Source organism: Microchirus variegatus (assembly GCF_963457635.1).
Source record: "Microchirus variegatus genome assembly, chromosome: 1".
NCBI classification, from domain to species: Eukaryota; Metazoa; Chordata; class Actinopteri; order Pleuronectiformes; family Soleidae; genus Microchirus; species Microchirus variegatus.
Window position 1 is genome coordinate 8,687,368 of NC_139802.1, and position 144,179 is coordinate 8,831,546.

Here is a 144,179-nt window from a genome sequence, read left to right on the forward strand (position 1 = left end):
CAGATTTAAATTCATATGGCATGCCTCAAAGGAAAGTTGGCGCTTCACCGAAAGACATTCTTAGCAGCAGCATACCAAAGTATGTCTGGGGTCTAAAGTTTTTGTTTAAATAAACTAACATATTCCAAACTCAAAGCCTTGGTATTTCATTGAAATTTGCAAACATTTGTCTCTGCTAAACCCAAAATGCAACAACAGTGGCATCTCAAGACTCCTTCGCTTTTCATCTAAGGGAGAGTTTCGATCTTAGTACAAGAAGAAGGGTTATAATCTTAATTTATTCCACCAGTGCAGTTGGGTGTCACAGGTCAGCCCTCTGCCATAACTTTATCTGTCAAGTCACCAGATCCTCTCACTCCTGCCCCACTCCCCGCTTGGAGAGAAAATGCTCTGACTCAGCCTCCAGGAAGGTGAAATGCTTTACTGTTCACACATTCCCCCCCTCCCTGACCTCAAATGACTCCTCTCTTCCCTCCTTACAAAATAAGTGTTCCTTGAGATCCTTCAGCACCGCTGCTCGACGGCACATCTGACACATGTGGGAACCAAGAGTGGATGAAAATGCGTTGCGTCTACTGTGTTTTTGTCATCACGAGTGCATCGAGAGCGGAAGAATGGAAGCGAAGAGCCTCGGCTGCCATGTTCACGCTGTCGAAATTAGCGACAAAAATTCCATGGCATAATAATATATTTGAGCTTGACTTGACGGACGGCCAACAGTCATCTAGTGTGAAACTATAACTGTCTAACTGTACATATAACCAGGGACACAGCTTGTGAACAGGCAAGGCAAGCAACTGCTTGGGGCCCTGAGCTGATAGGGGGCTCCTGGCACTCGGCGCCTGAGGGCTGTTTTTACTGAAATGTGCAGTGACCAGCCGCATCCCAGTCCCCCTTAAAAAACAATGGGCAATTTGCAATGACATCTCAGTAGGAAACCTCCCTAAAGGGGCCCCACCTCACGTTAACCTGTGTGAAGTTATCGTTCTGCAAGTTGGAAAACAAAAGAGGATTATTTGCAGTGTAATGCATGTCTTTTTACTCAGTTTATATGTGTTTTTTTTTCAGTTATTTACAGTATTTTATTGTTCTATATATTTATACTGTTTTATAATGGGGGTTCTTTACGGTGTAATGTATTTTTTAAATAAGTTTATATAGTTTTTAAAAGCTATTTACAGTATTGTATTGTTCTTTACATTTATATTTTCAGATACTTTATAATTACAAGGTTTTTCCATGTCATTTAAAAAAATTTTTTTTTTTGAAATTTGAACTCATACATTTTTCGTTGGTGTCAGATTATTTATAACATAATGGTGATGAACACTGGTTGGAAGGGCCCCCTGGGAATTTTTGCTTAGTGCCCCTACAGACTCTAGAATCGTCTCTGCATATAACATGCAAATAAGAAGGCTGGTTTGAATCATAATAACAAGTCAACTTTCGCTCTCTTTTCAAACCTGAGTGGACTAACGGCAAACTCTGAAGTGAGTTACGCTCTCCAAAGAAGCTCTTTATCTCCTGGAATGTCGAAAGATGCACCGCACTTCATCGGCAAAGAATAAATCTCTGATAGTCAACTGAAATCAAAACAGCATTTCATGAAAGAGGGGATAAGAGAAGTTTACACTTGTCCCTCTCTGTGTAGTACCACAGATGTACATCAAAGCCTTGGACGGCGATAAATCGCAGCACACGCACATCAAGATGAAGCACATTCATCCATCCATCCATCCGCAGTCTTTCCTACCTACCTACGAGTTTCCTACAACCAGCTGCCGAGCAGAGCTGGAGCCAGATGACCGCACACAGCTGATGATTTTACACGATTCAAGCGTGAAAAAAGGGCCCTATCATACTTTTAAACAGTTGCTTTAATAAATTTTACAGTATCCTTTTACAATGTTGTTTCAAATAATGAGCTCTGGAACAGAAACACCCAAGTGTCAGACTGCCCGTGGTCTACACTCTCGTATTCACGTGACCATTTTCAATCAGTTACATCCTGTCGTCAGTTTCAGTTATCGTTTATTTGACAACTTGCTTTCAAATCATCCACACCAGCGAGACGATGAGGTCACAGAAAGGGATACCCCCACTGTAACTTTTCACTGACCTCAGTCAGATTATTCTGCACTGGAACATCATCATCATCATCATCATCATCATCATATGCTCTTTAAAAATCCCCCAGCACGACTGAAAAGAAACACAAGGTAGGAAAAAGTGATTGTGGCCTATTTTGTGTTTAAAGCCACTGTTGCATATTTCAGAAAATTCCAACTCAGGCTCTGCCAAGGAGTTACAAAAAAGGGTAGATTTAAACCTTTCCCATTGCCAGTGGAAGCTCTGCCCTGTGGTGTCTTTTTCACACCTGGATTGTGAGAATTTATCATTTTCTTAATCCAATTGATGAAAGAGAAAAATACTGAGCGATGTCACAAGCTGTAGAAAGTAAGAGTCATTGGATCTGGGAGTGGAGGTCAATTAACACATTTCCACAGTAAAAAAAAAAAAAGACCCTGGGATTACATGGGTTATTTGGAAAGTGGCAATGGGGTATAATGTTTTTTTGCACGAAGATAAAAAAAAAATCTCTTTTTTTGACTCACAGTCGTGTGACAGGACTGAAGCAACCTTTTTCAGGGGACCTTTGGGACGATGAACAGAGTGGGGCTGAGAGATTTGGTAATGACGTGCAGCAGTGTTTTCTAAGACACTACATCTGACCGGTCCCAATGTGGGCCTGTTAAAAAGCAATGACATAAACACATTTGAATCTTGTCCACGTGTATTGAGAAATAATCCTTACAAACCTCTTAAAAAGATGAGCAATTAAGCAAATTCATAAATGACAAATAAATCAGATAAATCACTTTTTTGGGGGGGAGGAGCCAGAGATATTATGTCAGTTTTGTGCCAGCTACAATTGAAATTAATATTTCATCTAGTCATTCGTCCCAAGACAAGGTTTTTAATGTCGACAAGTTTAAAAATCCTAATTTGGCAATGAAATATTAACTGGTCGACTTCTCTTGAAGTATGTATTACATCATTGACAACATTGCTCTGATTCCCGTTACTCTGAGCCTCGCTGACAGTAAAACCACACACCACTATTCAATATAAATTGATGTTCAGGCAGGAGGGGGGTGGATGGGGTGGGCAATTCCAACATCCAGAGGTTTACTCTGTGTGAAAAGAAAATAAACTGCTGGATTAACGTAATCTTCAGGGTGGTCCATTCTGCCCGTCAGCTCAATGTAAGGGTGACCGAAACCCACACGTGTCATTGCCGATGAGCATCACGGCGAAATGCGTTTTCCATCAGAAAATTAAAAGAAAAGATTGTGGGGACGAGCTTGCAGCGATGAAAAAGGCCAATCACTACAGCTGGAAATACTCAGCTAAGCTGGATGAGTTGCAAGGACAAATGCTTTTGGACAAAGTTAATTCTCTTCAGCGGTATTTGAGGGCCCAACAAACAACTTTCACAAGATCACATTCTTTGATGGAGATGAAGCTCCGTAGGCGAGTTTTGCGGCGAGCAAGCAGAAGCCTCAGTTTAGTAGAATTTGTGAGAAGTGCATTGTTTGTGTCCGACAATGTAAAAAAAAAAAGTCTGCATTGATCAGTTTGAATCATTGGAGAGTAGATTATTGATTTGGTACACGATTACTGGAAGAAACCACAAGGGAACCTTGGGGAAAAACATCACTAACTGGCCTGTGATGAAACAACCAAATACAGCCAACGGGACATAATTGTGTGTGGGAAGTCTGCAACAGTCTGATACGAGGGAGGAATTTCTGTATTTGAAAGCGATAAAAGCGCCAACCAGTGAGGATCTGGTTAAGCAAAATGTTTTGGCTAATATCATCCTTTCACAAACAATACCAAGCCAAATGCAAACACTAGCCCTCGGAGTGCACATCATAATGCCAAGTTTTTCGTTTTAGCCTTTGGTCAAATACACAAGAGGTTTATGTTATTTATCTACAACAGATACAATGTATACAATCTGTGGGCCAATGGTTCAATGCTTCTCAACACATTGCTCCAGCTCCCCCTGCAACCTTAAAAGGAATGAGTGAATGATATAGATACAATCTACCAACAGTTGTAGGGAACACTGGCTTAAAAGGTTCTAATATTGACTGAATTTTACATACATTATGTAAGAAACCTATTGTATTAAATCATAAGAGTTGATTTTGCGCCATCATTTTGAACTAAAATATTGGCTTAGAGCGGCCATAGAACTCAAGTTCCAATTAATACTGTTTTTTTGGTGTGTATCTGCCATTATCTCGTTTATGAAGCCCTTCAGTTTCCAAACAAACAGTTCAGCCACTGCTGGGAACGCTGTGTTGTATTGTAATCTCGGGCTCAGCAAGCTGTCTGAAAAAACCTGTTCTCGTTACATAAACGGCACTTCTCTTGAACAGCGGATCCTCCTGCTCCGGGCACTAGTCCGGGCACATCCGGTTGCGTACATTGTATCGCAGAAGAAGAAGAACGTCCGTTGTGGAGGTGTTTCACGAGCTACAGTGTCTTCTGACTCTGGGTCCGACTCCATGTCCAAGGCGTAAAAGGGACTGCAGCTGGGAGGTTGTGACGAAGCCATTTTTAAATATTGTTAAAACAATATTTTGATGATGAGTAGCAGTGCATCCACCGTTCCAGAGGGGGGAGCTGCGCTTCTGAGAGCTGGTGTGCTGATTACGTCACTTCCAGGTACCTGGCCAATCACAAGACAGTTAGGAAAGCTCTACGCTGGCTGGACAATCACAACACAGTCACATTCTGGGGGTGAGATTTCATTCTGAAACAGCACGGCTGACGAGAGCTTCAGTGAGGAGAGATTTATATCGGCTCGTTTGCAGCGACTAGGAGGTTTTTGACCATAAAAACAAGTTAATGTATGTAAGTAGATCTCCGTAACATACAGTATATGTGCGATAGGACCACTCTATGGCCGCTTTAAAAAGAATATTCACAAATAATAGCCTGTAAACTCTTGTAACACAAACATGGGTCAGAATTGTTACGGAAAATATAAAGCCTTGCTACCCCTTTTAAAAAAAAAAAACCATCTCAACAGGAGAAGAAGACACTATCGTTTGGTTAAAGAAGACAAATGCACATAGTCATTGAGTCATGCATAGGACCCTTCTGAAAATTGCAACCTCCTGAATTCTAGTGGGTGTGGGCTGGTTTTCGATGCCTTGCCTTACAGACTCCATCAGCCATTCATTAGTCAAGCTCAGCCCTCTTGGGACAAGTTTTGTCCATCCTGTGACAACTCTGAGCAACGCTGGTCAAACTTCAGCATTAGTGTCTGTTTTCTGTCAAAATAGTTGATGTTGGAACTAACTTCAAGACGCTTTGCTTGAAAAAGCTTAGGTTGTTTTTTTGTTTTATTCCCTCGCGAGGACCGTCAGCAAAAGACTTGTACTGGCACCTCATCTATCAGGCTTTTAATTATGGGCTTCAAATAACTTGGGCCAAAAATACTGTAGAGCGGAATCAGTTTCCACAACAATTAAAACTACGATGACATAATCTCACCAATAACTGTGATGTTTTCCTTGACCACAATTGTTTTGGGTTCGACAAGAGTCAACTCCAAGATGGAACTGCGCAAACATCGCCTTGCCTTCAAAGTCAGACGCAGACAGATGGTATGCATTTGTGTCATATCATCTTCCACGGTTACTGATGTGTTGCTCCCACAGAGCTGGGGAACAGATATGCAGTCCACGTTTATTGGGGAATAAAGCGTCATCCCTGACTCAGTGACTCCCCGTTTGCTGTGGATGTAAGCGTGTGAATTGTGACATGAAACGCTCATCCAATTTGGGGTAGGAAATGATTTCATTGCTACACAAATTAGCAGCACTTGCGTCAGACGAGACTGGACTAACCTTTGAGTCTATCACGATGTTATTGTTGAACCAACATCTAGGCAAAATTACCTCCATGTTGTTGTCCCCCAAAGGCAGAATTAAGACTCATCTGATTATTTTTTTCTAAGAAATTATTTTTGATGCGAGAGCGAAGTCTGATCCTTAAGAAAGGCATATGCACATGCTTTGTGTCGAGTTGTTGTTGTGAGCACTCCATTTGATACTTCAAAGCAGCAGTGGACCACAAGTTTGGAAACCCAAACAGTAAATGCTGTGCAGTGAACTCTAGCAGACTTATGGTATCAGTGGACTAATGTACAGTCCATGCTTTTTGTGTGTGTTGCAAGTAAATGTTTGATTGGGTAATGAGGCTTTGGATAAATGGAACAAAAACAGCTTGTGGTCTCCCTTCGTCCATTTTGGTTCCAGTAAGTCAAAGGTGGATTCTTTGTTTTGAACCCTTTAACACCGAGCGAATCGAAGACGACACTTTCGTGCAAGTGGATTTTGCATTCCAACGGTTTTTGAAAGCTGAGAAGTAGCAAGTCAAAGTCAATATGTGGTTATTATGGCTGCAGGAAGCTGGCGAATCAGCGTCTTTGTCACCAGAGAGGAGAGAGTTGGGAAAAATAAAAAATAAATAAATATGTTTTATACTGTTCAACTTTCAAATTTAACATCTGGTGTTCATGTACAAGAACAGGTTTTTTTTTCTAAATATAACTTAATTTTTCTTAATTTCAAATTGTTTATACACTATTTTAAAATGCAGTGAATTGTAAATAACTGCCAGATATTGAAAGTTATTCTGGAAAAATAGGCAAAAGGACATGTTCTGGCCTTTTTATGGTTAAAGGGCCCACATTGTGCAAAATCAACTTTTTGACAAGAAAGTCCAGAGGGACATTTTGAGGCTTAGGGCGGTTTCACACCTATAGTTCGATTGCTTTGTTCCGCACCAGTCAGAAAAAAATGTTACAATGTAGCAAACAGACGTGGGTATGGTTTGCTTTCACATATGCACATTTCTAAACGAACCAAAATAGACAGCGTAGCATCGGAACCAGACTAACCGCCGATTTCCACCGGGCACCTTCACCGCCGCGGAACGTAAGCGCCACGGTCACCGGAGCTGATCGATGGCTTGCCGAATATGGCTGGATCGCAAAACAGCGCTGCCATGAGCGCCCGGTGTGGATTGACGCTGGGCAGAGACGGCGCAAAAACACGCCGCTGACATTCCTCGCCGCTGTCGCGCCCCGTGGAAATTCAGGGTAATCCTGTAGCTCATCTCATACAGATAATGCATTAAACTATAACGCTTCGTCCCATTTGGTTTGGTTGTTTTCACACCAGAGGAACCGTACCAAAGTAGGGCGGATAAAGTGATCCGAGACCACCCCTTCAGGCAGGTCTCAGACCGGTTGTTTTGTTGCGCACCAAAGTACCGAGATTACATTCACACCTACGCAAAGGAACCGAACCAAGGGACCAAACATGTTTGGTGCGCACCTAATGCTGTAGGTGTGAAAGCACCCTTAGATGTTAAAGGGTTAAAGGCAAATATATGCACCCTTTATGAGTAGCAGTTAATAGGAGGTAAATTAAAGGTATGCCTGATACAAAAATCTTGGATGCATCGGATTTATTCTTATGGCTAGATTTTGTATCACTAATCCATCGTGATCCTGTGTTCTATAAAAACATAATCTAAGGAATTGACCGCAATATAAAGAACTGTGCCCAGATCTCCAGATAGTAATAAATTGCATGTCCTGTTTTACATTAGGATGCATTATCTCAATGAACATTTGAATTAAATTCAGATGTGGACTGCATCGAAGCTGCTGAAATGTCCTTGGAATGATAGATGGTACTGTCCTCAGCCTGGCCTGTTGCATCAATATGGCTATAAAAAGAAGCAGCTTAAGAACAGAGTAATGTAATATTCAGGGCATTTGTTGTAGGGCTGCATCAACTCCTCATGAAACTAGTATAGAGTTGCCTGTAAAAGACCTCCACATGGGCTGAATCACATTAATTATAAACGTATTGTCTGAATAAAAAGAAAAGAAAAATACCTGTCTGCCACTTGCTAACCTGCCTACATGTGCACACACTGCCTGTGTTTCAGGGAGGAATGCACAGCTGAAACCAGAGACGATAGGAAAGTGAGTGAAGAAAAAACAAAAAGAGAGTGTAGCTCAAAGATTATGTATATAAGGCGGTGTCTTATAATCCTATGTGGGATGGGCTAGATGGCATTTTTGTAAATGATCTCAACAAAACAAACACTCACTGCCAGCTATTGTTTGTTGTCAGTATATTATAACACTGTAGTTTGACAGATGTTGAGACATCTTTGCGAACATGTGTCGACGTTCCACTTGTTTTTTTGTCTCCTCAGGTTAAGTCATGTAGAACTTTACAAGCCAACAATGAGAACTTGTCTGAGACATACAGCAAGTTGTGTCTGTGTGTCTGTGACGGGCATATCTTGCTGACCGTTAGTCAGATCGCCCTGATATTTTGGATATGGGTTGAGCATGGCCCGATGGTGCGCATCCTTGATTTTAACGTTTTTTGGAGTAATTTTAATTTTCGCCGATTTATCACGCTGCACATTCACTGATTGTCAGAGTTTCAACAGCAGGTAGGCAGCGGCTCATCAGCAGCAGCGCTGTCTGGAGCAGGGAGTGAAGAGGCTGTCCTCATGGTGGGTGAGACATTTTCACACGGTACCATGCGGTACCAAGTCGGTGTCCATTCACCAATATGCGAGCACATATTTATTTAGGATTAGCCTGCTACTATTTTGCAGCTAATTTGGTGAACCTGCTTCCAAAGGTAAGCTCGCAAGGCCTACGATTAGCATTAGCATAGCTAGCAGTTTCGTGACCGTTAGCCATGCTGGAATCTCTTTACAAGGCGCATGTGATTTGCGTTGTGCCTAATGAGATTTCACAGTGTTTGTATTATGATAGCACTTTACATTCCTTATCATGCATTACCATAACTGAAAAATCGTATTCAGCTCCCACTATGGGAATACATACTTCCTATGGGCACTGCACAAGTCATCTTAAATGAATGACAAAGTCAGTACCAGCTGTCACTTCTATAGCTGTGGAGGGGAGCACATACAATATTTGCTAAGGCAAATCCAAATAGTCAAATAAGGAGTGGTGTGACAGGCAGCACAGCTCATTTGCCGTTTTCAATTAAACCAGTAGTTTTTCTTATCAGTGAAAAAGCCAACATGCTTCTCAGGAATGAGTTCCTTCTTCAATTGTAACAATGAAGGAGAAGGCAAAACATCCCTCGGTGACACTGAAATGAAATGAACCGATTTGGTATCCAACAAGACTTTTTTTCTTCCTGTCCACCACACATCATTTATTTTACATCATCATCTCTTTCCATTTAAACCACAGGACAGACTATCCCAGGCTGCACCTATTATAATTAACTATCAAAATAAAATATCCAGTGGATGATGGGTAAATACAGTCAAAGCAATCCCATGAATGTGTAATGATGTTGTAAAACATGCCCCGGCAACCATTAAAATGCACAGCGGGCCACATTACAGGCTAAATGGTTCTATAATCGCCGTTAATCTCTAGTTGTAGGGTTCAACATGCACCAGAGCGTCTTCAACCCTCCGTAGCTTCACGTCATGACCTACCACCCCTGGTTTTTGCTTTTCATGTAAATATAGTGTGTAATGACACAGTGTCAGCGCACAGATGCTATTATGGCCTTCCTGCCAGGCAGAGGTCATCTTTGCCACCCCGCCCAAAGGAGGGGCCGCCTCACCACCGTGGTTTAAGGCCCTGCTTTCACCCAGACCAAAATGACAGACGTGATTTTATCATTTTGACCAGTGTTTGTGGCGGAGATTGCTGAGAATCGTATCTGAAACTTCATGAGGATTTAGCGGATACTTTGCCGATTTATGGAATTGTTCGAGTGTGGAATTTGTTTTTAAGATTTGGTAAACCATTTTAATCTGTGGTGTCTATGGCCAGCGATAACCACAGGTATCACACTGACAAGTGAATAAAAAAAAAAAAAAAAAAAAACAGGAAGAGAGGATTTACTGAAGAAGAAAAAAAAACAAAGAACCTGTCATGTTTCAGCTTTGTTGAGTCAATCTGAGGAGACATTTACAAATTAGTCTCTTTGAAGGTCCACATGGTTAAAGGCTGTGTGTACTGGGAATAAGGGTCTGGTCAATGTTACTGTGAAAAACTACAGTTCAGTTCAATCACAACCATTCCAAATGTGTTTATTTTTACAGGCCACAATCCAAAATACATGCTGCCAACTGCCTTTATTTAGCACCAGAGTGCAACTACTTGAGGAAAAAAACATTTCACATTTCTTGTACTGCATGTTAAACTGTTACCATTTCCCCCCCTAATTGTTTACAAAGTGATATGTTGGAAGTCTGAGTCGAAAACAAGCAAATCAAGTGCAGAGCAGCGCACATCTTGACCACCACAATGGTTATGGAAACAATTCCATAAACATTATAAAGACATTTCAAAATGTATGAACCCACTTATGCACATGATTTTATCAGAAGATTTTCCAGATGGTTGTGTTGGATAAAAACCACTGGCCTCTTTCTCTCTCTCTCTCTCTCTCTCTGATGCTCAGGTTTGATCTGAAACTATTTTGTCAAGACACTGATCCTATATTCTCTTCAAAAGACAGGCAAAAAAAGGGCCCTCTGGTAACTTATTAGTCACACTTTGCAAAACTCTTTCACCTCTCTCCACGGATGGACTTGGTTCTGCACAAATCAAAAGCAAACACCTTAAGGCATGGGACCATCTGGTTGAGCTGCTTTCTCTTATGTGCTTCCACTGTAAACGTTTCATTAGCTGGGTGATTATTCTGTCCCCACAGGCTGCGATGACCATAAGGCAGCAATATGTAACTTACACATTGAGGGCAAGGAAGGGCTGTGTTTATAGGTTGCAAACCAAAAAAACAAAAAAACTATTGTAGTAATAAATGTTAGGTTAACATATCACAAAAAGGGCTTTTTTTTTGTTTAATGCAGTCAGCAAATGGGTGCAAAAGTGCAATAAACCAACGAGTGAAAGGTGCATAATTTTCAGCCAGTTACGGCACTCTGTCCTAACATGCTGCTGAGATGGGATAAACATCGCAACTCCAAGAAAAAAAGAAAAATGAAAGAAAAGGGGAAATGCCTGGGAGTGTACTCAAAGCCTGACTGACGAGGACAAAATAAAGTATTGACATTAATTTATAACACCAAATACTTACAGCACTAATTTTCCCAATGATCTTTGGCAACTAAGGGCGAGTTGAGAGGGAAAATCCAAAGGAAATCCACCTGGAAATATCATTAAAGTTGTTTCAACTTTGTACAGCATAATCCCACTTTTCAATACGGAGCCTTAAAATTAGGACAGGCCGTGGCCATGATGCAATCCAGACAGAAATGTAGCCGTTTTCAGCTGATGGATTAATGGATTTTCTCACAGCTTTAACTTGAAGAATGCAATTGTCAACTGATGCCACCAGAGACCGTTGAATGTGAATAGGGTCTCTCATAGTGACAACACTACAAGGAATTATCGCCATGTCCAGTCTAATCCCTATAGTGTTTCCAGTCACACAACTATTTTGCACTGCCCATCCAGGACGAGTACGACAGAAAACATTGGAGAATTTTCCCACTGAAGAGTGATTTTTTTTTCTTCTCCCCTCTTAGGTAATGGTGAAGACCAAAACAGAGCTGCCTGAAAGACACATTTACAATCTGGCACAGAAAGATAGAATCACAGCATTTAATTTAGCTTTTTTTCTACAGTTTAACAGATTTTTATAGTTTTACTCCTAATTTCCCACCACTTAAATCCATTGGACACACATGCTGGAGAAGTGGCTAAGTGGTTTTGAACAATGCCTGCACATTTTAATGAAGGTGTGGGCAGAAGTGCTATTCCTGATGGGCACATTTGATTGTTGCTAAAGTAGTAGTTTAACTAAGACTCTAGATTTACAACAATGACCATGATTGAGTCCATATCTCTGAGATTAAAATGTAAAATGGACAGATTATTGTTGCCACAGAGGCACTGACAGAAAAGTTCAAACGGTGGCTATGATGTAAAACTACATGGATTTCATGTAGGTTTACAAGTTTACATCTTGAAAAATCAAAGAATTAATATAAATGAAAAAAAGCTGGAACAGAGCAACACTGGCTGTAATAAAAGTGTTCAAGAAGATGTAAGATACAACCTGGCATTGTAAAATTAATATCTCTCCTCAAAAGACTGGCCAAATTCCGAATATATGCAAGTACAGTATTTCTCTTACTTATGTGTTGGATTTTCTTTAGCCAAAATTAATCAGTGAACAAATTCAAGGCAATGCAAATGACCATGTTAAATTGTTTATTTGTCATAAAACCCACAGATATATGCCATTAGTACAATATGGTTAAATTAATGCCAAAAAAACATTCCGGGGCAAACCTGGGGACATTTAATCAAACATAAGAGGACAGAAAGGCAGAAAGTCACAAACGCCACCAAAAATGTATTTTACCTAGAGTATCCAACTTCGACTTATGAGTGAAGCCGGTGTAGAGTTTCATAGATTGGATCAGGTCATTTTTCCACTGCAACAGAATAAGGTTTCATACTCCAAAGGTACTGTAACAGTCTTTTAGCGCGATGACACAGAGGGACATCTGGATAGTGCTTCCTGATTTGATGGTGAAAAAATGTCTTTTCCTGGCTGCTCTCCACTGATTGGATAAATGAAGAGGAAAAGAGGGAGAGCGTGGAGTTCAGGCCTACCAGACGTTGACTCTGGAAAAGGAGAGAGCTTCCTTGAGTTAAAGTGAATACCTTGGCAAGCCGCGGCATATGGCAGGTGGGGAGGAAAAGTGGAGCTGGATGGAGATGGTGAGGAGGGAGGATGAGTGACGATGTGTTGGGTTCAATTTAGTATTTTTTTTTTTTAGTGGCTATTTCCCACTTATTTATTGAGGCCAACATTTTAATTGTTATGACTCAAGGTAATCGTGACAATAAAAGTGGTTTATGCAATAATCTGGCACCCTGACTGTCCAAGAGTCTCAAAGCATTTGTCAACACTTCTGCAACTAATGAAAGACAATAGTCCAACCAACAATGAGAAAGCTGCATGAGTTTACACAACTCAATGGGGCATAATATATCCACGACTTGTAAAAGACTGTTAACACCTGGCACTAAAATCAGGTTTGTGTGTCTGATGACACCACCTTAAAATACAGATGTGAATACACCCAAAACAGCTGATTCACCATCTTCAAAATGCTTGAGCTTCACATCGATTCAAGGGGCTTCAGAGTTAACTTGGCATGTTACCCGCAAGTAAACATACCGTATTTTCCGGACTATAAGTCGCGTTTTTTTAGTTTGGCTGGCCATGCAACCTGTATTTAGAAGCGACTTGTGATCTATGTAATCTATGACCACAAGAGGGCATGGTCCACACCACCAAAATAATTGCACAAGTAAACCATAAAGACAGAGAGAACGCAGATAAAATGCCACCAAAAAGAAAAAGCTATACTTCAAAATTTAAACTGCAAATGATATGCAGGTATGCATCCGAAAACGGTAATCGAGCAGCGGAAAGAAAGTTTGGAGTGAACAGAAAAACTGGCGAAAAGCAGAGGTAACTCTTACTTCTATGAAAAAAATCAAAGAAGGCTAATTGCGGGCTGAAAGCGCGATGGCCAGAGCTGAAGGAACAAGTCCACAAATGGGTTCTTGAACAGCGTGCTGCTGGAAAGCGACTTATAGAGCAATGCGACTTATGCGAATAATACTAATACTCCGGTGCGACATATAGTTCGGAAAATACGGTACCTGAACATGTTGGGAGGTTTGTGAGTGATAGGTCAACATTTTGTCTTATATTACTGCTGTACTAATGCACCTTTTCATGGGTCAATGCAACAAGCTAATTCTATAATTCAACATTTTTTAATACTTTACTACATTTAGGGCTTTAGAATGGACAGATCCTATGAAGGCCAGCTGCAACAGCAGGACACAAATCTACTACTTACAGCAAAACTATCATTGGGTTCCTGGATTTACTATATATAACTGCTGCTGTATTGCATTAATGGAAAGTCAAAGGTTAGTGGTACAACTGGAAAATAATAATATAAGTGTGTTGAAATTTAGTTGTTAGCTAAACAGATAATTTAAGTGATTTGCTGATTGACAAAGTTAATGAGGTAAAGTTAATGAATGCCCCCACATTCTTTGTGTGATGTAATAATAAAACACATACATTTGTACAGAGTTTGGACTCTGCTGTCATGTTTATTTTTTTGCAATGAGAAAGGAATCTTTTCAATTAATAATTGATCAACAGCTTTTTCTTAATGCTCAGGTCAGTTTCACAGCTCCAATCTAAGTGAGAAGCTTGCTAAGTAAAGCTAATCATGCTGAGAAGACGTTGAGCAGCAGCAGAGAGTTGTTCAATTGAAAATTTGAAAATGAGCACTTGCAGTCCGTGATAAAGGGGCACTCTACAAATTTTATGGAAAAGATGTAATTTGTGTGATACACATTTCTACACAAGATAAACATGTGGCATAAAAAAGTATTTGCATAAACAGGGCTGTGGGGTTTGCAGCATGTGAACATTTAACAGTACGGTAATGACAGACTTTATCAAGTTGAATTATAGTAAATGAGGGCTTCTGAATTGGTCGAGGTTGGTCCATAATTGGAACTTCAAGTCTCAACATTTACTAAATTCATTTTTTTTTAACAATTTATCACAATTATCTCATTCTCTGAAGTCCATTGCATTGACTTCAGGTAGTATTTAACCAACTGGAGTGTTAATTTCTTTTCCTGAGTTTTTTTTTTTTGAACATGATTTTTCCATCTTGTATAAATCCTATAATGATATTCTTTAAACTCTTGCTTTTGGAAAAATGTTACATCACTCCTAAAAAAAATCTAAACCATTACGATATGGTTAGTGGACTGTCAGGGTCAATAATTATAACATCGCCACAACTTTGTTTTTAAATGCTCCAGCACTGTTTGTGTAGTTGTATCCTTCATATGGTATAGGGACTTTTTTTTTTTTTTTAAATATAAGATGGTAATAGAAATGAAATCTCTTATGGTCACTGGAGTTTGATTTCATATGTACAGTACTGTGCAAAGCAGTAGAGTAGATGAGAAGAAACAGGTGCCCAACCTTTGACTAACTTGCCAGCATGTGGTCAAAGTAAGAACAGGACTAACCGTCTCCAGATACTGGCTCTTGGTGGAGGCCTGTGCTTGGGCAGGAACTCAATCAAACAGTGCAGGGCATGTTTTATATCATAAGCCATCTTCCTGGTAAAAGACAAATCTGTGCTCCATCTAGAACTGGTCTATTGGCAATTAAAGTCCCATTCATGCACGCATCTACCTTATTTCTTATATTGACTGACTTTAACATAACAGTTGGTATTTTATTTTATTTTTTCTGTACCGAATAGGTACAAATGTAAATCTATTATTGTGCATCATGATTATTTGTCAGTGCATGTCTGTAAATACTTGCTATAAGCATAAAAGTAGTATAGCATTTAAGGGAATTGGATTAATAGACTTAAATGGAATTAGCTCCATGTGAAAGCTGTGAAAGCTGTGAGATCTTTGTACCTCATGGGGGTTCAGTAGTTGATCATCTTTTTGATTGCTTCAAAGCATTTCCACTTGTCTGGGATGTAGAAAGGTTCAAAGATGTGGGGGAATGGTGTGTCGTAACCACAGACTCTACTGATGGGAGCCTCCAGGTTGAGGAAGCACTCCTCCTGTAAAAGTAAAAAAACACAAGAGAACACAATTTAAGGACAAATCAGTGATTATCGACCTAACAGTCCAGTGATCCAACACAATTAATTTATGCAAGGACGGAATTCAAACATATTCAGCCCTTTTGTTTCTGATACTATTGGTCGACAGTATGTTTGTATGACAGCATGTAGTAACAGTAATATATGATCGTTTTCCGGAAAAAAGTAATCACCTTTCATCCATCTGTGGTGAACAAGGTTGTACTGAAGGTCCAATATCTAAGTTTGTGAAGGAGCGGAGTACAACTCAACCTGAGGAAGACCGTTGAATACCATTGGAAACGCGTGTTGTCAAATTTTGATTTCCAATGTCAGAATTGACCTTTCACACTTAGCCTTCTAACAAATGATTAATGACAATGCATAAAACCAAGAGAGAGGCAGATTTTATTTTTTTAATTTGTTTCTTTGTTTGTTTCCAGGCTGATTTGAGCTTATCTGAAATTACAGGCCTGCGCATTCCTCTTTGATAGATTTAGTTTGACAATCTTCCCCAAATTTAAACGATCACGCACATTTGCTTGGCCCAGCAGTTCATTCTTGAGGAATTTGTCCCAAAACTAACATCAGCCTTCTTAGCTCCCTAGAACCAACCCTCTCATTCACAGAACTCAATATTTTACCTTTTTTGCAGCGGAAACACCCAATTTCCCAAGACAAAAACAAGTGGATATATGATATTAACTGGAAAATCAAGCGTAGGCGAGTTCTGTAGGTGGTCGATCAACTTGACACCTTGCTTTTATTTCTACTGACATTGAGGATTTACCTTCTACAAACATAGATGACTCATTCAGTCACATCAAAGAAGGCCAGTGCTGAGGCAATTTTGGCCTGAGAGCAAAACAAGCCACGACTCGTGTCTCTAATGGTCTTTTGACCTCCTCCCACAGAGACAAAGCAAGATGAAGTTGATCAAAACAATCCAAATAGGACAAACCCCCTGATGAGTTACAACTTGGATTCAGGGACACAGATTTAAAGTACCCTCAAGTACCCTTTTATGAGATCATACTGCCTTAATGACATTTGCATAGCAACATCTGTGCATGTTGCCTGTTTGTGCAATACACCTGGCACAGCATGACACTTTGACCCGTTTCTTGTGACACTGACAGCATCACAATGTCAGCCATTCATTTATTCACACGTTATGAACCAAATAAGTTGCTGCACTTTGGTGTTTGGCAGAGCAGGGCTCGTGCGTTTCAGACTACAGTATTATTATTATTATTTTAAATATAACAGCTGGCGGAGTCCAGGGAATGTCAGACTCGATGAGCACTACCATGTTTGTGCTTTAGTGTTTAGAGAAAACACAGCAGAAATGTGCAGCTCTGTGTTCGTGTGCAGCCGACATGCAGTGGTGGAAGAAGTACTGAATCTCAGTACTTAAGTAAAAGTACAAATAACCAAAGAAATATTTATTTTAGTAAAAGTAGAAGTACCAAAATGACAACCCTACTTACCTTACCTACCTGATTTTAAACGTACTTTAAGTATTAAAAGTAAAAGAACCAATTATAAGATGTTTTGTTGAATCATGAGAAAAAAAAAGTGTAACCAACTGCATGAGTGCAGCATGTTATGTGGGATGTGTTCCTAAATGTTTTGGGACAAATTAAGTAAACTTGATTTTTTGAAAACTGTGCCAGTACACAGTCACCTAATGTGCTTCAATCATTCAGTAAAGCTAGTGAGCGAGGGCCAGTCCACCAGCCATAGTGACTTTTGGTGCCAGTAAGAAAGAAACCCAAAACCTAGGAAGTCCCATCTGATTTGTTGTGTAGGGTTCGACAGTGCTGGCACTGTTAACAGCTAGTAACTGGACACGCTGGCAGTGTGCTCCAGCGGGCAATCAGCTTTAATGAAAGCACACTCAATGACATCTAGTTCAACAACACTAACTGAACCTTTCATTTCCTTGTTTCCTCCTTCCTCATAAACTTCAGAACAACCAGAGACTCTCAGGTAAAATGTTCTCCTAGCAGGCTGTGGCAGATCCTGACAACAGCCACTGCACCACCAGTTATGTGGGAGCCTACATTTTTTCCTTTTTGCTTAAGCACACCATTTACATGTGCTGACACATATCCAGGGTCTTGGAGCAGATGACACCCCACACATCTACATTTGAAGCACAGTCGAACTTTGATGTGTATTAAATCCAAAAAAATCTTGAATTCTTGACTCTAAAAAGCTTAGCGTTTGATGTGAGCCTTTCAATGAACAGCATACTGCAGGCATAATCTGATTAAGATTCAGATGGTGGATATTTGATTAAAAACTAACTCCATACACATGAGCTCACTAAAACAGTTCAGTCTTGTTTTAAAGATAATTTGAATGATCAATGTTTGCCATAACTTTCACCTCGCTCACAAAGGAAAGTGGGGTTTTATTGGGCAAAGTTCAGCCTCATTCACGAGAAAAGGTACAAACTTGGGAAATGCACAGTAAAACAGGAGTGTACTTGAAAAGAATAAGCCTGGAGCAATTTTGGATGCATATGATTTGACAGACATGATGTTTTTTCTTGTCAAATCTTCATCTATGATTTCTAGAGTAAAACCCTTTTTTCCCCCGGTACTTATTTGACAGCATATGCTGTGAATGAGCATCTGTGCAAGGTATTTATGAAATGGTGCATTTATGCAGCCAGTGAAGAAGAACTTTCCCTACAAATCATCCAAAGTAATACCACATGGTATCTTGTTTTCTTTTCACTCCAGTGTAAATGACAATGTGATTATCCATGTCAACTTATATTACAACCTAGAAATCTATTCTCTGCCCAACTACTGACAACCAGTCAGACAGTACCAGGGCACATCTGTAATCTCCTCTAAATACATTTACTGGAAGAGGGAGACAAGTACAGTAGTCTGAATGACTGCCTGCCTGTCACCACAGCTGGACAGAGGATGGCCACATAACTCAGATTTCATTCAAAAATAAAAATATGTGGCATGCAAGTGAAACAAGGACTGTATCCTGCATGGGTGCAGAAATATACATGCACTTGTAAAACACTGTATTGGTCAACATTTCCTATTAACATAGTTGTTGTTGGCAAGGCGCAGCTTAGGAAGGTCATGCCTCATGTACAGCTTTATCGGACTACTAACAGACACCTTTGACAAGCTGATGGTGCACTTACCTAAAGGTTACTGTGCAGTGTACAGTGAATTATCTAGAACTGCGTTATCTGTGCAAACAGAGACGAAGGAAACCAAACTCATAACATATATAATGCTTTGAATGGTATTTTCAATGTGATAACCTTTCCAAGGGAATATACTGTGTACAGTCCAATCTGCCAACGTATTGGTGGTCCATGTTAGCAGGTTAGTAACAGGTTTCTAAACTCCAGGGTTTTCAAGTGATCGCAAATTTAAGACGTTGTTCATGTAAAATCCCATAGCATTTACTACATCAGTGCATTAAACATGTTGTCTGGCACTCTGACTTTTTTTTGAATAGAAGTTTTTGAAATAGAAATACTCTCAACCCAAAAGGAGGGATTTTGGAGAATTTGAAGCATCTTGCCAAGATAACAAAAGAAATTAAATTCAAATTTGATAACAAAATACCGTACATTTACTGCGGACTACTTCGAGTGAAATATTACATGAACCCAATGGTGTGGTTTTTCTGGGTAATTTCTTCATTTTGCCACACATACAAATACACAAGCACAAAGTCATCAGAATTCTGACAATACATTTTTATAAAGGGGGCATAGAGACATAAAGGGGGCCCTGGAACCACAGGAATAGCATATTTGTGTAAACCACTGACCATTTTAACAATTTGGGTTGTGATTTTTTGGGGAAATCTTCTGGTTGTTATCTTGAAGACAAATCCCTTTGTTTCATAATTAACATTCCTATTAAATCATTTTCTAATTAATGTGAATAAAACTAACATTAGCCACAAAAGATTAAGTAGATAATGTGACGCTGATGTTGAACAGTAAATGTGGATTTAGCTCAGAAAGTGAGAAATGACTCTGCTCAACACCCTGCAGTTATATGAAGGAACGAAATGGCTAATGAGTGAGTCGGGGCTTTAGGCTATGAAGCTACTGATAGGATCAAGCTGCAGCAGTTCAACATCATATAACCTCCATAACCTCCTCCCCAACATGGTAGTACCTGCATCCAATTCAGAAGTGTTTTAAAGGGAGCCTTCCTGTATAAAAACTGCCCTCTGAAGGCAATTTAGTGTACGACCAGATGGAGAGTGACATCGGAGCAGGGCTTTTACAGTGGCACTTGATTCCCAGAAACAGAACAAACATAAACATTATTTTCTTTAGTCGTTTTGAAAAAGTTATCCATATAAAATGGCTCTAATGACTCAGTAGTACATAGCAGGGCTGTTTGTGGCACACACCAAAACACACCTGCTTAAAAATGCACATTTTCGTGAAATAAAATCCCTTTTGTGACATCAAGCAACTTTCTTTTGCTAATTAAAGGTGGGGATGTCTATACTCAATACAAGAGACCACACGACACTTCAAATTAAGACAAACATTTACCTACACCTTATTCTATTTACAACCCTTAACATTGTGGCGATAAAGGCAACATGTTGAAACATTTGGGTGGACATACATTTTGTGTTGGTGCACTTGAAAAAAAATGAAAATGCACCAGTGTTACCAAAGCAAAAAGTTTGTCAGGAGCCCTGCATGATTAAATCATTTAGTCTGCAGCCAAATATGACAAAGAAAATATCCAAACTATCAAACTCCCCTCGGTTCCTCATACAACAAACAAAATAAAACCATACATGGGTCTTTCTGGAAAGGCTGGGGGATGAATATCCTCTAAAGAAATAATGGACAAAAGGTATTAAAACAATTTTTGTCAAGCCACAATGAAGTTAAATAGTTTTGACCCTGGTTAATAAATGGCTTATAAGCTGACAAAGGAGGACTTGAGAGAAGTTAAAATCCAACTCACTTCCTTGCCTCCACTCATCTTGTGCTCAAATGAGTGTCAGTTTAATTAGAAAGACAGGTATGTTCTCTAGTTTGATGATGACTCTGTAATAGTCACTCTTCTGCATAATGAGGTATGTGGTTTTAGAAGAAATTGTCGGTTGTTTACTTCCTTCTGGCCACAGGTTTTACTTCCTGAGAGGTGACACATACAGAAATATGAGGTATTTTAGTCCATTTGCAATTTGCTTTTTAAATGTCCGCTATTATGCTTTGCATTTTCCTTTTTCCTGTTCATATTTAGCATGGGGAAAGTTTCAACAAATGAGGTTAAGTAATCCCTGCGAGACAAAATCAAATGTCAGACTGCTCTGAATTCAAGGTTCCAGTGGCTTTCTCTACTTTCATGTTGAACTAAAGGCTCGTCATGGATTTCCATTTTTTATATGGTGAGACACTTCAACAAGCACAGACGATGGTCGTGGTAAGTATACTGTTTTCCATTACTTGTGTACTTCATTTGTACTTGAGTATTATTATAGACCTTTGTTTCTTTTCCAATGGTTATTCTGTGATAAGGGACCGACTCTGTCCTTGCACTATGGAAAATGTGGACAAAGGTCATACTGTCGTACCTGCAAAAATACATTACTCAAGATATATAATTAATTTCATTTTAATTCATTCAATCAATAAATCTCCAACCAAGCCAAGATCACAGTCCAGTTTTTCTTTTAAATACATACTATATATTCCTATTCATTCACTCGGCTATAAGGACTGGATTAAAATATATTATTATTATTTTCAAATCCACTGCAAACATGAAAGAGTATTAAAGGCAACTTAGTTTTCTTTTGCAGGCTATAGTGGCTGCAGTCAGCTTAAACTCACAGCAGTTGTAATAGAATCCAATGGTGACCCAGATTCACGCTGAAGGAAAAACAATCAAAACAACCACAAACCCCCTCAAACCACTCAAACAGCAAAATCCTTCTTCCATTCTCTGTTGTTTATTAATTTGCTTGATAAATCACAAACATTTGTATTATTTTGCCGAAAATATGGCTAAGCACACAATTGATATGGCAGTGCTCAAGTGCTAGTCGCTGGCTGCAAATTGTAAAATTAAAGAAATGGCTCATCCCACTACTTACTTTTTCCTGTTCACAAACCATCTGCTTATGAGAACCACAAAAAGATCTCAGAAGACTAGTGATCAAGAATTGTTGATTTGCTTCAAACTGTAAGGAATTATGAAGACATTAGTTCACTGTCAGACGCTCTAAATGGCCAGGATTGATTGCTGTGGCTACACTCTCCCTAGAGGGAGATGTCCTGCTGAGATGATTTATCAGTGAGGTCAAACAATGAAACCCAACAGTTACAGGCGTAATGCAACCACTGGAGCCTGTTTGCATCTGCTTAACAACACTTAATCATTTCAGGGAAAATGTGTTGAAAAGGTTGATCCAGGTGTCGTACAAAACAAGGTCAGGGTGGTTGCCCGTGAGTTGAAGCACATTAGAAGTTGAGATAAAGCAAAACCTGCAAGACTGCAAACAAAATCAAATCTATGTTGTTGAAGTGGCCCTTAAACCAGTAGAGATGCTTAACAGATTAGTTCACACTAGACGAAACTCAAACTATTTTTTTATTTCTACTATTAATTTATTGTTGGATAAAGTTGCTGACTATATTCAAGTAAACAAGGTATATTTATTAAGTGTATTATTGTATTCAACTGTGTGACACTAGGCCTAAGGGTCTATCAAGAGCATCCATCTTGCTAATTGCTCATAATTTTCACATGGATGAGTGAAAACTATGAGCAACTAGTGAGCAAATCAAATACTTACTCATACACAGTGCAACATACTACAAATAATTGTTGGATAGTATTCTGCTGTGTTGACTAGCAGTTCTGCTTGAATTGCCCATCCTCGATTTAAGCGTTTACTGACAGGAGGAGAGAGCAATATCTGAGCACAAGAAAATAAAGATAGGACTAATTGATTTTTCAGCTTCAACTTCAACTCTGACTTCATCCACAATATGGAGGAATCAGCACAACATATGCACAAAGTGCTGTGTGACTTTTGAGGAGGCGAGTATGAGAGGGGAGAGATGTTATTGTTGACACAAATTGCTCAGTGACACAGAGAGTGGAATTCTCTGTGAAAAGCCACACCGGGAGAAAACACCCCATTAAAAATAATTATCTCACCACGCAACAGATGTAATCAGGATGAAAGAAGGGGAGTTTTCATTTAGTAATTGATTACACACTTGATGCAGAATGATTACAATGTCTAGGTCTTTTCTACTGCCATCATCAAGTAGTATTTCATAAACCTTATACGGGATGTTGACCTACAGGATTATTAACAGTGTCTGCTGAGTTTAATAAACCTGATACTGAGAATTATCTCCAGGCATTATGTTGATGTAGATTTTTTTTTTTTTTTTACTACTTTAGGTGTTCGACAGATGGCCTACAGTCAGTGAATTAGCTGTTGGCTCCATGCTGGGGCCTGCTTTTAAGCATACATTTGTTTAAACCACATTTAGACCATGGAAAGTTATGCCGAATTTGAAGTTTGTGTTGTATTAACCATGCATGTACAGACAAAATCCACTGGATCAATTTTGATACCAAAGAAAACATCCAAACACAACAATAATGAGGCAATCTCTTGAGTCTCCCTTTTTTCCAAGTGAGACCAGGACATCTGGAAATCATAGCAAATCAGCTACGCAATATTTGTATTATGTCTCTGTGATATGAACTGACAGAGCAGTGGGATTCTAGAGTGAAATTACATCAGTGTCACATGTATTAAGCATTGTCAGCATTTAAAATTACAATAAAAAAACCTGTTTTTCTATTGGTGTAAAAGTGGTGTGAATTGCTAATGCCTATAATACAAATACAAAAGAATAAATGGTAAGAAATGAAATGTATAACACAGATGTAGAGTGTCTGCACGGTTGCTTATTCTTCTTGGAAATCACCACTTTAACACCAACATCTAAGTTGGTGGTAAAAGGCAATGTGGCAATGTCCTAACCTTTACAAAGATGTCACTTAGGGAGCAGCTACTTTGGCTTTATTACGAAGTGGAGCTTTTATTGACAAGACCACTGCAACCTATTAAGACCAGTACCTTTGAAGACCACCTCGTACCCTCTGAGAGCCACAGGGCCCAATAAAATCTCAACTAGAGTATGTTCTCAAATACAGATGGCACACACTCACCTGTACTGTGGAGCTGATTTCAGCAGCAAAGCCTCCGGTCACTGGAGCCTCATGACTAATGAGCAAACGCCCAGTTTTTACCACCGACTGAAAAAGAAAACATAAAAGATGATGAGACAAGGCTTTACCATTTGACCCTTTGAAGTTTCAAACAAGCAGTGAGGGTGATGATGGTTTACGTTTGCATAATCATGAATCATCAATTATTTGCTTAAGCACTGATAAAATGTGGAAATTAAAACAGAAGGAGATGCCATTTCCAAATTGTTTTCCATATCTGTCAATGGAAAGTTACTGACGAGTAGTGCCATTGGCTAGTGTGTATGCGGCCAGATGATGGGTGTTACCAACCAAATACTGCCTGCTGTGCAATGCTATATCTGCTTACTACTTGGCTGCATGGGTGTCAAACAGTGTTTGCCTCTTAGATGTTTGTGTGCATTTGTATAATGGATATGGACAGCACTATAAGCTGGAGGGCTGACTTAGGCTGGTGCCCAAGGCCAACTGGACAATCATGGACATTAGAGGTCTCAAGCTCCTAGGCATTTGCAATTTGGTTTTTTTGCAACCTTACATTATTGCAGAAGGATGACTCTGCTCCACCCGTTATCTACCACAGCGTAAAACCAATACTATACTATAATCTCATTCACTTGCCACCGGTCCAGACCAAAGCTATGTCTGTTCTCTGCTTCCTCAGCAAACCTTTTTCACTTCACAACCACATTGTTTTATATCTATTCCTTTCCATTAAAAAATTTGTGATGAAACTTAACACCCATCATTATCAATTATGGCCCCCATGCGAGATATTCCCGTCACCATTATTTTGAGAGATTTAAAAAAATGTTTGTCCAGATTTAAAATAAATGCATCGAGACTTGAAAGTATGTGTCAGTGAAATCACTTGTGTGCCACTTTTTCAGCAATGCACTTTAATTTAAACATCACATGACTCTCCCCGAAAGCCGCAAACCAAACAGCCATCTTAACTTGATAAATGAGCCTCACATGTCCATATGGCACTGCAAATTAAGCCTGACATTTTTCCCTTAATGGTACCACATGGTATCAAACACAGGATAATTCTGGGGCTTCATCCTGATGCTTAACAGGCAAATATTTACATTGCTGAGGTCCAGGGTTTGGCTGTGAAGCACTAAATAACTGTGGCTAACTGTACCACTATTGCCTACTTGTGCCGTGGGCTAAATAAGAAACGGATCAAATTAATACAGTTTGATTTAAACACAGTGTTGTATTCAGGTGAACATTTTGGCTCCATCAGTTATAATATCAATTCATACAAACATGCCTATAAATGCACATGCTATAACCATTTACAAACACTGTACAAGCATGTGCCCTTATTTGTTGGTGCACATAACTCAAATAACAGCTTTCTTCCTGCACAGGGCAAGGCGATATGGAAAAAAATCGTATCAATTTACTTTTTTTTTTACTATTTATTCTTTTATGAAATATATCACGTTAGCTTTAAAGAGAAGGACACCGACACATACTTGGGTCTCAGACTGTAAAGTCTTGCGATGTGCACTGTTTATCTCATTTCCAGTTCTATTGCAATATACACCATTATCGTTTTATCGGCCAGCCCTACTCCTGCACATTGTGTATTGTATTATATAATACAGGTATTATATGAACCACATTTTTAATTGATACTAGCAACAGCAATGCTTGTGATTCAATATCCATGTTGCATTCACCACTGGTAGTGGAGTCACGTGTCAGGAATACAACAAATCAGGAAAGAATATGCTACCTAGTCAGGGAGCAAATGTGTGTTTCTGCATCTTGATTTTGTGTGTGGATAGTATCTACAGATAAGAGCAACAAAAGATCTTTGACCAACTGGGGTGACCGAGTTTAGTGTGCAAAATACACAGATTATATGACACCATCTTCAGGAATGTGGAAGTTAATAACACTGGAAGACAGTAACAACAGTTGGCAATCTGCACAGTGAGGAGGAATCAAGTGAAGGGTTGAGAGTAGGGCCATGTCTTGATATGACATGTTACTGTTAAGTTCGCCCTTGCGCTATGACTCATCCAGGTCCTGTGAATAAACAGAGCTGCTGAGCAATCTTCTACCCCGCCCTGATAGTGAACCCATTTCTCATTTTAGATGCACACTCCACACACACAAACACACCATTTAGAGTGTGTTAAAGTCCAATTTACATTGTGACACCAGCATTGGCTTGGTCTCCCTGTTGATGATCTCCCTGAAGGAAGATTTGTCATTGCCGCATCAGGAGTGCATTCTTCGGATTCTTGTGACATGGAAAGGAGCCCGACTCTGTTTTAACAATATTGTAGGATACAATTTCAGACTTTGTGGCCTGGGGAAAACTCATGACCCACTTAGTAGACTTAATAGTCCAAATCCATGCCGTGTAAACACAAATGACAGTTACTGGCAAAGTGTCCACAGACTGGCATTAGCTAAGTGAGCAAGCTATTCCAGAATCAAAGCTCAATGCCAACACATAATATGAAAATATGGTCAAAAAATGGCAAAATGTAGTAATGTCTGGAACAGCAAAGGCACTGGGTAAACTGGTACGGTAGGTCATGCATTTCATGACTGAGTGAAGTTCCAAGGACATCATGAATACCTACCTGACCTATTGCAAAGCAAATATTTCTGTCCCATAACTAATGCGGGTTAAATAAAAGTAACTCCATGTCCCCCTTTTTTCCTTTCACCCCAACCAGCCAAGGCATATGGCTGCACATCTCCGAGTGGTTCTGCCAGAGATTCCACTGACGCAGAGAGCTTGCTCATTGTCTGCACAGCTTTCTCTTCTCACTATACAATAGTGTAATAGGGTTTCTGCCTTACAAGCTAAGTGCATTGATATACTGTATGTATACAAATCAAACTAAATTGAATTTCAGTTCCAGGCATTGATTGTGCAATGAGATGCAGGCTTGGTACATCCGATATAAAATGAGGCAGAGTGTGCTGTATCTGCAGCCTGAGGTAGATGCTATTTATGTAAAGCTCACAATCTTCTGTACATGAGCCCCAAAGTTTCAAGAGACATGAGAGACTCACATGTTGTTTTTACATCCCTAACAGAGGACTGCGACAGCACAGTAACTTACACATAGTAATTGTGGTTGAGGCCTTTAACCCAGTTGCTTCCGGTTGCTGGATAGGATTTCATGAGACAGAAACATACACTCTGATCATGTGGTTTGACCCTTTCGCTAAAGTCACTCGTCCTCTTATTTACCCACGACAGCCACCTCTCATGATGGTAAAGCTGGGTCTCAAAACAGGGGTAGAGTAACTACTTTTAAGGCTGTGGTTGAGCTACAGGATGTGCACTGGACAATGCAGGAAGATGATGGCTTAGCTGCATCCAAGAGGATAATTCACATGCCTCGATTAAGCATAAGACAGTTAAACATGTCATGAATTTTCCCATACAATTTAAGGAAGTGATGATGGCAGGGGGACACTGTTAAGCTGGTTTATTACCCAGTATCTTGATTCCCTTGAGTCAATCTAGAGACACCAGTGGCAAAAATGTTGGTCGAGGACAGTGGATAGGTCTGAGTGCGAGACTGAAATTGTCCTAAATGTGTGTTGTTAAAAAGATCCTGAGCTGTTCTTAAGACTAACCAAAGTAAAATATATTTTTACTGGAAAACAATGGGGGTATGGTAATGAGAGATGAAAAACGAACAAAGAAAAGGGTGAGGAGAAAGTGCTGTAGTTGCGTTGTGGCAAACAATTCCAGTGGATGACTGAATTTACAATGTGTGCTTTTAAAATCTAAAAATTCTACCGTGTTTGAATTATATTTAGTGATCTTTCAACATCAATTTTCCATGTTTCCAAACAATGTCTTGCTTTTGAGAAAGGCGTACAATCTTCAAAGGAGTCACGCTATAAATTAGTCAACTTGTCCATTGCTACTTAAAAAATCCCAGACAGAAATTACATGACAAAACAAGGACACATACCCACAGCTGTGCTTCATTTAAGTGCCCACTAAGACACTGTGGCATCACCTCAATAGCAGCAGTTTTGTTTCAGCAGAAGGCGGACAGTTGCCAACACTAGGTTGGGTAAATAAACATATGAGGTGTGACTTGTCTGACTTTATGAATATTTGCCACCAGATTTTACTTGGCTAGAGTCCACACTAACATTAGATTTTGCCCTTTTCCTATTTTGTGGAAAGTTTTATGGTCAATTACTGTACTGTATTTATAAGGCCAGCATCTCACTTTCTGTTAGATGGTAGCTTGATACATCCTGCTCCCTGCCACAGCCTTGGCTCTGAGTCAAAAAAGAAAGACTCCCGCCTGGTGGCAGTTGGGCTTGGCAGCAGCTCTGGTGGCTGCAGCTTTACTACTCATTGTGCTGCCGGACTGTCATTAGATACTGGAGTCATTCCCCTGGTTGCGGGGGAAATGTCATGTTTACGGCCTTTCCCATACACACCCAAACCTAATGAGCAGCGTTGAGTCTGTCCTCCTACATTCACTCCATACTCACAACTCCTTCACTCCGTCTCCTCCTACATAAGGCTCCTTCTTTTCTTCCTTCCCGTGCTCCTTAAGTCAATCTTTCTTCAACACTGTGGTCAGTCTCGCTCTCAGTTCCAGCACTCCCTTCTGCTACTTCAAAACTGAATGGCTGTCGGCCAATGACCTGGCATAGCCTCAAGAGGCTAAGGTCAGAGCTGTCACTCACCCATGTCATATATACTCACTCACACACACACAAAGCCAGAGGGGGGCCCATAACAGTGCACATGCACCACAGCCATATGCACATGTATATAGTTTGTGTCTGCATGTGTGAGTGTGTATTTGCACAGATCTGTTCATACACTGCCTAGTCAGCATTGATTGATTTGCAATTAATGACAGCAACTTACTTTCACTGGATACCTCCTGCTGTTGACACTGTTATGGTATTTAAGCTTTCATCTTAATTAAGAGGAGATATACAGTACTGAACAAAAGTATTAGGCCACTATTAAAAGTGTAGTTGTTAGCAATTGTATAATGACCATACAGTAGCCGTGGGTAAGGTATATTGTCTAAGATAATATTGTAATTTTTGTTTTAAAGATATGCAAATTGACATGATTGCGTATTTAAATGACAGGATTTAATGTCACCTGACCACTAGTGTGCTTATGTGATTAAATGACCTCTTGTTAGCATTCTCCCTGCCACACAGATTAGCTGTGTAGGGAGAAAACATGGAGACACCAGCCTTCACAACTTAGTCGTTGAAATTGATTTATTATTTTTCTCTTGCATGTGTAGTTCACAATTGACCTTAAATTTACTCAAATGCTTCAGTTTAAAACAAATAAGAGTTGTTGAAACATTGTATCCATTCATATAATTTGTAAGCAGCAAATAATTATGCAACGATTTGTAAATAATATAATTATGGCCATCCATCTGATATTGAGATATTTTTGGACCTTTTCACCCACCCCTGCCATACAGTATAACTATTTCTCAATCGCTGTATTAGGACTAATCCACAACACATGGGAAACGTGTAGTTTTAAAATAAAATTTTCAAAAGAAACCCTGTGTTTATCTGACTATTCCATGTACTACTATTTCTTTTTCATGTCAAAAATCATCTGCTGTGAAAAAGGTTTATTACACCAGATTTATACAAGATGTGCTTATATGAGTTTAACTCACTGACAGCTTGCTAATATATAAGACCAACTTTCAGTCACAATCATTCTAATATAAATGCCAATGATAACAGAATTTGACGCACAAAAAAACATCAAACCTGGTGGTGCCCTGAGAAAAAGACTGAGAAATCTGCAAATATAACATATCTGGTTATGACAGAGCACTGACTCATTTTTAAAAGGACAGTGTACAATGAGAAAAAATTGAAGAAAAAAAACAGTCCATACTTGGAGCTAAACTGGGATGTGGGACTTGTGCAGGATCATATAATGTCCTTTTTTAAAGTTTTCAAAACATGAGAGAGTCTTTCCAGAAGAAGCTGCCAGCATTTATTTGTTGGATCTGTATTATTATGCCACTAAAATGAGACAGAATCATTTAAAAATAGTGGGGATGACAAAAACAAAATGTGCTGTACTTGTCCTGTATGAATACACACAGAGTCAGTGAGGGACTCCATGTATTCCCATATAATACGTCTCTCCTTTCCTAAGGCCGTCCATCAAAATGTGACAGGAAGAGAAAGTTTAGTTCTGTGCCGCCACTGAGGAGACATTCTTGCCACTGGACCCGCTGGCTATGCTCCCTCCCTTTGACCCTGTAATTGCCTGGCCACCACAGGGTCTTAACTCATGCAACACCATGTGATCTCTGTGACAAATGAGAGTCAGGATGAGGCTTGACTACTCACTCGGCCCTTTAAAGTGGCACTGTGCGATTAGCGGGGAGGAGTGAGTGCTTGGTGTACTAGGGAGAAAGAAATGGGGTGGAAGGAAACACAAACACTCACTCTTTTGGTGCCATGGACTTATTCATTCTCTCTCCCTCTCTCTCTTGCTTGCACACAACAGAGGGAGTGCAAGTGAGAAGTAGAGAGGAAGAGAGAGAAGGATAAAAGAGTAGAGGAGAAAGCGTAGATCAGCCTCGGTGCAGGGCGGAGGGCCAAGCCATCCTCCGGAGGAGCCAGGACGCCACAGGAGACCTCAAGCAGAAATAACTCCAAACACCCCATAAAGACCCATTAAAACCAATTCAACTCAATTACTCCCTGACACACACACACACATCTTCTCTATCCCTCCACCTTGAATCCACACAGTAACGCCGACTGTGTGTGTACACACACACGGTTACTACCGCACACACTCCGTCTAATGACAGGTCTTTGAGAATATCCAGTAAGTAGCTGTATACACACCAGCAGACATCCAAGCAGTAAAAATAAAGCAATGATTTTTATAGGCTGTGTAAATTGAGTATAATATAACAAAGAGATCGTTTCTGTCTATGCAACATTGCAACTCGTTGTCGGAAGGATTTCTACACAGCAGGGTAACCAGTCTATTTGGAAATCATGTAATATTTGTAAATTGTAAGTAAATTGACTGCAATTATTGAAGTGGAATGAAAAATCAACACAAAGTCTGTCACTTATTATCTGGACAGACCATGCATCTTTATCATTACCATCGAGAGGCACATTATATGGAGTGGGGAGAAAAATGTACAATGGCAAAATAAAGGCAAAATAAAGTTAGATGACCTAAAGCCAGAATCAAGGTAGATACTTTCAAGTGTTTCAAAAACTGGCACCAGATCTTAATTTAGAACGAGTTCCATATGTTAACTTTAACAATGTGATTAACCATGTGTTTGGAAAGGTTATTGCAATGCTTTCTCTTTCTACTCAAAACATGATTCTGTGTAAAACTGTAGTCAATTTGCCTCGCTTGAGGAAACAGAAATAACCTATTGGCAGTCTTGTGGGAAAACTCATAGTGGAATGAAAATGTTACTATGAAAACATCCTATTTCAAAATGTAAACTTTACACTTCATATATATATAGCACAGTGCAAGTTTTCATCTGGGAGCATTGCTATGATGTTACTACATTCCTGATGAGTGCTTGCTTACCACATTCAAATGTAGTCAAACTGTAACAATAATTAAGAAGATGAAAGAAATGCCTCCAGCCCACATTATTATAACACAGAAGACAGTAATGAAAATTCCATTGAATATACAAAGATAAGGATGCAAAGTCCAAATCTAGTACTGCTAAAACTAGCAACATGACACATTTCATTAAATCACTTACAAATCACCACCAGATACAAAACAATAGAAGGAAGCTATGAAGACAAAAAAAAAACTAACATAAACCACCTGCTGCTGCACATCACAAAAACACAACAGGAAACATATTTAATGTTTCCCAGTACTTATGATGTTCTGACAGCAGCAGGAGACTGTCACAGAGGCAACCGTGTCTGGCTCCAGATAACACTGGGTAAATGAAGAGAAATAATCTATGACCCATATCGTCCGTCTTTATCAAGCATGGGACTAACTTATTTAGTTTGAAATAAGTCAAGGAGAGAATCATACACCAGTCAATATCATTTACCAAACTACATTTCATTTGCCTATAGTATATACAAATACATTATAAAGGATACATCATTCACTAAAAAGAAGAAATTATTACATTCATGTTATTTAGTTTTAATGTCACCGAGTTTCAACAAGGGTCACAGTGACAAATTATAAATGCCAATGTTCTTAGCTGTGGCTTTGTCCGATCAGCACTCGTTTTATTTCATTTGATTCAAGTGCACTTTACTTTACTTGAACAAAAAATACATAAATTGAAAAACATCTATTCAGTTTTTTTCTTTCACTTTGGCAGTTTACGCTAATTCTTCCTGTCAAAAGGTGGTCAAAACCTCAAATCAGATGCAGCCAATGATAATGAAATTAAGGAAAGTCAGATGCAGTTACTGGAAAGTCAATGAAAAACATGACAAATAAGAATTTACTACAGCTGTTAACAATCCCTAATCATGTTTAAAATGAACTTTGGAAATATTGAAAGAAAACTACATATTATTTAATAGATTTTTTTTATAGCTGGAATTAAAATAAATAAATAAATGCATAAAATAAACTGTTTAGTACTGATCAAAAAAACATTTAGTTACTGGTTTAGTTTTAGTTAATGTGACTGACAAAAAAACCTAGAGAAACCCACATATTGAATCTGAGCATGAGTTTTTTTTTTAATGTATTTTAGTTCTAATAAGATTAAATGCTCCACCTTTTCCACTCAGTGCTGCTATCGTCAGACCTTGATGATCTCAAACACCCACTCCTCTAGCCAAGGATCCTCTGTCCTCTCCAATGGAAATTTGATGACGTAGCACTTAGAAGTTACAACCAGTCAAATGGTTTAAAAGGGCCAGTATAATTCAGTGCTGTTGTTATCTTATACCAAATATCTATTGACTGTAGAAATTAACCTCATGTTTGATGTGTCGAGACAACCTGGGGTGAGTGACACTTTACACTGATCTGTGATGGTGACTGGTTAGTCCCGCTCAAGTAGAATTACTTTTAGAATCTCTACTTTCAATCAAGTAGAAGTAGTAGAACAGAATAACCAAAGCCAACCTCCATAAAGTGTATTTTATGTTGCCTTTACAAACAGATTTAAAGTTCATACTTCTCTACAGAGCATCACCCGGAAGAATTTGAGAAATCTCCAGTGCCTAGTCGTGGAATGTTAGCAGGGCCACTGCCAGGAGCAAGAATGGAAAAAAAAGTTAGTAGCAGGGAGGCACGAGTGTGGGGATTGGAGCGGACACGGGGGACATTTATATGTCTTACTGGTGGACCACAAATATTGTGATACACACTTCTTATCGACATAAATCAACCATGCTGTAAACTGAAAGATTTATTCGTTTACAATGCTGCATTAAGCCAACTTCACCAGAAACGCTGGATGAGAGAGAAAGAGGAGCTGGATCAATCACTGACAAAAAAAACATGAGTAATTTTCCACTGATACAAGTATGACACATAGAGTTATGACACATGTATTGGCCAAAAAGCAAGCATAAACCCCTCTTACCCCCTGATTCCAGTCTTTATTTGGCTTTCTCTAGCCCCACGTTTTCTTTCTTCCTTTCTTTCATAGTGTCCTACTGGTTCGTTCTACAAGGTTTCGTGTTAACACTGTAATTACAGATGTGGGCTTCAGTAATAAGAATGAGAGGAGTGGGGCCCAAACCTCTGTCCACTTTCTTTCTCTGCCATTTTCTTTTACTTTGATTGTTTCCAGTCTGTGTGACAGCAGGCCAAAGACATTAGAAGTGCTGTGCCAGTATGTGCAAGGGACGACACACTGGCTGAGACCTGTAGGTTGAAACGAAAACCATCCTGGCCTCACTTCAGCCCGCATATTTAGATAAAGGCGGAGATGACTGTCAAATCTGGACACGTCATCAAACCAAGGGCTGTAAGGCAACTCAATAGATCTAGACTTGAATACAAAATAACAAGAAAATGAGCAATAATGACAGTAAACCGAATAATCTATAATTACAGTGGGAAAGAGGGGTGACTAAGAAAATTATGTTTCTGGCCTAACAGAGTCATAGAATCAGAAACAGTCAAATACTACCGGTACTTTCTGGACAATATTTCCTGTGGCCTTGCTCTGATACACACACTAATAATGATCTATGTCTAAAATGCAGCAGAAACAAGTCCTTGTTGAAAAGTCATCTGCAGCCCACCTGTTTGCTGCCCTACATCATTACAATGACATGATCAAGGCTAGTCTGGGTAAACTGAAGGACAGAAGATCATTTCTGCATTAAGTTCCCCAGTTACCTTCCATAGAAACACACAAGAGGTGCTGAGACAAGGTCAGGGGAATCCACTACGATTTAAAAGTGATTGTGTGACTGCTGCTTCGAATTATATTTTGAGACTTTGTCAAGATAGACTCTGTAGATCTGGTGGCAAGGCAAGATGAACAACAAACAGTGAACAATTTTAAGGGTGGGTTTAAGCATCATCTGAGTAGTGACAAGTTAAACAAAAACTGCTGTGCTCTGCTGACATGGAACAGGCACATGATGATCAAGTAAGTGTACTCTAAACCAGCTCTTGCCAACAGACTTGGTTCAACAAATTTCCGCACGACCTGCTCAAAAACCTGGCTTTGTTGGACGGACTTTACAGTTGTAGATGAGGCGCAGGGATAATGAGGCTGCAGATTTCTTTGGTGATGGAATAGGAAAAGTGTCTCGCCATTGTAAAATATAAATTTGTCACTTTTCTTTGGCTTCTCAATTATATCATGAAAATAAGTCTATTATATTGTACATTTTCCACTGACCACCAGAAGGAGAGGTTAACCAGCTGACACCATTGTCATCATCATCATTAACTTAAAGGCAATGTTTATTATGGAGTTATTTAAACTACTGCTGCCAGATGTGGCAGAACAAGCCTGTGACGAAATTGGGGAGATGAAAATTCCCCTGGCAGATTCTTGCCGTAAGAAAAATTGATCATGAAACTGAAAAGTCACTTGGGCACAATATGTCTGAAACTCAAATATTTTGATATTGGAGCAAATTTGATGTTGATGAGATGATGAGAGTGGAGTTAAGGGTAATAATCAGAGCAAAGATATGGTTAGTTTAGCCAAACATCGTCAGTAGACATAAATATTAAAGTTGCAGTTTGAACTGCTTCACAGTCCGTTTTGTTCATTATTAAAATACAGTTTCCATTTGAGGAGGCCAGGATCTCTATTGCAAAAATACAGACCATTAAATATTTTGCCAAGTATTATCTCTTTAACTTTCCATCAGTCCATGGTGCACTGCACTGCTCAAGCATATTTTGGCAACTTCAAATGACAAATTATTCACCCCATATAATAATGGTAGGTGGTAATAAAAGTAACAGCAACAACAACAAAAAAACATTGTTTTTGGATAAAAAACATATGCTCAACTTTAAAAAAAAACTGAGCAGAAAACACTGAGTCTATTTGCCTTTCTGCCCTTTTCCACTTCAGGGAATGACAAACCTATCTGAGTATACTGCATGTTCTGTCCGACTACTTCATATTTACCTGCCGTCTTTGACTCGGGACACACATTACACACACATTACAGCTTTAAACCAGAAGAGTGAGGGGAGAGTGAGCGGAGTCCTGATAAGGAGGCCTTATCTGTACAGTGAATCAACAGACTTCAGAGCACTCAGAATACACAGACACCATAACCAGCATCGCTTCCAAGAAGAAAACAGATGCTGCAGCACATTCCTCCTTAAACAACATGAATCCCCACCACCCCATCCAAACACATACACAAACACCTTTCTCTAAAAGCTATCCACGAAATTCTGTCTTTGTTTTGCGACTGCCAATTTTGATTTATATGCCGCGAAACTTGTGATGCTTGTGCACTTGTGTGTCCTAAAGTGACTGCTCCTGCATGTGTTTTTGAGAGTTGAACAGGTTCAGCCAAATTGGTTGCATCACAGGGCTGAGATCCAGACAGTGCTGCAGCCCCATAGACTTCAGATGGAACACAGGCCAAAAGACACATCTATTGAGGGGGAGTCTTTACACGCATTTAAGAGAGGGCAATGGACTGGGGAAAACAGTTACCAGGCACACCAGGGACCTACAGACCATCTCAAGTCAAGACAGTAAAGTTTAACCATTGGCACTACTCCCAAATATACATTTACGGAAGATGTTTTTGGTGAATAAAAATGTCCTCTTTTAAAAAAAAACAATAATGACGAGCACTTTAGCATTATACAGCTCCACTAGCTTACGTCACACAACCAAGGTAATGCCTCTGACATGGCCCCTGACAGGAAACAACAGTGTTCATTCTTATAGATGTATATACTCAAGTAACTAGACATTCAGAGACAGGCTAAAGCACTGGATTTCTATCAGCAAATAATGAACTCAACGGTAATTCAGCAATTATTTACATTACACTGCCGGCTGCTAATGCTAATGTTATGCTAATGTGTCATAATCCCAACAGGTTTCAACAATAACTGCAACTCACTCTCAATACCCTGGCAATCCAAGTTAAACCCAATTCTGGTCATAACTCATCTCCCAAAGACGCTTATTGGGGTCACAAATATTTATAACCACATTCATTCAGACTTGAGATCATATTATTTGTGTGAAAATTGTTTACAAATGTTTTCATATCGCTCTCTTTCCAAAAAACAAAATCAATTGTAACATACGAGCTGCCAAAAAGAGAAAAGTAAATAAAGGCCACACAATAAGCATACAAGTGGACAGCAGAGGAATGAATTATGTCGGAGGAAGGGTTTGAGAAGTTTTTATGGATTTACTGATATTTTTCTCAGCTGTGAAAAATCGCTGCTATTAGAGTGTTCGACACCCAAAGGACAGAATTTGGATGGTCTATCTCTTAACATCTTTTATACGAGCATATGGGATTCATGGGCTAGCACCGACTTGCTAAGAGGACATGCCTTGACTAATTTAATACCTGGGTCTGGAAAAAAAACACTCCAGGATGATTCAAATAACAGAGATTAAGCAAAACAAAGTGGTAAAAAAGAGAAGAAAAACAATTACAGGATAATTCGTTGTGGTCACCAATTAACAGAAGAGACTTTTTTGGGACTTTTTTTTAACCGAGAGGCCTCTAAGCCCACTGCATCTCATGGACTTGTCTTTCAATAAAAGAATGTGTGATTTATGAAAGTCAACTTAATAATTCATCATTCAGAAAATGAAAGAAGAAACACAATGTCACTTTCAACTCTGCTGTACATGCACCGTCATATCGTTTAAAGAGCCCATAGTATACCCTATTACCCCAAGTTAAACTAGTTCCTGATGCCCTAATGAACATGTCTGTGTCATGCTTTAGTCAAAATAGCATCATGATGATGATCATCATCAGCATATTCAAGGATGAAGCACAATAGCAGTTCAATAACCCTGCCAAAACAGCCCTTTTCAGAATACTCGGTTTTGTGCCTGGTCATTTACATGTGAATGAGACCCAGGTAAACACACACACACCCACTGCTTCCAGGGGAGTGTCGATCTAACTTAAGCCCAATTTATACTCCTGCTTAAAGTGCTCTGCGTAGCGACAACTTCGCTGCCAAACTATAAATACGTCATATCTTAATACACACAGCACATGTTTAGACTCTAAATGGCCAATTTCTCACCTCAAATCATCTTAAAACTGCATTCCGTGACACAGAAAAGTGAGAAACGGCCACTGTTTCAACAACAACAGTCTTTCTCTCTCGACGCCATTGCTCACTGTAGCCAGAAGCACAACAACCTTGCGCAGCGACCCCTACTGATCGGGCGGGAAATTGCAGCGCGTATCCGTCACCACGACGCAGAAGTATGAAGGCTCGAGTCGTCTCTCCGTGGTTACGCAGTCGGATAACGCATACGCAGTCGGAGAAGTATAATGTGGCCTTTACTATCCCAAGCCATACTGTCGCCACTTATCACCTATTGTCATGCACCGCCGTCCCAATCCCCGCTCTGTATACCCCATAGTAATGTCCGTTTACCCGTTGTTACTGCATTTCACCGTAATGCATAGTGTCCACGATTTTGGCTTCTCGCGATCATAAAAATTTTAGAATCGAAGAAAAATTATTAATTAATTAATTATTAGCGCGGCGTGTATGTAAATTCCTATGCAAGAAAAACACCTTGAATGCACCAGTGTTACTGCAGCTGCAAGTGACGTGTGTGGATCAATAATGAGGAGAGAACGTGGAAACACGACAGAAAGGAAGCCTTTGGTTGAGAAGAAATGTAGGACATCTACATCTTTCTGCAGTGCTTTCAAACGTGTGCTCTTCATATTATTGATCCACACATGTCACTCGCTAAAGGCCACAATACTGCAGCGGCACGTAACTGGTGTAAAGGTGTTTTTCTAGCATAGGAATTTACATACACGATCAACAACAAAGGGCTTGTGAAGCTTGTGAACATTTTTTTCATAAATAAAATATATCCACTGGACACACAAGTCCTCTGAGGCTGGAAGTTTGTGTAAAAAACTGTGCTCCGCTGTGCCGCGGGAGGTTTAAACATTGCATGTTTTATCGCCTATACTTACACTAAGTGGAACCATGAAAACATGACTGAGTCTTGTTTTTTCACATTTTGGGGACTGGTATGGCCCCCTGAGTCCCAAATATCAGTACTAAAATTATTAAAAAGTTGATTTTGCACAATATGGGCCCTTTAATGATGCTTGTTATTGTTGTACAATGTGGAGGCAAAGGGGGAACCAAGTCCATTTTGTCCATGAGCTTATGGTTAAATAGAAACTGTAATTTTGCATGATTGTAGTCTTAATTAGTGACTGGTCGGACTACATTCAGGCCGCATCAGACACCGGATGTAAACAGGTGGATAAAGTTTCAGTTCCAGACGACAAGAGGAAGAGAGACTCAATTTGGAGGCCAACATGACCTGTCTGTGGTGCAGTGAGAGGAACTGTTGTCAAACCAGTGAGTGCAGGCCAGTGCTGAGCAAGACAATCAGTTTGTTCACTAACTGCATCTGGAGTCTGGAAAACCTGAGAATAAGGCTGAGTCACCATGAGAGAAAGACTAATAAAATAAGATTTTTTCCGTACTGCTGACTGGCCAAAATCAAGTCAAGTCAAACATGAGACAATACAAGCTATTAAATAAAAGGAAGTGAAGCAGACCCCTGCAGCTAAGGAAAAAGCTCTTCTGGAGCATGTGCTTCAAACATGAACATCTCCACATACTCTGGCCAAACACAACAGAGAGATGTCATCTTTATTGACCCCTTAAACTAAGAACAGAACACCTTCTACTGGCATCCTATAGACAATGAAACAAACATACACACTGTTTTTAATCAAGAATATTCTATCCATGTTGCCCGTTGTCAACAAGAGGATTGACTATATTTATATCAAAGTTCATTCCCAATGAAATTGTATTTTTCTTTGATGAATGAATATCACACTGCACAATTATACACTCCCCAGTGTAAATGAATTCCAAATATGATATGAGAACACCAGTGTAAACAGGAAAAGCAGTTTTGTTAGTAATAAATACAGTTTCTGACCATCCAGACTGTAAGCCTATCTCCTAGTTTCCAAAGATGAATGTGTCTAGTCATAGCTTTCCCAAACAGTTCAAGTTTTAGGGGGGTTGAAATATATGCTATGACTCTATGCATTTCAGTGTGGATGTAACTTAACAGTATAATTAAATGTTTTACTTTTATCATATTATCAGTCCAGGCTAACATTTGATCAGAACTTTTTTTTCACAATTTTTCTTCAATTTTGGGCTGAACATTTAAACAATTCATTAAAAATGACAGGTTAAATTTTGACAATTTTGTTTATTACATCCCGGTAGTGGATGTCATCCCGTATACTGTATAATTCAAACTGCCTCTGCATGGGTGGGTTCCAGTGTGCCGAACCCTTCCTGTCTGGGCACCAGGAGAGCTGCAGCCACAGAACCATATAGAAGTCATGCCAGCCCAGAGCAGCTGTGCAGTACAGGGTTACTGAGGGCATACAGGGGATGCGTCTCTTGTTCTATCCATTTGTTTTTCTCTTTTTTTATTGTCGATTAAAAATATGGATTCAAACATGCAGGTGGGTTTTAGGTTACTATACCAATTCTTTTAATATTTGAAACATCCATACAAGCATGTGTGAAGGAGTGGAGTGGAGTTTTGAGTAAAGTCTTATTTGTGAGAAGAAAACAAGAAACTTAGCTTAATGTATACTTTCTGACCTTTAAATTCAGACTTTAGTATAATATTGTTCAATGTTTAAAATAATAAACACAAATTATTAAACTTCCTATTGAGTAATTGTGGCCAACTGTCCATTTTTTTCAAATTTACATCCATACAGGAAGACTGGTTGCTCTTTCAAACACCTTTGTTGATAAACATCAGAAATGCTTACTCTTTCCATTTGTCATCATTCAGACTCACATCTGTGTGGATATTTATGTGGTTCAGATTAATTAATAGATAAGTTAAAAGCCTGGGTGATAATTTTCATTTAGCGTGGAATGAATAATGAGCATTGAATGAATGAATTTCAATAATAGCTCTATCATTAGGCCCTTTCTGTGCTCAGCTAGGAGAACACAACAGGAAAAATGACCTCAACGAAGACTGAATAAAAAAACTTGAAGGATACCAGTGTATCAGTGTAATGCAATAGTGGCTCTTCTGCCAATTATGGTGTGTGTGTGTCTGACTGTGTGTATGGATTGTGAGGAGATTGGTTTATTGGTTTCACAGACATTTAGGGGGGCATTTGGTCAGAGGAAATGACAAGGAGAGATGTTGTTGACAAGCATGAGGTGGCAAGCCTGGCATTTGGCCCACTAAACACAGCACATAAACACACAATTCATTTTTATGGTAGTTATTTTCATGGAGCACTGGCTTTAAAAAAATACTCTCGCTGCCCCCCTCTTTGAACAATCTGTAACTGACTATGGCTCAATTTAAGCTGCATGTGTTCAGAGCCAGAACAATACTACGGCCTCTTCCAACAGACTCCCTCTTAAATGACTACTTTCCTACCACAATTTCATCCTGTACTTTAACTGGTGTTTATAAGATTTGCCTGGCGGCAGGCGCAGCATGGTGTTCACTGACAAAGTCCTATGTCAACCAGAGGAGGATAAAAATTGGTAAATACATGCTAATTAAAATGCGTCTTATTGGACAAGCAGCATGGGACATATTCACGGTTCATTTAAAAAGCATTGTTCTGCAATTGGAGAGGATGCATAGGCATAGTTTATGTCCTGCTGTTTCAGTTCCAGGCGACAAGAGGAAGAGAGACTCAATTTGGAGGCCAACATGACCTGTCTGTGGTGCAGTGAGAGGAAGTGTTGTTAAACCAGTGAGTGCAGGCCAGTGCTGAGCAAGACAATCAGTTTGTTCACTAACTGCAGCTCCTTGAAGTATTTGATGTTTGGAAAAAACGCTTTCAAAATGAAAACTAAGCATGCTCTTTAGTTTAGTTTAGTCCATTGATGCTCACCTTTTATGACCAGGAAGGAATGTTTCTTTGCCACCTTTCCCCAAATTGTGTTTGCTCTCTCTGTCATTTCAAAACAGAGATGCAGTGCCCACTGGAAAGCATCGCTCTTCTCAAAAACTCTTCCAAATAAAATATTTTTAGTTTAGTGTGTGCCATAGTCTGGGTAATACTGGGACATCATACACAAGTAGTAAAGTCTGACTAGTCGTGGAAGGAATTCTGTTTATCACGCATCAAAGACGACCACACTGACCAGAGGAATATCATCTCGTATTGCATTACAACACTCATCCACATGAGGAAGATTCTTCTACTGAACAACAGCTCTGTGTGCAGTATTTATGCCTAATGATTATGTTGGTGTCAAAATAGTCACGATCTAAAAAGAAATGCAACCTGATCCAGCAATTGCAGTATTTGGAGAAGCTGTCTTGTGAAGAGGCTAGTGTACTTGCCTTCTTATTATTTGCATGGAGGATAATATTGTTGTATTATAGTAAATTAACCTCTAACGCATTCAAAACAGGTAGACAGTGTTGTGGCATATTTCAATTTGTCAAATTACTGATATGGACAAGAGGGTCAATTAAGAAATAAACAAGGGTCTGGAGGCCTTTTCTTTTGTACTTTGAACATTTTCCCCCAAGCAGGAAAAATAGGTTTATCTGCTTTATGACTTTGCTTTATGTGCTTGTACTTTTAATCTGGATTATTTTATCGGTTTTCTGTTTGTGTTTTATATGTGTAAATGTCAAGTGTTAAGCATTTGCTGCTGCCTATCTTGGCCAGGACACCCTTGAAAAAGAGGTTCTTAATCTCAATGGGATTTTCCTGGTTACATAAAGTTTAAAAAAAAAGAAAAGAAAAGAAAAAAGAAAAACCTTTTTGAGTGTGTGACTGTGTTACCTTGCAAACGGTTTCAGTATCCCATGGCAGGATGGTCTGTAAATCAATGACCTCGCATGACAATCCCAATTTCTCTTGGGCCATCTTGGCCACCTCCCTTATCACATGGATCTAAGTGGAAAAAGGAAAAAGGTCATAAAAACATTGTACATTTAACATTCTAGCAGGCTCTCACAAAAAATAAAACATGTACAGTGGTACACAACACAACAATGTATGACCTAAACTGAACACTCACCAAGCACACCATTGTAAACACTTCTGCATCTGCTTATTAAAAGTAAACATCAAAACAAGCCTTCCGTGTGGTTAATGGTACAATTTACAAAACCTCACAGATACCATGAGTTTGGCTGATTTTCATATCAGACATGAACAAATTATCAGTGTTTAATTTGAGTGCAGCATTATTGTTAGTAGAAGGAAGACTGGATCCAATCTGTTGAATGTCAAAAGTCCAGGCTGCTCCTGCTGCTGCTTATGATGTGGAGAATGTAGAATGTTTTCTTGGCAAATGTTACACCAATAAATCATAGTTGGAATGCCAGTAACTACTATTGCCAAAACACTGCAAGAGTCACTTACACAATGCCTCAGGTGAGCCTGCAGAGCTTGTCGGGGAGAGGATGACTCTAAATCCATTTTCTAACATTTGTTTCGGTATCTCACTACATCATTCATCATTCATGTTTCAGAGAGCCCAGAATGATTACTAAGCCTAAAGTTTGCTGCCATCTTGATTTACTATCTTAACTGGAGCAGAATCTCAAAGGAATGTTTCACACATTTTGACGAATCAATGTCACAAAGAATTGAGCGGGTTTCTATTGCAAAAGGAGGAACCTGCCCAATGTCACAGTGGTATCCCTTATAAAGTGCTTGGTGAGAGTATGCATAGATAAAACACATCAAAACTCAGTTCAGCCACACATATGTAACATTTACATCTTAGCTTCTTTGGAGTGATGTATAAAGAACTGCTTCAAAGACCAGCAACCACCATTGCTGCAAAGGCAGTGGACAGAAAAGGATAGGGAAGACAAATCTTCCGTTTTGAATGATCAGACATTTTCACTGTGAGGACCGGCCTCTTTCTGAGCAAGCCGTTTTCTTTACTCTCATCTGCACCAGCCTTGCACACAAGGAGTAATGAGGTGAGAAAGAAGAGTGGCACTTGCTTTCCACTACTTTACTGGATCCGCTTTCTTCTTCAACAATACCAACTTGATTAAGACATTTTCCACCTAATGCCCTTCGACATCCCTCCCACACACCAGGTACATTTCAGGCCGGATAAGCCTGTTAGAGTGTCTGTGTACAATCGAAGTTGGGGATGACTCCTGGAGAGTTACAGACACCTTCACATGGAGCTGCAGGAAAAAAACGTCTCTTGGATGAAAAGAAAGGCAATAATGGAACATGTGCAGCAGACATGTAGTGTTAACGTGTGGAGAGCCAAGAACAGCCTTGATGTTGTGGAGATGTCTGGGCTGATACAGCCAAAGACTGCCGACTGAGAGACCCTGCTGGGACAGAAAGGGCTTTGGATCGACTTAAAGTTAATCCACTGTTTGCCTCAGCGGCTTTAGACATCTTTTACTGGACATGAGGCAGGAGTTCTTCCCCCCCAAGGTCATGGAAAATGACACAAAAGGTAGATGACAACTTGAAACCACTCAGGTCACCAAAAAGACTTGATTAGTGATGCATGTGATTGCCTACCTGTGTCCCCCAGGCAACCAGGGTGATGTCACTGCCTTCCTGTAGGACCTCAGCTTGTGATAGCGGGATGGTGAAGGACTCCACGGGAACTTGTTCCACTGAATATTCATACATATATATAAAAACAGAGACACAGTCATAAAAAATGTTTGAGTGAAAATGTGCAGACAAGTTGCATGCAAAACAAATCCTCATAGATCTCTTCTGAAAAAGATTCATTCATTCATTGGTTTTTACTGTGTACCCTGTGGCTTTCATGAAAAACTCTGAGCGCACCTCTAAATGCTAACCTAGATGACAAAGTGATGAAATGACAGGCAGTGAAAGAAGACCAATTCCAACTGTAGAACATTTTCACTGGCCCATTTTCAAATGTGTCTTCCAAAACCTCAACTCTCACCAGAGGCTAAGTGCACTTTTATCAGCACAATTTAGTGCATGATCCAATGATACAATTCTGCCAGCAACAAGCTCATAACCCCAAATAATCTCAACAGCAAAATATTAGTGGGATTGTAAGAAGGGCCACAAATAGGTACATCAGTCCAAAAACAGGGGATAGAGGGGAAGTCACAGCTGGCCTCTTTTTGAACTCTTTGCAGTCCAAGACAAAGTGCATGTAAGTATGTGGTTTGAATAATAGTTAATAATGTCCTGGAAAACTCAAGCACAGACATGGAAATCATTACAAAGAAAAACCATATCATAAATTCTAACTGTTATCAATGTTGAACATGTATATCATTAGCAACAACCATTCCGCAACAGAAAGAACATATAATCAACAAAATGTAGCATTTCGATTATGCATTTATCGACTATAACCACAATTCCTGCGGCTGCAAAAACAGGCAGAGCACAGGATGTTTAAGAGATTTTAAGGGAATTGAACAGAAGAAGCATTCCTGCATGGCAAAGCATTAAGTCAAAATCATAATTAGGCAGAGTAATTATACTCTGTGGAGATTTCTGGAAGCTTCGACTTCCATGATCCATTTGAAATTTCGAGAAGTCATAGGGGAAAATAAAAGTGCCCCCTTGTCTCGATCACTTACCACGTTAAAATAACAAAGGGTTTGGGTGAATCATATGCAACTCCCAATTTAAGCTTCCAGACCCAAAAGAAAATGGGCACTATGAGTAGTGTAATTTGTAAAATATTAAAAATGAGCCTCAGTCCATATAAAACAGTTTGACCTCGATGAGACAAATATGTGGTTTTTATCCTCTTTTGCACAAGAATTAGATACATTACTTCATAATCCAAGTAAAGATCGTGAGAGGCATGTGGACCCGGAGAATCAGCTTACTCTGCGACTTAAGGAAATCATAATAACTCATGAAACACTGCCATGACAAACCCCATGTGTGAGCTGAGCGAGTCATTTTTCATACATCTGTCAAAACACACCAGACTAATAACAAGACAACCAGAAACAAAGAAGACACCCTGAGTAAATGAAGGTGGAAACATAAAGTAATGCATTCATTTTATAGTGAAAATAAACACAAAGTGAAATAGGTTGACTGACTAAAATCTTGTCACACCATCTTAAAAATGTTTTTCATATATCTTGAATTATTCCATCTGGAAAAGTTGCATGAAATAACACAGGGATTAAGACTTCTCTTACACACGGAACTATCTCATGGCTCCCCAAAGAGATAATAAACAAGTACAAATGATAACTGACATAGTGAAGAACTGAAAACACTAGTCTGCGTTTATACTGTTAAGATTTATTTTTTATTTTTACCTCCATTTCAGTGCTGTTACATGAATTTGAAAAGTAGTGCTACACAAGCGGTAGCATAATGACTGTAGCTACACTGTCCTGGCCAGAGTCATGGTGCTACGCCCTGGCAAACGTGCCCCTAGTTGCAGAAGTACTTTGGATTGATGTGCACCCCTATGCATGTGTGAGGTCCAGAGCAATGACACTCAAGACAAAAAGAAAAATGTTGTCAGTTAATTAATAAATTAATTTTTAAACTGTTCAATTCTAAAGGAAATTAACCGACTAACACATTTCAACAAGTCAACATCGCATGTTTCATCTCCTGAGACTGAGGAGGACCACAAAAACACGAATGAGTCATATTTTTTCACTCCTTGCCGACTGATAGGGCCTCCGGTGTCCCAAATATAAGGATTTAAATGATTAAAAAGTTGATTTTGCATAATAATGGGACCTTTAAGATTCCAAATGAAACAGTGATTTAGATATCAGACTGCACTGTAACGTAAAACAGTTTTGGCAGGGTCACTAATCTCTAATTTCCATCATTGAAAACAATCACATAATGGTCAGATGTTAAATTTCACAATCTCATCTGGCTATTGTCAACACGGGAAACTACCTTGGTTGTCTTTTATTTCTAAAATGCTCAAACATCATCTTCAACAGCGCCTTAATGAGGTATATCAATGCTGGAGGCCCTTTTTGCACAGCTGCCAGTCCAGAGCCATGGTGGCCTTACATTTAACCCACGTACAGTGAACACTGTTGCTCTGTCTGCATAGTGAGGGAAGAGGGCGAGGATTCAGTTTGGCACTGTCAACACTTCACAGCCCATTTAGACGGTCTGCTTCACACTTGTGATCCTGGTGATCATGCTCATGCTGTTTGCAGTCAGGCCTGACATACTGCTCGTTTGTCTTGCCTAACACTTCTAAAAAGGCAGAACATTTGCTTTGAATAAAGAAACCAGGCAAGAGAACAGCAGGCCAGCAAACCACAAAGCAGGAGGTTTCAATATGAGATGGCATGATACGAGAATATACATTACACCATGTGCTGATATAAAGAAAAAAAAATGTTTTAACATCATTACCACAATTTTAAGCATAGATCTAGATGGCACGAATGCAGCCAAGTGTGTCGCAAAAAGCAGGGGCCATTTCTTCTGTTAAATTAATCCTATGTTTTGGTTTGATAGTTGACCATTTTCATAAGCAAATATAAGTGAAAAGCTTTCTGCTAAAACTTCTACATAGCATGAGTAAAATATTGAAATATAAGGAAGTACCATCTACAATGTAATATTTTTTTTTAGAATTTACAGACACATCCTGAATGAACAACGAATTAAGCCACTTGTCAACTTTGGAAGTCTATTCCCTTGTGATCTATCTTACCTGATGCTCTGTACAGGATCTTGGGTTCAAAGAAAATGCATGGATTCTGATCAGCAATGCAGGAGAGAAGCAGCCCCTTGGCCTGCACTGGTCCACGAGGTATCACAACCTGAGGAACAAAAAACACAAGCATTTGTCCAAAATGAACATACTGCAAACAAAAAAGTACTGTGATGAGTTTTATAAATGTTTCTTATTATTCAAAACTGAAGATGAACACATCACAGTCAGCTGAAACCACAAGGGTAAAAACAAACTCAAATCTTTTCACAATGCTGCAACAGTATTTCTCATTTCTTTTTCCTCCCAGCAACATGAATGTGAACAACTAGATATGAATCTTCTGAATAGTATTTACTTTCAAACTGGGGTATCATGACAACACTGGCCCTCTGGTGGAGCCAACAGTGCTAATAGTGGTTGTACCAAGATCAACATTTATCAGGCTGACCTTTGCTGTGAGACAACATGTTTATTGCTCTCAGCTGTGATTACTCACAGGGAATTAAATATGTCATAGAGACATTAGTGTGTTTTCACACATTATTTTTCATCAATCACATTCTGATAATTTAAGATATTTCTATCATCAAGTCAGGGGAAATAATCACTAATCACCTGAGCCAGTTTCTCGCAGGTTGTTAAAAGTACTGTGTTGTGTTGGGGCAGAAAACAGCTGTGCTTCTACATCCAAAGGGAATGAAAACATGTGATTGACTGTCAACAGGTTACTGATCCTGCTAGCCAGCGGACATGAAGTTTATACTCCCTCCAACAGCTTTAAGTTGCACCATTTGTTGGCTTTTGAGTTTTATATCGTGTTGGGTGGCACCTGCATGTAATTTGAAGATTGCACCCAGTGAATGGCCTGTGGCACCTCCATGTTTAACAATGTGTAATCATCTAACATGACATTTTATAATAGTGATTAAGAAGTCAGTGGTAAGTAGAGACATCACATTATGTTTATGTGTTGGGAAAACATTAAATACTCAAACTTTTAAGACTTGTTTATATTATAATCAACAAGCTATGCAGGTATTAGACAATTTACAGTAGTTCCCTTTTTACTGCAGAGTGCACTCTGTTCAGTTAAGCTAATAAACAAAACTGTGTGCAGTGTGTGTGCTACTTTAATTATCACTGTATTTGAGCAGCGGAAAACCACTGCACTGTTGAATATATTTGGCTGTGTACCACAGATGGCAAAATTACAACGTAAATAGCTGCTGCCATAGGTTGGTTTTAAGCTTTCGGTGAGGGTGTGCGAGGGTCTGAATGACGTATATTTTGTCATTAGAGGCTGGATGTGCGGTTCCGTGCATACCAATTTGTGGATGCATAATGCTGCTTCAAGCAAACCAAACACACCAAGGGGACTCCAAGCAGACTAGAAAGTTGTATAATTGAGAACAACTTCCTTTTTGTGTCTGCAGCAGTCTGTATGTATGCAGAAATGCCTGAGAGTGTAATTGAGGCTTTACACTCAAGTGTCAACAATTCTGCCACCCTGCAGAGCAATTATCAAATTAAAAGCTCAGTGGGCCAGCCTATGTTTCACCTTAGTCGTCTTCAAGACAAGACCATCACAGATAAGATGGTAAGATTCACATGGGAACATAAGGAAAATGCAAAAACTGAATCTGCTTTGTAATTAAGCCTCTAATAACCAAATAAGATTTAAGAATCATTTAATTAATTGTATTGCAAATTGTTATGTGGCTGGATTATTTTTGGACAAAAAAAACCTTAAGGGACAGGAAATGACCAGCCACAGACGCTACTGGGCGCTAACGGCAGTTAGCATTTGCAAAAGTGATCATTTGCAGGCTCTAGTAGGCACATTGCTGTTATATATATATATAACGTGTATCCACTGGACAGATAAATCCTCTGAAGCTGGAAGTTTGTGTAGGACTCTGTGCTGCACTGTGGAGCAAAGAATAGGACCGCCGCCTTAGTGGACTTCCGGGTTTTCGGATACCATTGCCGTAGCTCGGTGAGACAACAATTACAGGAATTTAGTGCACTGTGACGTCTCAATGGGTGCGGAAGTCAACATGGGATGTTTTATCTCCTGAATTTAGACTGAGGAGGACCACAAAAACACGAGTGAGTCATCATTGTTCACACTTTGCCGACCGATAGGACCTCCATAGTCCCAAGTATAAGGATTTAAATTATTAAAAAGTTGATTTTGCATAATATGGGACCTTTAAGATCTCATTTAAGAAATTGTGTTTTCATGATTTTAACTTCAGCTGTATAGTGGATACCATTCCACAGCCACATGGAAAGCCCTGTATTAATTTTACAGCTCGATTTAGCTGATAATAACAGCCCAGCTGTTATCAATAACAGAGCTTTATGTTGATTCTATCAGACAACATCACAATCATGTCAGCAATCATGTGATCATATTGGTTTCTGTCCCACTTCTCCCCCAGCTGTACGCTGTGAGGGTGTTTTGTCATGTGCCATTTGAAAAAAAAAAAAAAAAAGAAGAAGCATAACTAAAAGGAGATGTTTCATAAAAGGAAAAGTTTCCACTTTAAAAACTTGGACACAAAAATGCAGATACAAATCATTTTCTCTTGGAAAAAAAACCAATAACTCTAAATAGACAGCATGGTGTTCATGGAGTTCAAGTGTGGGAGAACAACAGAACTAGGCAAATGTCTACATGGAAGGAAGAGGAGCTTGGAAACCATGGTTAAGTTGAGAACACTAACAAGATAGCTGTAAAGAAAGGTGTCACTTAAAATTTGTCAGCAAAAAAAAAAAAAATCAAATTTTGTACGTACACAAGAAATTCTGTGGTGTAGAGAACAGCAAATATATTTTGAACCAACAAAGAAAGAAGCAGCGTCTTGGGAACAATACTGATCCATTATGATTAATTAGTTTGACGCTCATTTCATCCACCGTCATTTTAATTTCTCCATTGACACAGACTGCTGAGATTTTTATTTTCACACACTCTGGATTTCCTCTGGATAGTGTTATATCTGAGATGATTTAAGTGCCTGGAGACTCTTTGCTTGCTTTTCCTTGTTAAAACGCCTACCAGATAACTTGTATTTGTTTTATTTATATCTCACATTTTCTATTTCCTTTCCCATTTACTTTCAGGTCCAGTGCGTAAAATGAAGAAGTGCTTACTGGCAGAGGTTACATATACAAGCTATAAGTATGTTTTTATAAGTGTATAATTATTTTATGTTAAAAATCAGAATAAGCCTTTTAATGTACTTTAGGCAAGGGCCATACTTTTACGGAGACTGCCGTTTTATGGCCTATTTCTATAGCAGCCCAAATTGACAAACCACATGGAGAATGTGCTGAGTGTTTTGAAGCGAAAGCTTACTTCACCAGTGTAGGACAACATTCACTCTGGTATGTGAAGAAGACCGTAGTTCCCTGACGCACTCAGGAAATGGACTCCTCCTTCTGTTACAATATACAGCCTCACCATTAGATGGCAGTGATTGTTACACAATGGACCTTTAAGGTTGCAGCAGCTTTACAACAATGCTCAAACTCAAACCCTTTGAAGAATGAAAAAAGTCAGAATCCAGTATGTAGTTTATGGCTGACCTTAATGCCAGGGCAGTGGGCGAAGAAGGCCTCTGGACTTTGAGAGTGGTAAAGTGATCCGTGGCCAACACACCCCCAAGGAGCCCGGATGGTGAGGTTGCCACAGTCAAACAAATTGCCAGAACGGTAACGGTACTTTGCTGCCTCGTTGACTATCTGTAAAAAAAGACCAAAATGATTTATTTTAATACAACTACAATGCAAAAGGATAAACCTCAACTGAACTGAAAGTTACATAACAAAATTGGGTTTAACAAGTGAATGCTGGTTCAACCACTTCAAGCAGAAAACACAATGGAGAAAATGAGAATCTTCTGTTTTTTATGAAGGAGACCGCACTAGTGGACAAAAGGATTTTAGGTTTAATGTTGTTCCTCATTAAGTGTTAAATTCAGACTTTATTTTTAACGAGCACAGTCATCTCTACTGTCTGGTTTCTTTTTCCTACCTCTATTGTCTCTGATGCTGGGCTTTACTCTCTGAAACACAGGTGGGCTATTAATTCAGCTTTTATGTCTCTCTAAGGTCAGTTTGGACTGCATCGTATTAAGCGAGAGCACAGAAGGCAAGAGTGGGAGCCCACTCATGGCCTGACACTAGGTTAAGTCTACTATGAAAAGCATTGCTGCAGAAGCTTATTAAAAACCAGCAACATCATTACATATTTGGGTTGCTGTTACCTTGACGTAACAGCACACATTCATCTTATGTTCCCATTCATTTGTGGAGGATACAAGAATACACAGAATGACACTAATGTAAACAAGTATCCATTATTTAACAGCACTGATGCATATCACACTGCCCTGCTCAGCCTGTTAATGTCATGCAATCATCTGCTGGGAGATAATAGCAGGAGGAACAAAGAGGTCTTTCCTTTGTTCAACTGAAACATCTGAAGCAGACCGACTATGGCACAGCGTTTATTAAACACATGTGTACCACAAAATATAAGAAAATCAATCCAGATAGAAGATAAGGCAGACAAAAATAATGGCTGTCAGGAACAGCAATTTGGATTATGGTGGTGTTTGTTTTGACCTTGGAGTCCTCATTATTTACACACAATTAAAAATGTCATATATACCTTGACAAACCACAAATATAATGCAACAGTAGATCTTTACTCATTAAATGAATCATCTCTGCTGACTAAGATGATAACACCCAGGAGCTTAATTTGAGCCTTTTTGTTGATTCAGGATAAAACTTTGAGGCATGAAGTAAAGTTATTAGGTGTTCCTTTAAACAACACTTCTTCAGTGCATATATCAGAGAGAGAAAAGAGCAGCAGATAGAGGTTTCAACAGGTTTCAACAAGTATGGTTTAAGACCATGATGAATGTAGCTCAAGACTTATATCATCCCTCATGCTGCCAAATACAATATAAAGCAAAATCTGAGTACAAGCCTTACTTAATCAACACTACTATGCACACCTTTTTACAGTGGGTTGGCTTTATGTGCTACCGTTTTCACAAACAATTGAAATGGATTTGCTCTGCTGGATTCTGACCAGGTTGCACAGGATATTTTATGAACATTTATGTATATTGTAGAATTTTAGATTTTTTTTTAGAGCTCAGTGGAAATCTTTTTTTTATTTTTTGATGGAGGAGGGGTGTGTGCGAGTGTCTGAACTCACCTAAGTGGAATGCAGTATATTTTTTTTACTGTTATCAGCTGCCTCTGTGCTTTTTCTACTGTGACAAGCCAAGGCATCTGGTGTGGAAAAAGGTCTACTCAGCAGGGGCAGTGTGCCTTACCTGGTCAAAAGCAGGAAAGATGTAATCAGCAAACTGGATCTCAGCAATGGCTGTGGCTCCAGCAACGGCTACACCGATACCAAAACCCACAATCCCCTGCTCACAAAGGGGAGTGTTAAAGACTCTGTCCTTGCCTGAGGAGAAAGTAGAAGAAGGGAGGCAAAAAAGATTAAGAAGCAGAAGCGGCATTAGTGCAAGAAAACCAGCGGCTTCTCATTTTATTCTTTTACAGAAAAGTTCACACAGACGTTTAAGGTGTGGTCCTCTGAATCTAATTATTTATTTGAAACCACTGACCACTAATTGTAGAGGGTGTCTAAGGAAGAGCCGGGTTTTTTGATAACAGAGAAAGGTCCATGCTGTACGTTTGAGGGATGAGACTGCAAAAATACTCTCACTTAAAATGCCATGCAGTCCAAAAATAAGTGAAGTGACAAGCTCATGATTCCTTCTCAGCTGTAGACAACAAACTACAGTGATGTACACGCAACGCCCATGAGGTAGAAACACACACAAAAAAACTTTTCCAGTCTCACCCTGTAATACAGCAAAGCGCCACAAGAGAGAGTGTTTAAATTTGGAGTTGAGTGTGTTATTTTTTGCTTTCATCTTTAAGTATTTGCTAATTTTGTCCTTTCGAGCTTTGCCTATTTGTTTTGCTGCTTTTCAGCAGTGAAACTGTGCCCTTGAGTGCCCTACTATGTGCTCACAAAGTTCAATTAGCAACCACAGCACCACAAACCCTTGGAGGAATGAACAATTAAGTGATCAACATTTCAGTGCCTTGCTACTCGGACTGACCCAACCTCAAACATGCAGTTCCATGTGAAAGTGACAGTAAAAAACACGTGTCTCTGTGTGCGCACGTGTGTGTGGAGACACGCATTTCTGCATGTCATCAAAGCAACCACCGGTAAATCAACTCGAGAAAACCATTTTACAAGTGAATGCAACAAACTATCATTGTTTAGCTGATGTTCGTGTCTTAGTTTTTCACATGAGGCCGAGATACAATTTTAAATTGAAAACATGTTTTGGGGAAACTTTTATAGCTGGTGCCATCTGACACAAGCTCTGTTTTCAGTGAAGAGAGCTAGTCGGATCACGTCAACAATGTTTTGGGGGGTTTTTTCTCAAGGGAAACAGCACTCCGAAGTAGCCAGTAACCAATGACGGCAGATCTGGATCTGTGAGGTGAATGAAAGCAACCAGTTATAAAAAAAAGCCACCAATATGTTGTCCACCCTGTATTATTCTCCATTCTGTATGACAGTTTCGGGTGGCAGAGGTGCGTGCCACCTCTTTCAGTAGTGACGGGGATAAAAACAGCTTTGAGTCCTCAAGGATGAAATGGAAAATAATGATCCCTCTCTAAAGGTCAACCCCTCTGACGTCAGTGAAAACAAAAGGCAAAGCTGGACTGAAACTCCTCACTATTGAACACGTAGAAAATTATTTATATATGATCTATGTCCAATTAGTTTATGGTACTTACCAAAACGATCACATGAAAACCTAATAAAAAATGTGGTACTGGCATTACATGGTTTCTGTCATGTTTTTTTATCCCATTTTAGCTGAAAACAGTGTTGTATGTAGCTTGACTGTTACAAGAGTTACTGAAAAATGTGACCAAAAGGTTGTAAATACATACTTTCTTATATATATTAAAAAATCTAAGAGTAATAATCCTTTCAATTTCAATAGGGTTCTTGCACAGTTGTGCTCGAACCCTAATTATAACCACTGACTCTTTTTCTACTCGGCACGAATGTGGGAGGAGCCACAGCCTCATTTATAGAGAAGACCTTGCCAGCTTGTTTTTAAAGGGTATTGCAGGGAAGACAGCTGACATTTTGACATTTCTCAAGGACAAATAAAACTTGAAAATTGGATTTTACATTTTACTGCTTCAGTTTCAGGACCCTGCTTTTGTTCATGCCGCCTCTGTGTCACAGCTTACTTGAATAATAAAATAGGGCTACTTTTAATTTCATTAACCTGAGCTTCAATAAAGATTACACCTTACATCAGCCAACATAGGGATTTACCCTTGAACTTTTCAGAAGACTAAACAAAATTATATATAAATAAAATTATTCTCGAGAAAATAAAGCAAAAAACAACCTGTAACAATTTTACAATATTAACTTTTACTACTCCACCATATTTGGAAAAACATGTTTTCCAAAAATGAACTTTTGTTCACACATCTTACTATATCAGCTTTGTAAGGCAACACTGCTACAGTGGACAAGTTAATGCAAACATATCCTTCTGGTCCTTAAGGTGAACAGTGAACAAAAATATGGCCTTGCAAGAGAAAAAAAAGGTGATATCGTTCAAAGTCCTGTGCTGCCACCTAGTGGACAACTATGTGAAGCAGACTGGAGAACAGGTGGCTGACTGTTCAGCATGCTCGGGAGTAGCTCAGCAGCTCGGGAGGTGGTGAGTGTTTAAGGGGAACAGATGACTTACCATATTTGTCTCTCAGACCCACTGTGCATCGGAATACTCCACCAAAGGCAACGTCTTCTCCAAAGATGACTGTAGATAAGCAGACAACACAGTCAGTGATCAACAGTACATGTTCCTACACACAATGGGGAACAAAAAAAACGTATGCCAAGGATTCAATAAGTAAACCACAAACCGAGATGGAAAAAATACTCCACATACACATCAATAAATGAACCTGCCTGTGACTCTCTGACTGGGGCTCAACAAGTAACCTGATGAAGTGACTGACAGTATCTTCTTTAAAGTTGTTGTTCAAGTTGTCATGCAGGACTTGTGCCAAAAAAAAACAATACAATCCACTCATTAAAAGACAACCTCGGTGTTGCACAACTGAGAAACATGAGAGGTGATCGAAACTCATGTACTTGCATGGTCAGAACAAGGGATGCACACAGAAGAAAAACACATGAAAGGAACCAACATGTTTGGGACAGTCAAATACTGAAATTAAGAAATGTTCACATCCATCACTGTTAACAGTGTTTCTCATAAATTGGCAACAAAAAATAAACATCACTGGCTTCAGGTTATTATTGTGGCACTAGGTTTTAGCATATGTATCAAACATTTTAATTAAGATCTAAGCAGGTAACTAATAATCACCCTTAAAAAACAGACTGATCACTCTCACTCATGGATTGCTTGTGCTGTTAAACTACAACTGTGAAAAGTGTGCCGAGTCAGCTGATAGCACGAGCCCATACTGTTGGACACCTGAGACAAAAGGGATCTCAGGAAAGAGACTGTTTCAAATGCTGATGCTGTGAGGGACACACTGACATATTCAGGTTTCACTAAAAGCGAACATGAATACATTGAATCTTGTAAGCAAATTAACAACACATAATGAGTTCAATCTATTGACAGACTGCAGTAAAGGGATGAAGCATTTATCTATTGCTTGGTCAACAGTATGAAGACAAGCTATCTCTAGATAGTTGGGTAACAATAAAGGTCAAATAGAGATCCTGCCTGCCAGACTCTCACCTCTCATCACTGGTGTACATCTCCTTTTCTGAGAGGACAGTGACTTGGTAACCAAAGCTAGCTGCTGACTTAAGAATGCAAACAGCTAATAGTAGGATAAACCAAGTTAAAGGGAGTAGGCCTACATCATCGATTATGTTACAGTACTATATATCTGCAAAAACATTGACATGTGTAACCAGCATAATTCTTTCATTTGCAAAATAAACATTGTGATAAACATTCACAGAGATGTTCTTAATTTGCATTATCATTATCATAATTTGTTTCAGGACAGATTTCAATTAACAATGGCTATAAAATGTATTTCTTCTTGTAGGTTCCTACCTGCAGTAGGGTCACTGGCAAGTGTATTGTCCAAGGCACTTGTAACTGACTGGAACAAGTTCATCTTCTCTGTAGGACCTAGAAAGTGAATTAGTTGTCAAATCAACAACAAATATGTGTCCACGACTATTGCAGGAAAAAGTTTCACATTCTTGGAAATGTTTCATATTCTACTTTTTAAAGGGACAAATAAAAACATTTTGAGTATCTGTACTAGGTTGTCAGGGACAAATACCTTAATAATTAAATTGCTCTAAATTAAACTACATTAAATGTTAACTGCTTGTGTGACATAACCGAGAACTCAAACGGGATGTAAATGTACATTTGTTTTACTGCATTTGTTTTTCTTTTTGCACTAGCCTGGCACGGTTTGGTGCAGTACGACACGTATTATTTGCGTTTCCATTAGGGGTTACATGTTCACCATGTTAACTTACAAGTTTCACAATAAGTTAAGAGTTGTCAACAATGTTTATATGAAAACATCGCTGTTACAAGTCCACCATGTCACCATACCATAATATCTTTAGCGTGGTTTAGAGTGACTTGTTAAACTTTCTTCGTGTGGCGAAAGGCGTTCACTTTAGCCGGTTAGCTAGCCACTCACCATACTGAGTCGGGACGGGGTCAGGCTGGTAGGTAAAGTGCACCGCATTTCTTCGTTGTGTTTTAGAACGGAAGTTGCAGCTCGGTGACAGTTTCAGCAGTGTGGCACCGAAAGAGCTGTGAGCCCCGGTACCAACACCGACGAGTTTCGAGTTTGCACCTCGGATGAAGAACCGCGCAGCAGCCGCCATCACTGTTGTTGTCGCTAACCAGGAAGGGCACAATGAATTAAAATGTGCAGATCGTCTAGTAAAGCAAGAAAATCGCTCGGTGTCGAAAACAGTGTTTGTTTATTTGTACTTCCCGTGAGATCCAGATCCACTTCCGGATTATCTGGCCTCTCTTTGATCTGGCCTCTTTCTCACATTCCACATTGGGGTTTGAGTTTTTGTCTTTTCTTTCAGTAATAATAATAATAACAATTCATGGTGTAGATGAGAAAATGCGTTTGATCGTGCGTCGTAAAGAGAAAGAAAAGCAGGCCGCAGTTACGAAATTGAGTGGCACCGATGGGACCCTGGAATAATGAAAGAGTGAGACCTCTTGTTTCTCCCTTTAATGCCAGCCCTTTACAGACTCATAAAGGTTGCGATAGGCTGAAAAGGAGGGCGGTGTGCGGATTATTATTATTCTGATACACATGCAACGCGCATGCATTTTAAATCGTTCCACTGCGAGAAACTGAAGAAATTTCGTCTTATTTATGTTAAAAAAATTAACAATTGCAGCTGTATGTGTGACACAATCAACTTAATAAGACATGTGCCTATGCACTTAGAGGGGGCTACCTTTTTGAATTTCCATAATATCCGTACTTTAATTAGCGTTTTTTTTTTTTTTTTGTATTGTCTTTTGAATAGAGAAGATGCCACTACCTTATATAATTAATGACAAATAACACATTTCTGCAGCAGTAATAAGCTACAACTCTTTGCAGCATATAGCTTCCATGTCCTTAAAAACATGCTCTGAAAAGGTTCATCCTCAAAAAGAAACCACTGTAGTTAATAAAAAGGGAATTCCATTATTGTTTCTGTGTCAGTATTCAGTTCTGTTCAGTGGAAGTTTAATTGAAAGTCTGACTCAGTCTTATTATTGGTAAAATAACTAAATTAATCCTTTTGGTTTGTGCTTTTTACTAATAGAAATTCCCTATTTCACAAATGCACATCACATCATCCACAATTATTGACATGAAAGATGAAAAGCAAGAAGTCAGTATTACAATGGAAGTAGAATTTTATCTTGAAAAGAACATTTCTACCACTCTATGTGTATTCTGAGATCTTAGTTTCGTGAATATTTGATACAATTAATAAAACATAATGTGTTAACATGGCATCTTCACATACCCATCACCTATAACAAGTAAAAAAAAAAAGGACAACTTGTAAGGGTACAGTATGTTTTATGTAACTATACGATATGCTTACATTTATTACCAAAGAGCATGAGTTAAGTGAAAAAATAGTAAAGTGATGTTTTGTTTCAAAGAAACAAAAGTGTACAGGGTATATACAGTGATCAAGGGTAAACAAAGAAGGGAAAGAAAATATGTATCAACATCACATTTTGTAAAATCTTTAGGTTGAAGACTTTGCACATTCTGCGACATCCAGCCTCCTACCAGTGTTACACATTTTGGCCAGATTCTGTAAAAAGCAGATATATATAAAAAAATAGATATTAGTGAAGAATCCAACAAACGGCATAAGACAGAAATTATATATCGAGTCAAAAACTTACATTTGCAGCTCTAATGATGCTGTTTGGAGACTGGAGGGCAGCCAGGTCAGTTAAGATTTTCTTGAGGTCACTGTTACATGGACCTGCTGAGACAGATTAATAACAAGTGGACAGTGTCCTATGATTAACAACGTATTTGAGTCCACAAACACACTTTGTGCATGTATGTTTGAATTTGAATTGTTGTACCTGGTTCAGGGGATATTTTTGCCTTCAGCTGCAGATATGAATGTTCCAACAGTTCTGCGACAGAAATCCGCTCTTTGGGGTTTCGTACCAAGCATCGCTAGAAAGAAACAAGGAATATGCTTTTTATTGACGGTTGCTTAATTTCAGTAAAGTGTGACACCATATTAATCTATGGATACGTTATGCGCCTTTTTACCCAACAGAGGTGAGTAAATGCTAGAAGGGCAGCTTAAAAAACTAAAACTTCCATGCCAACATTCCACCCAGACTTGATTCATCTTTTCTCTCACCTTCAACACATCCAGCAAATCCTTCTCCGAGATGTCGGGAAATTCTATCTTATGGGAAGGATCAATGATGGCGTGCAGCTTGGTTATCTGATTGGTGATGCTTTGAAATGGAGTCTTTCCGTAGGTCATACAGTACAGGATACATCCAAGAGACCACACATCACCTTTGGGGCTGATCTGAGATTCAAATATCAATCATTACTCACAGGTATTTATTTATACATATTGTTTAACTGAACTGAATAAGAAAGTACCTTTGAACGAGCTTTTCCTGACTGGGATGATGTGTCTTTAATGGCTTCAGGAGGCATATAGTTGAGAGTGCCTACCTGTGTTTGATAAATATGTCACGCACAGAGGTCAATCATGTGGCTTGCATGGTAGTTTTACATGAAAGACACTTACTGTACTTTTACTATGCAATACAACTTTATTTATAAATAATGTAAAAACCACAGTGGGCCAAAGGTTAATATACAGTCTGGAGAAGACTTTAGGTTAATATACTACGTATCATGAAACAAAATGTATATCTTACCTGTGAATCCTTCATGATGCTGGTTACATCTGGCTGGATTCTATTTGCGATGCCAAAGTCAATCAACTTTAGTGATGCATTCACTATGACAAAGTTAGCTGGTTTTAAGTCACTGTGGACTATTCCTGCATAGAATATACAGACAAGGTTGAGAATAATTAAGAATGAAATGTTTCAGTGTGCCAAATACATTAAAGCAGGACTATGCAGGTTATTGACTGTATAAGATCAAGGCAGGGATAGCATTATTTAAGATTTTCATCATGGCAGAGCCAGTGAAGAAAGGTAGAGGGAAAACATTGGAGGAAGATGAAGAGACTGTGTGACCAAGCAAGGGGCCACACAGAGTAAAAATCTCACTGTGAGTCAGACAGGGAGTTATAATAAAAACATTACCATGTTTGTGAATGGTGTGGACAGCCTCTAGCATGTTCTTCCAGTAGAACTTCCTCTCCAGAGGATTCACCGTCTTGCGGTTTCGCAACCAAGTGTTCAGGTCCAAGTTACCGCACTCCATCAGCATGTAAATGTAGCTGTTGGTCATTTCACTGCAAGTACATACTATCATCAGAGCTTGACTCACAGTCAGGTGGCAATGCGCTGCCATTTAACTGTCTAACCACGACAAATGTGTCACATCTTCCTTTGTGTATCCTACATGTGGACCACCTCGTTTATCAAGTTATTTTAATAAGGCATCAAATGCTGTTCACCCTTATATTGTTATACACATGTTCATTTGATATTCTACAGATGGTAATTTCTCATGAATTGCTTGAGAATGGCATGCTATTGTGTTCCATGTTGCCCATTTGGTATATCAGCATTTCACATTTGGTCATGTGGACCAAAATAACAAACATTTACTGATCAAGCTTCTGATACATTAAAACACTCTATAGACATAAGAGCAATGTGATAATAAAAACAACTGGTAGTTGCACCCCTAAACTTCAAAGTTGTCAAAATACAGTACAATAAATTTTTTGGACCGGGAATGTACTTACTAGTCATATAGCTTTATAATTTGATCGCTGTACTGCTGTAGATGGTTCAGATGTTCGATCTCATTTTTATAACTTTCTATTGTCTGAGCATCAGCCTCCTCTAGGTCGACATATTTAACAGCAAACAGCTGCTTTTTGTGATCAAGGACCTGGTAAACCTAGAGAAATGGCAAAATACCCATTAATTATCCAATATTCTGTTATTGCAATCATAATCATTTTTTTCCAGCAAACACCACATAATCTCACCTTGCTCGATCCACCACGTCCAATCATCTTGAGGATGAAGAGCTGCTTGCCCTTGATCGTTATGGTTTCATTTGACAATGCAGTAAAGGAAGCCTAAAATGAGATTGAAAAAAAACACCTGTAGTGAACCGTAATGTTATAGGTATAATACATTTAAGGCTAACATAATAAGGTAGAGCACGGTGTTTGTGTAAGAGCACGGTGTTTGTGTAAGAACACGTACCTGTGGTGTTTGGAAACAGGCTGCTTGGTTGAGCGGTGTGCATGGAAGTGGAGCAGGTGCAGCTCTGTGTGCTGCTACTATTGAGGAAAACACCTCAGGTCCCCTCTTTACAACAGGAGTAATGAAGCTGATGGGGGAGGTTAAATGAAATGGGAGTGATTGGACAGATTAGTGATAGAAGTGTCAAACAAAATAATTTCTAGGACTTTCGAGAAAATTAAGGGTGAATTACAATTTTCAAGAGTAGCAAAATCCAAGCCAAAATATTACCTGCTAGAACATGGGTTTTTGTAGTTATTTGGTGTCTGACAGACTGTTTGTGGGTTCAGTCTGGTTGGAAGCTGGACAGATGGAGTACGAAGAGAGTCCAGCATGCGAGGAACAGGTGTGGGCTCAGGTGGGGTTGTATGTTTATTCTATGAATACAATAATTTTGAATTAGAGATAAGACTTAGAGATGAAAACCAAAAAGTATAAACAAAAAGATTAACACTTTTTTAGTCTGAAGTGACTCAATTAGATCAGCAACTTTGATATAATTATATTCTTTCAATTTCTGTGGCAATTTCCCCCTCATCATGGTGACAATGAGGGGGAAATGACTATAAAAATATACCAGGAAGGAGAAAACAAAGAAAAATTAAGCTGGCACTCCAACACAACCAAAAGCTTGGTGGAAAAGTGTTGCACAAACACCAGGGAAATAGGTAGATAAGAATGTCAACATACCTCTGGAGAAACATGCTGATTAACAAGACTTGGAACCTTCCACTCCGATGAGTCTTTGTTGGCAGGTTTAGTCCGCTCAACTGAGCGGTTCACAGGGACTCGAGCAGGAAGCTGAAGTTCCTGGTTTCCACCATGTGTAGAAACACTTACTGGAAGAACTGTCTGCAAATCTTCATGACAAATAAAAATAAAGGAAAAATTCTGAAGTTAAACCTTGTCTACTTTGTCGTCTGATGAATATTGAGAAACTCCACAAAGCATATTTACCGATGGGAAATTCTTCCTCCTTGTTGGGTACCAGACGTTTCTCCCCAGCTTTAAGGTTACGTATCGCCACCCCCACGAGCTCAGCTGGCCTGGCATTTAACGCTTGGGCTTTATGCAGAATTGAGCTTGCTTTGATCACATTGCCTTAAGAGGAAAAGCAGAAAGGTATTTAAAATAAAAAACTCTACTGACTGAGCGAGTTTGGAGCACTAGACAGTACTGGGACACTGGAAATCCTTCAGTAACAGCCACAGTAGCAAAAAGTAATTTTATATGCATTTCATTAACTACCATATTTTTCAAATATGTACATTTTATTACATAATATTTCTGGAAAATTAATTGATTACCTTGAGAAACTTCAAACTGAGCATGTGCTACATGGACAAAGGCGAAACCTTTGCAGTTGGATCGCGCAACTATGAAGTGGTCCTGTGCTTCATCTGGATCTTCAATCCTGCAGAAGGAAATGGTGTTACATCCTGAACAGTCCAACAAAGAAATGTCCAGCAGTAAAAAGTTGCAAAATCCCAAACTGTTAAGCAGATACAGTATTTTTATCCACATACCCCTTGAGTTCTGCATATCTGACCAATATTCTGGCATAGCAGGCGTTTTTGCTGTACTGTCTAATTGGCAGTCTGGAGAAGACTTTAGAGTAACAGTCCTTGAGTTTGTTGAGGAGGCTGATGTCAGTGTAAGGGTTGCCTCTCTTCTCCAGATTCATCAGATATGTCCAACATGACTCTGGGGAATTTGTTTTCATGACCTGGTCAAAACTGTAAGTTACATCTGCTGGAGAAAAACAAGGTATTAAAAAAAATAATGAAACGCATAAAGGCTTATTGTTCACACTGCTCTATGAAGGTTATATTGACAACTCAAAAAACAGGAGCAGATTTTCATGGTAAAGTACCGTCTATCTGTGAGGTGTCCTGTGTAATATGTGAGTGAAGGAGCGTAGTGGTGGAGTCCATGGCTGCATGGTCCTCCCAAGAGCAATGTTCAGGACTGACACCTGGTGGCTAAAAACACAGAAATTAAAAAGATACCACTACTTTATTCACCTTAAAATGATTACCTCTGCAGAGCATTCATTATTAATATTCAAAAGAGCTGATGGTGCAAGGTTGCAAGCTACTATAGCATTTTTCTACTCACTTGAAGATCAAGTAAATCTCCATCGCAAAGACGTTTCTTTGAGGACGAACCCCCAAACAACGAGTTCATGTTTGAACTGGATGTTTGCCTGAAAACAAAATATGAATTAATTACACGTATAATACCTGAAAGGAAAACCTTATCACACAACTGAATGAGAGTCAAGAATCTAGATGTAAAATTAAAAAGGAAAGTGACAATAATTGTATTTTTGGATTAAATTAGTGTCAGAGGTGCAATGTGGTCTCTCTACAGAGTTATATCATAGAAAGTTGGTGCTTTAAAATACAGCATGACAAAAAAGAAGAATTATATATAACGTCAACTCTACTCTTTACATTTTGTGCTGAATTTCATCTAAAAAATTAACATTTGGGTAATCTCAGCAGTCCATATAAACCTGCAAGTGATGCCAATATAATTAACTATTGAATTCAGTAAATGCATACGTATTACTATTACTGGTTTAACTACATGTTTTAATGAAATTGAATATACCTGGACAAACTAGTGGGGATTGATGTATCACATTTCTTTGAGGACTTTTCATGTTTGTATTCATCAGCATCAGCATCATTTTCTGGGATAGAGAATGGTACCACACGAACCCTCCCTGGCTATGAGCAAAAGAGAAAAAAAAAAATCTTAAAACTTCATTGATTATTTGGTGATTATTTTCATGCAGTCTTTGAGGGGGTGTAATAACATAAGCAAGTCAAACTGCAAACTGAACCTCTCACCATGCCAACTGTTCTCTTCTGCTGAGATGCCGATCTCCAGCCTGGTAGTTGTTCATCTGCTGATCCACCAAGGGACTCGGTCCTGAAGCACAAAGAACAACAACATAAGCTGTCACATTTCCAAAATCAGACAGAGATCCTGACTGAAAGATGCTGTTTCATTCTTACCCTGAACCAAAAATACTGGAGAGTTGCAAATCCCCTGTCCCGTCTGACATTCTGCTAACTTTTTGGAATTCGGAGCCTTTCACAGAATCGTGATTGGTATTGCTGGGCAATACTGATGAAAATAAAATAATTAGGTGAAAACATGCTAATTTAATACAAGATAATACTACATTGCTACAATAAATTATTAACTTCTGTACACCAGTAAAATAATCAACCACATTTCATTGCAGAATAAAACATGAGCAAATACCCACGTAAATTTTCCTTATCCTCTGAACAGAAGGATGTTTTTTCTGACTGCATGCTTTGCAATGCAGCGTCCAGTAGTTCTTTTGGTTTTGCACCGAGTTCAGTAGCATTCTGTAGGATGTAAATGCCTCTCTTTGTGTTGCCTGTTAAGATGAAACAGTGGGCACTGTAACAACACTCAAGTCATGAGAATATTCTTACTTGTGCAAGAATTACATTTGTTTACCTTGAGAAAGCTCAAAGTTTGCATGAGCAATGTGAACAAATGCAAACTTTGGGCTGTGAGATCTGGCAACATTGAAGTTGGCCTCTGCCTCATTGACATCTTGAATCCTAATTCAAAAGACAAAAACAGACAAAATAATCTTATTAAAAAGAATCAAAATAACCTAACCAAGACTTTTCTGGAAATGAAGACTAAAAATCTTTTTTTCTCCATTTTTTCCGACTATAGAAATCAACATTTTATAAGCCATTATTGCAGGCATAAAATTGTGTCTACCTTAATAAAAAGTGGAAAGGGCTTGAGACATAATGTAAAAACTTTACTTACGCTTTTAGCTCTGCAAATCGGACCAACATCCTGGCATAACTCTCATTCTGACAGTGTTTTCCCAGTGGCATATTAGAGAATATTCTGGTGTAAAAATCAATGAGTCTGATGAGATGGTTACAGTCCAGTTGAGGGTCCCCTTTCTTCTCCAGTTCGATCAAATATGAAAGACACGATTCAGGCGAGTTTGAGCCGATGACCCGGTTTATATTATCTGTATCATCTGCAGCAAGAGCAAAGTGTTGGAACACAATTAAGTCATGGACGCTGACAATGATCTTAATGTAATATATGACCATGCGGGACATCATTACCTTCATTGAGAGACTTTTTAATTTTGTTGAGTTTTCGATAAAGCATGGCAAGCTGCAGCTTTCTGTCTGTATGCTCCTCTTCCTCCATCTATCAAGTAAAGATTAAATACACCATCACATGGTTCACTAAGACAAGAAACACCATTCAAAATGACAAAACATATTTGCATGGTATTAAATGTAGAGTAACCACATATGAAAGGTCAACACATCCTAACAAAAAGATAATTGATAACAAACATTACAACATACTATATAACAAGCAACCTCTCCATTATTATTTTGTCAGGAGTGTCAAGAAACTTCATCCTACCATTGCACGATGACTAACTCGCCATAACTGTTGCACCGATAACATGATATGAAGTGCAGCTTTGCTGACCTCGTCATATTAGCTTAGGACTATTTGTCAATTCTCCTGACGATTCTGCTTGAATTAAACATGCATCGCTTGAAATAGAACAATATTCATGTTAAAGTTACTCTTCGGAGTACAAAATAAAAAAATACACAGCGCTGGTCTTTCCAAAAGAATGTCCTCCTGTGTTTACAAAACGAGTTAGCTTAGTTAGCCTATATGTCGCGTTGTTGTTAAAGACCGCTAACTTAGTAATAAACACCCCCCGGTGGGTCCTGAAAACACGTTAAACACATACACCCGAGTTACCGTATCAAAACTGCAGATTCATGTAGAAAAAATACCTCTCTGTGTGATTACGTTGTCAATAACTCTTTTTTCATTTAGGGAACACGAAAAAGGCTCGACGACAACTGCCAGATTTCAAATATCCCACTTCCGTCCCTGCCGCGTTTTGATTGGACAGTTCATGGTGACGACATGGTGCGTTCGCGTTCCAAGCAGACGCTCTACATAAAATGCACGTCAGTGCACCGTCTAATAACTCGGGAAAAATAATTCAAACTAACGTAAGTAAGTGTATTTCATATGTTCGTTAGTGTACAAATGTGTGGTGCTGTGTGAAAAGATTCGTCTTTGAGCAGTAAATTCAGCGAATATAACGAGACTGAGACTCTTTTAAACAATACCTCATTTGTGTTGTTCGTATCCATAATGCGGCTTCACGGATTCTAATGTATATTGTGCCATACGTTGCCCTACATTGTCTATCGTTCAAATGCAAACGTTTCAAAAAAGATATCACATGTCAACATTTTTCTTCTACAGTTCGACCACATCCACACAGCACATGAATGTAGCACGGTTGCGGACTGCGCCAATCGAACCGAAGAAGAAGAAACCGCACGCCGTACTTCCGTGTTCCTGTTCCTCCCATCACAGCTCCGGGTCCAAGATGGCAGCTACGGGAGAGAGATGATCTACGACACGAATCTACTAGTTTGTCACGAAACCACTTTTGAATGTGTAGCCTGTATACGCGTGGTTTAGACGGGACAATGACATGATTCGTCCTCGCAAATGTGCCGTCTTACGGAGACAATCATAGGGTTTAGAAGTATCATGTTTTCCTGTGGGCTAAGCTAGTAAGCAACGATTAGCAAATAAATGAACTTGTCTCTTCTGCCTCACAAGAAGAAAGAAGCTGCTCTGCCAACGACACATTGTAACGTGAGTATTTAACGCTTTATACCATGGCAAAGGCGTGTAAGTGGTTTAGTTGTGTCAATTTAGCCAAGATATTGATCCTGCTTATTACTGTTGTATGTTGGTTATACTGTGGAAAATGCACAGTGCAAGTCTATCGTTTTTGAAAACGTCTGTCCACGGTTAACATTTTTTACACTCAGACAAGTTAATCTTGAACTAACTTGTGTTAAAGTGTCACGGCTCTACATACGGAAAGTAGGACTGTACCAACGCAATGGAAATACACGTCAATACGTTTCTGTAGAAGGATTAACTCACCTGTTCCTTAGCACTCTGGACGAAAACAATTCACTCACCTGCATCATTGAAAACCCAGATGATCTTATAACATCACCTTTGCTCTTTCTAGTTTCAACATGGCCATCACTCAGTTCCGTCTCTTCAAGATCTGCCACTGTTTAGCCAGCATACTGACCTTCTTCAAAAGGTTGATTTGCAGGTGAGCACAAAAAAATGCTTTCCTTATTCGTAAACACAAATAAATGTTGATGAAAAATTGATTGGATGTATCTTACAATTCCACCCAGTATTCCTCAAATCTGGGGAGGGTAGAAGATGGATGGATAAATAAATATGTTCTGTTCATTGGTATCTGGGGAATATGAGTGGCAGAGGGGAAAGTGCATCGTTTTGTATTGGCAAAGGTTTTAACCCTCTAATTTGGCAATAAAGGCAAACATAAGTGCTCATAAGTGTGTCATAACATTATTCTACCAATTGCTGTTTAATACAATATTGAGTTGATTAGTTTTTGACCTTTTGCGTTGTTATATAACTCCAGGAGTGGAAGGGGGCGCAAGCTCAGTGGTGATCAAATAACTCTCCCAACAACAGTGGATTTTTCATCATCTGTACCAAAACAGGTCAGTGAGCAGTAGTTATTATTTTCTAATTACTGAATTATGTGCTATAATCATTGGAAACTATTTATCATATTATGTATGCATAATGCATATATGTTGACAAACCTCCATACAAACACCCTTTCTTAAATTGCATTTATATATTTGATTTCTTATTGAATTTTCACAGCCAGAGATTGAAGAATGGAGCTCTTGGGATGAAGATGCTCCGACAAGTATTAAGATTGAAGGTGGCAACGGAAATGTTTCCCCTTCACCCGACGATGTGGATGAAGAGCCTGACTACTTCAAAGACATGGCTCCCACCATCAGGAAAACACAGAAGGTACAATATGCCTTCATGCAGTGCAGCTCAGACCCCCATAACTATTGTTATGACTTTATGATTGGGGGTTGCAGTTGTAACTGATACATTTAAATCATCCCTTCTAAGATAGATAATGATAAATATGATATACCTGAGGTGTTTATTTTGTTTGATCCTAATTGGTTTTGATTGAAATATCAAGTTAGACCAGTTGCTCAACATTTGATAGTCGCATAATAGTTTGTCACATTTTATCCGGTTATTTCTCATTCGTATAAGTAAAGAAAAATGACACCTGAGTCTGTTATTGGATTGTAATGCGTCGCAAAAGTCTCCGCTTTTTCACTGATTCTCTGGTTTACATTTTGCAGATCTTGCTGAAGAAAAGGGAGCCTCTAAACTACCTGGTGCCTGATGGCTCAGCAGGATTCTCCAGCAGACTGGCAGCCTCTCAGGATATGATGACCTTCAGTCCACCCTCAGTGAGTCCCTTTTCCACCATCTGAATCTCTGTGTTTTGTCTTCCTCAAACATTGAGTTATTTTGTTTGATGGTTAAATATAAGTGGTGGGCGGAGTCTTTGGTGGCGACGGACACAGAACAAAATGCAGCTGTGTCTGAATGCATGCCTTTCAATACACTGAAACGGTTTCTGTTTTTGTGAAAAGTCATCATTTACATAATGAACATGTAGTAAATGTCAAAATACTAATACGAGAAAATAAAAGAAAGTGAATTAGGTCAAAGCAGCTATAGCTCCAGCCCTGGAAGTAACATCTGCCCTGTGCTTTCTGACCACAATCTGAACATAAACAGGAATGTTAGCACTTAGTCGCTTGATTTTAGTGGCATAACATACACTTAACTTTAACTACCATAAAAATAGATTGTTCCTCCCATTCTGGATGGAAATAGTATATTCTCGCGGAGCCTCAACCAGTGATGACGGCTTTTCTCTCTCATTGGTCAAAAAATTGTTTCACCAAATTCTTATTTAACTTATTGGTGACTATCGTGTGACTATGAGAGTACTAATGCAGATTCAAGAGAGAGGGAGGTGCTCACAAAACGCTTGCAAACATTAATCAGGCATAAGTTGATGGTGTATTCATTTTTTTCAATAATTTTTGGCATCTATGTTGAAAGTCCGGATCGACGGGTTTGGCAAGTTATTTACTATCTCTGGGCTGCTTTATATAAGCAGATTGAACAAGCTTCAGCAGACAATGAAATATGTGACAAGGACCTGGAAATGGAAGTTAAAATCTGTTGTTGAATAACTTGTTTGGCTTGAAGAGAGGTCTTGTAGTTACGGGGAAATCACTTAAAGCTGTAGTGCATAACTTTGAAAGTAAAAGAACATCCGCTACATTCAAGCCCTTGTCAAATGAGTTCACACAATGCTGGTTAAACCTATCAGCCACACACCAATCTGTCTCAGTAGAAAAACAATTTGTGTTCTACAGACGGAGCTTGGAGAAATGGACACGTGGCAGGAGGACACAAACGCTTGGGAGGAAGAGTCTGATGCTACCTGGGAGGCAGAGGAAGTGCTCAGGTAAGAATGCACCCGTACATGCAGAGGAGAGAGTGGTGTGAAACACACCTGTTAGTCAGGATAATGCAGTTGGTCGACTTTATTATTTGTCAAAGTATGCTATGGTCAATTATAAAAGGGGAAAGGCAGGAGTTATGTCACTTGACACTTGTCACTTTTAGTAATGGACAGGGAGGAACACATGCAATAGACTTCCTGGTAATCTCTCTAATAATAATAAATATGGGCAAAGATCTCATAAAACAACAGATGGATATCTAATATTCACAATATTAACAGGTTAAATTACAACTGAGCATTATTACTCATTGGTGTATGAGTAGTGGCCAGCAGGTGGCAGCGTTTACCAACTGTTAAACAAAACCATCAGCACAAAGAACAACATTTTGTTTTACACTCCAAACTGACCAAGCTTCTGTTGACATGTTCTGCAATATATATGTTCTTTGATTTATTGATTTATTTTTTGCCTTAATCCAATAGACAACAAAAGATGGCAGACAGAGAAAAGCGATCCATGGAGCAGCAAAGGAAGAAGATGGAGAAAGATGCTCAGAGAATGATGAAAAAGGAGCAGAAGATTGCCGTTAAGCTCTCATAACATTTCAGAGATGCTCAGCTTTGAGCCAAAGGGTGAAGCAGCGCATAAGACACTGAATCGGTCATTAATCTATCTTTAAAACCCAACAAACCGGGATCATCACTGCACACTACATGTCAATGCCCTCTTCCAAACCCAGTTCCACCAGCAGCCATTTTAGTCTTCAGAAGTGTAAGATACATGGCTCTTCATTCTACAGTGCAGAAATTACACCTGGGATGCTCGCTGCTCTTGAAGAAGGTATTTTTGGTTTGAGGGAGAGGTTTGTTTGTATGATCCACTTCATTACAGCTTAAAGGTTAGACGCAGCATTAGACATTTTCTTTTTGGTTTTTCCCTGGAACATTTGTAAATAAACTGGTACATGTGTACCCTTTGAACCTAAATTAGGGAGTACAATTCCTTCTCTTTGTCTTGATCATAAACTCAAAAGGACAAATTAATTTTAAGCATCACTGTATACCAGTGACATCCCTTGGTTGGCTTAATTATTGTGTTTTTATATTTATGTCATTGTCTGAAAACAAGATTTGTTTTTTTCTAATGAATGTTTAATATTTCATCTGATCTCCCTCTGCTGTGCAGCCATGACAACACTGGAAAACTGCATTGGGTATTGAGTTGACGATACGAGTATTGTCAAATGACCACAGACTAGAATCAATCCCATATTATGCTGCAGGTTCCTATGGTAATCTCATGGCTACTGGTATTCAATTAATTCTCCTCAATTGTAAGATTTTTGATATTGTAGACATCCACTGATCACTGTATGTAAAAGGGAACTTTGCGCTTAAGTTATTGAACACCCATTTCTCACCATCACTATCTATTTTAATCTCAACCAGAGTACGCATTTGCATCCTTTCATTTGAGAGTGCAAGACTCACATTTGGAGAAAAAAAAATGATACCACTGCTGATAGAAAAGATGTTGTCATGGCAACAACAGCAGATGGAAGAAGGCCTTTATGAATTAAAATGTGCATACATGATGGAGTATGTCTGTGGTTCATGACTTGAAATGAGCTGAGGGAGATAAATCTCCATACTGAATCTTTTGCTTAGAGAAAGCTCTACGAGCAGTGTGATGTCATGCTTGTACTGAGTAGATGTCATCTATCAAATGATTTATTGATCCACTCGGAGGTGCTGATTACGTCCATACACAGCCTATTAATGTGTGATCTGGTTTAACTGAAAGCAGGGATTTATTTTAAGAGAATTCAGCAAACGTGTGGATTTGTATTTTCTTCAACAACAACAAAAAAGGCTTTCTCCAAAATGTTGCCATTAATTAAAGCTGCCTGTTGTTCTGTTTTTCCATTTTGTTATTCAACTTTTTTTTTCCAAAAATGAATCACACAAAACTTACTCTCATCACATTTTTTTTTACATCATATCTATGACTTCATGGTTGAACACAAACACACTCTAAATGAATGAATCTACAAGCTCAATCCAGAAGGAAGGAAGAGGCGCTGTATTAATCCGACACAGGTTTTTAATAAAGATAATTTGATTCATACACACTTAAGTGAATAAACATGGTCTTGATTCTACTGCCTCATCTTTAATTGAGGCAATACATTTATGGGCAGTACTGTGGTAAAGACTTCCTTATAGAGTTACCTTTCATGTTCCTACAGGTCCCTACAGGACATTCTTCAAAGTTGGTAAGTTTTACAAAGTTAATATGCTTAATCACTGAATGAGCTTGAATATATATTTATATGTTTTGAGCATTTTTTTTCAACCCAATACAATTAAGATTTTGATCACAAAACACAGTAGTTTTTGTTCCAAAAAAAAAAGCCTGTGCTTTAACTTTCAAGACCAAAAAAAGCTGTAAAAGTTTCCACATCTCAGCTCGTATTTAATAGAATGCTTAAACTAAGAGAGCTGCAGTCAAGTCAGTGTTAGTGTTATCACACTATACCAAGTGACTGAATAAAATTGTCTTACAGCTGTCATCACTCCTCTGACCCCCATTGTCACTCTCATCTATCCCAGGACACTGGTTGCTGCCAAAACCTCTTAGAGACCGACCCAGTTTCAAAAAGGGAAAATGCATGTCAGTCCAGAGGGAGCAGGACGTAAGGCTGAATCTCTGTCCTAGGAGCCGACAGTACGTACACTCGTTTTACACGACTGACAGACTTGGTGCCATTGTGTGTTGGGGTTACATCATTGGACCACTCCTTGGTGTAATGGCTTACTCGAGTGTAAAACAGTGATTTTAGATAAGATGCCAAGTGTTGGTTGATTTAGACATTGAAAACCCTTTTCCTCTAATTTACATTTAATGTGGTGAGATGTTATGTAATGACTCAAGGAAAGCATTGGTGGATGCAGGCAGACATGCAGCTGTTCTGGCACTGATCCTTTTGTTGCTGGTCCAAGGGCAAAGGCAGCATTTTATAGCTTTTGAGAGGTCTAAGTGGATCGAATGCACTTTGCATCGTCAGCGACACAGCCCATGGGACATTTGAAGAGACAGGCTGGGAGAGCTCTTGCGTAAGCAGTCACGAGGACACAGCTTGGTTTGCACTGGGGATCACAGACAGTTTCCCCCTTTTGTTAATTTATGTCAACATCTTTTTTTTGCAGAGGCCTCTTACATAAGTCAAACTAGTCACTTTTGTTTGGTAATATCATTTCCCCATAATAAACACACCTGGAAGATTGAAATGTCAGGAGTCCAAACATGCGGTTAGAGTCATCATGCTTTAATAACAAAGATACAAGGACATTTGATGTAAATGACCAGTATTGCACATAGCTCAGGCACAAAACAAGTGTCAGTTGCTTGAAGCGACAACTTACTTCTATGAACAATACACAGGTTGTACATATAAAGCTCTAATACCAGGAAAAGGAATGCATTAACACATTTCTCCACTTAACAGTGAACTCACATTAAAGCTTTGGCTGAAGGTTTAAGGTTTCTTTTTAAACAACTCAGAACTGCTTAAATTTTTAGATCCCATCAAACAAACCAACATTCAATCTTTCAAAAAAAATCTCACTTTCCCAAAATCTTATCTTAAACATAATTAACTTTTTTTTGTAGTTTGTTTTTAAACACAAGGAAACTTGGGGACACCACAGGACGATGACACGGAACCATCTGCCCAGATGATCGGCTTACACACGTATGATAAATAAATAAATATATATATAACCCTTTTATAAATAATCCCTTTCATGTCACCATTTTGCTTCAATTCATGGTAACTACAGTGCAAACAGTGTCAAAAAAAAAATACTGCATTGATATCATAAAGGTGTCAAAAAAATCTCACTATCACTCTTGAAAAGATGCTTCAGTGCTTTTACTTCAACATTAGGCGGGTGCATGCGGGTGTGAGGCCATTACACATGACGAAGAGAGTGCAATCCCATGACGCAGCAGCCCCTGATAAGGGCAGCAATGTTGTACACTGGAGAGCTTCCATCCACACCATGCCTTGAGTAGAGCCACGCTACTGTGGGCAGCACGGGGGCTGCTACTGCCACCAGATCAACCAGGAAACTGTTGCTCCAGTACCGCTTGCCGACCACTTCCAGCCTCGGTGACGGGCATTGCTTCACATCCTCAACGCTAAAGTCCAACTCCTCCATAAACCTCGGGTTCTGCGCAAGCTCCGAGCAGCACATGCTGGAATCAGTGGTGTTGGGGTTCTCTGGGTTAACAGGGCTGGGTATGCTGATGGATGGATGTAGTGCAGAGTCGGGGAGCTCAGGATGGATGGAGGTGGGCAGGTTCGAGAGGCTCAGAAGACCGTTGGAGGCTGACAGACCCGGGGCCCCATCTGCGGCTCCGTACAACGTCAACAGCTGGAAAAGCAGAGTCTGCAGATCTGTAGACATGGGTACCGTGTCTGTCTGGATTCCTTTGTCTTCTGGGCTCTGCTGAGAGGGTGTGCCTGAAGAAATGGTCACAGTGTTGGAAACTGTATTTGGTAGCACTGGTGTGGGCTTATCCATCAGCTGCTCGTCTTCCAACAGTGCAGACACCCCAGGTCCAGACTCTGCGTCAGCTCTCATCTTCTCAATAGATTCCTGACTGAAATCCACTGCCGTGGACATGAAGACCCGCTCCAAAATGTCCTCTCTGTTAGCCATCTCATCGTTTACCAGTAGACCGCTGTCCGCCAATGCCTCTGCACCATGGTCTCCCAGCTCCAACCCACCCTCCTCCCCCCCTCTCATCCTCTTCCCGCCGCCTTCAGGACTCTCACAGATGAAGTCCAAGGTGTTTTCATCTTGTAAGTTGGTGCCACTCTGAGCAAGCTCCATGCTATGCAGCAGGGATTCCAGCTTCCGGTTTTGAATATTGATATCAATGAAGTACTTTTGAATTCCCTTGTCTTTTTCCATCAGGCTGCTCTTCATGGTCTCCACCACTTGACGTAGCTGCTTGATCTCCTTGCGAGCCTCTTTGAGGGACAGCTGAGCCTCCACCCGATGACACTCCTCTTCAATCCAGTCTTCCCTCATCCTGCCGAGCTGGGCCTTGAGCTCCTCAACCTCTGTCTCTCTAAGAATATAAATTATGTGGTCAATTACTGCAATTTAAACTTTTTTGGCAGAGATTTTTACCATTAGGTGTTTCATTATCCTCAAATTGAATCTTAACATTTATAAAAGAAAATGTAACCTATGATGTATGAGCTTCATAAAACATAGTTCTTCATATACCAGTGACATAATCTCGCTAAATACTTTATTTCAAGCTCCAACTACCACCGTGATGTTTTTCTTAATCTTGTGTATTTTCCTGTAGGTTCACACTTCAGAAGATGCAAAGGGCTGAGCAGGGCCGAGTATGTCACCACTACAGTATGAAAAGTCTCCTCATAACGGTGCCACCATCATCCTGCCTTAAAACCATAAATCACATGTGTCAAACTCAAGGCCCGGGGGCCAGATGTGGCCCGCCACATCATTTTATGTGGCCCGCGAGTGATTAATTGGTTTTAAAAATCTGTGTAAAAATAGGTCTATTCTGCTTTAAGGCGAGCATTGACAATAAACTACACTTCCCACAATGCATGGTGTTTGCATTACCCGCAAAGTGACGGCACAGCCACTAGATCATAGTGTATCATGGTATATGCATTATACGACAAGTGAAATTGAATAAGTAATAAATACAGAAAGTTATTTAGGAATATGTTACGGAGTAGTTACCTTAATTTTACATTATATTTGGTTACATTTAGTTACATTTATTCTCTATGACAGTTACATCTGGCCCTTTGAGGGTAACCTTTATGCTGATGTGGCCCTCAGTGAAAATGAGTTGGAAACCCCTGCCATAAATGCTATATACATATAGATGTCACAGGAATTACAGAAGTGTTAACTAACCTGTCATGGACTCTGTTTTCAGACTCCAAAAGTTTGGTCTTCAGGTGCCTGATGACCACTTCCTTCCGCTGCAGGGGCGTAAGGTACTGCTCGGGGTTTGGGGGTTTGATGCCATGGTTGTCTCCACAGGAAAGGTAGCAGCTCAGGTTGGCTCTTCTGGAGGGCAGACATACATGTCACTGCCCTGACAGAGCTACCATATCCATCAGTCCTCAATTAGACATTTTAAGAGCAACAGCAGAAAACAAAACTGATGATTTCAGAGTAAAATCGCTACCAGCAGAAGGTAATCAGTCTGGCTGAGAGAGTGCTGTTTGGGCAGATGCTTTCTGAAGCCTGGAATTACTGTCTGACACAGGATTACTGGTATATAGAGGGTATACGATCCCCAGAATGCTGGTTTGTCTAAATACAAGTCGAGTTAGCAAGGAAGGAAATCACCTCGTTAGAATCACTAATTGCATCAGTCTTCAAATGTCTTCAGCATTTCCCATGATCAGTGATTCAGTAGCTTTTCTTTTGACCCCGTATCATAGCATCCTAGTAACCTTAGATACTTGAGGTTTTGATGCAAGTGCTATGCATCTATGCCAGAAATAGAAACAGCCCAAAGTAGCAAGTAGGAAGAGATGTCACATGACTCTTAGCCAGGCAGAGGAAAGCTGACGGCAGGATGTTCCAGAGCGACAGGAGAGGAAAAAGGTCATAAAAAGGTTTTGTCTGTCATTTATACTGATCACATACTCTGTATGTTGGCCTGAGCAGGTATACCGAAACAAGGCCTGTGAAGAAAACTGGTAAATGTGACCCTGGAGCACCATGTGAGAATTTCATGGTGGTCTACACCTCTGAGTTTTAGGCTCTATATTCTGCTATTATTTATGACCCTCTTCTCTCTTAACCAAGGTGCATTCGCGCTAATCCGGTTACGAGTTGGCTGCACCAAGCATAGTCGCTGTCTGAGAGCCTTAAAAAGATATTTGCTTTATTCAGTCATTAATCCAAAGAGCCAAATCATGACTGATATAATCCCAGCCAGCTGCAGAAGAGGAAATGATAAAACGGGCCGAGCTTAATCCAGCCAGCCACCCACTCTCTCATCGTTCCACTGCACATTAACTGAGTCACAATCCAAAATCTCGTCATCTCTGAAATCTAATTTGTCCCTCAGGAAGATAAAGTAATATTTGTGATGAAGTAACGCGGAAGGGGTAGACGTGTTTCGCGAGTGCAATGGCTGGAAACGATGTGTGTTACCTGGAGGTGGGGCTGGAGGTGCAGCTGCTGCTGTTGGTTGAGGAGGCAGCTCTGGGAAGAGTCCTGAAGGGAGCGTAAAGCTCCGAATCGCGGTTGGCTGTTGAAATCCCGGCTGGCTTGAACACAGGGAGTGCTCTGATGTGGGGCCCACGACTTCAAAGATTCAAGTCCAAGGAGCACAAACAAACACAAAAATGTACAGATAAGTTCAAAATCAGGAGTTTTTGGACACAGTTCAGAACAGATGTATTATATAAAACCTACTGTAGTTCTCCACAAACACAATATAAGATTTAATCGAAGCATATACACTTGTGAATATATACACACACACTGTGCATGAAACATACAAATTTGAAAAAAATAACGTCAAACATTGTACCTTCTTGAAGGAGCTCTCTTTCCAGCTGAATTAGACGCGTGGCCCTCCCTGGTCTTGAGGCTGCCGCCTGAGCTGCTGGAGGAGCTGAAGTCAGCTTCACTGCCTGCAGGAAAAAACATTGGTGATTGGAGACTGAAGACAATTTTCAAAGATTTAATTCAAAAGAAACACTTGGGGGTAAGACTTGAGTGGTGATCAGTGTTATTTGACTTTGACTCCACTGTAACTTTAAGAACGTTGCATCTTATGGCTCCACTTTTTTTGCCTCAGGAAATGAATAAAACATTTGCTGTTTTAAGCTCAGTTTTCTCTCAGGGGTTGCCATTGTGAAAATGTTTGCTTCCCTTTAACCCTCAAACTTCCACATTAAGTTAAGCAGGACCACAAACAAAGGATTTGACATTGTTATGAAAATCCACATTTGCTCTATTTACATCTATTTTAGACTCCTGTGAGTTTAAGGGAAGGGCAAACAGATTAATCACTTCATTCTATTACAAATGCAATTTACTGAGATTTAACTTTCAGCCTTTGTGTCACCCACAATCAGCTCAAACACACACTTTTCATAAAAAGGGCTAGGGCTTGTTTAAACTAAGGGAAAAAACACTTTGTTTAAACGTTTAAATTAAAGTCATACCCGAGTAGCATCTCTTGCCATCAAACAAAACCATAGTGACTGTGACAAATAAAACAGTTTGAAACTAAGTGATCCTCCACCACTGAGTGAAATCAACTGAGAGCCAGTGCACACTCAATCAGTGTGATAGCCTCCTGCTAATCAGCCTAATTGGCTAAGCTCCCAAACCTTTTCCCTCAGCCAATCAGCTCTCTGCCTCCTTTTTTGACTCAACATCAAAGAGTTTTTCCCCTCATGCCCCCAGATTGAGACAGATTAACAGAGAGGAAATTTAATTTGGGGCGTAAAGGACTGAGTGCACTGTTTCTGATGTCTGATGTTAACAGAGCACAGATGTACAGAAGGCAATTCACACAGTTATTCTCCTTTTAGGCAGGCAGCTGCTTCCCACTCACTGTTTGTTCAGGACAACATGCCTGGGAATCTGCTCGCTGCTGACATTTGACAAATACACTGATATTGTACTTTGATCTTTGGGGAACCACTGGCACGTAGAAATATATGTATGCGGGGGGTGTACTGTATATATATATATATATATATGTACTGTTGCTTATTTGTTTTGTGGAAACATGGACTGTCATTATGGCTTTAATAATATATAAGTGACAAAAGATACACAAATACACATAATTGTCATACGGGACAGGATCCTTATATACATTTTTTGTTTGTTTAATCTTTACACATATATTTTTTTTTTTACCTGCAGCTTTCATGGCCGACCTTAGCCCCCTCTTGTGCCTGGCCGTGCTCCGTGGCTCACCGCTCCACTCTGCCATCACTCTGACCCGCTTCACTTTGGTCTTGCGCTCGGGGAGAGGTGGCGACCCGTGGGCACTCTTCTCTGAGTCTGGTGGGGTTTTGGAGGGGGACACAGACTGACTAGTGGGGCAGCCGGTGTCATCTATTGTAGGAATGTACACAGACAGTAACAGCCACAAGCAGGCAAGTGCAAAGCAGGCAGTGAACACAAGCAGTCAATCAGTGTGTCTGTGTTTTACACTGTACACATACACAGTGTACACAAATGTTGATGTGGCTGAAACAATACCAAAAGTTTTGGGGGGGTTTTTTGTGTCAGGAACACAGTGTAATCTTTATTCTTAAACATAACTATATTGTTTTATCACAGTATCTGTGAATAATCACAAAGTCCATCATACAGATTTATTAAATTGTATTTATTACTACCTTCAATCACAAAGATAAAAGATTTAAAACAGTTTTAAGTAGCCAGATAAACGCGGGAGTCCGTATCAGCCAGTGCCGTTTTGTTACAATAGTCAACAAGGTGAATATCAGTATATTTCATACCCAATACATCAGTGAATTTTTGCAAATTGTGTTCATTTGTTAAGGTCAAAATCAGTGATGCATTTTCCATGTGTGCATAATCCCACATGCTTTGTTAAAAATAACAGGTGGATGTTTCGGCTTTAATCACAAAAAGGATTTGTTTAACCCATTGGTTCTCAAAGTGCAGCCCGTGAGCCAATGGCGGCCCGCAGAAACATTGCTGGCGGCCCGCAATGAATTACAGTTGATAGTTTTAATCCAGGAGGTACTAAGCTTGTTTAATGTTTATCGGACATTACTGGATACAGACCAATAAGTGTAAACTGTAGAACTGCAATCTGGTCATTAAAATTATTACAAATGGGATTTCATTCTGTTTTTTTTCCTTTTTTTTTCCCTTTGGTGGCCCTCAGTCCAATGTTGGGTTCCTAAATTGGCCCTCAGGTATCAAAACTTTGAGAACCCCTGGTTTAACCCATGAAAAATGGTGCTTGCTCTTGAACTTCTTACCAGAGCAGAAGCTGTTGGTGCTGATGGTTCTCTTGGAGTCCGAGCTCATGTCACACTCTTTGCCCTCCTCCTCTGACAATGGTGAGTCAGACTGAGGCGATCCTTTGTCCTTTGGTCGGAAGGGATGGAGGACCAAGCGTGGGATGCGACTACGGGGGCCTCCCTTCTCTTGTGACTTCTTTTCCTGCTCAGAGATATAGACATAGTGACAGCAGCTAAGTGGTAGAAGGGGGTTCTCTTTCAACTTGGAGGTTGTGGGTTCAAGTTCCAGCTCTGCACATAGATGTGCTGTATGAATGTATGAGTGAATGGCAAAACTGTAGGGTTAAGCATCTTTGAGTGGTCACACAAGAAAAGCACCATACAGATTGTTTACCATATATGACAGGCATGTTTTCTGACTGTAAGCAGAGACTACAATTTTGATTGTTTTGACTATAATTTTCTAACCATACATGATTTTAACCTGCATAAATCTATCACCAGTGATGGGTAGCGATGATTCGACCCACCTCATACTCTTGGAATGGTCCCATTGTGCTTCATGTAGTGTTTCCCCCTGATGAATGGAAAACAAGAGAAAAGTCAGGAGAGTCTTTTTTCTGTCACCCTCTGGAAACCATGAATGTCTACGCACAATTACAGCACAATCCTTTAGTTGTTGAAACTTTTCAGTCTGTAACAAATTAACCTCGAGACTAAAACAGTAAAAGAAATGACAAATGCAGATATCCAGGATGAGAAGAAGACGGTCACATATGAAGCACAGTAATTCTCCTTATCATTGCTTTCTGTGATGATAAAACTGTGCAAACACCTGCCAAAAGCTACAAATCAGCAAAACATCGAACAACTTTCAATTTGACTTTCCCTTTTACACGAGAAAGAACCATCTTTGTTGAGGCTAAAAAAAAAGCACATTTCCTCTCATGCTTGAATAAACTTCAGTCTCTTCACTTAGACCCTTGTTGATTGTCTCTCAGCTTCATAGCCTAAGTGGGTCAATTGCATAAGTGCGATCCTGTTTTTCTTTCTTCTTTTTTATCCCAGCAACACCAATGACGCAATTGACCCCATGGCCTGTGCACTGCTGTCAAAATGATGAGTCTGAGCCTGTGGCTTCATCCAGATGGTACTTTTTTTTAAAAACCTGGATGAATCCTAGCCCTGATCACCTTGTTTTTCTTTCTTACGTCACAAGCGGCATGACACCCCCAATGTGTGACATAATGTATGTCATGTCCCTGTTTGAGCAGATTTCTGCTAAATCCTCTTCCCTCAAACCACCAAGGACCAAAGCAGTTGATACGATTGCAGAAATAGAAACCGGGAGTCGCGGGAATCAAAACGTCACCTCCTTTCATCAGCCTCAAAATTGTGTCTGAGCTCTGGTTGGTCTCCACCACCTCACTTTAGAGTTTCACTTTTCTTTTGACTTCCTGTGTTCCCATAGACATCCACAGCATCATCATCATACTGTAGCAGTGCACTGCTGCCTGGCGCAATGGCATGAAAGAATCCTATTGCAACACCAAGAGCCGTGCCCTATAGCAACATTCTTAGAAATTGTGGGCAATATGAAGATAACTCTAGCTCGATGAAACCAATTGTGTGTAAATCTGCACAGAGCAGCCTCTGCTGAGTGTGCCAGGCAAGATGATGGTGTGGGTGTTCAGCGGCACCGTGTTTCTCTCAGACGGAACGGACATTCTGTCCCTGAGCCTGAATGCGTAGCCTTCAGGTATGAGTTACAACTGCCAGCTTACATTTTAACTGTTCCCGACATGATTGCGGTGTATTTTACAGTCTGTATACAACATTTAACTTTTATTTTCTTTTGCAGGGTGAGGAATCAAGCCGCTAAAGCCATAAAAATGCTGATGATGGATGTGCAACAGTATCGTGCTGAGAAAGGGATGAGAGCTGATCGAAATCAATGTAAGAGAATAACAGCAATAATGAAAAAAAAAAAAAAAATTCCTGCAACCTAGAGGTCGACCTAAATGTATATTTATGTGATATATATGTAATATAAATACAAATACTGTTGCTTTATTGCACTTAGCAGCATTTATCAAGCCTCTGAAAACAAAATTAGTGGGACAAATATTCTGAATAATTGGCCTGACCAATTGATGGGTGGTCCTCTGTAATGCAGCTACAAGCAGCCATGTGACGGGAAGGTCATGACATCAAAACCTGAAACAGTCACAGATCAATTGTTTCAAACTACATTTTAGAATCAACTCATGCTCTGAGTTTGTAACCTGAGAACCTGAGTAAAGACAATACAGCGTGTACATGCTCTAGCTCTTGCTGTTAATCCCATTTTATCATCTGAACAGTGGACACTCTTGAACTTATAGCAGCATCATGTTTGTTTCTCCTCCACTTGACTCCAGACAACGTCGACTGTCCTGCTACTTGGCAACGGACGAGGCACAATCTAAGCTGCAAACACAGCTCTTCCCCTGAAAGCACAAATGAAGAGCCAAGCTGCCTGTGATCAACTCTGTCAAACATCCAAACATAAGCCTGGAGGGAGAAGGCAGATCCAGAGAGTAGGAGCTCGGGGACAAGAAGCCTTGCCACTTGGATGCTGAGAGAACATGTACATGACTGGTAAACAGATCTTTCCACCTTCACTTGCAGCTTCTACATCTCCCATATACAGATGGTGTCCATTTAATACAACATGGATTATCTTAATCCAGCCTTCAGTTTGTTTTGGTCTGGTGTTAATGTTTGATTTCATGTGATGATGATATGATGAAGTGAACTACAAACTGAAGTTGTGGCATACACCGCATACACTATGTTCCATCTTTTTTTATTATGACTTTATAGGATTGTTTGTGTCCCTGAAGACAAAAACAATGTCACTCTTTTCTGAGCTACAACATCAGTGACATAACTGTCTCTCAGCTCACTGACCCTGAAACAAGCTATATCGTCATCGCATGATGTCATTAATCTCGTCCACTTCCAGGAATCATGGAGCATAAGCATAAGAAATTTAAAACAGTGCTACTTCCATCTCTGAATGGAAGATAGAGTGAATGATTTAGTAGATGTTTGAATGAATGAATGAATGAATGAATGAATATTTATAAGGAATTGTATTAACTTATATATTTATTAATACAGTCCCCAAGTGGAATCACTCTATTTTTATTGTGACACCATGGTTTCACACAGTAAATGTACCCTATGTTGCTGTTATTTCTCATAACAAAAGATTACATTTATTTTTAATGCAACCTTTAAGTCAGTAACTACTAACGTCACACATTTTCATGAAGGGTAGATATTTTCACATCTATTGAAAATGACAGTATCTCTTCACACTAACAAAACATTTTATTTTGTATTCGTTTTATTTTCCATGCGATTGCTGCTGCTGCTGTTGCATCCATCCAGCAGTAGCAGGTGGCAGCAGGGATGTTGTTATTGTTGTATCTGGCGCCCCCACAACACAGTTTTCTACAGGGTGTAACCAGTGGGGATGTAAACACCACACTTTGAACCTGACGTACACCACCCAAAACACATATTATGAATGACATGTTCCTCCTGTTGGATGACATATTTCAAAACAACATTTAAAAATGTTTAACTTGTCGACAGCTGCTCACATCATGTGAACACATCAGATGATTCTTGATGCAAATTCCTACTTTTGAGTAAAATGAACGAGAAGCTCTTACCTGGATGTGTGATGATGCTTCCTCTCAGATGGATGAAGGGCTTTGCCGGTGAAGCACAAAGGGCTGCTCGGCCGATGATGATGCTGCTGCTGCTGCTGCTCTTGCTGCTGTTGCACCGCCTGTGCCAGCCTCCGCTATCTGCTCTGTTATTGCCGGAGGGAAGCTGAGGACACACGCGGCTCGACAAGAAGCGCGTGCACGCGCAAAAAAAACGACGACCATCCCGAGTGGGTTACATAACGCGCGAGGCATTACTTAACCACAGACCCTCAAACCCGCCATCGTGGAGAACATGACAAGGCTGCAGCTCTGAGCACGACGTGACTGGACATGCGTGACATAAGCTCGATGTATTATTCATGCATTTGTTGTTCAACATCAAACTATATTTTAAATTGTGGAACACTTGCCATATAGGTTCTGCACACGCACACACAGAAGGTCTCGTGCACGAATCAGTATTTTCTTTTTTAGTGTGAGAGCAGGTTGACTCTCCATGGTGCTGAAATCTGAGATCTTAATATAGCTGCTGTGTGCCAGACCTGATTTAAGCCTCTATAATATGCATTTATGTTGTTTTTTTCTTCACATTCTCATAGTGACATTTGCAAGAGTCTACATGAATAAACAACACCAACAAGGAAAACACAGTGTTTGCCCAACCAACCGCCGTGCTGACTGGGTACAGGAACAACGAGCACAATGGCAAACTGTCAAACCTGTTTGCTGCTGCATGTGCAAATGCTCATCGTTTTACAAGTGCGTCAAAACTGGATTCTGAGGAGGCAACGCTCACTGGGTGGCACTGAATCATTTGTTAGCATGTGACCAACTGGCAGCTGTCCTCTTATCATGAACGCCCTCTGCTGGTGAAAAAGAGCGTAATGCCACAGCAAGTATTGTCATGTATTGTATTTTTAACAACAATACTATTTTTACTTAAGGTTGCTCAGTTTGTCCTCACTCATTTCAGTCCTCATCTCACTACCTCTCATTAATGAGCTATTTTAAATCCGGTCTCTGCGTTTGGACACGGGAGCTCTGCAGTTCATACTCCACAGATTCAGGCATAAAAGCAAATTTTCCCAGGTGACACGAATGCATCATTTGTCCTCGTTTCGTCTAATTGTGGTCATCACGTTGTAATATAAAGAACTGGCCACTAGAGGTCACTGATGCCATTTAAACTGCGTTTGATACAGGTGTCCGCCTCCAAGTGTTTTGGGGGGTATTGTGTTCACACCTCTGCTTTCAAACGCGAGACCTCAGCCCTCGGCTACCCGACCCACAATGTTCCCTTTAATTTTAACGGGTTTATTTCAATCTCTTCTTCAGACATGAATCCAAGTATACTCAACAGGCAGTCAGCCGCTGAAAGTTAACCTGTCATGAAGTTATTTTCATCTTTCATATCACATGATCTACAAAAAAGTGAATATGTCTTAAGATGTTTCTTCAAATATGATGTCACACCTTTGTGATGACCCCGAGTGCGCGGTCTATCTGTGCGTAAAATCTAATCTAATCGTATTTAATGCGTCCTTGAAAGATTTCAGGCTGTCAAACACTTTGTGATAAGGAGCACTACAATTCTGACGCGCGTAAAAACCTTATTTGGTCAGCATCGTAAACGTGTCAGTGAAGGAAACATCTCTTTACTGCGCTCGTGTTCCAAAAGACAATGGTGTAATTTTCTTCTCAAAAGTGAACCATGTTTCATTTGTAATCGTCTATTTGTGGGTGGATTTAGACAGGTCAGTGTGGCTGTTTAACCAACAACAACGGTTCCCACATGTCATGTCTTTATCCTTGTTTCAGTTCATTGGCTCTAGTGCGCGTCTGTGTGCAGGTCTGACATGGGATTGTTTGGGGAGCCGCGCACTGAGCGACCATGTGGGCGTGTTTCTCTCGGCCCAACACTCTTCGCTCTAGTGTGGAGTCCAGAGCGCAAAACGCACTTCTTCTAGTGTGACCAGAGAGCGCAAAAGTAGCAGCTCTCCAACCCTGACGCGCAGCACCATCTCCGGCTCCGGCGGCTCCCCAGAATCCAACTTCACCGAGCGGGGGCATAAGAAAGATAAGAGTTTCCTAACTTTTCCCGCGGTTACTCTTCCAGCCATGGACGCGTCTAGAGTGGTAACGCTATATCTGGGCCTTCTCCTTGTTTTCCTTGGGAATATACCGTGTTTCCAGTCTGCTGCTATCATCTCTCCGTCTGCACCGCGGAGGAACAAGGGAGCGAGGATCCATCATCAGGACGGACAGAGGTCATCCAAATTCTTAAAGGACATATTCGCGTCTGCTCATCCTATCATGGGCCACCACAAAGAAGACCCAAAGGACGCTATTGTGCCGCATGAATACATGCTCTCTATATACAGGACATACTCAGCTGCAGAAAAGCTCGGACTAAACGCAAGCTTTTTCCGCTCCTCTAAATCTGCCAACACCATCACCAGTTTTGTGGACAGAGGAACAGGTTGGTTTCGATCCGAAGCTTCACCTCCATTAACCCAGTCTTGCATAATTTTGTGAAAAGTTTCTCTCTTTCAAATGACTGATGTAGAGTTGTCCACTTGGATCTTGTTTTTTAAAAATATATATATATATGTCCAAAGTAAACAAAAGAAGTGATGCGTAAAAACTGCAGTGGCTACTTTTACGCACACTTTAAATCACGGAAAAAAGATAATGCAAACGCACTTTAACAGGGACAAAATATAAATTCATAAAGTAAATAGGATTTGTGATGGTTTAGAAGATGAGTGTTTGATGTTTTGGTGGAATGAGGTTTGGCGCACAGTCACAGAAACATGTGCTTTTGCTTCCGAATAAGTTCTATGACGCTAAATTAACCTCTGTGGAACACGACAATAAAACACTAATTGAGGCGCTCTCTAAATGAAGGCTGTAAATCACTGTCAGCACAAGCTGCTGCAAACTCTCGTCTGCTCCAAAAGTCCACGTGAATGAAGAGGGAATGTTTTTTTTTTTCCAGTTAGGAGGATGTTGAAGCCCTTGCTGGTTGTTTCATTTTCGATTTTTCATTCTAAAACTATCAATTAATCAAAGTGTTTGCTAACATGGAACGAAATTTAATTCCAAACTAGCATGTTACGCTATAAAGTCCAATCTGTTGCCGTCGTGGTGTCCGGTTTTATGGTCAGCTTGTGATGACAAAGGGAGCTGCACAGAGCTGGTCGGCGTGAGAAACAGGTGTTTGGGTCAGTTAACATGTGTAACCAAGCGATTTGAGCGGCCTGCGAGGACAAACACAATCTGATAAACACAAACACGTCCAGCACACACAAGGGGACACAAGCCGAGTTAATCTTTGCTGGAGAAATAAAAGCTATCTTTGTTTGCGTTCCCAATCCCTCCTGTCTCAAACACTCGGACGCGGAGTGCGTGCTGCAAAAAATGCCCCATCGCAGTGAGTTGTTTGGCTCAGAGTCTGGTGTTAATTGTCGGGGACACAGTGAGATGTATTTATTTTTCCTCCAACACCTTCATTCTGTGAATTACATTTAAACACAACTTCAATTTAGAGAAATCTACATCATGAAACACCAGAGTGACATTCTCTCACATTTGCTCAGTTTTTTTAAAGAGACATTTAAACAATTGAACATTTAAATAAGTGTTGCACTTGTGTGACCATTTCTTGCAGTGTGGACGGGTCTGATAGGAAAAACGCCTCACTCTCTCCTGTGATTTTGATGTGATGTGTCACTGGCTCTGACCCCGAGCTGGACTCTCTGAAAGCTGCTTGGCATCGAACGGATGACTGGAGTATTTGAACTCGGTGATCTAATTGAGTGTCCGTGTCATAACATATCAAACACTGTCTATTCTCCCGTGATGGCCCAGCTCGGCCACGATGGGCACATCACCAGAGAGGAGAGGAAATATCAAAGAGCACTTCCGAAATTGTGAAGTTGTGAAATTGTCATTATTGTTGTTATTTTAGCATTTATTTATAACATTTACATTAAAGTACTATTCAGCGCCTTCAGTTTAGTTCCCCAGCATCCCTCTAAGTGCTGCACTGGTGACCAAACCTCAACTGCTGGGAGTTTTATTTCCTCCTTCTTGGGGCAACTTGTTATTTTTTGTTTTTTTTTCACGCGTAAAGTAGCAGGTTTTTTTTTTCGTCTTTTACGCACGATTCACTCTCGCAGACGCAGGGTTTCACAGGGGGGCAGCCAGGCATCTATGTGTGATCTACTGCCTCTTTGGCTTTCGCACTTTTGTAGGTAAATGGAATCTGCGTATAAAAGCAGGCGGGGTGGTGTTTCCTGGAGGTCAGAAAAAGGCAAGATCAGAAAAGAATAACCCCGATCTGAAAATTACTTCTGGCACTTGGGGTAACTCATTAAAGCGCAGATGGTGCGGAGCCCGGCCTCTCTCTCTCTCTCTCTCTCCCTCTCTCTCTCTCTCTCCCTCTCTCTCTCTCCCTCTCTCTCTCTATAAACAGAGACAGACATGACAAAAACATGTTTTTGCGTTTCTACATACAAAAGCAGGTCAAACCCAAGACCTCAACATGCTTCTTATTCTTTAGCAGAAGTTTGAAAATTGCACTCTCCACCATTAATATGTAATGAAAAAAGTAGATTTTTTTTTTTTTTTACATTACATTACATAATAATGAAATGAAGACAACGTTGTACATTTTCAACTGTCAACACGAATCGTATCTCTCAATAATATCCACAGACTGCTCAGTGCGTGAAGGCGCACTTGGAGGGGAATGTTGTCGTTGGCAGGATGAGATGAAATGAAATATAAGAGGGGAAGTGCTTTAATGAGGGAGATGGGAATTGAGAACTGTTAATTATTTGGTGAACTTGTATTTGATTTGTTTGAGGTCTTATAAAAAAAAAAAAAAACCTAATGTGGACCATACGCGCAAAGGCAAACGAGCACAAGGTTTCAATCTGCTGTTTTACTGTTGGACTCGACAGGGTTCACGGAGGGAAACTGACAACGAGATTCAAAATCTTTAGAACATGTTTTTACGAGTCATTATCACAGGGCTGTTTTATGTAGACAAGTCAATTAAAAAAGAAAACAAAGTCAATATGTTTTCATTTATTAATTTTTTTTTTTTTTTAGAAACACTAGAAATCATTCATAACAACAATCAATTAAATTACCGCTTTTAGGTTTTCCCATTTTGGCTATAAGTATACATTTAAAAACAAATAATATTACTTTTTCAGGAAAAAAAAAAATCTTTAAACCCTGCTTTTCGTTTTACTAAAACCTCTGACAGTAATTTCTTTTGGAACATTGTCAAAAATGGGAGGAAACCGCAGGAAACGAGAGACCAATTTAATCCTTATTTGCCGTTTTTCTTTTTTTGATTCGTTTTCTATATAAAATATAAAAATTGATTTGAAGCAGAAAATTGTGAAAAAAATATGCTTCAGTGGATTTTTCCTCTTAAAAGAACAAAGAAACAAAACTGTGTCCAAACCTTAAAATACTAGAGTTTTATATTCCTGTTCTTAAATGATTTGCCTCTTTGTGCATTGTCTTTCCAAGTTCCAGTAGGGGATAATGCTTTAATTGTGTATTTGTATGTGTCTGGAAGCACCCAATAAATACAATTAATTTATCTTTATGCTCTACAAAAAGAAGAAGGAAAAAATAACCCTAACCACATCCATGACTGCTGCTTGGATTTAAGACCTTCGAAGGTGCAAAGAAGGAAACGTTTGCTTCCTCTCTGCCAAAGTGGTGGAAATTAAGAATCAATCTGTCAGCAAGTGAAATGAAAGCAGAGCCATTTTCATTAAAACACGCTGCATTTGATTAAAAGTGACGTGGAATTAAAACATCGCTCGCTTTTATTGGATTATTGTTGCTGCGAAAGTTCGAAACAAAACTTTTGAGCTGTCTGACAGATGTGTAAAAAAACACCAAATGTGTAATCACGGCGCCGTGGAGCACGCGAGGTTTCATCATTCCTGCGCGTGGCATCGAGTTTGTTTGATTTACGCCATAATAAGACGTTAAATTGTTCTTGTGGGGGGACAAGTATACGCGGCAAAGGAAATTGAGGAAAGTGAGGAAAGGCAATTTGGAAGCATGTTTTGTAAACTGAACCCTCGTTGATTCTTCTCGCGTTATAAAATATTTTATGTCCACGAGAATTGTGTTGGACTGTGAACAAATCAGAGTGCGGGGGGAGAGAGAGAAAGGGTCAACGTGGGTTCAAAAGGTAGGATAACCAGCAAAGTCTTATATCAGCAATAAACGTGGTGTTAACTGCGAGGTGTTTTTTTTTCTTCATTCTCATCCAGACTGAAGACTTGTCAGCTGTGGTTTGTTTCAGGCAGGTTCAGGGTGGACATTTGAAAACAAGAAAGAGAGGAAGAGGAAGAGAGAGAGAGAGAGGGTGGGGGGTGGGTTTTGGGGGTGGAAGGCCTCTGTGGGAGAATGTGAGTCTCCCTCCCTCTGAACACTGTACACCCTAAGTGAATCTGACTGCAATTATTTCTTTCTTTTATCCTTGCAGACGATCTTTTGCACTCTCCACTGCGAAGACAAAAGTATCTGTTTGATGTCTCAACCCTTTCAGACCAAGAGGAGCTGGTCGGGGCGGAATTAAGGATATTCAGGAGAGCGCCCGGGGATTTGCAGGCTTCTCTACAGACCACGGGCCTCTACGACATCCATGTCCACCCGTGCCGCTCGGACAGGCTACTGGACTCCAGGTCTCTGGACCCTTTGGACTCCACCAAGTCAGGCTGGGAGGTTTTGGACGTGTGGGACATGTTTAAAGCACAACAGCATCACTTTCACCATCCTCACCATCATCGCTACCAGCAGGGGAAGCAGCTCTGCTTCCAGCTCAGGGCCACTCTTGGCAAATCGGACACCGAGGTGGACCTGAGGCAGCTGGGGTTGGACAGGGGTGGCCGGTCCCAGCAGGAGAAGGCCATCCTGGTGGTTTACACTCGCTCCAAGAAGAGGGAGAACCTGTTCAACGAGATGAAGGAGAAGATCAAGTCGCGGAGGTCGGTGAGCGTGAAGGAGGAGGCGGTGAAGGCCGCAGAGGAGGAGAAGGAGGAGGAGGGGGTTCCGCTGAGGCGGGTCAAGGGCGATGGACCTCGGCGTCGGCGCAGGACGGCGCTGAGCAACCGGCACGGGAAGAGGCACGGGAAGAAATCGAAAGCCAGATGCAGCAAAAAGGCGCTGCATGTGAATTTCAAAGAGCTGGGCTGGGACGACTGGATCATCGCGCCCCTGGATTACGAGGCGTATCACTGCGAAGGGGTGTGCGACTTCCCCCTCAGGTCGCACCTCGAACCGACCAACCACGCCATCATACAGACGCTCATGAACTCCATGGACCCCAACAGCACCCCGCCCAGCTGCTGCGTCCCCACCAAACTCAGCCCCATCAGCATCCTCTACATAGACTCGGGCAATAACGTGGTATACAAACAGTACGAGGACATGGTGGTGGAGCAGTGTGGGTGCAGGTAGCGGCCATTATTTGTTTTCCTGAAAAAAAAAAAAAAAACACTTTGAAAGACAGAAGCAAATCAAAGGTGTGTCTTGATGGGTCCCAGGTTGAACATATAAAGTCCTTAAAGGTCTGAAATGCTTTTACGCATGACGCGCCTTGGAAAGGGGATGGCACGAGAGGCGAATATCTGCTATTTATTACAGTCACATTCATTTACACACTCTGCCTTTAAAGTGTTAACGTACAAAATACATTCCCATCCACGCGAGCAGTTGTCACTCATCAAACAGACCCTTGTTTCCCACCGTGAGACTCGTCCTTGTGGAGACAGAGAATGGGGAAAAAAAATGGTGTGTGATCTGACTGAAGGCGAGCGAAATGCACGAGCAGGGAACCCCACTGAGTCAGAGTGTGCACCTGTTCGTGCCGAGGCCGCAGGACAGTGGGCTCTGTCCGCCTGGCAGCGCTTTTTAGTCGCAGCTCTGCCGTGTGATCCTGCGCCTGTCAGGCCCGATTCTTTTGGGTATATGTGCATTCAGGGCCCGAGCAAGTGCCTGTTCTCCAAATATATAAGCAAACAAATAAATAAATATTTTTTAAAAGTTAAGTAATATAAACTTAACGCGGGTGAATGTCTAATCTATCACACACACACATACACTCACACTGGGCTGATTTTGGCCCGTTCAGAGGCGCAGAGATGCGTCGAGCTCCAGAAAAAGGACACAGAAACCAGACTCGTGCCTGCGTGTTGCTGAAGAAGTAAAGGATGAATGAATGGATGAAAGGAAAGAAGGACAGAAGGAAGGAAGAAACGAGAAGCTCATGGCTGAGGCGAAACCCTTTGCTCAAACGTCTGCATCTTTACGAAATGCACTTCCACAACTGACTGCGTCAAGGACACGCGGTCAGCGAGAGAGTTTGTTTGTCCTCTGATGACGAAAATATTCAGACAGACAGAAAGACAGACAGACTAAACAAGCGAGACGATATTTAAATGCACATTAGCTTTGAATGCACTGCTGTTCATTATTTTTTTTTTCCTTTGAGCTGTAAATATTTGTACAGTGGAAAACTTTACAAAGTGCAACGAATGAAGAAATGAGGAAAACGGCATTTCTTTGTAAATATACAAAATGCACTCAAATCGGTATAATTTTTATTCTATAATTATTTTATTATTTGTGATGTACAGAGTTCCGTGATAATCATATATTTCTTACATTGACAAGAGTAATTTAAGGTGTATCCGTTTTCTTTGTGTTTGTTTTGCAGAGGGTGAAAAAAAAAATACCATTATTAATGTCTACCTCATAAATGCATATAGGATCTGAGTTTTGAGGTGCATTCAGTTAGAGTGTTAAGAGCTTTTACAATGATATATAAGATCATTTATATACTTATATTACTGGATACTACTCCACACCATTACTGTACAAATAAAATTCAAAACAAAGTCAACAGCCTATTGGTATTTCTGATGATTATTTTTTCATTTCCATTTTAATTCATTAAACATGTTTTCAAGACCCTGGAATATACACAAAAAATCAAATCATTTGTATTGTACATTTTAAAGAAAAAAAAAAAGATGTTTTATGTTTTTCATCCTGATAAAATGTTGAAAAAATGTTTTTAAACCTGTGACTTGGATAATGTCTCAAGGCTCGAAAATTAGTGATGAATATGCTAAGAATATGCTCATACTTAATATAACACAGTGCCATTCTTTTTTAATGAAGGGAAATACTGTATTATGACAATGTCCGATGACTGTAATCAGTGTGACTTTCTCACCGTGCAGTGCATATGGAGCAGAGTTCCTCTCACTGTCATCACAGACAACAAATGACACTATTCAGTGACTGGCTTCCTCAGTACAGAGCGCCACAAAAAAACAAATAAACATATGGTGACCATCCAGGCAGAAGGAAATCCACTGACTGTCACTGATATGGCACCAAATGTATGAACTCCCACTATTTCCCAATGAATTAGCCCTGCCTGGGTCAAGTTTACTTAACACTTTAATGCAATCTGTGGATGAGGAAAAAAAAAAAAAGAAAAAGAAAGAAGGAGTTTGAAAGAAGGGATTGCTTCCATATAGGCTATCGACCTTGGCCTGGAAACAATTAGGAAATTGCTTTGAAATGTTATATGTTGTCCAGGCTCTTGTACAGTATCATGTCACTCCCCACATGTTTGCTAGGGGGAAACAGAGGATGCTAAGTGCACTCTTTAGCAGTCGCTGCAAATGACTGACACAACAACTATTCCCTTGAGTATAACCAAATGGCCCCCCCAGGCTACATGTCTGGAACACCATCGCTGGGGTGCTACTATATGAGCTGAGCTGTCCTGCTCACAAGTGCACTCTGGGAGATATGCTCCACATTCATCACCACGCCAAGAGTCTCTGCTCTCTGTGCCAGAAAATGAGACGAGGGCTTTGCGTCCGATTCTGGATTAGAAAAGCGACTGCATGGCAACTCGCGAGATAAAGCTTTACTTTTTGATTTATATTTATTTGACAAGTCTCCCGGTCTGACGGGCACTGGCCTGGAGGTGAGACTGACTGTTAGGGGAACAGTTAAACGGTGATGAAAGGGAAAGGAATGCTTTGTTTACCCGCTTCAATCCCTCATTCTTAAGTTAAACGTTCCAATAAAGTTCTTCATCACAACCACCTTATTGTCCCTACACTCCACACTGAGGCGGAGAGAGACCCAGGAAAAAAAAAAGACACTTGTGTTTATTTGAAACTTGGTCCTAATATATTAGTCCAAGCAAACTGGAAATGGCAAAGAGACGGGTCCTGTTCATCAGAAATGTGGAGAATGTATAACACAAATAGTCTTGACACCTCACATCTGTGTGTGGAGGCTCCTTTTTAGAGAATTTTAAAGCTGCACAAGAAAAAATCTACTATGTATTTTTTCTCTGAGTGAAAAGCCTGGGAGTGTCTCCAAGAAGAAGAAGAAGAAGAAAAAAGACTTGTACCGAAACATAAATGTTCTTCATACTTAACCTTTATGTTATCAGTAGTGTCCTCATCAGTGACAGGAAATACATAAATTACAGTGATCTTCCAGACAGCAAGGACAGAAATTTGTTAAAGGAGCGTTAGAAAATCTATCTTGAAGACTTAGATCTCGAACTTGACGTTGCTGAATGGATGCAATTTAAATGTATAAAAGAGCAGGAGAAAAAAGGGGGGAGCCTGGTCACTGCCAAGGTCTGACATTTAAAGTGCGAGCTTACTGATAAAATCCAGCAAGAACTTATTACGCATTTGTCAATGACTGTTTCTCGGCTCATAGATTTTGTTTTGGCTTTAGAGTTGTTCCACCTTCTCTGGTTTCCCATCATTGAGCTTTGCAGTTATTGTGATTCCTGTTGCAACAAAATTTAACACCTTTCTGCGGCCAATAACGCAGGCCAGGGGCAAGGTGGTGCTTTTCAGCAACATAAAAGACACAGAGTAAAAAAAAAAACCTGACTATAAACAAGTGAACAATGTGTGCATTTGCATGCAACGCCATTCAAGAAGTGTGCATTGCTATATGTATTTGTGTGTATGTGAGTGTGCATGAGTGTGAGACAGAAGGGCAGCGGCGTACACAGATGGACAGTTGAGTGGTGACGGAGAGGAGCAGATGCCTGAAGTGACCCCTACTGCTGCCTTTCATTGAACCACTGGCTTCAACACAAAAGCAGGGGCGGCCCCAAACATTAAATACACTTGCTTGTGCCTTAATGCCAGAGGTCACTACTTTTTTTTTTTTTACCCCCTCCCTGTTATTCCCTTTTGTCAACCCCTTAATGAAAAAGAGCAAAAATGTGTTTTGATGATTCCCCCCCCCCCCCAAAAAAAAACAAAAACTACAAACATGCACTTGGTCCTGTTGTTGGAGCAGATATAGATAATAAAGCCCAGACAGAGCAGCCATGTGTGTAACAAAAGAGATGGGTGTTTTCCTCCAAGGGGGCATCTGCCTGTCTTTTCCACCGCTTCTTTCTGTGGCTCGACAGAAAACCATCCCCTCCCTCCTGTCAGACCATACGGTAACAGGAAGACAGCAGACACCTCCACTTCACTACTGATAACCTGCTAATTGCATTAAACTCACTCCCAACTGTGCATTTGAAATGTGAGGATGATTAACTTATTTAAGTCATTGCACCTTAGAAACCTCCACATGCAGCATCAGATGCGCTCAAAAAGTCACAAAAACGGTAAAGACAAACTCCAGCTATATATTAATACCTGTCCAGGGAAGACCGTTTTTCTTCTGTTTATTTTCTAAAGGAATGTCTGAAGGTGCCCTTTCACCCCCTCCTCATCCATTTACTGCCCCTGGTCTATGTTACAGATGGTGACCCAGGTCCTCGCCATCTCTGATTAACAAGCACACCTTAAGGTTCTCCAACAAATCTCTGCAGAAAGGAAGTTCCTCTTTTTGTATTCTTGCAGTTCATCCTTTTTTTTTTTTTTGGAGTGTATCTGTGTGTTTGACTGAGGGTCTGAATGGGCTTGAGTCAAAAGTAAATTTACTTAGTTAACTTGGACAATGCTTATGTTTGGGAGCAAGGCAAGGACATGACCTCGCTGCCAATTCACATCCACAGCGGCTTGTGGAGAGAAGAGGGAGGGTTGTTGACCAATTGTGGCTGGACAATGGCATTCACTGGACAAATTTGGTCTTTGACTTGTAATGTCAAAGGGAAAGACAGGAATGGAACGGCAAAGCAGCTCCAAAATACTCAAAAATAAGCACCACACTACACCACAATCCATTCTCTGCTGATCCACGCTCAATCAATGCCCATTAACATTTCACTCCTCAACACAAGACATATCCAAATTAAAAAGGACCCTGGGTGGTAAAGAAAAAGAAGGTTTTGGTTCTGCATTGTAAAACGAGACGTGTAGGCAAACAAACATAGGTCAGGGGCAGTGAGGCAGCAAGACAAGGATCTGACTTTGGAGGGAGGGGTGATGGTGGGGTGGAGGGCGGCGTGGTGCAGGAGGACTTGATGGACAACTCCACAACTCGGCAGAGGCAGAGCTTTCACTTAAAAATGGTGCCTGGCCTATCTCAAAAGGTCAGAGCCCAGAACACTAACACACTACATTAATCAAGAGAAGCTGTGGCTTACCTGTCTAGCGTTTCAGCCGTGCCGTACAGTTAACCTCAATTATGCTTGATTACGAGGTGTGGGAGACACAGGGTTAAGGCTGGGCCGCGCAACAGATCAGGCATCAATAATGCAATTTCAGATTAGATGTGTCTGTCTGTCACTGTTCGGAATTGACAGAAAGGTTTCTTGGGGGAACAGGGTCCAGGGTCAATGAACAGGTAATGGTGAGTGGTGGGTCCTTTGTGATATCATTCATTCTTTCTTCACATATGTGGTCCTGAGCTGAGAGGAAGCACAAACACATGCGAACAGACATACTGCATACATATGAGGCACAAATGCACACACCAAAGCCTTGTGTGGTGTACCAAAGAGCGCTAAAGGCTTCGTGCTGTCCCAGCCCCCTTCTTGGTAATTGCCCCATTATGTGTTGGTGGTGGATGGAGCCATTACAGATGTTTTATGATGGGGCCATTTTCATTTTGTCTTCCCAATGAGGGATGGATTTATGGTGCAAGGCTGTGTTCAGGGATAAAAAACCCTCACCACCTCATTCCCCAATACACAAAAACACACACTTGCTTGAGTTTGTGCATGGCAAAAAAAAAAACAAAGGAACACATATAAATTCCCTGCATTATCTTTTATATGACTGTCATAACTGGGACTGACCTGCCCTGCCTTCACCCAGCTCACTGCTGTGCCCAAGGCTGTGACCGAGGCTGTTGGCAGCGGCGTATGAGATGAATAAATGTTTGATGGCCCCGTGGAACAAGGCACGCTTCCAGGTCGGCCGTCACTCTGTTCCCAAAGGAAAGATTGAAGGAGTTGGGAGGGAGGTTGCTGGGAGAAGACCTCCTCAAAAAAAGTCCCTGGTGTACGAGGAAGCCGTCGTCCTTGAGTAAAACCAAGCCTGACACTTTCTCACCAAATGTTATCCTACTAAAAGGAACCATCATAAAGGGCAAAGTAAACAGCAGTTAGCTTTTCAGAATTAATCTCTTTTAGTATACAGAGAAGTGTTTGAAGTGCTGAAGACTCTTTGGCTGCGTGGTTTCTTTCCAGAGGCTGTTTTGGTGTGGTTCCCCAGAGTTCCCATTTGGAAATCAAATCTTTAGCTCAGTAGCTTTTGTGCCAAGAAAAATAATGGTCATAAATTGGTGCCTGAATAGGCAGCCTAATTACAGGGCTGCGGACTGAAAATTTATCCTGAAACTCACAGCTACAATTATTAAGGTTAACAATAGGGACACTGGGGTAGCATACGCACAGCTTCAAAGTGCTCGGCTTACTTTATGACTTGCTTAAGTGGCGGAGGGAGACGTTCTGAAATTGGAGTAGGCCCTTGTCTGTGTCAGAAATAGCGTTCCTTTCGTGCATAAACTGTGGAAAGTTGTCAGGTACAAGTCTTTTAACAAACAAGGTCAACGGAGGAACACTCATTATTAATCATTTACCAGAGTAGCACAAAGAGAGTGAGAGAGACTAGATAGCCCAGAGGACCCAGGGGTGGTGACTGAAACACTGCCTCGTCATGTTACACACACCGGCCTCTGTGATATTTCTGACACCTCGTTCCTATCAACCTGACCTGCCCACTGCTGATTGATTTTCTCATTGTGGCACTCACCTCAGACAGGAAACCCCTGGTTTCTCATTCCTGGATGTGTTTGACTTCACTGCATAAAACCCAGTGCGGCGTCTGCAAACAGCAACATTTCGCCTGCAGCTGTTTGAACTGCACCAGGAAATCCGACCTGGCTTGAAAACGGGATGCATGGATGTGGAGTTGAATGAATGATGTATGGCTGACCATGTCTGAGGTTAGTTTCTGTCAATTCTCTCAAATGCTGCTCTTTATTCACTACAACATAAATTCTCCTGCTCTGGCATGAGGAATGGAGTGAGGTTTGTTTGACCAGATGTAACTTTATCATGGACTCTTTCGCTCTCTCTCTTCCTCTCCTTTACTATTATTGTGTCGCTCACATCTCTTCGCTCAGGCACAAAAAGTGAGCTCTCACACAATATTTCTGTTTGCTGTAGTCTGACCTCTTTTTGAACTGCGGTAAAGTGAAAGGCACTTTCAGCCAGGGGGAATCGGATGGCAGTAACCATATGCCTTTCAACTGATACAAAGGTGGGAAAGGGGGGAGGCCAGGGGTGTGTGTGTGTGTGTGTGTGTGTGTTGTAAGGGTGTGGGGATGGGTTGGTGGTGAGGAGGGTTCTGCATGCTAGGGTGAAAAGGAAAGTGCCATGCTGCATCTTTTTGTGTCGGTAAAGTGGTAGCAGTTTAGGGTCGGGGGGTTTGGGGAGGAGAAGGAGGTGTGTGTGTGTGTGTGTGTGCGCGGGTGGGTGGGGGTGTTGTTGGCTGGATGCTGTGCTGAACTCAAGGGAACGTCCAGTCGACTCACTGTTGAGATGGAGCCCTCTTATGGATGAGTGCAATGAGTAAACAGCATTCCTCTCCCTCTGTCTGACCCTTCTCTATTTCTGTCTTTGTTTCCCCTCTTTCGTAGACTCTGTCTATATTAGCAAAATACTGGTTTGTTACTGCTGTCTGAATAACTTAAGAGCCACTTTTCCTCTGCTTGAACACTCGTCCTCTCTTTAAAAAACAACTCATTTATATAGTGCTGTATTTATATAGCCTTTTTCTAGTCCACTCAAAGCTGCTGTTCGCTGCAGTTTTGTCATTCACTCACACTTTTATACAGTACATCTATGTAAAGCACATTTTTCTATCACTCATCTCATTCACACAGCCGTCAGGAGCAATGTGGGGTCAAGTGTCTTGCCCAGGGACACATCGGCATGTAGACTAATGGAGCCGGGAATTGAATACACAATATAAGTTCATTATGGCAACTGATTGAACTTAGTTTTCAGGAACTAAACATCATTAAGATGGACTGTTAAATGATGTCTAGATCTTTTTCTTCTCATTGTCTGCATGTAATTATAAGTTATATTAATTTTGAGTACAAAAACTCAAGAGGTCCAGTCAGTCCAAAATGAAAGGATGAAGAGATACCACTATGAGCAGGAAACCACTTTTAGCAACAAAGAAAAAAGTGATAGAGTAATTAAGACAGATAATGACACTGAACTTGACATATTTGTTTCTATACTCGTGAGTAGCCTGATAACTGATACTGTTTAAAACACCTTATACCCTGGTGTCAAACTCATTTTTGTTCAGGGGCCACATGCAGCGCAATTTTGACCAATAAAAATAATAGCATAATAACATATGAACAAGAACTGTTTTACATTTAATGAAGTATCTTTTTGACAAAATACGAGAAAAATAACTGCAATTTCAATAATAGTATCCCTAAATTTACCATTTACACATCACACAGGTAGTTTATTATAGTATTTCAACAACAAACTAATCCTGCGGGCCGGATCAGACCCTCTGACGGGCCGGTTCTGGCCCATGGGCCGTTTGTTTGACACCCCTGCCTTCTTTTATCTGAACGGTAAGCTGAAGGACCTGCGTGACATGCATTATGTTACAGTTCAAACTCAGCGACACCTCTCTTTTTCTAGTTTGAACAAAAAAAAAAATGTGTGTGATGGAATCTTGTAGGATATCAACAATTGCCTCTGATGTGAAGGTTGTTCAAACTGATGCAGAGGTTGCAGCTGTGGTCCTGAACTTGCGGGAGGTTGCAGCAGAATGTAGAAGTAGAAATCAAGGGCACACTGTTGTGGCTGATTCGGGGTTGATACGTTTATTGGATTAAGCTCTGTTACATTCAACTTAATGTACCCTGCACAAAGTCAGAGTCAGAGATGTTCAACTTCCCAAGCATCGGCGTGAGTGTTGGGAAGACAGACGCACGTGCAGCCCAATCAAATCAGGTTTATGTTTAGTTCTCAGACAGGGTTGTTCTCCCCAATGTTTTTGTCACTTTAGCAGCCTGAACAATTCTTGCGACATAGTGACAGACACTACTCTGACCAAGAGTCAGACCTTCCCATGTGCCTATGAATCCAGCATCGTACCCTGCACAGCACCTTGCTTTGGTATTATTATAGTATCCATCCACATTTCCTCCCGATTTTATTCAGCATAACTAACATGTCGATTAGTTGTAATTTAGATTACATAATAGGATACAGGAGCAATCATTTTGAGATATAAATGTCCTATCAGTCTGAAATCATGGCCACTACAATGTTAATACACACTCACATCTTAAAATGATTTGCTGCCTTATTACTGTACAGCCAGTAATCTCTGTGTATGGTTACAGAAGATATAAGGAGCTGGCGTGTTTAGTAGGAAAGGAGGACAGACAGGAAGAAGGTTTGTTACAGAAGCAACATTAATCTATTCCTCTCGGCACTCTTTGAAGAGCAGCAGCGGCTATGACAGGCTAAATGTTTCCAGAGATGTCACATTTCCACAAAATCTAAAAAGGCTCTTGCGAGCACTCATCCTTTCATGTTTGATTGTGTGTTGGAGATCCTATGATAAACAGACGAGGGTGGTGGTTGGAGGGGAAAGGGGGCAGGGGTATGGGGGGGGGGTTTTGGGAGAGGGGCTGCGGATGGGAACGTACTCTACCACTTGGCCTGCTTCACCACCGGATCCAGATGCTTTTGCAAATTACCTCTTTGTCTACTTCAGAGGGCTTCGCAAACGCAAGTCTGAATTAAGATCCAGTGTTTCTCTTCAGACTTCTAGGATTGCAGGGTTATTGCACTGAATCTGATTAATCTGGGGTGAACTATTCCGTCCACCCCTGTCACTTTTGCACTTATTGGCCCAAAGAAAGGAATATCCACCCTCAGACAGACATTGAACAGATGCTGTAGAGCTGGTGTGACCCATGAAGCATGTGAGAGACGCAAACTGGACGGAGCAGGTTCATTTAGCGCCACATGGAAGCAAAATACACACTTCCTGTGAGATTTGGAATTTGGAAACTTTAAATACCAAAAAAAGAAACGCGTGTTCATCCCGCTGAAAAATGTTGGCCGTGTTTACACACACATGCTCTCCCTGTCTCTTCCTGTCTGTCTCCATCTCTCTCCTCCTCATTCCCCCAAGGCTTTGTGTCCATGTTTGTCAGTCCTGTCCCGCCGTCTTTTCCAGCGCCGCTTAAGTGTTTTGTGTCTCAACACTCTGTTAGAGAGTCGTAAAATTCTTGTGGAGAAAGCAGAGCACTTCCAGCTGAACTCCGGAGAAGGGCCAGTAAAGAGAATGTAAACTTGGGCAAAGAAGCAAAACGGAAAGGGAGGAAAAAATTATGTTCTAATAAAAATAAAATAATAAAAATACCAGACTGGTAGTGAAACATCTTTTCAGCATTTCTTTTTAATAAAACTTAACAAGCATGAACATCGATGGATACAGTTTCATGGCATTCACTTGTCTGTTGCTGCAGTTAAATTGCACTGCCTAAGCTGTAATCAATGGTTTATGAATGAAATCTTCTGCAGAGATGAGATGCAGTTATGAACGATATGAATGAATGTCTTTTAACATGAGTCCGTCTGCTATTACTTTTAGCTCATGCAGAAACAGCACCTGGCATGTATACAGACACAAAGCTCACAGATGCAAAACATTTGTGCTCATAATCCTCCACCTCTTTGGAAGTTGGTGGCAGTCTTCGCATGGTTTGAGGATGGTGCGGTCACAGATCTCCTGGTGAGTTTGGTATGAGCTATTAGGAGAGGAAGGAGAAGGAGGAGGAGGAGGAGGAGGAGGAGGTGGCAGGGCAGAGGATGAGGAGGTAGAGAGAAGGGCATTCCTGATTTCCAGCCAGGCTGATCAGCAAAGCCTGCTCCTCATCTGTCCCACAGAGGCAGTTCTTTCTGCAGCCAGCAGGTCATCCTGTGCCTGGCACATCTCATTAGTGCAGGGAGGGTGAGGGTGAAATTGAGAAAATGAGATTGGGAAGGCAGAGTTAGTTTATTTTTCAGGCCTGCAGCCTGTTTGCTTTTGCTACAGCGAATGCCATAAATGCAGCAACATTACAAATATAATCAACAAAAGCCACAGTGAGAGCCATTCCTCCCTTCAATGCCCAGAAAGATTTCGTTGGGACATCAAAGGATTCTCTTCTGGGGTACAACATTAACCCATAATTCATGGCACGTTTAACTCATAATGTACGGTATACTTCCTGTTGCTGGGTGGGATTAGCGGTGGATCAGAATGTCCTGAACAAAGTCTGTGTTCTTGGACAGCTAAGTAAACCAAACAACTAAACAAACAAACAAACAAGTGACATGCGCTCACACTGAAGTGTGTGTCCTGTAAAGATTAACAAGTTAATCATTATAATTGATTTCAAATGACAACAGTTGTATTTTGCTTCCTTTCTGTGGCAGCTGATCTTTAAATGAGAATACATCACACCATCCAAAGACGGAGCTAAAACCACTATATCCCTGCACACCAGTCTACAATGGAGGAGTACGTTTTTCAAAGGAGAGTGGGTGAAATGCTAAGTAATACTAAAAACTGTTGCCAAACTAACACTGAAGAGGACAATAGACTGAGATAAATCAACAGCGTCAGGAGACAAATCTTATTATGCTTTGTCTACAAGAGGAACTATTGTTTCACAAATACACAACAGCACAGGTCTTCTCTCTTACAGGTGACCACTAACCGGACACTGTGAGTAATGACAAGTATTTATACATCACAGCGCACCTTGCTGTTTAAGACTGGAAACTGCGGTCACTTGCACTGATGTGTAACACTGATTTTTCTCTACATGCTGACTCTCTTGTTAAAGTGCGTACACATTCCATCTTTTATGGAACGCTTGAAACTAAAAGACGGTATGTCTAAATTTAGGTATACTTTATTTGTTCTAATCTAATATTAATTTGTGACTTTTACATTTAAATGTCAATTTAAACATCCGTTTTCTATGAATGATATATTATTATGGAAGTATTGGGTCCTGTACATATAAACATATAAAGTGTTATGGAAAATCATGACATTTCCATGTGGCAAAACTGTGTTTTGTGTTTAAGATCTCCAGGATTCTAAACAAAACATTCACACCGCATGGTTTTTGTTAGACTTTAGTGAATTGGTGTATACTCTAGATGCATGATCTATGAGTCTATGTCTGATCCATGTCTTTCCAAGTCCAGCGTATTTCGGTTTCCGTTGCCAAAAGATGGGAAAAGTTCAATAAAACAACAGACACCTACATTCACACTCACTGACTCACACCCACTGAAGAATTGCTCTCGAGCTACATGTGTCTGGACTGTGGGAAGAAACAGAATCCCCCACAGGAAAAAAAACCCACGCAAAACGCCGAGACTGTTTTTTGCCCCTTTCAAAAATATTCTCTCTCTGCTGCATAATGTAATGGTTTGTCCTTGTCTGAAGATGAGAGTCCCCTGATAGCAATAATACACAGTCAGCCATGAGTCTTTGGCTGCAGTTTCTGGACTCAAGCTGAACCTGGGTGCATCTGTGAACAGTAAACTTTTCTGTTTTCTATTTAGCCTGGAAATTGCATTGTAGTGGACTTTTAAATGTGCCTCTTTATGAAAGAAAGAAAGAAAGAAAAAAGAAAGAAAGAAAAGTCCAGGGTTGAGATTGGAGTGAAATAGCGGAGAGAGGCTTTGCATCGATTCATTTGTGTCACTAAATGTTTGAATTTACAGACATGTCAATTTTACGAGGCCCTGGTTGCAGTGCCAACACTATCCACTAACAGCAGGTTGGCCACATAAAATGGCTCAACTCTTTATGATTGACTGTGCTCACAGGAACAACAGTTAAAGTTTGGCATAATATGCCTGCCTACCTAAAGCAACAATTTTTATTGTGTGAGTGTGTGCGCGTGCGTGCACATCTGCTCGGGACTGAAAGCAACACACATTTAGGTTTAAAAAACATGTGCCCCACAGATGCACGTTTCCACATAATTTGGATCGCAGTTCTTAAAAATGAAACTTATCATTAAAAGTCTTGATATGCGCTTGTAAAGAAAATCACATGAGCGATTTGAAATTGATAACAGAGCCCCTCCCCACCCCTCAGCAGAAATGAACGGGACTGTTGTGGTCGACCATTTGCTGATTTATTGCCCTTATATACTACTGTGTGTACTTAACTTGCTTCAGAAAACATGTGGATAGAAGTTACAGCGCCTTACTTTTTTTTCCTTCTCCCCCCTTCACACAGACCACATTGTGCTCTTCACCAATCATATCGCAAGCTCTGCAATGTCATTTGAGGTGGGAACCCTGTAGGAGGGCCTGAACTGAGGCAGGCTGGGTAAGGTGGGGAGATTGGTGAGAGATGGGGTGGGAGGGATTACTTCTTAGCCAGACACTAGGCTGAATAAATAAACCCGGAAACATTAAAAGCCCTTTTCCCCTTCACCTTTGAACTTGTGCATTAGATTGTGTAAACATACACTGAGACGTTTAGTCACAGCTTGTCCTGACACTGTGCTACACACGCTAGGGATTCTTCCTCCTTGGCAAACTGCAGATATACTTTCAGGTTTTTCTGTGTGAAAAAGTCAGGAACTATACGGCAACGCAGCCTCGTCGTTGGTAGCTCATTGCAGTCACTTAGTTTTCCTATTTTCTTTCAGGCTGGGAATCACAACGCTGTTTGGCAACTTTTGTCTTAACTGAATCTCAAAATATTACACTACATATAATGTTTATATGTTATTAATTTTAAAAAACATACAACAAAACAAAGTAAACCTTTCTGTGTCAGACCTGGTTTGTTTGGTGTGATTTGGTGTAAAACCACAGCAAAATCTCCATTAAAAGTGCAGCCAAAAACATTCACATTGGAGGTTATTAATGAATAATTTGAGAAAATGACTGATTTTATGCTACATGTGACACATATGGTTTTTGTCTCATACAGCAACAGGGCAGAGAAAAGTTGCTTACCTTGCTAATAAATTGGATTTGTGCGCCATTTCCACTTTCACAGTCAGCACTAACCCAAATAAAAACGTTGCGCCTTATGTATTTTTTGTTTTTGTTGCTGCTCTTCAATAAACCCTTGTTTTCGCATTTGAACACTTATAATGTTTAACAGCAGTGAGAAACATAGATTGTATACAACACATGGACATAGTTGTCCGGTGTACTCCTTGAAGCCAACACGGAAGTAAAAATATCTTAATTTCCCACTAGAGGGATAATCCACTAGTTTCATATAGAACTTTGAGTTATTCCCTCTAAGTTTAGAGCATCAGTTAACATTTCCCTGTAAAAGGTCTCAAGCTCTACTTTCAGCTCTTCTTCAATAGCACATGACGTCGACAATAACTCACTGCACAGATGAGTGACACTTTATGCTGAGAAACCTGAGTGATTGACAGCTGATGTCTTCCAGTAGGCGCTTGGTTGCAGGTGACGTCTGTGAACTTGTTTGCAAAACGTCAACATAGCAACACTCAAATCATGAATCTCCAGGACTTCTTTTGGGTGATGCTTACAATGATATACAGTATCTACCATATACCAAAGAAAACTAATCAAGAAAAATGTAATTGTGAATACATTCAAGTGCAGATCATAATACGTGTTTTAAAATAGGCTTTTGCTGTATGATAATTTTTCCTCATTATATAGACAGTTAATAGAAAAAAGACACACTTTTTCCATATTGGTCTCATTTAGGTTCGTGACTGAACACAGACATTTTAGCAGTGCCATATTTAAGTAGACAGAGGATGAAGTTACCACTGTGTACTTTTGAAGAACCACCTGGGTGGGCAGAAAGGAGAGGAGTCTGCAAATGAGTCAACACGCACACACACACACACACACACACACTGACACGTGAAGCTAAAAGGAGAAGACGACCTGAATGGGGAAACACACTCTGAGGTCAACATGTTTGTGGAGAATCATGTTCTTGTCCCAATATATAGGACCCACAGTGTGAGTCTGTGACACGTGCACACATCTAGATGAAGGCAATAGTGTGTAAATAATTAACATAACTCCACTGTAAAAGTCTATAACTAAAGAATTAAAACACAAAGTCAAGGAAATTCCACATGAACAAAAACCTGCAGTGGCCTTCAAGGCTTTTGAAAGTTCAATTTCTCATCCATCTGTTCCAAACAAATAACATTTCCCTCATATGTGGATACTGTATGTCTTTGTTTATGCGTGTGTTCATGTCACTTGGTGTGTCAGTGTGTTTGTGTGCATATGACCTGCATTATCCTGCTTTACTTTAGTTACACAGTCTTTCGGTTTCTTTCTTTTCTCTTTTTTTTTTTGAGTCAGGAGCTGGAGCCCTGGGGCAGACAGCAGGGGTCCTATACTAAGTTTCCTGTAAAAAATACCTCAGCACTCCACATCCTAATTAATGTGAAGGGCATGCCCAAGATCCCTATAAAATCATACAAGACTATACCAATTTCCTGGTAGCTTGCTCGCTACATGTGCTTCTTGTTCCTCAGCATAAGAGTTTCCTTCCCTGCGAACCCGAGGAAGATTTATACACCACCAGCACCGGCAACGTGCCTGCTCCCCCGACCTTTCAATCTCCTCTGTTCTAGCCTTTTCCCTCGATGTGATTTGTACTTTATAACATGATACACAGAGATTAGACTTCGTGTCCCCTTTACTCTGGAATAAAACATGAAGATCTCATGAAAAGGGACTGTCAGGGCGACATGAGAAACACATGGCGTCCGCTGGTTGAATGAGAAACTGGCTCAAGTTATTTGGCTTGGAAAGGAGTACAAAAGTATTTTTTTTGTGTGTTTCTGTGTGTGTGTGTGAGTAAATGTGGGGTGTGATTGCGTTGGTGAGTTGGCGCTGAGTTTTAAAAGGCCCAAAAAAACAGACTTATTGAAAATTATAAAGGAACACAGAGCGATTGCATGCACGGCTGCACCCCAACACTCAGAAGCAGTAACAAAGGCCTCTGTCTGAAATGTAACAGATCCCCCTAAACACACACACACACACACACACACACACACACACACACACACACACACACACACACACACACACACACACACACACACACACACACACATACACACACAGGGACACGCTGGTTTTGCATTCTTTGTGTGGACACTCATAGACATAATGCATTCCCTAGCCCCTTACCCTAACCTTAACCATGACCGCTAAATGCCTAACCCTAACCTAAACATAATTCTTACCCTAAAACAAGGTCTTAATCCTCAAAAAGTCTTTTAAAGTTGTGTGGACCAGCCAAAATGTCCTCACAAAGATTGGTTTGTTTGTCAATTGGTCCACACAGCCCACATGGACACATACACACACTTCAGTACTTTAACAAAGTATGTATGTAACTCAATTTTTGAGTCAATGTCCAAAAACAGGCCAAAAATGGAAACTACATATAGGCGTCTTTCACACTTTTTCCCTTGGTGGTGACAAAGACGCCGATTCGCCGGCGTCCTGCAACTGAAATTACCGTAATAACCACATGTTGGAAAGCACAAAATGTAGCGTAAATAGTGCACTTGCATGAACGTGTCATCTGCGATACACTTGGTGTTAAAGGCTTAATCTTTCCTAAGTTGCCACCTACAGATCTTGTTGCATTAGAAATAAGAAACTGTGTCTTGAAAGTGATAGATGCTTATGCAGAATTAACCTTTTCCTCCCTGATGTTTTGTTTGCCTGATCTTCTCAAGTAAAGACTTACGATTATTGAAAAAAAATATTCTGTCTGTCATTTTGTGCCACTTTTTAGAGCTGGAATTTCATGTCTTCCCAAGTCGCATAAGGAGCCTATGCATACGGAGAAACTTCAGATAAAACTAACTTTGCTTGTTTTTGGAGTCATGAAAACTCTACCTCGTAAACCAGAATCTGTGAGGGGACAATAATACTCAGACTTTCAATATACGGATTATTCTATAAGTTGGACCTTAATTTTCTCTTGATCACGGTGATGTTGTTGTAGCCGGAACAGTAATTTGCAAACTGATGTTTTGGAGCAAGTGTAGAATATCACTACAAAAATTGTCATAAAAAAAAAACAAAAAAAAACACTGCTGCTTTACATTTGAAACAGCATGACTTTAAATGCAACGCCCGGATGTTTCCAAACTCGAGCTGGTACTGGTGACCAATGTTTGCTGTCCAATCTTGCTTTCATGGCGGCTCGGGATGAATCATCTCCGCTCACTGAAGTCCTTTACACAGACCAGGTCCCACTTCAAGGAATGTGTGTGAGTCACCAGTGCACACTGGACGACTGTCTGCGGCTTGCCTGCAGCTTCTCCTCCAGATCACCCCCCAGAGACCCATTCAATCGAACCCCCATATATTTTATAATTAACTCTAACTGATGATTTTATGCTATAGCTGTGTTTTACTGTCTCATTTAAATGCTATTTATTATCCTTCATGTTTTGGAGGTCCAAACAGGAGACCCTCCCCTATAAGCTGTGCCAGGTCCAACTGAGCCTGTTCTGAGCTGTGACCTAACCACATGCACCCCCACCACCCTCCACCCAGGTCCCCCTCCAACCCTCCAACCCTCCCCATCCTCCATTCAAACCCGTCCACCCCTTTCTCTTTCTCAGGGTTTCTTATGGCTGACCAAGACAGTTTTATTGGCCTCTGACCAACCTGGCAGGAAAGGGGGAGCCATTGCAGGTTCTCAGCAAACAAGCTGGCAGTCGAGGAAACAACTGGCAGAAACATGAAGATTTTTACTGAGAGGTTGTTGACAGAGCTGAGGGAGGCTTGATAAGCAAACTGCTAGGGAGGGGGGGGGGGGGGTTTAAGGTCAAAGGACACCAGGAAACAGTGGCTATATTGAAAGAGAGGAAAAAGTGGAGATGTGCTCTATAAAGTTGTTTCCAGTTGTGTAAATTGTTTTGTTTTGCCGTCAGCTAAAGACAAGAGGGAATCTAGTGTGTTTGCCTCATATCATTTCTGCAATCCAAGTATAATCCACTTGTCAGGAAATGTTTTGAAGAAAAAATGATGGTATTCTGGGGAAAATTATAGTTATTTTCATGTAAAAACATGAAAAGCCTTTAGATGGCAATAACATTCTATACAGTTACATGAGCCAAATAATAATCACAGCTGGCCTCTGTTTTTTTTCAGGTTTGTGCCCAGATGTTGATATGAATCCTCCTTTCTTTCCACGTGGTCCCAAACACAGCGAGATGGCAGTGCGATGCAGTTCCAGGTATGTGCAGTCAAAGGTTACATATTTCAGAGGCCTTTAATCAAGAAATGTTTTCAATTTCCTCCGTCCGTGTTCCTCTTCTTGACCTCTGGTCCTCATGGTAAAGCTAGACGTGTACTGTAACACCCATGACAACACAACTCTTTAATCTTCTGCCCCTCATTAGAATTACTAATGTGTCTGCGGCTTACGAAAAGTGTGTGACTGTGTACGTGTGTGTGTGTGTGTGTGTGTGTGTACACTCACATGCGCGCTTCCGCGCCTGCATTTGGCCGAGCGGGGAGTGAATACTTGAATAACAGCCTAATAAATATCAGGGGTAGGTTTATTGGTTTTGAAGCATATTTGCCGTTTGTTGGGAAACACTAAACCGAGGAAGGTTCCTGGCAAAGTGGCAGGGTGGTGCTCTTTTCTGGGTCACGGAGAACGCAGAGGAAATCCATTCTGACATTAACAGGCTGCTATAGGAAGTGTTTTTGGATTAAATTAACATGGCATGAGAGGTTGCCTTGTCTGAGCTGTGTAGGGCTGAGGGCACAAGTGTGAGAGCGACACTAAAGGCTCCATGGGTGGAAACTGTCAGGTCTGGAGGTAAAGATGATACCAGAGCAGGGCATCAAAGGATGAAGGTGTCTGCGCAGCTGCAATCTCTGTTAAGAAGTTCAACTGTGCCCCGGGGCAGCCGGCTGCATCACCAGTCACAGATGACATCGCTGGAAGATGAATCATGGGATGGACAGAAGCCGAGACCAAGGCTGGTTTTGGGGAGCGAGGGGAAACATGGTGGTTGGTAAGCGTATGGGTGGGGTGATGCATGTCGCTGCTTTAAAGCCTCTTTAAAACTCTTAGGGTCTGGCATCAAGTAAATATTTGCCCAAGAGAGGATGTGCGGTGGGTGAGGGCGCAGATTCTCTCCTGCCAACAGTAATCCCAGCAGGAGATTTGGTTTTGTGTGGTGCAGAGGAAACACCAAACTGCTTTTTAGACATTCTCAACAGTCATGCACAACACTGTTGCACAATGAATGGGCTGCACTGATTCTAGAGCAGCCTTTACCACCCAAGTGGATCGGGACCTACAGGACGGGAAAGAAGACAACGCTGAACATGCATTAGAATATACCATCTGCTCTGCTAAACATTCACATTTAAATATGCCAGGTTGTAGACTGAGGCTATATTTTCGGCCTCCGTGATTCCTCTATAGTCTCACTCATCGTAGCAGTAGCAAGAGTCCAGGTTAAAGAGGTCATCAAAAGCTTTCCTGGTTTCAGTCATTTAGACATTGCTAATATTCTCATTTGATATTCACAAGTTTTATATAAAATACATCTCTAGTGAGTATTTGGATAAACAAACACACTGATATTTGATTTTTTTCTTTCAACACCTCACCTCTCTCTGGCACTTCAGCTGATTAATCAACTCCTACGTGAAACCGCATGTTCAGTGCTTGTAAGTGCAGTTTTTTTTATTATTATTGTTATTTTTTTTAAATTGTATATAACAGAGTTTCATTGGTTTGCAGCTGGAAAGCAGAGCTGTGTTGAAGAACCCTCCTTGGTGTACGCTCTGACATCCAGACTTACTACATATTGGCTGATGAAACACAGTGTCTAGTTCTGTTGTTGTAAAATTGATGTTGTGACAAAAAAGGTGATGTGAATTCTGTCATTTTTTTGGCTGTAAAAACCATTCACGGTTAACTCCTCTTCCTTTCAGTCGTGGTGCAGGGATATTTTACTCTCTGTGTTGCACATATATTTCAAGCACTCTGCTCCCAGATGTTTGTACCTGCACAGTGCAGAGTCACCCCTGTGACAGGTGATTTCCTGACCACCATAATTCATCATCATTTACAACCTTCGGTTTCCAGAGAAACTGAATTTTTTTTCCTTCTTTCCCATGAATTTTGAGGAAAAAGGAGCAAAGTGTGTTTCAGCCCTTTGTCCTTGACGGAGGGTCACAAAACCTGGAATGCAAAGGAAGGAAGTCACAGAAGCAAGGCTATCTGTACTTGCCCCCTTCCTCGACTTCCCTCCTCTTTTGTTTCCCACTTCTTTTCTTCCTGATAAAGGAGAGAAGGGATGATGGAGCAAAAGAATAAGTAGGGCCTCAGGGAAGGGATCTGTGCATATGAGCACCCATGTGTGTGTGCATGTATGTTGTGGGAGGGTTAAGCGTTTCAGAGGCGGCGGTCCCCCCTCCCGGGCTGTCTCTCATCACGCCATTGACCCCCCAGGAAGCTTTAGATGTCCGTCTGGCTTCATAATTCTCTTATCGGGCTAATCTGGGAGATAAGGAAGGGGGAGTTGAAAGTGTAAACCCAGCACCATGGCCTTGGAATCCAGTTGCAGTGGGCTCTTTCTTTACCTGCCTGCCTGGGAGACTTGTTAAGTTTTGTGTGTGCTGGGTCCATGTGTGCATTGCACTGCACAGAGACTTGTATACATGAGGTTTTGTTTGTGTGTGTGTGTCTATGTGCCGCCCAGGCCCGCTGGTGCTGATACGGTTGCCCCCCACATGCAGGTCTGCTGGAGTATGATTGATCTGGGCAGAGGTAGTGGTCACATCCTGAACTGGAGTTGATTTCCTCTCCTCCCCAAATACAGACCTGGTGTTTATCATAGGCTCAGTGTCATGTTTGTATGTTTTCTTAGATCACCGCTGTTATGGGAGGCGGTTGGAGGGTTGGTGCGGGTCTAAGTAGAGGAAGAGGAAAGGAAGAAAGAAAGAGAGAAAAAAAAAGAGAGGTTGAAATCAGAGAGTGTTTTCTCTTTCTGTCTTCCCCTCTCTCAGGCATAAATCTCTGCACGGACAGGGCGGATGCAGCTACTCAGGGAAAGTGCTAATTAATCGACTGAGGACAAAAAGTTTTGGACCAAAGAAGCAGATTTATATAAGACCCTGTCACTAGAAGAGGTGCTGTTTGATGTCAACAGCTTTTTTTTTTCCTATTTGTTCCCTGCCTTACACACAAAACCACATGAGGGCTTTTTACTGATGTATAAATCAATTGCCGACATTTCCTCTGGAAGCAAAAAAGTGGACTACAGTGTGAATTTTACCTCTTCATCACCAAAATAATGAGTGGGCATAATGCAGACGTTTTCTAGACAATTAAATGTGCAAAAAAAGGGACATTGACTTTGTAATTTGCAGTAGAGGAATTTTTCTTTTTTTTTCCACAGTGAGTTGTGTTCAAAATCACAAATGGTCCAGCGTGTAACTAGCAAAAGAAGAAAGCAACATGCAGAGCACTAACAGTGATACAATGGTTAAGCCTTAGAACACAGCATTTTGGCTGCTCTTTTCCATTACTTTGTTTAAACACAGAGGCTATTAGAATGTGCAATATAGAGTGTCTTATATATTCGTTTTTTCAGCACAAACTAGACAATCTGATGAAACTGCACAACTGTTACTTTATATCACAACTAAAAATGCGATATAAAATGAATCCTAACTTTGAATCAACAAAACATAAGAAGACGGAAAAAAACCCATAAACACCCCCCCCCCCCACAGGATGTCCATATAAGGAGTTGTGTATTATTCCCAAAGCAATTTACCATGGGTGCACCTGCGGCACAGATCCATGCCACGTGAGCACTAAGGGTTAAACAACACATGGGTTACTAATGACTTCAGTCCCTCTTTCAAATTCAACAGCGGACTGCATCAACATCATACGAGAGAAGGTGCAGATTCCACGCCAAGACGGTGAAATGACTGTGTTCACCTGGGTGTCATGTCACTGTGGCATCAACCATAGATGCAATAGAGATAGTGGTGGCAGGGAGGGTGACAATTATCTAAACCAAGGCAGTTAATTTTTCACTTTCATTTTGTTTGACTTAATGTGAGCAGCATAACTCGAAAAATAAATAAAAGATGGAACGGTTAAAAAAAATTATTAAATATCAGTGGTGAGCTGGATACGGAAACTGATTGACTTGGGCGTAGGATTGTGCTCTCGGAGTGCTTTCTTGAATAGGAAATACGATTGTGGACTCAATTTATTTTAAAATCCATGCAGGCTGCTTATGAGTTTTTCCTCTTTTGCACATACTTCACTCTCTTCCTGTGGTCTATGTTACAGCCAAGAGTAGTTTCCTGTGCATCACCAATCTGAATCACTGGCTGACTACTCTGCCAACAGCGGGATGACGTGGTTCCTGTAATGGATGGTGGTTTTTTTGTTGTAATTAATAAGCCAAGGTGTAATATACTGTACAATGCCCCAGGTTTACAGGGCTCTCAATAAGGTTTCATACTCCCCCGGGCAGTACAAGTCATGCTCGGAACATGGTTGTGGTTTGTATCATTCAGTGATTTGAGGTAGTAATTGTTTTATTTCCAGGATGGTTAACACCTCATAATGGTCCTGAACACAGGTTGCGTGTCACACCCTCATGACTCAGTGGTGACTTTGTGACCTTGTCTGCTTCCTCGACCTTCCTCTGGTGTAGCTGGAGATTATAGCGGAGGTTGGCTGGAGCTTCTCATGGATATCACAGGAATTGGGTAATCGTATGGCATGACAAGATCCTGCCCTTTAATTATCCTCCACTTGCTGTAGCAGTTTCCCCCCGTCGTCTGTTTTTTCTTTCTATACATTTTTTTCCCCTCTCTCTCTGCTGTGTTGTCTTGCTCCTTTCATCTGTGTCCTCAGCTGATTGTGGTATGGTGTGAATTGGAGGGCAGAGCATGTAATGAAGCCTTTAGCAGCATCGTCACAAGCCAAACCTTACCCACCTGGGGGTATTGTTTCATCTGAATTTAATCCGTACTAGTACAGTACAATACGTGCCTTTTTTTTTTTTAAAGATATCACAACTCTTGTATTTCTTATCCAAACAAAGCCCAAGTCAGCACTGCACACATTGGCACCCTTAGTAAGTCAGGTGCCAAGTTTGAAAGTTGTCACAAGCAGACAGACGGTCGTAATGGTTCAAAAAAGGACCCAGATACAGAACATATGGAGGTCAAAAAAGGATTTAATGAGTTAAAAAAAAAGAAGGTATACAGTTAGGTAGGAGAGCAGACTGGGTGGCTGACACTGGGCAAAACTGCAGGCAGAGTTTGTTGGCAGGCAGGAGAGGAAACACCGAAGAATAAACGTGGAAACACAGATGACAACGTCATGTGAGTGCAAAGTAGAGAGGAATCCACCAAAAAACAACAACATCAACAACAACAACCCAAAAAACCCAAGCATTTCAACCATAGCCACTATTTACCACTGAGGTGAACTGACAAACTGGTGAATGCTGGGTGAGTGCTGTGCTTTTAAACAGCAGAGGCTTGATGAGTAAGTTGCTTCAGGTGTGGAGCCTGGCAGGAGTTAGAGTAGACCACGCCCACATAGGAACCTGACACACACACACACACACACACACACACACACACACACACACACACACACACACACACACACACACACACACACACACACACACACACACACGAGAGGAAAAAATAGAACAACCAGGATCCTGACACACACATTCCTTGCATTTATTCATAGATAATTCATATAACACACCATTGCTCACTTTTTAAACAAACTACAAGCAGAGATTACTGTGGACTGAAGTGTTGGAGTACAGAATACGCACATGTGAAAGAGCAGTATAACATTGCACTCAAACTAAGTGATGACACAATTGTAAATAATACTTATTATAGCATGAATTCTTTTCATTGCACCTTAAAGATCGGGTTGTTTCTGAAAGAAAGGGGGAAAAAAACACGTCCTTTTTTGGATTGTGGGGATGGAGCTGTGACATGAGGGCTTACAGGAGGGTGATGTGGATGTGGATCGGTGGTATTTTGAGAAATAATTAGCATGGTGGCTCTCACACTAATTCGTTTATGCATATAATGTAGTGTTTCCGGTGTGACACCAGAGGTGGAAAAAGTACTAAAATATTGTACTCAAGTAAAAGTAGCAATACTTTGATGAAATATTAGTCTAGTAGAAGTAAAAGTAGTCATCTGAAAATGTACTCAAGTAGAAGAAAAAAGTAATTTGAAATGTACTTTAAGTAAAAGTTACTTAGTTACTTTGCGTGGGGTGTGAGGGTAGTAGAAATATGACAAGGGGTCAGAAATCTAAAAATATTTTGGAGCTCACGCGCCCGGCGCGACACAGGATGTTACGTCACTTTTGTCGCGCGCCCTCTATGTTCACGTGCCAGTGCTGGTGTTAATCACATCATCATTCGTCTGGTTCTGGTGTATATTTTCCCCCCTGTAGGTCTTCATTGTGCTGAATTTTTATTTTTACTCAGTAACGGATAGGATTTATAAAGTAACTAAGTATAATACTTGAATCAATATGTACTCAAGTAAAATACAAAATCCTGGTTTTAAATTTTACTTAAAAAATACAAAATACACAAAAAAAGTATTCAATACAGTAACTTGAGTAAATGTATTTCGTTACTTTCCACCTCTGTGTGACACACTCAATAACACTGCCTGCAGCTGTCTCTGCTGGTCTGTAGTGTACAATATGACCCTGTCTGTACCTTTCATTAATTAATACTGCAGCTTGGAGGATGTGTTTTATGCGCTTGTTGTGGTTTAACATTTTGTCCCAGAGCAGGAACAGTGTAACGAAAAGGAAAAATAAAAAGTGGTTGGAACACAATGTGATTTCTTCTCTGTAATGAACCGAAACTAAAATATTTTACGGCCACCACTCACGGATGGCTGAGTGTTTGGTATTTTAAACATCATTTTGGGGTCGTTTCCATGGGCAGCCACCATCCTCTTATTCAGTTTCGCTCTGCAGTTACAGCCACTTTTAGATTCACAAGTGATCTTTGTGTATCGCTATAGAATTCATGAATTCTGATATTTCTGCATTTGTAAAAGTGTAATGTGCAAACAAGTGGAGACATATTGAAGAATACTGTGATAATATAATTAAAGTGATAATGGCCTCCATCCATTCTTCTCAAACTGTGGTACATGGTAACAAAGTTTGAGAACCACTGTTTCACGAAAGGTGTTTTTTCTGTTTGCCTTGCATGTTTCCCTGTAAAGGACTATTTCTTACTGAACCTACCAATGCTGTCCTTTTTTTAATCATTTTATGGTTCAGGTCTCGGACTCGCTCTAAGACTTTATAATTTAGTTCATTTGTATAAAAGCTCTCTGTTTATTGAGAGTGACAGAAGCTCTCTTTCCTCCAGTCTTTGATGCTCTAACTTGCTCCGGGAATGTATTGCCTGAATACAAGGAGAAAATACTGGACCTCATTTCAGTTGTTTGCATTTATCTTACCATCTTTGGGTGACTTTATTGATCCCGTGCCAAGAGACGTCATTCCCCTCTCCGTGTACATTACCTGTGGCAGAGCATACATAGCATTCTAATGAATTCATGTCTAATACCTAAAATGTTTATTATGGATGCTTTCCCCCCCAATGCTCACTTAATCAGGAATAATGTGATTCATGTCAGCCATATGTTTCTCATGAAGTTGAATCTTGAGGAATGTGGACTTTGGTGAGAAGCCGATATGATTTGTGAGGTGTGTGTGGTGGAAGGACAACAGGGGGATGGAAGTCTGCAGGGGGATTTCCCCCTCTGCACAGCCACGATGCTCACAACCTGTTTACCTACACACCAAGGCCCTCCCTCCTGTTTTCTCCTTCACAGTTTTACACCCACTTACTTAGCCATGTGTTTTAAATATGCGCATGTGTATGTGCGTCTATTTCCGTGTTTGTGCTCGAGCATGCATGCATTCAGTATTTGCTCTTGGCAGCTCCAATGTATGTGGCCAAATATCTACACGTTTCCCAGGCTTTCAGGCCAAGCCTAGTCCCTACAGTGCGACCCCTGACACATGGTCCCGGCCCATTTTGAGCTCATATAGGATGAGGCAATGCAGGACTTGGGGAGGATAGCAATAAGCAGACAGTACTCGGGCTTTCTCTCTTTCCCTTTTGCTTTATTTGGATTGGGACCCTGTCCCGATCGTCTGACAGAAAGAGATACTGTACACTCACTGGATTCTTTTTGAATAGGTACACCTATTCCACTGCTTGTTAATGCAAATATCCTATTAGCCAATCATATGACAGCAACTCAATGCATCTAGGCATGTAAACTTGGTCAACACAAACTATTGAAGTTGACACAGAGCACCAGAATGAAAGGCTAGTCTGAGTACCAGAAGGGCTTAAAAAAGAGATAAACTATTCACTGAGCGTCACTTCTCTGGGCAAAAATGCCTTGTTGATTCCAGAGGTCAGAGAATGACCTGACCTGATTTGAGATGTTAGAAAGGTAACAGTAACTCAAATAACCACATGTTACAACCAAATATGCAGAACATCTCTTGTCAAAACTTGAAGCAGATGGGCTACAGTAGCAGAATAGAGCAACGCGTGCAACTCCTCTGACACTTCTTTAGTTGTCCCATGTAGCTAATAAAGCGGTCGTTGAGTGTATATATAGAGAGAGCGAGACAATGTTGATGCCTGCCACTCACCTCAGTCAACTTCATATCAGATCGTGGTTTGCAGCATCTTAGGGGAAGGAAAAACTCTGTTTAATTCACACTGATGAACTGCATGAATACATCCATACTATTTCCTTTACATTTAAAAATGCATAAATTCTGAGCTGGACGCACCTGCTATCCACACTACCCCGAATTGTAGAGCCACACAACATGAGAATTTGTGAGCTGCATTCTCTTCCTGATTGGTTCTCATCGGCCAAAGCTTGATTACCAGCTGTTAATTATAAGCACTGTTAAGTTTCACTTTGTCAGTCTGGCAGCATCTGCTCTTTCTTTTCAACATTGTACTGTATTGTGCTGGTAGTACTTACTGAGTCCTAGCAAACAAATACAGAGGAGAGAATCAGCTTTATGTTTGCTTGGCACACACATACCTACTGCATTTGATTGTCATGTTGCTTTTAGAATGTATTGTGTCAGGGAAAGCCTGGTTCACACGCTACATGATTTTCAGCTGGATTTCCCAGTTGCTGATGAGTTTTACATATCGACATATCATATCAATGATATATCGACATATCAAGCCTCCGCTCAGGGCTTGATGGACACTGACCAATTGTGATGTGTGTGGTTGTTTGAGTCCAAAGATATTGCTATTAAATTAGACATATATACACTTATTTATTGTACAGTATAGTGTAGTTTCAGATTAATTCCAAATGTCAAAACTTTCTTCTGGACGTTTTCAATTAAGTGTTGTTAACCTGCAGGAGTAATGTGGTCAGATCATTCCCGGAGTCCTTTGGCAGTCTTTTCATGAAGCTGTCAGCTCAAATCAAGTCTTACCCTCTTTGCACTGTCTGTTAACACAAAACAACACTAACACAATACAGGTTGGGCAGTATTTATTCTTTGTACAGCTCTGTGACTGCCAGACTTTCTGTCACGTGACTGAAGCCAGAGCTTGACTGTGTTCCCTGTAGGTACACTGCAGAGAGGGAAGGAGAGATCCATAATGTATGTGTGCATGTGTTTTTGAGACCCTGCCCTTTGACTAAAACGACACAATTAGTGTGAGTTCAGCCTGGATCACATCACACACAGCATTCGCAATTATTGTACAGTAACGCAGTCTTGGTCTCTGCACGGCCATGTAGAGACACTTCGGTTATTTCTCAGTGGTGTAGTTGAAATCCCTGACCCTGAGCATTATTCCACGTCTCCTATCATTACAACAGAAGATAAATATGACCACACTGATTGTATAACTGAAATGAAAAAGGAGAATTCCTAGTCTGTTTTGTAATATCTTCCACCGCTGTGGAGGAACATTGCAGGGCTCTAGAGCTTGTTGGAGTGTCAGACAACCCGCAATGATCTCACCGCCTTCTATTCAGGCATATGTACATATGTCCTGTCACCCCAACCCCTGCCCCCCAAACCATATTATAGGCTTGTCATTGACCCAAGAGGATCAGGGATCTGCTCTTAATCACATGTCCCTCTTCATAAGCTCCCTGCCTTATTAAAGCACCTCATGGCTGTATTTAGGGGCTACAAATCATATTTTGTAACATAGGCACTTAGGGGACCGATGGTCCGGATTGCAGTGGTGTGCGTGCGTGCGTGTGTGTGTCTTGGTTATGAAGCCATCTCATTTTCATCCTCTTGGGACCTCAGGGCAGACTGAGTGACACACATACACGGATGTGTCATCAGGGGCTGAAACAAGCCAAACCTCTGATCAAAGAGCTGTTGCCATGGGGGAATAAAGGTTGTTTTACTGTATCAATTGTAAGGTGGAATTTTCAGACATTACGAAACAGCCAGTGTCTCGTGTGTGTGTGTGTGTGTGTGTGTGTGTTTTGGTGCGTGCCTTGGCTTTGTCATGTGAAAACATCAAAGCTCTGATTCTGGGGATTTTTAGGCTTTTAACACCAGCTGAGAAGAGCTACATGTGTCTTTGTAGGTTTGGGGCTTTTGGGCTTATGCAACTCTTTGTAGGACTCACACAGGGCAAAATAGGGTAATCCTAACCAAATAATGGTCAACATTGATCAGATATAATGGCCATCCTCTTTTAAAGACAAAGGTAGATCTGTGACCTTTTGTAGTACAACATAAACTAACTGGAGGGAGGTTTGGGATAGTCTGTTGTTTGGTACCTGAGTCCATACCCTGTCCGATTGCTCAAAACTCAATAGTTTGATGGATACCAATGTTGGTTGGTTGAGCCATTGATCTGAACTACTGAATATTTCAATGTGTTCTAAAATGTTGTTAGATACTCATGGTCCCCAGATGGTGACATTTACATCACAGCATGCAGCCTTGTAGAAATGCTAACAGTTTTCTGTGAATATTTAAGCGGTGGTAGGCAGGATCACTAGAAAGATAATACGAACCTTTTGACATTGAGGCTCTCTATCCTAAGTCCCTCACAGAAGATGAACATCGGCAGATGCACACACTTATACTAACTCATACTAAACAGATGACCTGAGGTAATCTCAAGATCTCTGAAATTGTATTGATGGAAACAGAGGCCAGAGGAGGTCTACTTCTCTCCCAGATCACTTGATTTCTATTTATTCTGAAAGGTTATCATGGAATTACTGAAAGATAAGGACAAAAACACATCACCGACCAACTGATTCAGATATCTTTAAATGTGCAGAATGTTTTACCTATAGGATTTGTTGGCAAAACCTGCCTATCCTGGCTTGAGGGCTTTGCAACATTCTATTTGAATATAAAGTGAGTCTCATTGGTGATGCTTATATGGCTCAACATCATAGTGGAGCTGCACAGTTCTTGAACTCTCTTCTTCAACACATCATTCTTCATTAATTCTCTGTCATAACTGTGTTACGAAATCAATAACAGCAGTCACTTGAAAATAATACTGGGACGAGCACCCACAGTTTTACCATTCCCGCTGGTCACTGCACTTGTTATGAACCTGTTATAGATTATAGCAGGTAAGAGAGAGAGCGAGAGGGGGAGAAAGATTCTCACCAGAGAGAAGGAGGTAGGGTTTGAGGCACAGAAGGTCGCTGTAAATGTGGTATAGTTGACGTATGGTTAGCCCACTTTCCAGTATTATTACACAGAGGGACGGCTCCCTTCCCACTGTGGTGATCCAGTCTCCTCTCTGTTTGCTTAGCCGAGTGGTTCCATATGGAAGGACACACCAGTGCAGCATCTGGCACAGCCGAGGAGGCAGGGCACATGTGTGTTCACAGCAACTATACCCACTACTGTACACAAGTCTTGTCAGCTGCAGCTGCAGGACCTATAGCTGCTCTGCGTCACAGTGATGCTTTACTTGCTCGGCAGCATAATTTATAACAGGAAAATCATCATTTTTCTTTCTTTTTTTTTTGTTGCATCAAACAACAAAGGAACCACAAACGGTTTACGTGTTGTGGAAGGTCTGCATGGTGTAAATTAGGAAATGCTGCACAGGTTTTTAAGTGTTTTTATTAACACTTCCTTAGGCGTGGAATGTTCCCTGGAGTAAGGAAGTGTTACTTTATTAACCTTCTTAAAGTGCATATAAACACACATAAACAGCAGAAGGCATTAAAGGCTTAAACAATTATCAGGCTACCGCAATTCCATTATGCATAAAGATGCATCATACTTTACAGAGCCGACACTGCTGGAGAGAATGAGTAGATCCCTTAAGGCAGTAACATGTTAAATGACACACAGCCTCCTGCTTGGTTTGTACCATGATGGTAAGCACACAGTCTGTCACTTAGGCAACTGTTTAGTGTTTATTTGGTACACTTTACTTTCTGTTTGCTGGTGCGTGATTGAAATATATGAGCTCTTAAGTGCAGTGGTGGTTGCTGGTATTTGAAACAGGGAAAGCTCATTTCAGGCCCAGTGTTTTGAACATAAATTCGGTAAAATGAACAACTAGAACAAGGAAGTGCTGTAATTATGTAAAACTGAAATGCTGTATTTGTGTTTTTATTTACAGTGTATATGTTCGAATGGAAATGGGCTATAGCGCCAAGCAAATAACACACAGCGACCAGCTATCTGTCTGCAGATTTTCCTTGCAAAATACTGGAAAAGGACTGAGGCAGAAAATGGTCAGCTGTTGTGTGTGTTTCTGCAATGCTGTCAGTTAAAAACTTTCAGACAGTTTCCTCCCACCAATATGCAGAGAAGACCGGTGTCCACTGCTTCACTGACTCAGAGAGAAGCTGAGCTTCCCTGGAAGTTATTGACACATTTTGTGCAATCATTGTCAAGCTCACCACAGTGGAAAAAAAAATATTTTGAGCCATCCCATAGAGAACAGTTGAAGCTGAATTTTAATGCAGAGGCTGCTATGGGAATACGAAAATCACAAGACGAGCCATCGTTTGTGATAAACGGCTGATTCTGACCGAACTAGTGAAAAAGTTCTAATAGCATTCTAGTGCAAGTTTAGTATTGAAATGTAAATATCTCTCTGTATTTCCTCACTATGTTGTAGTGTGTTAGTGTGTTGAAGAGTGAACAAAAAATACAATTAGTGGACACCACTTCAGTCCCTTGTGTACTGAAAGTGGAATGAAAATGTGATTCTCACCTGTTGCTCTTCCTAATGTCTTCATATCCTTTATATATATATATATATATATATATATATATACATACATATATACATATATCTGGCTGGCTTTGTACAATATTCAAACACAGCACTGGAAATAATGTGCACATCCACAGTTATACGTCAGTGGAACTGCATACTATTTATAATATGTTAACTATGTGCTAATACCACGACATTTTCTAGTTTAATCACTGACAATCACTCCCACATCTAAAGCTTTAAATACAGATGCAAAAAATAAAATTTCCTGTAAATGTAATAAAAGGAAAATGTTATACATGTGATACTTGAAGCAAAGTGGAAACAACTACAAAATTGTCTGCATGTCCAGTAAATTCCACTGCTGCTCTAATCGCTCCAGACATTCAAAAATAAACTCATGAATAGCTTGAATTTTTGACCAGAACAATAGCATCATGCTTACTTCCAGTGCTGCTTCAAGCTGTCATCGCCGTGATGATGCATGTGTAAATCCAGAGTGTTTGTGCAGCCCAACACAGCAAGAAGGATTATTACCAACAGTAGAACTCTCATCCCTCAACATCCAAACATTCCTCATCCCGTGGAGAGAGTCAATGGTTTTGGGTGTTGGAGGGGAAGTTAAACAATGACTCACTTTACTGACAGACAAATCGATATCACATGTCGGAAAAAGGTTTTCCTTAGAAGCATTCACCTGGCTGTTTTCTCCCAGAGTTCAAACACTTGTACATTGCGAGAAATGAAATCTAATTATATGAGCACTGATTAGACTGCACCACTGAATATGAAACTATTGTTTTCTTTAACCAAGGACCTGGTTATGGTCCTCTTTGTCCCCTCCCATTTCCCCTTTCCTCGCCTCATGTGGGCTAGTTCTCCCTTCACCACCTCTGCAGGGTTTTTTTTTTGGGGGGGGGGGGGGGGGGTGAAGATGGGGCTTTTATGAGGGAAGTGGAGTAGATAAATTGAATGTGGGGTGTAGATGTTGTTAACCCTTGTTTCACACCAGAGGAAGGTCACAGTTCAGCCTGTAGCAAAGTTAATATACCTCAGGTGTTCTCATTTTTACACCACCAGCCGCCTTTATCATGGCCGCACTGTGACCATGTTTATGTATGTAGATGTAGTATGTATGTAAAATAGGTCATTTTTAAAAAAAATGAGACTCTGACTTTAAGTTTTTGAATTAGAGTTGATGTCACGGTCATTGAGGTATCCTTCACTTTTGACTGTTATCACCTCACTGTAGCGTCTTTTATTGGACATAAATATTTCAGCATGGCCGCAGACCATGAACAGTAGATGGTTTTCAGCCCCAAAATCAAAATGTCAATCAAAACAGGCTCAAGTTGAAGCCTGCTCTGGGTTGCCTATGTGTTGCGCTGATGAGGCAAAAGCAGAAACTTCCTTGGACAACAGCACTCCAAGGAAAAGGGAGACTTTCTGCTTTGCTCAATGTCAAACTGTCATGTTGAAGAGACACATCTCCTTCTCCAACTGAATTTATAATCACCGTCGTCATTTTAACTGCAGTAACAGTTAGAGGGCGTTCAACTGCACCAGGCAGGGCTGACAGGAGACTGCTCATTGACCCTGGAGATACGACAACCAATATCTCACCTCTAATCACTGCCTGATCTAAGGGGCCCTGAACAGGTGGGCTCCACAAGCTTTTTCTTTTATGCACATTATACCATACTGCTTAAACAACATGGTTGCAGGAGGGTCAGAGGGCAACTGCATACTAGTGGCTAATGGGAGCAAATAATGTCAATCATGCCAAATGAGCCACTGGTGAGACTCACTCCTGCTTCTTTTGAAATGTGAGGAATATACTCACTGGGTGCAGCCGAAGCAAACCCCTTTTATCTCTGAGCTTTGGCATCACTCTGTTTTTGAGAGAAGCAAATGATCCTCTATACAAAAAATGACAGATGGTGTGAGTCACAGTCAGAGTTATCTTAAGTGAGTGGATTTGTTGACGAAGACAATAAATAGTGTAATACTAGCTTCCGCTATGTCACTTAATGGATAAGTGTATAAGAACATGTTATCAGAATACTCAAGTAAAGAACAAGTACCTCAAAATGTTTACACTGTGTTTGAATAAACTGACTTTAGTTACTAACATTAGGTGCCAAAGCAGCTAATATCTTACCATGAATCTTTTAAAATAATCTTTTAAAAGTTCCATAGAATGTGGGTAGATGTGTGTTCAACATGGGGAAGTAATTGGGTGAGCTAGATATGTGCTAATCCAGGCCTTTTCTATAGTGTAGGGTGTAGGGTACGGTCCTTTACCTTCTCGGTCACCTAATCTGGATGGAGCTTTGTCATGTTAACCTTTTCTTGAAACTTCCTTTTCACTCACACCATCTCACTTCTGTTGAAGGTCCCACACCGGCCATGCTCCCTCATAGGTCCAGGTGGAATGTGATATATAGCCAGGCAAACTGGGAGTGACGGCTTGTAATGTTAAATCCATACAGAGATGTAGGTGTGGGTGGTGGAGGACATGTCCCGAAATCCCACAGCTAAGCAGTGCTCACCACAGGTTTCTGCCACTGATACAGCGTCACCACTACTCCTCACAACCACCTCCATGATCTTTCCCCTTGACTCTAAGAGACAGCGTGACGGCAGGTGTGTGTGTGTATTTATACTAGTTTCCTCTTTTCTGGCATAAAAATCGAGCCTGTCAGGACCAGGTGTCCTTATGGAGACCAAACCTGGTCCTAATGAGGTAGAAACCTCAACAGGTAAAGTTGAGGGCTAAGATTTGAACTGTGATTACGGTTAGGCTTAGGAATTAACTGGTTATGGTTAAGATTATGGTTTGTTTAAGCTGTCCAAATGAAAGCTCTAAGAATAGCCGCACAAACGCGTGTGCACACGCACCCCCATTCAGATTTACATCTGCCTCTTAAGAGAGATCAATAACCTTTTTATGTGGAAACTGTGAGAGCTCGATGACCTCATATTTCAACTTAAATATTTTCCAGTGCCACTTTGTCACATTGCAGAGTGAGTGGATAAAACCTCCAGTGGAACCCAACACATTACCTACTGACAGGTGACGTGTGTCTGTAGGTGTGTGCGTCAGCGTGTCAAGGAGGGGAAAAACACACAGTGTGTCAAAGAGGTGGAGAGGAAAAGAGGCTGAAGGCAGGGATGTGGTCTTTTTTAGGAGGAAAGCTCAGTTAAAATTCCTCCGAGGAAACACACACATGTCACTCTGTGTTTTAGCAGTTTTATGGCCTGGCTTTAGTGCTGTGCTGCATGAGAGAGATTGATGTACCTCTCAGCAAGTACAATGTGCTGTATGGCTGTCTGTGTCAGGGCAGTTAACTAGTGCACCCACTGCCCTAATAAGTATCTGTATATATGTGTGTACAAACTAAATCCTCAACATCTATAAACGTGCCAAAACATACTGCTAGGTAATTGTTCGTGATGTTAACCTCATTGATGGAAAACATACTGATCTGAGACCTATTTTCTTTAATAAAAGTAGCAATACAATTGCAGTGCAAGGGTCAGGAAACAGTTGTCTCTTTAAAGGAGACCAATGAAAAGAGGATCATTTGAGCAATAATGTTAAAGGGGATATATTATACCCTACTTCAAGTAATACTAGTTCCCTGGTGTCCTAATGAACATGTCTGTGACATGCTTTGGTCAAAATACCATAAGAATGAAGCACCACAGCAGTTCAATCACCCTGCCAAAACAGCCCTGTTCAGAATGCTCGGTTTAGTAGTATCTCTAGCGCCACCTTAAAAAAAAGTAAACAAAAAAAAAAGTATAACAAAACTTAAGGGACAGGAATCAGCCATGGAGGCTACTGGGAGCTAACAGCAGTTAGCATTTGGAAAAGTGATCATTTGCAGGCTCTAGCAGGCTGGAAGTTTGTGTAGGACTCTGTGCTGCACTGTGGAGCCAAGAATAGAAATTTCTGAGTTTTTCGGATACTGTTGCCCTCGCCAGCACTCTCGCGTGTTTTACGGACAAAGCGGAGCTCCGCGAGACAACAATTCCAGAGATTTAGCGCATTGTGACGTCCCAGTGAGTGCAACATCACGTGTTTCATCTCCTGTACTTAGACTGAGGAGGACCACAAAAACATGAGTGAGTCATCTTTTTTCACACTTTGCCGACTGATAGGACCTCCAGAGTCCCAAATATTAGGTTTTAAATGATTAAAAAGTTGATTTTGCGTAATATGTCCCCTTTAACTGTTTGGATGGGAGTTGCTTGATATAGACATACAAGTTAATATATGATATTAGCTGCTACTGATGGAGTAGCATGTAAGCAGCACATAACATTGGATCTGGTAATTGTTTGTATACGTGCATTATACTGTGTTTGTATTATCTGATGTAAAATGATTCAAATTAAACACTTGTGTGTAATAGCCCCAGTATGTAGTGGAGTGTAATCTCAGCTGAAAAAGTTATTCAATATTGTGTCTGTACTTGAATTAAAAAGAAGTTCAGTTACTTTCCACGAGTGCTGTGCTCTCTGTCCGATCTTCACTCAAAAGCAAGTTTTTTTTTTTTACAACCTGCGAGCACCAGTCACCAAATCTAAAAGATTGGTAAATTCCGCTGTTGACCTGATTAGCAGTTGGTGGATGTGTCTATGAGAGGCAGCCAAGCCTTTTCAACTCAGCAAGGTGCCGAGGAGAGAGGGTAATGAGCTTTAAGCCGCACTGCTATGCCTCTCCCTTCCTTTGCTTCGCCACCTTTCAAGTCCAAGCTCATTTTGAAGAGGAGGCTCAGAGCTATAAACCCCTCATGGTAAGTTCTGGGTTCATTTTGCCAAGCGACTCAGAGAAAACTTATGGACATAAAGTGCTGCGCGTGACCCCCCCCTTCTGTTATTCTATTTTAAAACGGAAATCTTTTGTTGTTTTTTCTGAATCAATCTGAGCCAAAGAAGCCAACATTAGAAACAGAGGGATAAAACTCACGTTGAAACAAGTCACATGACTTTTATTTTAACGTTTCATTCCTGCCATCCCTCATTCTGTCCACACGGGTGTCATACAAGTATGTGTGGCAGTTTGTTTATTCATGTGTGTTCTGCATATAGCGCGTTTTGTATGTGTGTGATGGCGTGTATGACAGGACTCACCAAAATCATAACCAGAACCCGCTCGCTCCTCACGTGCCAAATATGTTTCATGAAGCCAACAAAACAATTGGGTTGAGTTGAATTTGGCACTCCAAATTGACCCTAAAAACAATTAAGTCATAGGGACCATTAACTATGTATAACCATCATAAAACATGTTCCTGCGCTAGAAAAAAGAAAAGGGGGTAAAACTGTGGTCACAGGAAATGAGGTAATAAGGACTGCACAGCTAGTCAACCTGTCTTGCTGCTGCAGTGCCTCGCTGACCTGAGGGGAGCCAGATGAACTCTTTTTTCAGGGTGGGGAAAGGAAAGGGAAGGGTGGCTTGGAGGGGGTGAAGGGGTGGCGGATCAGTGGGTGGGGGTGAGCAGGGGGATTTCAGCAAAGCACGCTCTCTAATCTTGCACTCAGCCAAGCGATCTCATGATGCAGGAGGCTTAGCCACTGCAGTGAAAGCAATCTAATGGCCAATGAGTAATCAACACTATTGCCTGTCTGGACTAATATCCCCACGGTCTAGTCCGCTGAAGCAGGAAAAGTTGTCTGCTTCACAGGAGGAAGAGGGGAGAAAGGACAAAAGGGCATGCAAGACAAAAAAAAGAAATAAAAATAGAGACATAAATATGCATTTGATTTAGTCTTGGATGCAGCAAATACTTCCTTTCCGAACCATCAGGAGTAACATTTGTTTGGGAGACTCTGAGGAATTTAAACGCTGTCACATGGTTGATTCATTCCCATAAAGCAGTATGTTTTGCATGCTCAAAGCCCCTTTCCCAGCTTGCTTAAGAATTTCAGCATAACCTGTACGACTATAATCAAGGGATCAACTGAAGGATAACAGAGAACATAATTTTTCAAGACTCCTCCGAGCGTGTCTGGTTCTCCAAAAAGTCAGTTCAGTTCCTGATTTTTCAGCTGTCCTGGCATGGCGCTGCATGCGTGGCATGAGGGAGCAAGATGAATCAGATGGATTAATGAGAGAGAGGGGCTTGTTCGATTAGATTTATGGAATGCATTAAACAGGTTTTTATTTAAGTGGAAGAGTTTACGTGGCCTGGCAGCTGTGAAAGAACCCGTCTCTCCCCTGTTGTAATTGGACGTACCGGCCCCACCTCTTCAGTTATCATGGTTAAATCCACCTGCCAGATCAGAAAACATGCCAAAACCTCAGAGCACGTAACTGCTCATTTCCCATTCATTTGTTTACTTTTCATACTTTATTGTACTCCTTCGTGTTTTTTCAGGAGCCTCTTGAATGTGTTTTTATGGCCCTGAGAATTATTTGCACGGTTTGTCGTCGAGCCAAAGGAAACTTCAATCTCAAATGCAACATTTCTGGCACTGCTTTAAGAATTAGAGCCACATATTACAGCCCGTCATAGGTTTGGTACAGCACAGAACAGCTAAAATATTCAATTAGAAAAAAACAAAAAGGGCCACTCAACTACGTCAAAGAAGCATCTGTGATGCAGTCAACGCTGTGCTTTTGACTTAAATAAAGAGATGTGGTCTCAGCTACAACAGTAATAGTTGAAACTTAAGCAAAACCGTATGCAAAAGACCACAATGTTTTCTCTCTTAGGCCAGGGAATTAGTTGGGTTTATTGGACAATACATTTCTACTAATAGACAGGAAAATATCCTCATGCCAGCATAGCAGTGGCTTTCGTAATTGGTTCAGTTTGTGCTTTCCTCGAAATTCTTCTCCCATCGTTACAGTCATTAAAATAAGTCGCTAAAAGATTCGACATGGCTATTTATCCCATGGTCCCACAGTGACTTTGGTCCTAAATGAATTTCAGTGTACATTAAAACCCAAACCGGGAGAATTATGCTGTAGTTCGGGGTAAATCTGTGGGTTCTTTTCACTGCTAATAACTCTTTTGTTTTCCTTATTTTTATTGTTATTATTTCTTGGGGGGGATTTTACTGATTTTACTAGAATTGGCAATGAGGATTTTGGTCTGGGATGAAATAATAATGAAGGGGTGGATGAAGGGATGATGGGGTTCAAAGTGGATCACTCCACCAAAGCCCGTGACAGGTTCCATCTCTCAGAGAGAAGAATAGCAGTGAAAGCGGAAGCCAGCTAACCTCTGTCAAAACTGCCATCCATCACTCGACGTTTTAACCCCGGCCACACTGAAAGACGGCCAATTACTTGGGCCAGTGGATGAAATAAATACGTCCTCACATTAGGAGCCATTACCAAGCCTCGCTCTCCCATTTCTCCCCCTGGTCTGCACAGTGACTGAGCGGTGGCTCGGCCCTGGACCATTATGTCTGTCTGAGATCTACCAAACTATGGCCCTCTGTTGAGAGGTCTCCATCTACACGGCCACTATAGAGCACTCTGAGCAACTATGGGGCAAATATCCAAAATGACTCACTCTGACACTGACATAAATATCTCCCAGTGACAATCCCACTCATCAATGTTTTTCCTTCCCCCCGTCTTTATTTTTGACTCGGTTTAATTCCAACTAATTTCTTTCTTTATTCCATAAATCACCCTCACAACAAACCCATTCTGCTTGTTTGATATAATCTCTGATGGCAGCCCCTTGTCTGGACTACTATCCTAGTCGCTTCTATGTAATCCTGCAAGGTCAGACGCAATCACGTAACACTCTTTGCAAGTCCAGGATCAAATTCTGTTGAATTAAAGCTAGTCTTTAAGTGGTTTGTTTAACAATTTTGTATAATTTATGGCCTAACTTTTTGTTGATTTTCACAGTCATCTCTAGAAATGGAAACCGGAATTTGTCAGTTCATTAGTTAATTAGTAATTAGTGATGGGTTATTCTGTATTTAAAATATTAGGAAATAGAAACGTATGGTTAAAAAAGGAACAGTCATCATCATCAGCTAATTTATAACTCAAAATTATTAATGTGGTTAAAAACTACATTTAATAAGTGAAATCTTAATAAAAAGATGGGTACACTGAGGCTATCGTAACACAATTTTCACATTTTATTTAACCAAATGTGGCTTTTTATATATATATATATATATATATATATATATATATATATATATAATATACATATATATCTTTTAAACGCTATTCTAAATTCATAGAAACATATAGAAAATCTATATAAACCTGTGTATGCCGCAGCATGGTGTATACTAACCCGCTATAATAGATAGATTAGTATTATAGAGCTATGTAGCTACCACCATTAGCAACGCTGTCAAGAGAGAAAGGCTCTAACACTCACCTATAGCTACATCCATATCTTCTCTTCAGAAGGCCCGTGGAGAGGCTCTTCATCAATCCATTAACCACCTACAATACTTAACTCCTTTTTGCTCCCATGGATCTGTACTTAGTTGATTCCAGGTGTCCGAAGTTTATAGAAATCTACATCCCCCCCAGAACAATAAACTCTGAGGGGCAGAAGTAAAGGGGACCGAGTGGGGAATGGGGGGGAATCGAGGTAGAGGGGCTCCGTTTATTAGACAGCAAATAGCTGGCCAGTGGGTTTATGATGTGGAAGGTCATTGTTGGTTAATAAGTGGCCACATGAGTGCAGGCAGGTGCTGTGTTAACACCTCCTCTTAACTCGCCTTTCCAGCAGAGACCATTCATCAGCCGAGTGTTAATGAAGGCCATATAATTAATAGGTGGATGGCAGAGAAAGCCCCCGAGTTAATCAATGCAGGCCTGTTTGAAGAGCAGAGCTAAGATGGGACATCAGGGTTTCTGAAAGGGGTGGGGGTGGTGGGGGGGTGCGCTCGGTTAGAGCGTGAGCTTTTTAAGAGGCATGCAGGTCTCTGAGTGGGAACTCTGATGGCCTTCACTCCCAAGCTTTGTTCGTGTGTGTGTGACATCACCGCATCTGTGTCCACCCAAGTGATGTTTACAGAAGTGGGTCAGTCGCTGCTAACCTATGTGCGATGTGAGGCATTAAAAGCTCCGATAAGGAGGTTAAGAAGAAAGGTGGATGTAACATACACATTGTTCCAATGAAGCCGCACAGAAGTTCAAATGATTTAACTTTTCCCTTCTTTTTTTTTTTTTTTTTTTCGGAGCCAGAAACCGTTTTTCTGGCCCCATGCTCACTCCTTCACCTGCACCTTATCTCCACAAATGGAGTGTTGACTTTCTGTTCTTCAAAGGAGAAATACTGTCAGGCTGCTGCTAATGGGGATCAGGAGAGGCTACTGTTCTGGAACTTGTCAAGCCCTGTCCAACCTGCCATCATGCCCTGAAGTGTGGGAGCTATTTAACCTCTCCTCCTCTTTCTTTCTTACATTCTCTCATTTGCCCCCCACCCCACACACTCCCACCCCCTGCATTAACTGTTTATTCTTCCACACTTTACACATTTTTTCTCTCACACCGCGTGCCATCATCTGTCATGTGATTACAAATGCAACTGTAATGTATATAATCAGAGGCTTGCATTTTTGTGGAATGATGCCACCTATTACAGAACTCATTTGACGGCAGTCGCCTCCCCACCACTCATCCCTCTTTACCTCAGCCACACACACACACACACACAAAGTTATTTGTACTCCTTGGGTTGTGTGAGTGTTTGTATGCATTCTTATAATACGTATATGGCTGTGCACAAACGGGAGTCCATGCATGGGCACTCGTATTTCTGCAGCCGTGCAGTGTGTGTGTCTGTGTGTGTGTGTGTGTGTGTGTAGATGAAGGCCTGGTGGAGGGGTGGGCGAAGCTTTACAATGGTCAACTGAAAAGAACCATTCTTTTATTCAGCAATTAACCCCATCTGGGTAAATAATACGCTGTTCTGCAGAGGAGCCGTCACTGTTATACGCCGAGCCCTGAACCCGAGAGCACTTCAAAAGGCAGCCGGTCACCCAAACGATGACAAGATGCGGCAGAAACCGCTTTTCACAAAGTATATAATGCAAAGTATTGTGTTTCACTGTACAGTTTTAGAAAAGCAGGAGATACCATAGAACGAGAGGGAGAGATGGATAGGGAGAAAGAGAGAGGGGATAAGGGAGAGAACGAGGGAGCAAGAGGAAGAGGGCTAAAGCACCGGTGATATCACAGATAACAAGTCTGGATGCACTTACCTGCCTAGAAACCTGATCTTATTATTTTAAATTCTAGGGGCTCAGGCACTTATAAACAGAGAGCAGGGGACTCTGGAAAGGGGGGGGGGGGTGGGGGTTTGGGGGTAATGGAGGGGAGGGGCTGCAGGTGGTGAGGGAAGGAGGGACAGGTTGCCCCACTGCGTGGATGTGTGGTGTGAGAATTCAATTTGCTCATCTCCTGTTATCGTAACTCAATTTCCCGTTTCACACACGCATGCACACGCACAAGCTTGGCTCACATTAATGGCCCCTCTAGTCTTCTGAGGGAGTAAACTTCCTCGAGGAGGAGTGCAGGTAATTAACGTCGATCAGGGCCGCTGCTCCCCAGATTTACGGTGAGAAGGAAGTGAATCTGATCTGGCAGACGTGAGAAACGGTGATGAGGGGTAGGCCAGGCAGTTTGCAGGGGCCTGTCGTCTCATTAAGCAGGGGAACTGATCTTTCCACAGAGATCGGGGGCCCATCAGGATCCCCATTATGGTTGTGCTCCTAGGGGCCCCATTAAGTCCACTCCCCCAAGCTTTTTGGAATGACATTTGGCTTTAAGAGTGAGCCTTCTGTGCGGAACACAAAGCACAGGGACTTATGGACACACGCCAAACCACTAAGGGATGCAATATTGGCCTCAACTGTCATTTTGCTTAGTTGGAGACCAGCATGACAGCTGCAATATCCACCCTTTTTTCCACATTAAATGTGTGTGCGTTCGGATCTACAGCTGTATGTCTGCAGTGTTATATTAAATACTTAGTTGGCCACTGCACCATGAGTTAAGCAAGAATTGAGGTCTAAAAATGCGTGAAAGTGAAATAAACTGAGGAGGTGAAATACAGATTAATGGGAAAGCCAGCAACCTGCCAACCATGTATATAAATAAGTTGCAAATACAGACAGAACATTGTTCCGCTGTCTGCGAAAACAACAAAAATATGAACAATATGAAAAGCTTTAGGCATCCTGACACGTCTGAATCAGCCAAGTTGAGCACAAAAACACACTCGGCAAACTTAAACAGCAAACTCATCATTCTGCTTTAATATTTTACAGATTTTTTACTTGGCTAGACATATAGCATTGCTTTAACAGCTGTTTTGCTTCTCACATTATATTTAACATTCAAACAGGAGAGGGGTATCAATATTTTAAAGGGATTCAATGATTAAATGAATTCATTTTGGTTTTCTTTTTTCCTTTTTGTTTAATTTTGTGACACCCATATCAAATAAACTTTACTTCTCACTGACTTGTTTGTCCTGTGCCCAAATTGCACTTGATCTGCACCATACCTATCAACAGGTTTCATTTTAGCTTGTGGGTACTTTGAGCAAGAACACTGAGGACAGGGGTCAGTTTCAGTTATGCAGTGTGCACACACGCACGCGCACGCACATGCACACGCGCACACTCTAGTTAGCGTACATTTGTCATCTGACAACAAAAAGCCATCGCTTAAATTGAGCACTGCACACAAAACCAAGAGGAAGGGGAATGGGATTATATTACACGCGCTGTGGGAAGCGTGACAGATTTAAACAATAATAAAGTTAATTTATTTTTCTTTAATGAAAAATACTTCACACCACATTTCGACATAGGGGAATAAACAGCCCAAGGAGAGCTCTTGTGCCGAGCTCTCAGCTGCGTTTGTGTGTATTTCTTCTTGCCAAATTATGGTTGGTAGCGCGATGGGGTCCTGTTATTACCCCGCAACTAATCGTCTCAAATCAAACATCCACAGAAATATCAAAGTGCCAGTGATTTGTATGTTTTACTTATCAAGTTACAAAATCTGCAATATGCGACTGGCTTTTAGTGTACTGTTTTACCCTAATGGATAAACATCCTCTGTTTACAAAGCAGATAAATACCTCATTCCATTCCTTTTTTTAAAGCATATTCAGATATAGTTAACACATGCTGGATGTCAACACCGAAAGAGCTTTTCAAAATGCCTGGTTTTTCATCAACATTCATGCACTTTGGCATCCTGACCAATGATAAAACGAAAACAGTCTGTGGCTAAGAGGCCTTCCTGACAGTTCTGTGCTGGCTCTTCATCCTGTGGTTTATTATCTAATCAGCTCGACCCTTGGAAGCGCAGCTACGCTCAATGGACCCAGACCACATGGCCAATAGAGCACCCAACAGACTGTGTCATCTCAGCCTGCCGAATCAAAAACAAACACAGGGGCTACATCGCTTTTTTTGGTGGAGACAGATTAGGTGAGAAGACCTCCAAACCCTCTGTGCCGTTTATTTAGCTTTGTTTACGCTCCTTGAGTTTGATTTATTCTCACCTCAAGTTCCTGTGGCAGACAAGTTAATTTAACCTCCTAAATGTTTTTTTATTTTTTTATTTTGCTTCATCAGCCGATAACAATCTGTTGTGTTGGAAAAAAGGAGGATACAAAAAAAAGTTGCATTGTTAAGTTAAACACTGTACATGTGAGGAATCTGAGGAAATGTAAGATTCTTAATGGCCTCCAGTTGTGTCCCCACACACATTCACGCACCGGATTACCTCAGAGCTCGACAACATCACAACAAAACAAGAAGAGGCACAATTACAGAGCAGCCCCGAGACAATCCCGCACTTTAATGAAAGTCCAGTTTCCCCCTGCCCCAGGTAAGCGCTCAACGTGATTGTATCTGTGAAACAATTACACTGTCACAATCAAAGGAAGCTGCCTTTAAATGGTCTGTCGAGGCCCTCGGTGGGGCTAATAATCACTCATCTCTTTCCCACTGTGTCACTGAGGTGCTGAATCCTCCCTTTGTTCTGCACATCACCTGCCGCTCAATAGACTGCTTGGTGTTACACTTCAGGCACTTAGACGGCCACGCTTTCAAAGGGGTGCCGGGGCCCTGAGGGTATGCGAGCTGTGAGTAGATTTCTAACAACCAGCATTTCCAAAATCACTTCAGCAGCACAGAGTTGCATTTCTTGAATACACTTTTATTCTTGTAGCTGTTTTTTTTTTTTTTTTTTTTTTTCCTTCAACCTCCTCCTGTAAGTTTTTTCCTAGTCTTTTGGTTTGGTGGCCTGGGGGTAAGCTGTAATCCTGGGAGCAGTCAGCTGCCAAAAGAAGATAAAACCCTTCTCTAATTTATAGAGTTATCACATAACCCCGTCAGAGCATAAAGTGCGTCCACTTAGCTTCCAAAATGTCCAGCCGATTTTCATCTACCATCTTCCCTTTAAGTTAATACCTGTTTCATGTTGAACATCAATTAAAGGTATAAGGGTAATTAGAGAAGACATAGGAGAAGAAAAAGGTATCCTGCAGTTTTTCTTCCACAGTTTAATGATTCGCCAGCAGCCCCGACATGTGGCATGTCTGGAATGTTTGTCCCTCCACTCAGAGCATGAGAGTTATTGTGTCAGGACAGGGAAGAAAGGGATCTATGTAGCTATCTCTGAGCGCGCGCGCACACACACACACACACACACACACACACACACACACACACACACACACACACACACACACACACACACACCCCAGACACACACACACACACACACACACAAGCAAATTGGTGTGTGTTAGTAGGCTCTGTGCCCACTGCTCATTGGAAGCAAGGGCAAAGAGAAGGTTAGAGGGTTTTAAATGATTCGCTAGCTGATCTGCATCACCATTTGTGTGTATGAGAGCCCCTGGTCGCACCTGGTTTTGGTTTCCCTGATTCATCACTGTACAAAACGCGCACACAAATTAGGTACAAATTTTATATACCTTGTTTTTCCTCCTGGTTCCCTCTCTTGCCTGTCCACCAATTTATGGCACCAGCTACTCTCTCCATCTTTTTCCCCCAGTCTCCATTCACTTTGTCCATGGGACACCCCATTCATTTATTTTTTATTAAGCTTCAGCACTCGCCAAGACTAATTTCCTGCAGTTCCTGGTGGAACAGAGACGCTAGGAGTTTCCCAGAGATTGCCATGGGTCGGGGAATGATGCTGGAGGACCAAAGCATGGCAGTTGGTTGGTTTGGGATGGTGAAAGAGGGAGGGACTGTCAATTCGGGAGTGCCCTGTCATCATGGAATTTATTAGGATGTCCACTTTCCACTGTTTCCCTTGTGTTAAACAAGTACCTCAGTCTGCTATTTTGAATGTTTTTTTCAGAAGACATTCAGACAGTGCTGGAAGCAGGATCATCTTACAGGTGAGTGGTCTGCGAGTGAAGGGTAACGTAAGAATACTTCTCAAATGAGGCATGGACATTTACAAGAGGCTGACATAGTAAACATCACATGATAGTAGTTTTGCAAATATTCTTCTTTACATCACATGACAATGGTTCCAAAGACTCAGTGTCAGGTTCTGATCTTCTTGAAACATTATCCCTTTAAAAGTCAAAAAGTTCATGCTTATCATCATAATTCTCTCTTGAACAAATAATAGAGAAAAATAGTCTCTTGCACTCTTTCTGTTATCAGTGAGACAGCATGACTGAAAAAACATAACAAACATTGTTTGTTTAAATCAGCAGGAAGAGGTGTGCTTTGTTGTTCTCAGTATGTTTCTATAGATGCATCATGTTTAAATAGATCAACATACAGGTGAGGAGAAAACAAATACATGTTTGTGTACCCCTATCACTAATAGTTAGTTGTATAGATACACACTTTCTTTTCATGGTTTTCTACAGGAGTATGTTGTTCCATTTGAACAATTCCAATGCTTTAAGATGCATCGATAAATGTTTTAAAATGAAATCATAACCCTTTCAATCATAACCGTATTCTGAGATACCTTGTGATGATAAGAAAGGCCCAATTTATACTCCTGGGAAAATGCTCTACGTCAGTTACGGAGACACCCCTCTAGGTCGCCGGAGAGCCTGTCCGAGAGCCTCTCCGTCGTCTCCGGCTGCACAAAATATTTTTTAATTGTCCGTCACTTCGTCAAGGGAGACGGCAACTGCTGCGATTGGTCCTCAGGACAGGCCGAGATAACGCCGCTCTGTGCCGGCCACTGCGCGCACCGAGCTTCCACAGAGGCGGAGCTGATCACCGCCAACAACGTCGTTACCAAGCTATAAATACGTCATATCTTTACACACAAGCCACATGTTTAGACTCTAAATGGCCACCTTCTCGCCTCAAATGATCTTAAAACTGCGTTCCGGGACAAAGAAAATATTTATTTCAGGTTAGAAATGGCCACTGTTTCAATGTTATTCAGCTGCAACAACAGTCTTTCTCTCTCAGACGCCATTGCTCACTGTAGCCAACAACCTTGCATAGCGACCCCTACTGATCGGGCGGGAAATTGCAGTGCGTATCCGGCACGACGACGGAGAACTATGATTGGTTACGCAGTCGGATAACGCATTACGAAGTCGGAGAAGTATACTGCAGCCTTAATACTTCAGAGCACAACTGTGTCTTTAAGATTTGCATTCAAGATTTGTACTCAGCTGACACACGCCTGTGTTGGTAATAACACCCCAGAAAAGACAGAAAATGACTGTCAGTGACAGTCTAAGATAAAAACAAACAATACCTTTTCATAATTTATCACAGAAAAATTACTTTTTTCATTTATTACAAAAAAAACGTATGTAGCAGACACACTTAACACACACTTAAACGACCTGACTTACAACCGTGTTGTGCTGTTTTATTCACATCTGGTCCGTGTGATGTTTTCCTCCATATTTCCAGGATCGGATCCCATGGAAGGTAACTGGCCATGAATTTTAATGTGAACAATCATCCTTGTATTCCGATATAAGTGCATATGCACATGGCCTTGAATGAAGTTAAAATATACCCACCTATGTGTGTGTGGGGTTGTAGCTTACATGCGGAGAATTACAGGCGTAACACGAGCACTTTTATGAAACGTGCACAATAAGGAACACATAATATTGTTTTCATGGTTCTTAAATGAACCATCTGGGTGCTTGTTGGCACCGGTCCCAGTTTTTATGAGGTTTATTTTCCTTGCTGACATAGTGTGCGGAATTGCACACTGGGGCGAAAACCTTTGACACAGTCAAACCCGCACAAGCAACTGAACAATCAAATTATCCCGGATAATGATTATAGTATGAAATGCTTGGGGTATTGTTTGCTAATTTGTGCAATAACACATTTATCAGTTTGAACAACTCTCCCAAAATCAGTAAAGATTTCCAGCTTAGTTGAAATAATTCACAGTTGCGTTATACTCACAGGAAAACTGTGTGTAAACCTTTGACACAAATAAGTGAGAATAATCTGGGAATTTTATGGTTGGGTTTGTTATTTTACTTTTTTTTTATTTTAAAACGACAAATCAATTACAACAATGACAATCAAAGAAATAAAAAAAAACATCTAGGAAATCAACATACAACTTGTTTAAAATATCCTGTTATATTTAATGCCTTTTAGTCATTTGCTTTTTCAAGTAATTGGATAAGTTGTCAATGAAAAATTCAAATATAAAAGGGATATTCCAACAACATGATGCAGGCCCCCGTCACTCCCCCATGGAATACCTCAGTTTAACCTCCATCCATGACATGTGGTGCTTGCGAGAGCATTCATCATGACACCACAGTCTGACTTCCTGTCTCCGTGCTGATGGCAAGCTGTTCACTTAATGAGATGCATGCTAACACTGGAGGTTTTTGGGAGACAGATTGGGCCTCCTGCTAACCGGGTCCACTGCGGTTGGATCTCACCCCGGCAGCCCTGCAGGCGAACTGTGAGAGCAACCTGACCCTTTTTGCATAATTTAACTCTCTCTCAGTTACGAGGTTAACACATGCTCACCATGCAGGGTTCAGTGAAGGAATGTGTAATAATAAGGCTGACGGAAGCTAATGAGTATATTATAAAAAATGGTCTTTAGTGTATTTGACAGCGATGGCTCTTAAATTGAAATCTGTTGAGCCCTATAGGAAGCTTTAATGTTACTTCAATAAAGAATATGAGTGGCATTAATTTAATGCCCAAGACTTGTCATTCTTTCACAATGTAAAGCTACTCATGGTAATAACTTTAATAAGTACTTGAAACTTTAATCCCTAAATCATTTTTTTTATTATTTTCTTGATATCCTCTATCTGGGAAAAAATAATAATACTTGAAATACTTTAATAAACATGACCACTCAATGGATTCACTGGTGTACCTGTGCACTTTATCATGATCATGTTAAGAGTCATCACAGGCGATTCAGACATGATGCAGTCAGTATCAATGAAGCTGTAGTGCCAATATTATCACCTCCACTCAGCTTATTTGTCAGTCAGTCCTTTAATGTGTGTTTTCAGGGTGGAGCTTTGACAGGAGAGCATAGACTATAGAGGGGGAGGGATGTATCAGCAGTATCAGTTCCAGTGGACGTGAAGCCTTTCCAGACTCCGACTATGCTGCATTTATTTCCCAGAGACAATTTTTGTATTGGTGGCTATCAACACAAAATAAAAGTGTTTATTCATAATTAAACAAACACATTACGGACCCCAGCTTTAATAATAATAGAGTATAAATGGATTCACCTGCTATGATTATGTGAATAGTTTTTCCCAGTGTTTTTAAGTTACGTACCCCACAAAGTAACTGGTATACTATTTGCTGGACATTACCTGTTAGATATCATTAAACAAACATGTACATCCACTGCTTCCTTTCTTCGTCCCTCCTTTCCTTTTTATATTCTTCGAATATGGAGATCCTTCATTTATAGTTTAAATTACTGCGCCATCGCTAAATCAGGGTGTGGTGATTTGTCTCTGAAACACTGACATTTCTTAATTTTCAGAACTGCTACAACATTTGATAAAATATCCTTATAATATATATATATACATATCAAATTCTGTGGCCCTGAACTACTGGCCCTGTACAGTGTGAGTAACATAAAAGACAACTTAATAGATACTAGACCTCTACTGGAGAAAACAAATGAAGTACTCATCAATCACCAATCAATGACTTTACTTCACATAATACAACAGAATCCGTTACCTTACTCCTTGAACTCGATTGTGCCGTTGAGAAACTAAAACAATGAACTTTCTGTTTAAATTCAGAAGATCGTATTTGAGCACAGTAACGCGAAGTATCAACTCACAGTGAAGAGCAATTACCCTTGTCCATTTTGGCTCACATTTCACATTTTTCCTCCAATTAACTACGGTGCTAAACCCTCCTCATGTTGAGCGGTTTCTGCAAATTGTCTTTATTTTTCCTCCGCTAGCTAACCCAAACAGGAGATTCCATTTATTTTCTTTCAGGGAGAGTGTATTCTCTGGGATATTCTCTGGCACAGGGATTGTTTGGAAAAGGAGTAAAAAAAAAAAACGTCTTCTTCCTACACCTGCTCGTGCCAGAAGAGTCCATTGGTGGAGAGACCATGTCTGATTATTACTTGTGTGATTCCCTGACAGGTGTCGCAGCAGCAGCAATAAGCAGGAGATCATCATTATCATCAGAGCATCTCAGTTCACACTGATAATATCTCACTTAGCCTTACTGCTCTGTGGCGGCACTTAGATTAGGAATTTGTGACAATTTTGTCTTTATGATTGTGATAGCTGAGAGGGCTGTGTGCATTTATCGCACTTAATCCCTTGTTAAGATAAGAGCCGTTTTAACAACCGTAAAGGCCAGTGATAAAGATACAATCTCCCATTTTACAGGGATTACTATGAGAAAATTCTCACCTCACTGAGTCATCGCCGTGTCTTTGTGGCCATGCTGCAAAAGAAAAACACTTTAGTTTCGTGCGGAGATGTGTGAAGGGAAATTCTTCGACAGAAAAATTGTCATTTGTTTCAGATCAGTGGTGTAATGGATGTTGTTGGCCTGCACATGTGTTGAATCAGTGGCAGCTCCACAAACAAGTGGGTAATAGACAGTGGTGGAATTGGTATTTACTGCTGTGCTATTTATTTCACAATGCAGTTGTGCATTAAAAAGTCGGAAGTCCAAAATGGGTTTTTAGCAGGGGAGGTTAACATCAGCGCTCTCTACAAAAACATGCTTCTCATCACACAGCTGTTACTCAAGACAAATATTTTCACTGACAATAGACATGAGCGTGATTAAATCCCAATTACATTCATTTGAGCCTTTTAGCCGAGCGAGGCCTTAACTTTAAGGTGGGACGCCACCCCGAGGAGACTGTGTGTACTTAAAACACAGGTCTTTCCTCCCTCCTCCAGGCTCCTTCCTAAGTTTGCGTGAACCCTGTGAGCTCCGTCTGTGCTGCACTTTTGATAATTATGAATTATTACAGGCCGGGGTTTTGTTAGTAACTCTCTAATTTTGCAGATCGTAATTGAGCACAGGTGTGACGTGGGGAGTGTTTTTGAAGTTCTGGCTTGCTCTCTCTCTCTCTGTCTATCTCTCTACCCCCAGCTTCTTCTTCTGTGCTTTAACAGTGAACCGAGGTCGTCTCCCAGGCAAGCCCCTGTTGGAGAGCTTCCCCTTTTGTTAATTCCAGGCGTTCCTTCAGTGTCCGAGATGAGTTGATGTCCTTTCATCCTCCTCGGTGGAAAGGAGGACACCGCTAGCGCTCACTGTCAGTCCAGCTGGGATGTGGCGCAACTCGCTACATTCCTCTTGTTGCTCTGGTCACTCAGGGTGTGTGAACATGTGTCTGTGTGTGTGTGTGTGTGTGTGTGTGTGTGTGTGTGTGTGTGTGTGTGTGTGTGTGTGTGTGTGTGCATGATTCCCCTCAGCAGAGCCTCCTCACAGCCAAACCATTTTGGGAATGGCTGGAGAGGAGGGGATATTGGATTAGAAAAAGGCAGGGGATATAAATCTCTCACTGAGGTTCAGTCTATCTCCCATCCAGAGGATTTATGATGTTTAACAGAGTCAAATAAAAAAAAAAAAGAAAGAAAAGGAAAGAAATTGTGTGTGTGTTTTTTTTTCTAAATCTCTCATTGCTTGCCTGTGTTCATTTTAGTCCAGCACCTCACAGCTCTGCACTTTGATTGATTGCAAAGCCTGCGATATTTTTGTGACCTGCTTTTTCCACACGATCTTGTAGTGCTGCCTTGAAACACACAAAGTGCAGGTGACACGTAGAGACGAGAGGATGGGGGTCGGGTTGGTGGGTGGTTGGAGCTCAGGTCTTAATTGGTAAACAGTGGTGAACGGTGAAGTAATCGGCTCCTCCCAGGAACACATTTCGACCAATTTATGTACAACTAAATCAATGGTAAGTATTTCCACTTTACTGTTTAATTGCGGTCAGCTGGGACACGTTGCGTTTTTGACACAGCAGAGCAGGAGTTTCTCTCTCACACATGCAGGCAGAGGACATTCAGCGGGCAGCGTGAAGGTGCAGCAGGTGTTCCTCGGTCCAGTTTCGTCTCAGAGCCATGACTCATCAAGACTCAGAGTTTCCATCAGTTCAGCCTTTTAATCCGTGAAACACAGTCTCACCTTCGCACAGATCTGACGTGACACACCAAAGAATTGGTGAAGCAGGTCGCGTGCACGTTTGTCTCCATGTGCGGTAGCATTAGATGCAGGATTTAAAAAAAAAAAAAAAAAATCAACCACTTTTCAAGAGTCAAATTTAATATGAGCCATGGTCATGATTGGTTAAAGCAAAGCGCTGCCCCTGGACCCCACAATGAGGTATCTATTACAGCAACTACCAAAGAAATGTTCTTTTAATTAGCCACATTTGTCTTTTTTCCGTGTTTTGACAGAAACGCTTACAAGCACATAGATCAACAAAAAGGGAGACAGACCAACAAAATGCATGGTCATTTTTATATTTGACAGCGCCACTTGTAACAATAACAGCAGTGACCCTGGTGCCATATGTTTTCATTGGTTATAGTTTTCAGTTTTACCTCTAATCATGCCTTTGCAGCACCTGCAGTGGTTTTGGGGGGAGAAGCGGGGAAAGGGACATTTTATGGTCAGCTTTTGTCAATCGTGTGGACATCATTACCAGAGGTTGTTTTTTTTTTTTTTTCTCCTCCTAAAAGTTACATAAGACTTATCATAGTACAAGATGGATTTTGACTGTAATGTTCTGTTTTTATTTGATCCAGTTGTAATCTGTCTAACTGCCTCAATCTAAATCAATGTGGTATGCAGCTGGAAGCAAATTGTTTTGTTGACAATGGTTGCTTGTACGTTTGTCAGTGCGATCATTCCTCCAGAGTTGTGCGTGTGTGTTGTCTGTGTGGTAATCTGGCTAATGTTTACAGCAGGCTGCTTTGCGGTCAGACAGCTGATCTTGGCCAGGAGAGAGCTAGCCTACAGGGACAGG

The 144,179-nt window shown here is 40.7% G+C and overlaps 5 protein-coding genes across 5 annotated transcripts; 2 read left to right on the forward strand and 3 right to left on the reverse strand.

The window, feature by feature from the left end:
* Positions 1–12,344: 12,344 nt before the first annotated feature.
* On the reverse strand, positions 12,345–57,462 carry bckdhb (branched chain keto acid dehydrogenase E1 subunit beta). Its single transcript, XM_083901236.1, has 11 exons — positions 57,265–57,462; positions 56,655–56,732; positions 55,299–55,367; positions 52,821–52,954; positions 51,055–51,210; positions 47,458–47,566; positions 44,319–44,416; positions 42,597–42,707; positions 24,039–24,125; positions 15,635–15,786; positions 12,345–12,772 (listed from the first exon to the last, which is right to left on the reverse strand). Exons 1-10 carry the CDS (start codon positions 57,452–57,454, stop codon positions 15,646–15,648), a joined length of 1,173 nt encoding a protein of 390 aa, XP_083757362.1. The 5' UTR covers positions 57,455–57,462; the 3' UTR covers positions 12,345–12,772; positions 15,635–15,645.
* A 1,384-nt stretch (positions 57,463–58,846) lies between these two features.
* Positions 58,847–65,777, reverse strand: ttk (ttk protein kinase; the record flags this gene model as incomplete). The annotated part of the gene is made up of 24 exons (XM_083897327.1): positions 58,847–58,915; positions 59,010–59,095; positions 59,199–59,295; positions 59,489–59,665; positions 59,743–59,817; positions 60,027–60,151; positions 60,423–60,574; positions 61,034–61,191; positions 61,283–61,375; positions 61,506–61,632; positions 61,776–61,921; positions 62,235–62,404; positions 62,502–62,645; positions 62,852–62,958; positions 63,071–63,293; positions 63,418–63,526; positions 63,663–63,750; positions 64,161–64,279; positions 64,403–64,484; positions 64,571–64,646; positions 64,828–64,965; positions 65,049–65,155; positions 65,376–65,598; positions 65,690–65,777. 24 exons carry the CDS (start codon positions 65,775–65,777, stop codon positions 58,847–58,849), a joined length of 2,979 nt encoding a protein of 992 aa, XP_083753453.1.
* Positions 65,778–66,992: 1,215 nt separating this feature from the next.
* On the forward strand, positions 66,993–72,041 carry ebag9 (estrogen receptor binding site associated antigen 9). Its single transcript, XM_083885958.1, has 7 exons — positions 66,993–67,277; positions 67,666–67,755; positions 68,098–68,179; positions 68,349–68,504; positions 68,858–68,968; positions 69,953–70,044; positions 70,528–72,041. Exons 2-7 carry the CDS (start codon positions 67,673–67,675, stop codon positions 70,643–70,645), a joined length of 642 nt encoding a protein of 213 aa, XP_083742084.1. The 5' UTR covers positions 66,993–67,277; positions 67,666–67,672; the 3' UTR covers positions 70,646–72,041.
* Positions 72,042–74,019: 1,978 nt separating this feature from the next.
* On the reverse strand, positions 74,020–80,644 carry sybu (syntabulin (syntaxin-interacting); the record flags this gene model as incomplete). Its single annotated transcript, XM_083891308.1, has 7 exons — positions 74,020–75,187; positions 76,021–76,176; positions 77,278–77,430; positions 77,660–77,762; positions 79,006–79,206; positions 80,109–80,292; positions 80,621–80,644. 7 exons carry the CDS (start codon positions 80,642–80,644, stop codon positions 74,020–74,022), a joined length of 1,989 nt encoding a protein of 662 aa, XP_083747434.1.
* Positions 80,645–85,706: 5,062 nt separating this feature from the next.
* gdf6a (growth differentiation factor 6a) lies at positions 85,707–91,315 on the forward strand (the record flags this gene model as incomplete). Its single annotated transcript, XM_083900303.1, is given in 6 exon segments — positions 85,707–85,735; positions 85,737–85,778; positions 85,780–85,826; positions 85,829–85,853; positions 85,855–86,294; positions 90,342–91,315. Coding segments are annotated over 6 exon segments (1,557 nt in total).
* Positions 91,316–144,179: the final 52,864 nt, after the last annotated feature.

Excerpts from the sequence above, each read along its gene's own strand:
- bckdhb (XM_083901236.1), bottom strand. The coding sequence starts at position 57,454 with ATGGCGGCTGCTGCGCGGTTCTTCATCCGAGGTGCAAACTCGAAACTC. Across the intron at positions 56,733-57,264 it reads CCCCGTCCCGACTCAGTATG|GTCCTACAGAGAAGATGAAC; the intron begins GTGAGTGGCTAG and ends TTCACTTTCTAG. Across the intron at positions 42,708-44,318 it reads TGGTTGCCTGGGGGACACAG|ATCCATGTGATAAGGGAGGT; the intron begins GTAGGCAATCAC and ends TTTTCCACTTAG.
- ebag9 (XM_083885958.1), top strand. The coding sequence starts at position 67,673 with ATGGCCATCACTCAGTTCCGTCTCTTCAAGATCTGCCACTGTTTAGCC. Across the intron at positions 68,969-69,952 it reads TGACCTTCAGTCCACCCTCA|ACGGAGCTTGGAGAAATGGA; the intron begins GTGAGTCCCTTT and ends TGTGTTCTACAG. Across the intron at positions 70,045-70,527 it reads GAGGCAGAGGAAGTGCTCAG|ACAACAAAAGATGGCAGACA; the intron begins GTAAGAATGCAC and ends TTAATCCAATAG.